We start from the raw sequence: 144179 nt of genomic DNA on the forward strand, positions 1-144179 counted from the left end.
ATTGGTAATCTAGGATTGTGAAAGTGATCTTGAACGTTTTCTTTCTGAAAGTTGTGGAAATAGAAAATGACGGGATTTGCTTACAAGAATTCCAAGAGTTAGAAATGGCTCTTACATGATTTGGCCTTGTGGAAACGTGTGGTAGAGAGCGAGAAGTCATTTATTGTATGTAACATATTTCTCAAAACGATGGAGGTTTTCTTTCAGAAAGTGGCGGGCTGAAAATAAAAACAGCACAACCGAGTGTAAGCTGTTCATAGGACATCCTTCGACGTCATGGAAAGTAAGTTACTTTTGAGGAGTTCTGATTTCTGATTGGTTATGTTATATGGGTTTTTTAAACACAATCATTTTGATTGTGTTTTTTTTCCCCGCTGTTATATGATGAATACCTTCAAGTCACTGTTTTTAGTGAAATTTGATACATTCTGAGAACAGCAAAAATAAACCATTTAACATGTATAATTAATTCTGTACTGTTTGTATTTATGATGTACATTTAGAACTGTGTAGGAGGCATGGAGAAGGTGAGGCTTCTGTAAGTGTCAAAGTTGTTGCATACAGTGCTCACATTTTACGGAGTCTTTCATATGATAGACTACATTTCCACAATGAGATACCTAAGCAAAGGAAACACAGGTGATGTGATTGTGGAATGAGCAAAAAAAATTGGACGTTTTTCTATTATATTACCTGTGTTTCCTAACATTACACATCACATTGTGTAGATGAGGTTTAGGCCTGTTCCAGGAGACAGAGGAGGTCTGACATTTGTTCAAGAGTGCAGTGGGCATGACTCACTTCATTAGTAGGCCTGCACATGTATTATGTCCTCTATACTCTTCAACAAGCCTAAATTTCATCTGCAACCCTGAGTTGGACTTACCTGAAACAAATCTGTGGATAGGTTACACCTTATCAGCATCTAGAAACAATCATTTAAAATGTTAAGGGCAGTTTTATGAAGGCTGTGGGCCTCTTTTACGCCGCTGTTCCGTCACTTTTGTGTAAAAGATGCACCATGTTGTAAGATACGCCTCAGTTCCTTTCCAGCAAGATACCGTCAGTTTAAAATGTATATAATTAGGACTGTGTAGGAGGTATGGAGAACCTGAGGCTTCAGTAAGTGTCAAAGTTGTTGCATGCAGTGCGTACTCTTTCATATGCTGGACTACATCTGCACAATGAGATACCTAAGCAAAGGAAACACAGGTGATGTGATTGTGAAATGAGGAAAAGAAACTCCACATTTTTCAATTACATCACCTGTGTTTCCTAAGTTTACGAATGACATTGTGCAGATGAGGTCTAGGTCTGTCCACAAACATAGAAGAGGTCTGGCCTTTGTTCAAGAGTGAAGTGGACATGACTTACTTCATTGGTAGGCCTTCACATATATTATCTCCTCTGTACTCTTCAACAAGGCTAAATTTGATCTGCAACCCTGAGTAGGCCTCACCTGAAACAAACGTCTGGATAGGACACACATTATTGCCATCCTGAAACAATCATTTAAAATGTTAGGAACAGTTTTATGATGAATGTGCACCTCTTTTGCGCTGCCATTGCGTCACTTTTGTGAGACAACAGCAGTGCAAAAGATGCACCATGTTCCAAGATAGGCCTCACTTCATCTGCATCAAGATACTGTTAGTTTAAAATGTATATCTTTAGGACTGTGTAGGGTGCCTGGAGAAGCAGAAGCTTCTATAAGTGTCAAAGTTGTTGAAAAACTGTTTGTCCTTCAATCTTTTCCCTTGTCTTTTCTAATTTTTAAATACATGTTTTAATATTTTTCAAATGTTTGTTCTCTCTTTCACAGATTGAAAGTATAAAAATAACAAGTGACTAAGTTAACGACAATTATAAGGTAAATGTTTTGTACTCTTTTCGTTACATTTCTATCACATTTAACTACTATTAGTTCCACTGCTTCATTTCTTTAACCCTCACTTTCCTGCCTTTGCTACTTCCCTCATTCCTTTCTCTATTACTTACTTACTCTACTCCTTCCACTCCTTTTCTCAGTCCCTCTCTTCTCATAGTTCCTCACTCTTGTTCACTCACTCCGTCTCTATTACTCTTAGTGTCTTTGACTGATCACTCTTTCACTACTTGTTCATTATGCTTTCTCTGTGTAGTTGAAGCACACTAAGGGGCATATTATGAACACAGCCAATAAAATTATTGCTGTTTTTATCGGCAGAAAACTGCTGCAAAAGCGGTTTTAGCTGCAGTTTTCTGCCGCAAAAGCGGCTTTAGCGACACATTTGTGCCGATAAAAGCTGCAAAACTTTTATCGCCTATGTTGATAATATGCCCCTATGTTATTTACATTTCTTTGCTGTTTCAATTATTCTTTTTCTGTTACTTCTTCTTTTCTGCTTTCTGTTTTTTCTCTCTGTTATTCCACATGTTTTAATCTTATTTTGAACATTCACTCACATTCTCTAACAAACTCTTCTTTGTTATTCTTCTACTCTCCTTTTTTTCTTTCACTTCCTTATCTATTTTGTTTTTCAGAATTATATCCTCTTCCCTCTTTTCTTCGGTAAATAAATCTATTAAACAGTATCTCTGGTTTAGTCCCTATAGCTGTCTTTCTTTTAACATTACTCTCTGTTTACTTCCCTTATACTTACTCTTCTTTTTTTTTTTTTTTTTTTTTTTGGTTCGCTCCCGGTTCGCGTACCGGCGAGCGAACCGGGAAGCGAACCAAAAGAAATAGAGCTTGCAGAGTGCTAAACATTCTAGCAATTTTTTTATAAAGGGGAGGTAGTTCTGAAAAGAACTTTTTTTTAAATGTTTTTGTTGTTTTATATATTTTTTTTTTTTTCTGAACATATTTTGTTTTTTTTGTATTTTTTGAACAGTTTTATGTTTTTTTTGGAGGGGAAACAACAAAAAACAGGCATTGGAAAGGGTTCAATAGGAGCAAAAAAAAAATTATTTTCTGGGGCGTTTAGAGCACTTGTGGTTTTCAAATGCTCTGTTTATTTAGTTAATGCTCATATTGCCACATGAGAGTAATGCACCGCAATATAAACAGACCATCTTTATGTGGACAAAGTTTTCCTGAATGTTTGGCACTGTTTCCCGTGCCTCTGGCCCCGACAGAGATATCTGTGCCGATGTCCTGGCCACAGGAGTTGGTGGGTTATCCTGAATGTCACGCATCTCTGCCCGGCTGTAATTTAGTGGATGCCACCTTATCATGTGACGGTGCATAGTATAGTTGCCGTAACTATACTTCTTTTCTGTGCCTCTAGATAAGTCCTCTTTACATATCAGGCACGTCACATATCGAGCATTAACTTTTTTCTGTCCTTCAGGAAAAGAAAAAAACTGCCAAATGAAACTAGTTTTATGATGAGATACCCGGGGCTCCTCTTGTAAAAACTGTGTTCCCTGTATCTCCTCTTCCTCTTCTTCATCCTCTTCCTCCTCTGTGTTGGTAATGAACTGTGGAGGTGGTCCTCTCTTCCTATGAGGAGGTGGTGGTGGTGGAGGGGGTGCACCAGCTGAAGCTACTAATGAAGCCATTGCTCAGTGATCACAAAGGGTCTTCCTCTCACAAAGATGAAAGTCAGAGTGAGGAAAGAAGGAGGGGTTTTCATCATTTTGGAAAAAAAATAGGTCTAAACCAATGAAAAGTGTTATTTTTAGGTCACATGACCTAGCCTTACATCATTAGGAAACCAAAAGTGAAATGAACCAATGAAAAGTTTTATTAACAAGTCACATGACCTGTTACGCTTATGTTACGCGCTGCGGAACGCGCCCTCGATCACTTCCGGGGAGCTGCGCTTCGCGCCTCGGTTCGCGCTCCGGAGCACTTCCGGGTGCGCTAACGCGGCACGTCATAAGACGCATTACGCGGCAACGCGATACGTCACGCTTTCGCGACGCGCCCCGGATCGCTTCCGGGGAGCTGCGCTTCGCGTCTCAGTTCGCGTACCGGAGCACTTCCGGGTGCGCTAACGCGGCGCGTCATAAGACGCATTACGCGACAACGTGATACGTCGCGCTTCCGCGACGCGTCACGATGTTGATTTCTAACGCGGCAGTTGCGCAAACGGAACGTTTACTGGTTCGCGGACCGGGTCGCGGCACCAAATTAAGCTAACGGGAAGCTTCCCGGTTCGCGAACCGGGAGCGAACAAAAAAAAATAATAATAAAAAAAATTATTAATAAACATATAAAATATCTTTTTTGATTTAAAGAAGAATACATTTTACAGCTATAGATATTAGCTTTTAAAAAACCAATGAAATTCACTGAAAAAACCATAGGTTATAGACCATATATAGTTAGGAATTAGCATTTACAAAACCTTGAAAATTCACTGAAAAAACCATAGGTTATAGACCATATATAGTTAGGAATTAGCATTTAAGAAACCTTTTTTTTACTCACACAAAACCATTGAAATTCCATATATAGTTAGTTGTACTAACTATATATCGCGCACCCGCAATCCACTGCTGATCATGTCACATATTACATCATTCATGACATGGTCAGTGACATCACTGATGACATCACTGATGACATCTCAAATGACATCACTGATGACATCACTGATGACAACATCCAGTGACTGTATGTTTCTGTAAAAATAAAATATGTCTTACATATTGAAGAATGAGTGGATGTATAAGTGTCTGGATGAAGGATTTAGTAGGTGCATGACTGACTGTATGAGTGAGTGATTAAATGTGTCTCACTGAGTGCATGGGTTAGTGACTAAACTGTCTTAATTTGTGCATCATTATGTCTGTTGTTCTGTAAACTGCTGCATGTGTTGATCAGTAGCTATATGAGTAACTATATGGGTTATTGATTGGTTGCCCAAGTATTTGTATGGGAGACTGAGTGTGTGTGTGGGTGGCTGGGAGGTGTATGACTCTGTGCATAGATGTGTGAGCAGTTGATTCACTAGAGGTATGGGTTCAGAAGTGCATGTGGAAACAGCTGTATGGGCGGTTGACTCTGTGCATGAGTGTATTGGTGAGTGAATGGATATCTCAGTGCTACATGTCAAAGTAAGTACATATGTAAAACACAGTACATGTGAGAGTTGACATATATAAATAACTGTGCAAAAGAGCCAGTAAATGTGTGAGTGGCTGTATGGATCATTGTGAACTTGTATCAGGGATGGTATAAGAGAGTAAATATGTGTTAGTATATGTTTGAATAAGTAAGGTGTGTATAACTGTATAGTTGAGGAAATGGAGGTGTGATTGATTCTTTGCATGACTGACTAGGTGTGTGAGTAACTCCATGGATGAGTGACAGTCTGTGAGTGTCTGTTTACACTGAGTGTATCTAAGTTTTTATTAGAGTCTGAAGAGATTCACCGTATTATCACATGAATAATGTCATCAGTGATCTCATCAGTGATGTATTTTGAGATGTGATCAGTGATGTCATCAGTGATGTCATCGGTGATGTCATTTGAGATGTCATCAATGATGTCATCAGTGATGTCAATAGTGATATCATCAATGATGTCATTTGAGATGTCATCAGTGATGTCATCAGTGATGTCATTTGAGATGTCATCAGTGATGTCATCAGTGATGTCACTGACCATGTCATGAATGATGTAATATGTGACATGATCAGCAGTGGATTGCGGGTGCGCGATATATAGTTAGTACAACTAACTATATGTGGAATTTCAATGGTTTTGTGTGAGTAAAAAAAGGTTTCTTAAATGCTAATTCCTAACTATATATGGTCTATAACCTATGGTTTTTTCAGTGAATATATATATAGATATATATAGATATTACCTACTGGCGGTCGCCAGTAGGTATATATAGTTAGGATTTTTTCTCTATGGGATTTTTGAAAATTCTATGTCTAATAACTTTGGCGTTTGTGGACGGAATTGGCTGACATTTTCAGGAAAATGGAACATTTTGTTTCTGAGCAGCCACTGAAATTTTGGAGGAGAGTCGTCAAAGGGGGGCCGAGAAAAAAGGGGGGTCCCAAAACGCGTTTTTCCAATGTTAATTTTCATAGGGCGGTTGGCCTCACTTTTAGCTCGAACGGCTGAATGGATTTGCACGAAACTTGGCAAAATTGTAGGGACTGGTAGCCCGATGTGCCTTTGCTAGGTCTCAATATATGTGCTCCAGTGGATTTTGAGAAATTACCGTTCAAAAAAACATATATATCTGTAAGCGCGCTCCGGGCAGCGCCCCGGTTCGCGTACCTGACGCGTAACGGAACTTCGCGAAGCGAAGCTGATTGGCTCTCCGGTGTCTGTCAACATTCTAAACAGTCCGGAGCGGCCACCATCTTGTCTCTCGGTATGATCGAGAGACAAGAGGAGGCCAAAACAAAGGGGGAAATGACCATAAGGGGGCATAGTGGATCCTCCCTGACCCCCTAGGTTTGATGTGGAGGCTTTAAAAGGGCCCCGCGGGGCAAAAAAAAATTAAATATTTTTTTGGGTTTTTTTGCGTGGGGAGCGCCCGGTACGTGCACCGGGAAGCGGTCCGGGGAGCGTACTATAAGAAAAAAGAATGATAGACTATGATATTTTGAAATATTGTATGTTTATTGATTGTTCTTTTTTTTTTTTATTTATTTTTTATTGAAGTAGCAGTATTAATGATTATTAAATATAAATGTATTTTTGGAATTGTGAACAGTATACTATAAGTATGAATTTACATTATAATCAATTTGGTACTAGTTTATGAATTACATATAAAAATGATTAAAGACTCAAACAATTTTTTAATATTAAATATAATTTTATTTTTCGGATTGTTTTTCAAAATTTAATAGAACGTCTAACATTTGACTGTCCGATATGTCCTCTTGTTGAGTGAACATAACTTCCCTCATTTGACCGTCATCATAATGAAGTAAACAATCCACAGATTCTACACATTGTAGAAGTTCATGGTCTCGTGATTCATCCATGAATTCCAAGTCAATGGGTTCAATTATTTCCTCATTGTTCATGTCTAGGACAATTTCAAAGGAAACGTTCTGTTCTCCTTGCATTTTTGTGCTGAAATTTGAATAAAAAATAAATATATCAGTAGAGATAGGGCACTGTTGAGTTTAAGTTCAGACAGGTACTTTTGAGGCATGAAGTAGTACTATTAAAAAGTGCCTGTGAAAAAACCTATGTAAATTCATAATTATACCACAGAAACCTAAATCAATCCATAATTATAATAAACAAGCCTTTCTCAATGTCTAACTGTTACAGAGGGATAGTATATAACTATCTGAAAATGTTTTCAAATTTATAAAATAACATCTTACCTTTTAAAAACAAGTTTAAGTTGTGAGTGAAAATGATCTTGCAATGTAGTTCAGGAAGTAGTAGTCAAAATGGCTGTGTTTTTCTTTCTTTTTTTATATATATTCAGGTACATAACCAATCAAATGTCAGGTAAAAAAAGTAGAAAATGAAAGTAACATTTTAATTGGTTGTCAATTCCAGCACTTCAGATGTGTTTTGTGAAGTAATTTACCTCAGGGTATTTAGAGAGGTCTACAGGCTAAATGGCTAAATGGAATTCCAACCAAATTTGTGAAAATGGTAGGGATTGGTATGTAGTATGAGTTAATCTATATTTGGTGACATTGTCTCCAGGGTTTCTTCTGTAAATTACTTTCCCACCTTTTTTAATGGAGCGCTTCCCGGTGAGTGCCCCGGTACGCGAACCGGCAGCGTTACGGGAGTCCACCATTTTGTGTTTCGGTAGAATTGAGATACAAGATGGAGGGCAAATAATGTTCAGAATGGTTAGAAGGGGGCACGGTAGACCTATCTTGACCCCCTAGGTTTTCTGAGGGTGGCTGAGGAGGCCCATATGTGCAAAAAACATTTTTTTCTTTTATTTCGCACGGTTAGCGTCCGGTGCGCGTACCGGGTAGCGCTCCGGGGAGCGTACTTTGGTGAAAATTAGTGAAAAAAGTTAGAGTAAAATAATAATTGTGAGTGATCAGATGTAGGGTAGCTCTGAAAAGAGCTTTTGGGTCCTGTGGCTGATGTAGGTACCTACAAGTAGGTACCAATGCACAGTCTTAAATTGAGGATGAAAATTCTGTTCCCCTCATCTGAGAAGTGAACTCCATCTCCTCTGTAGATATCTTGCATGTAGTAACGCAAGTTATTGTTGTACATGGAGCCCATTCCATGGTCTCTCATGTAAGCTGAAACAGACTTATTTACATGCTTCCTCGATTTCTCAATTTGTGGACAAAATTGGTTTGAGGAAAAAGCGCCATCAATTGCTCAAAGGTGTCCTTTAAAAGCATTTCCAGACCTACCCCAGTCAAAGTGCCCAAGTCATTACCTCCACAGTGCACAATTAACAGGTCAGGTTTTGGCAAATGCACAAAGGTTTTCACCAATGGTATCAATTGGTGACATTTTAATCCTCTGTGGGCAATCCACTTGATTTCCACATTTTGTAAATTGAGGTTAGGTAAATTTCTGTTATCAGCAAACCTTTGAGCCCAGTGGATATAACTATGTCCAACAATCCAGACAGAAAACATGGTGAGAGGAGGTTCTGCTGCAGTCAGATGAAGTGTGGCAATGAAATGGGAGTTGAAAAAATAAGAGTTTAAAATGAAAAAAACTGTGGAGTTTCTGTGTTAATGAAGCAGTAGCAGTGATTGGTGGATTCTGATTGCTGAAAACAGAAAGTTAGGGTGCATGGATGAGTTCTTTGAAAGATGTAATTTGAATGGTCAAAAAAAATCATTTTATGAAAGATTGCACTGGATATGCAGGTGTACTGAGACTTCAGAGTTCAATTGAAACATTGTTGTGTGAACTTGCAAACATGAGAGGTCTTTCAGGAGGTGGTTGCTATGCAAAAAAGGCAGAAAGGGCAGAGGGGGGAAGGGTGTTGATTTGAAAAAAGTGAGGGAAGAGTTTTGATTGGGTGACATGAGAGATATGTGTGATGAATTACAGCTTTTCTGTGCTTTTTATAGCTGCAGACTCTGGAGTGCATACCTTTTGCTCTGCTAAAGACAATTTGGTGTGTTTCTGAGACTGTTTTGAAACTCATAAAGTATTTGCTAAGGTGAGAAAAGATTCATTTAATTTAGATAGAGAATAGTATGGTTTAGGGAGAAAATTATGAAGAAAGTTGTGTATTTAAAATGTTGCTTTGTGTCAAGTGTTTTACAAATAGATTTTGTTTCTTTGTGTTACATAGCCATGTTAAAAGTGACGCAAAAAAAGTGCAAGGGTCTTACAAAAATGCTTTAATGTGTCTTAGGGTATTTTAACTCACTTCCCCATGAATGTATGAATATAATTGCTTTACAAGATGTGTTTAAAAACGTTTTTGAAATCAAATAGGTTTCTTGATATGTACTGCTAGAGTTTCATAGGTTGCTTGGGGCATATTTTCAAGGCTTTTGAGTTCCTTTGATGTAATTGTTCCCATTTTAATTTAAGACCTTTACCCGTGGTGCAAGGTCCTTGTAAATATGCCCCCATCTGTGCTTGGCAAATTTAGATTTTAATTCTTTGACTAACATAGCCATGTTAAAAGTGACCCAAAAATGTTGCAAGGGCCTTAAAAAAAAACGCTTTCATGTGTCTTAGGCCATTTTAAGTAATTTCCTCTTGAATGTAGGTATATAATTGATTTAGATGATGTGTTTAAAAACGATTTTTGAAAACAATTAGGTTTCTTGATATGTACTGCTAGAGCTTCATAGGTTGCTTGGGGCATATTTATAAGGCCTTTGAGTCTCTCTGATGTTATTTTTCCCATTTTAATTTAAGACCTTTCCCTGTGGTGCAAGGTCCTTGTAAATACGCCCCCATCTGTGCTTGGCAAATTTAGATCTTGATTATTTGACTTACATAGCCATGTTAAAAGTGATCCAAAAATGGAGCAAGGGCTTAAAAAAAGACGCTTTCATGTGTCTTAGGGCATTTTAAGTCACTTCCCGATGAATGTAGGTATATAATTGATTTAGATGATGTGTTTTAAAACGTTTTTTGACATCAATTAGGTTTCTGGATATGTAGTGCTAGAGTTTCATAGGTTGCTTGGGGCATATTTATAAGGCATTTGAGTCTCTCTGATGTTATTTTTCCCATTTTAATTTAAGACCTTTCCCCGTGGTGCAAGTTCCTTGTAAATATGCCCCCATCTGTGCTTGGCAAATTTAGATTTTAATTCTTTGACTAACATAGCCATGTTAAAAGCGACCCAAAAATGGTGCAAGGGCCTTAAAAAAACGCTTTCATGTGTCTTAGGCCATTTTAAGTCATTTCCCCTTGAATGTAGGTATATAATTGATTTAGATGATGTGTTTAAAAACGATTTTTGAAATCAATTAGGTTTCTTGATATGTAGTGCTAGAGTTTCATAGGTTGCTTGGGGTATATTTAAAAGGCATTTGAGTCCCTTTGATGTTATTTTTCCCATTTTAATTAAAGACATTTCCCCGTGGTGGAAGGTCCTTGTAAATACACCCCCATGTGTGCTTGGCAAATTTAGATTTTGATTATTTGACTTATATAGCCATGTTCCATACAGTTCTCACCTTCTGCGTAGTCTTACATATGCTAGACTCCATCTGCACTATGAGATACCTAAGCAAAGGAAACACAGGTGATGTGATTCTGAAATGAGGAAAAGAAACTCCACATTTTTCAATTACATCACCTGTGTTTCCTAAGTTTACGAATGACATTGTGCAGATGAGGTTTAGGCCTGTCCACGGACACAGAAGAGGTCTGGCCTTTGTTCAAGAGTGAAGTGGACATTACTTACTTCATTGGTAGGCCTTCACATGTATTATCTCCTCTGTACTCTTCAACAAGCGTAAATTTCATCTGCAACCCTGAGTAGGCCTCACCTTAAACAAACCTCTGGATAGGCCACACCTTATCGTCATCCTGAATCAATCATTTAAAATGTTAGGGACAGATTTATGATAGATGTATGCCTCTTTTGCGTCACTGTGCGTCACTTTTGTGACGCAGCGGCGGTGCAAAAGATTTGCTATGTGGCGACATATTTACAACTTGATGCATCTAGGCAGATGTGTCATGCTGTAAAGTTCCGTGCCACATGAAACCGATGCAGCAGTGATGCAAAAGATGCACCATGTTGTAAGACAGGCCTCACTTCATCTCCAACAAGATAAGAAGCTGAATCTTCTGTAAATGTCAAAATTGTTGTATACACTGCTGAACTTCTGTGTACTCTTTGATATGCTAGACTCCATCTGCACTATGAGATACCTAAGCAAAGGAAACACAGGTGATGTGATTGTGAAATGAGGAAAAGAAACTCCACATTTTTCAATTACATCACCTGTGTTTCCTAAGTTTACGAATGACATTGTGCAGATGAGGTTTAGGCCTGTCCACGGACACAGAAGAGGTCTGGCCTTTGTTCAAGAGTAAAGTGGACATGACTTACTTGATTGGAAGGCCTTCACGTGTATTATCTCCTCTGTACTCTTCAACAAGCGTAAATTTCATCTGCAACCCTGAGTAGGCCTCACCTTAAACAAACCTCTGGATAGGCCACACCTTATCGTCATCCTGAATCAATCATTTAAAATGTTAGGGACAGATTTATGATAGGTGTATGCCTCTTTTGCGTCACTGAGCGTCTGTGACGCAGCGGCGGTGCAAAAGATTTGCTATGTGGCGACATATTTACAACTTGATGCATCTAGGCAGATGTGTCATGCTGTAAAGTCCCGTGCCACATGAAACCGATGCAGCAGTGATGCAAAAGATGCATCATGTTGCAAGACAGGCCTCACTTCATCTCCAACAAGATAAGAAGCTGAATCTTCTGTAAATGTCAAAATTGTTGTATACACTGCTGAACTTCTGTGTACTCTTTCATATGCTAGTCTCCATCTGCACTATGAGATACCTAAGCAAAGGAAACACAGGTGATGTGATTGTGAAATGAGGAAAAGAATCTCCACATTTTTCAATTACATCACCTGTGTTTCCTAAGTTTACGAATGACATTGTGCAGATGAGGTTTAGGCCTGTCCACGGACACAGAAGAGGTCTGGCCTTTGTTCAAGAGTGAAGTGGACATGAATTACTTCATTGGTAGGCCTTCACATGTATTATCTCCTCTGTACTCCTCAACAAGCGTAAATTTCATCTGCAACCCTGAGTAGGCCTCCCCTTAAACAAACCTCTGGATAGGCCATACCTTATCGTCATCCTGAATCAATCATTTAAAATGTTAGGGACAGATTTATGATAGGTGTATGCCTCTTTTGCGTCACTGTGCGTCACTTTTGTGATGCAGCGGCGGTGCAAAAGATTTGCTATGTGGTGACATATTTACAACTTGATGCATCTAGGCAGATGTGTCATGCTGTAAAGTCCCGTGCCACATGAAACCGATGCAGCAGTGATGCAAAAGATGCACCATGTTGCAAGACAGGCCTCACTTCATCTCCAACAAGATAAGAAGCTGAATCTTCTGTAAATGTCAAAATTGTTGTATACACTGCTGAACTTCTGTGTACTCTTTCATATGCTACACTCCATCTGCACTATGAGATACCTAACCAAAGGAAACTCAGGTGATGTGATTGTGAAATGAGGAAAAGAAACTCCACATTTTTCAATTACATCACCTGTGTTTTCTAACTTTATGAATGGCATTGTGCAGATGAGCTTTAGGCCTGTCCACGGACACAGAAGAGGTCTGGCCTTTGTTCAAGAGTGAAGTGGACATGACTCACTTGATTGGTAGGCCTGGACATGTATTATCTCCTCTGTATTCTTCAACAAACCTAAATTTCATCTGCAACCCTGAGTAGGCCTCACCTCAAACAAACCTCTGGATAGGCCACACCTTATCGTCATCCTGAATCAATCATTTAAAATGTTAGGGACAGATTTATGATAGGTGTGTGCCTCTTTTCCGCTGCTGTGCGTCACTTTTGTGATGCAACGGCGGTGCAAAAGATTTGCTATGTGGTGACATATTTACAACTTGATGCATCTAGGCAGATGTGTCATGCTGTAAAGTCCTGTGCCACATGAAACCTGCGTCAGATTTCATATAGGTGTTTTGTTGCAGGGTATGCATTTATTTGCATGAAAGCCCTGTAAAACTAACACAGTGAAATTTAGAAGATTTCACTGAGTCAGCTTTATAGCATTGCTGAATCAAATCCTTACGTCTGTTTGAAACAGGCATAAGGAGTGATGCACCATGCAATGTGAGGCTTCCTCCTGTGCATTTCAGTAGACATGTCGCGCTTACGACGTGATTCCTGCAATGTGCTGCTTTTGCAGCACAGATGCGTGACGCATCTGTGCTGTTTTTGCTCAATGGTGCTCCACATTGTAAATGCGGCACACCATGGGTGGCAGAGCAGCGGTGCACATTAACTGGTGCATCCGTGGGGATGCGCCAGTTAACATAAATCTGCCCCTTTACATTTAAGTATGAGCAGGGGACACAGAGTCGGTGAGGCTTATCCAAGGTTAAGAAGAGATGAGTCCTGTTCACTGAAAACTTGGACATATGCCTCACCTCCTCAGCATCGCTGGACATGGCTAAATAATAGCTGCAAATTGTTACTCTTGTTAAACAATTTTACTATTATAATATCTGAGATTTGTCTCTTACTCTGCAACATCTCATTGTTCACTGAAAACTTGGACATAGGCCTCACCTCCTCAGCATCGCTGGATATGGCTAAATAATAGCTGCAAAATGTTACTCTTGTTAAACAATTTCACTATTATAATCTCTTACTCTGCAACATCTCATTGTTGTTCTCTTTCTTTAAAGATAACGACAACATCAACCATGAGTGATAATGAGCAATCAGTTGATTTCGACCTTATCATTGAACTTTAATTGAAACGTCAGTGGAAGTAGATCCCTTGGATGATTTAAATCCTGAGGATGATGAAGAACATGATGAGGATGCCGATTTGTCAGAATTGTATGACATAGGGTGGGAAGCTGACCTGCTTGAGCCTATGGAACTATAAACATTTATTTTTAAAATGTACTTGAAATGAAAAGTAAAAATGTAAACCGTTTCATTTAAAATTTAACACAACTTCAAAAACAGGTTATGTGTAGTGTCTTTAATGAAATAGTAAAATATGCTCATAAAATTAGATCAGATTCACATATAAAACAGCACAGGTAAAATGTAGAAGCATTCCATTTCTTTGCTACTATTTGTGATTTCTAAATTTGCCAATGCACTAAAAATTATTCTATGTAAAAATAAAAAGTAGTGTGTTAAATTTTTGATGACTGTTATTGATTTACTGTTTGCTAATAGTGGTTAATAACATTTTTTATTATATTTTACCACAGATTCAACTGCAGATCATTTCAAAATTAAAGAATGCCTTCGAAGGACAGAAGGCGAAAGGCTACCAAACATCAAAGACAGCAGTTCCAAAAAATATTGCAGCAGACCTCTACAATAAAAACTTGTCAAGTTACCAAGAAAGGTCCGGGTAAGATAAAGAAATCATTCATAAGAAATATTTGTAGAAAAAAAAGTAGTCCTACAGAAAATGTTTTAGTCCAGAAAAAGAGAAGCAATTTAAACGGAAAGGGAAGGCCAATCAAAAATGTTACTGCTAGAGCAGGAGATAACTCTGTGCATGGTAGTAGAAGGAAAAACCAGTTTAGGGACATTCGTAGACGAATGTTCCGCAACAGGATATTTGGCAATTTGTTAAAAAATATTAAGAAAGGTCAGCAGAAAGTGGTTTTTTATAAGAGAAAAAAAAATTGAGAAAGTTATTGATCAGGCATTTGAAATTAAGCGAAAGTTATTTATTTTGATAATCAATAGAATTAGGAAGCTAAACAAGGCAATTTATGATTTCAAAAGAAATAGTAGATGGAAGAGAACAGTTAATCGTAGTCATTTTTGTGAAGTTTTTTCAGGAGAATGGATGCATAGTTCAAGTTGTGAGGCATTTTTTAATGAGGAGAGTTATTTCCAGGATAATGATTTGGTGCATGCAGTTGACATCAGTGGTCGAGCTTATGAGGTAAAAGATGGTTGTCCAGTTGAAAAAGAAAAACTTGTGACAACAGAGGCAGAAGAGGTGTTAGGTAATGAGGTTTTAGGAAGACGTCCTAAGGGACCTGTGTACACCTGGAAGTGTAGTAGTATTTGCAGTGTGCGACAGGATTCCATCAATTTGCCTTGTGATTTTGTACGGACATTTAATAAGAAAAGTTTGAAGCAGAAAATGAAGTTGTTGCAAGAATTAGATCCTTGCAGAGTGAGAGAAGTGACAGGTTTGCATGGTCATTCACTGGCTTGTCTTTCCAGGAGAGTATGCCAGAGTGTTTTTCATCATTTCAGGATGCTAGCAGTGCATCATAATAAAGTGAGGAAATTAGTTAGAATGTTGTATTATGCTAAGGGTCCAGCAGTTATGCTTAAACAATTATGCACTGCTCTTTTGCATGGTTCTGAAATAGATGTGAAGAATATTTGTGAAGAAATTGAGTTTTGTTACTTTGGAAGTAAAGAGCAGAATGTTGAAATTGACCCAGAAGAAGAGGGTAATGTGGAAGATAGTGTACAGGTTTCCAGTACAGATAATTTTCAGAAGGAAATTGCCACGTTTCAGGTGAAATCAAGTGAGAGGCCTAATTTCACTTGTGTGTGTTGTCGACGCACTTATTATAAGAATCAGACTAAGTTAGTGGATTTATATGCAAAAAGTAAAAGGGAAAATAATAGTGAATGGAAGGATTTTGCAACATACTTGATGGTAGAAAATTGTTTTGATTTGGGATTGGATCAACGTGTGTGTACTTATTGTTGTAACAAATTAAATCAAAACCAGATGCCTGCTAGAGCGGTTCATAATAATCTGGAATTGGTTGAGATTCCTTCTGAATTGAAGGATTTAAATACTTATGAATCTATTTTGATTCAAAGTATCCATCCCTTTCAGGCTATTGTAAGAATGGAGCCAAAGACAGGGAAATTGCCTCCATCAGATTTACAGAAAGGATTAAAGGGAAGAGTTGTTTATTTGCCTCTAGATTTGAAGAAAAACATTAATACAATTGGAGTAGAAAAAGTGGAAGAGGAACCTCTGGTTATCTTAGTTAATGGGGTTCCGACAAAGAGTAAGAAAATATGGCAAGATTTAGTGGATGTTAGGAAAGTCAAAAAGGCAACATTGTATTTGAATAAAGTACTATAAGAATGTATATGTTGCAGAAGAGGAAGTAAGTGAAGAAGAGGATAGCGATTTGTGTGCTGGTCAAATTGAGAAAGTAGAACCCTCTAAAAGTGAAGAAATATATGAACATTATAGTGTTCATCCTTTGCATTCCAAGGAAGTCATGGGGAATGCTATTGAGTTGTTTCAAATGAAACAAGCCAAAGGGAGTCCCATTAGTGTTTGGGAGGAAAGTTTGGAAGCTCGGTGTTTCCCACAGCTATTTCCAACAGGTCATGGAGGAAAATATGATGAGCGACCTCATCAAATTCCTGCTTCTGAATACCGGACTTTACGATTGTATGCAGAAGATCCTAGGTTTCGACAATGCATTCCCTATTTGTTTCATCTCCTGTTTGAAAGCGATCTGTCTGGACTGTCATATGCAGTGAACCACATCTTGAAAAGTGGTATACAGATGCAAAACATCTCGGCAAGTGACTTTATGGATAAAGTCAATGTGCAAGACAGTATTTTGGATTCTCACCTGATTAATCTCATGGCGTGTCAGCGTGGTACTAATGAGTACTTGTACCGTCGTCATGGTGATTTAAAATGTATGCTGAGGAACTTAGGAACTCTCACTCTCAGCTGTGCCGAGTATGGCTGGGAAGACTTACTTGAATTTCTACGAGAGGCAAATGGAAACATTGAAAATATCGAATTCAAGACACCCGGAGAACTGTGCTCTTTGGATCCAGTGAATGTATGCAGGTACTTCAATCATAGATTTGAAGCTATGATGTCTTTCATCATGAACAAGAGAAATCCACCTCTTGGAGACGTGTTGGATTTCTTCTGGAGAAAGGAGTACCAAGCAAGAGGTGCTCCTCATATACATATGGTGTGAGAGGTGTGGCGCCGCGGCCAGGGCGACTGACGCTGGAATCTGGGGATCAGGGTTCGATCGCCGGGTCCGGCGGCAGGTTAGCCCAGCACCATGCGACTCTGGGCAATAGCTTGCTTAATCTTCCCGACGGCCCCCAGCGCCTAGAGACAATAACGGGTGATTGTGCGCTAAACAAATGTGGATTATTATTATTATTATTATTATTATGCTGCTGTGGATCAAGGATGCACCTAAATTTGGAACAGATCCAGAAGACTTAGTGATGAGTTTCATAGAACAGTATTCTACATGTGCTGTTCCAAACGCAAAGGAGGACAAAAGCCTAAGAGAACAAGTTCTACGCTTCCAAAGCCATCGTTGCGAAAAGTACTGTCGTCGTAAATTCAGAAACAAGGACAAGTTCTACACCAAATGTCGTTTCGCCTTTCCACGACCGGTGATTTCTAAAGGAAGAGTGAACAGTTTGATGTCTTCACTGCGACATAATGTGATGAAGAAATCACCTAAAAACACATACAATTTGAAAAGGAACGAAGAGTCCAAGTATATCAACGACTACAACCCAGTGATTTTGTCCATGTGGAATGCTAACATGGATATACAGATCGTGGCTGATAACTGTATGGCTGTGGCTCGGTATGTGACATCTTACATCACCAAAAAAGAAAAGACAGAATTGAAGGATATGTGGGAGGACATTTCCCATGAAAAGAGCCTCAGTAAGAAGTTGTACAGTTTCAGTCTGAAGATGTTGTCACATCGAGAAATCGGAGCTTACGAATGTTCTGACCGGTTGTCTTCAGCAAGTCTCTATGCCAAATCCAGGAGTATCGTTTGGGCGAGTCTTGGTCTTGCTGCAACGCGTAATCGAGTTCTGAAACCTGTGCGGGAAATTGAGTATTTGGCGGAAAAGGAGCCAAACAGTACTGATATTTTGAAGACCAACATGTTGGATACATATTATCCAAATAGAAGCAGACACCTCGAGAATGTTTGTCTGTATGAGGTTCTACAAAATTACATATTCAAGAGGAACATCAAAGAAGATATTGATAAAGGAGTGTATGCTGTAATTGGAAGTGAGGGATGTCTCGTCAAGCAAAGAAAATGCCACTTGGTAAACCATCGAAAATTGAGTGGCGAATCTCCTGAAAAAAAAGAGTTTTTCTATTTAGCACTTTTGCAACTTTTCAAGCCTTGGCGTGCAGAAGAGGAACTGCTTGGAGATTTCCTCTGTTACGAAGACTCTTTCAATGCCGCCAAGGAGACCATAGAATGTCCTGTTTTTCTCAAATATCTAGAAATGTTGAATGCGGAAATTGAGCAGGAAGCAACGATTGCAGCCGAGATTGCTAGAGACAGTTCTCAGGACAGTCAGAGTTCTGTTTCATTGAGTCAGGATCCACTAGGAGGACCAGTTATCGAAAATGAAGCTGCCACTGCCATGATTGAAGTGGAAAGAGCCATGGCACATGCTCAGGAGGATGCGGTTAACTTAGAAGACTTGGAAAGACAACTTAACGTTGAGCAGAGTAAAATATATGACGAAGTTACCAACCAAATTGATCATGGATTAAGTCATGAGAAGAAGGAGTGCTCATGTACGTCGTTGAAACCTGTCCGACTGTACGTGAGTGAAGAAGCGGGAACTGGAAAAAGTTTCCTCATTAAAGCAATTTCATGTTATTTGCAGAAAAGGACTGAGTCATCGCTGTCTTGTGTTGTCACCGCTCCAACTGGACTGGCAGCTCATATCGTCTACTGATGCTGCCAGTGGAGCATGATAACAAATTACAATACCACAAGTTATCTGGAGATGCTTGTTGTGAAGTTTCAAGAGTCTTGAAGAAAATGAAACTTCTTATCATTGACGAAGTAAGCATGGTTTCCAATGTCATGCTTGCCTTTGTGCATTTGAGAATGCAAGAAGTTCTCAAAACAGAGTATGATGTGTTATTTGGTGGCAAACACATCATTGTTTTCAGTGATCTTCTGCAGCTGACACCAGTGAAAGGACAACCTGTGTTCAAAATGCTCACGCATGAAGATACCAGGAAGTGCCTAGGGAGCATTGGCAACGTTAATATATGGTTAAACTTCAATTATGCTGAACTGCATGAAAATATGCGTCAGGCGAAGGATGAAGATTACAAGAATATTCTACAAGATGTTAGAATCGGAAAAGTGACCGAGCATGGGAAAGAAGCTCTACATGCACGATTACTGTCAAATTTGTATCCAGAACAAGACGTTGTGCCTGAGAATATTTTTCAGAAAATTACTGAGAAAAAATCTGGAATATGTTTGATGCCAACTCTTGCAGAATGTGCCATCTTCAACAACAAAATGTTGTATTTAGAAAACCAAGATATTGTGAAACTGGAAGCTATTGACAGAGTAGAGCATATGGGATCAACAATTATTTTGTCTGAGAATTTGAAATCAAAATTGGATTCATTAGAAAAGAGTATATCTAAAACTGCGGGTTTTGAAAAGACTCTGAACGTGTGCTTAAATTGCCGTATAATTTTAAGAAGGAATTTACATGTTGAAAGAGGTCTGGTAAATGGATCAATGGGTAATGTTGTTGATTTTGTGAAATACAGAAATAGGGATGAAATTGAATTTTTAAAAATTAAATTTGATGGCATTGAGGAAGTACAGCTAATTGGTCGTTGCTCTGCTAGGTTTTTGCGTGTGAAAGACTTATATGTTCGCCGTAAGCAGTTTCCTGTTTGCTTGGCATATGCGGTGACAATCCATAAATCGCAAGGTTTGAGTGTAGACAGTGCATTGGTGAATATTGGCAGTTCTGTGTTCAAGGAGGGTATGGCATATGTGGCATTGTCACGAGTCAGAACTTTATCGGGATTGTACTTGATTGAGTGTGATGTCACAAACATTTGTGCGGATCTAGACTGTGTTAAGGAATACAATAGGTTAAGAAGAGAGTATGCGCCACATTTGCCTCAATATCCTTTGTTTGAGAAACGTGTGGTAGGCCGGAAACGAAGAAATGTGACCAATAGTAGGGAGGTTGTAGCAAAAAGACGAAAAGTCGATGAACCAGAAATTATAAGCAGAAAGGAAAAGGATTTTGTTGAAGATGTTGTTGGTTTTCAATTTGAAAACAGTTCTGGTGTCAACTGCTATGCTAATGTAGTGGTTAATGTTTTGTTTTCTCTAGAAACTTTAAAACAAGAGATTGTGGTCAATTCGGATCAGAGATTTTGCAGTTTGTTGAATTCTGTGTTAAAGAAATGTAGCACTGATAGAACAAAAATAGAAAGTGTGTCTGAAATTCGAAATCTGTTAGACAGATGTTCAGGTCAAACACAATTCTCTCAAAATATTCAGCAAGATTGTCAGGAGTTTTTAATGTATATGCTTGATGTATTGCATGATGAAGGTGTAGATGTAGATCACCTGTTTGGGCTTTCTTATCAATGGCAGCATGACTGCGAGAACTGTATGGTATCAAGTACTACTAGTGTAGACTCAGAAAAATGTATATATTTAACTTTGCCAGACAGTAAATCAGTGTCCTTTAGTAAGCTAGTAAAAGCAGCTGATCACAACATGGAGTGTAGCCAATGTAAGTCTGAAATGTTGTCAACATTATTTATACGAACATATGGCCAGTATGTCATTTTAATGTTCCAACGATGTAGGCCTGATGGAACAAAATTGACAACTTTGATTAAAAATTTTGTGGCTTCACAGTTGTCAATATCAGGAAGGACTTTTATAACTGCAGCAATTATATATCATGACGATCCTTCAATAACATCAGGACATTACACAGCTTATTTAAAGTCTAGAAATGGCTGGTCATTCTGCAATGATTCTGTTTTAACTTTAAAAAAAAATTGCCTTATGACCTTAAAAATTCTTACCTGGTGTTTTTAAAACCAAAATTTTAGGGAAAGAATCTCGGGATGTGCTCTGAGGAAATTCAAGAGGTTCTAATGGCTCCTACACAATTTGGCCTTGAGGATAAGTGTAGTACAGAGTCAAAAGTTATTTTTGAGTTTTAAATAGTTCCTGGAAAAAAAGAAGGTTTTCTTACAGAAAGTGGTGGGCACGGATTAGTTAAAGGACAACAGAGTATTTCCCAAAACAAACGGTGTTCTTACCATAACACTTGACGTCATGGAAAAATAACTGCACTTTGAATGAGTTTAGAAAAACTGTTTCTTTTTATAAGCTAATTCAAGCAGCCAATAAAAACATGGAGTAGAGGTAATGTAAGTTTGCAATGCTGTCTAGATTATTTGACCAAACTTTTGGTTGTAATGTCATTTTAAAATTCCAACTATATAAACCTGATGAAAGTAAGTCTTCAACTTTAATTACAAATGTTGTGGCTACATAGTCGTTTATTTTAGGAAGAACATTTTTAACTGCAGCTATTATATGACATGATGGTCCTTTGACAAGATCCGCTTATTACACAGCTTATTGAAAATGTAAAAAAAGCTGCTGTTTCGTAAATGATTCCTATTTGACTACGGTACAATGTTGCCTTTTTATTTAAAAATATTCTTACTTTCTGTTTTCAGAAAAGAGAATTTAGGGTAGGTAACTGGCCTATAATGATTCTAGGGGTTGATATAATTTTATCTACTGTTTTAAATTGCTTTGTGATTAAAAGTGATGTAGAGAATTAAATAATTGTAGTAGTCATAGAGGTAGTGTAAGTCTGCTTCATAGTAAGCAGTATCAGTGTCATAGGAAATGTGGAACATGAGTGAGCAAGAAGGGTGAGATATTACTAGTACAGGATTGTGAAAGTGATCTTGAACGTTTTCTTTCTGAAAGTTGCGGAAATACAAAATGAGGGGATTTGCTTAGAAGAATTCCAAGAGTTATAAATGGCTCTTACACGATTTGGCCTTGTGGAAACGTGCGGTAGAGAGCGAGAAGTCATTTATTGTATGTAACATATTTTTCAAAACGATGGAGCTTTTCTTTCAGAAAGTGGCGGGCTGAAAATAATAGCAGCACAACAGAGTGTAAGCTGTTCATAGGATATCCTTCGACGTCATGGAAAGTAAGTTACTTTTCAGGAGTTCTGATTTCTGATTGGTTATGTTATATGGGTTTTTTAAACACAATCATTTTGATTGTGTTTTTTTTTCCCCGCTGTTATATGATGAATACCTTCAAGTCACTATTTTTAGTGAAATTTGATAAATTCTGAGAACAGCAAAAATAAACCATTTAACATGTATAATTAATTCTGTACTTTTTGTATTTATGATATACATTTAGAACTGTGTAGGAGGCATGGAGAAGCTGAGGCTTCTGTAAGTGTCAAAGTTGTTGCATACAGTGCTCACATTCTACGTAGTCTTTCATATGATAGACTACATCTAAACAATGAGATACCTAAGCAAAGGAAACACAGGTGATGTGACTGTGGAATGAGCAAAAAAAATTGCACGTTTTTCAATTAAATTACCTGTGTTTCCTAACATTACATATCACATTGTGTAGATGAGGTTTAGGCCTGTTGCAGGAGACAGAGGAGGTCTCACATTTGTTCAAGAGTGCAGTGGACATGACTCACTCCGTTGGTAGGCCTGCACATGTATTATCTCCTCTATACTCTTCAACAAGCCTAAATTTCATCTGCAACCCTGAGTAGGACTTACCTGAAACAAATCTCTGGATAGGCCACACCTTATCAGCATCTAGAAACAATCATTTAAAATGTTAAGTGCAGATTTATGATGGCCATACGCCTCTTTTGCGTCGCTGTTCCGTCACTTTTGTGACGCAGCAGCAGTGTAAAAGATGCACCATGTTGCAAGATAGGCCTCAGTTCATCTCCAGCAAGATACCGTCAGTTTAAAATGTATATAATTAGGAATGTGTAGGGGGCATGCAGAAGCTGAGGCTTCAGTAAGTGTCAAAGTTGTTGCATGCAGTGCTGCACTTCTGGGTACTCTTTCATATGCTGGACTACATCTGCACAATGAGATACCTAAGCAAAGGAAACACAATTGATGTGATTGTGAAATGAGCAAAAGAAATTGCACGTTTTTCAATTACATCACCTGTGTTTCCTAACATTACACATCACATTGTGCAGATCAAGTTTAGGCCTGTCCAAGGAAACAGAGGAGGTCTGGCCTTTGTTCAAGAGTGAAGTGGACATGACTCACTTCATTGGTAGACATGGACATGTATTATCTCCTCTGTACTCTTCAACAAGCCTAAATTTCATCTGCAACCCTGAGTAGGCCTCACCTCAAACAAACCTCTGGATAGGACACACCTTATTGTCATCCTGAAACAATCATTTAAAATGTTAGGGACAGTTTTATGATGGCTGTGCACCTCTTTTGCGCTGCCGTTGCATAACTTTTGTGAGACAGCAGCAGTGCAAAAGATGCACCATGTTGCAAGATAGGCCTCACTTCATCTGCATCAAGATACTGTTAGTTTAAAATGTATATTTTTAGGACTGTGTAGGGGCATGGAGAAGCAGAGGCTTCTGTAAGTGTCAAAGTTGTTGAAAAACTGTTTGTCCTTCAATCTTTTCCCTTGTCTTTTCTAATTTTTAAATACATGTTTTAATATTTTTCAAATGTTTGTTCTTTCTTTCACAGATTGAAAGTATAAAAATAACAAGTGACTAAGTTAACGACAATTATAAGGTAAATGTTTTGTACTCTTTTCATTACATTTCTGTCACATTTAACTACTATTAGTTCCACTGCTTCATTTCTTTAACCCTCACTTTCCTGCCTTTGCTACTTCCCTCATTCCTTTCTCTATTACTTACTTACTCTACTCCTTCCACTCCTTTTCTCAGTCCCTCTCTTCTCATAGTTCCTCACTCTTGTTCACTCACTCCGTCTCTATTACTCTTAGTGTCTCTGACTGATCACTCTTTCACTACTTGTTCATTATGCTTTCTCTGTGTAGTTGAAGCACACTAAGGGGCATATTATGAACACAGTCAATAAAATTATTGCTGTTTTTATCGGCAGAAAACTGCTGCAAAAGTGGTTTTAGCGGCAGTTTTCTGCCGCAAAAGCGGCTTTAGCGACACATTTCTGCCGATAAAAGCTGCAAAACTTTTATCGCCTATGTTGATAATATGCCCCTATGTTATTTACATTTCTTTGCTGTTTCAATTATTCCTTTTCTGTTACTTCTTCTTTTCTGCTTTCTGTTTTTTCTCTCTGTTATTCCACATGTTTTAATCTTATTTTGAACATTCACTCACATTCTCTAAGAAACTCTTCTTTGTTATTCTTCTACTCTCCTTTTTTTCTTTCACTTCCTTATCTATTTTGTTTTTCACAATTATACCCTCTTCCATCTTTTCTTCGGTAAATAGATCTATTAAACAGTATCTCTGGTTTAGTCCCTATAGCTGTCTTTCTTTTAACATTACTCTCTGTTTCCTTCCCTTATACTTACTCTTTTTTTCTTTTTTTTTTTTGTTCGCTCCCGGTTCGCGTACCGGCGAGCGAACCGGGAAGCGAACCAAAGAAATAGAGGTTGCCAGAGTGCTAAACATTCTAGCAATTTTTTTATAAAGGGGAGGTAGTTCTGAAAAGAACTTTTTTTTAATGTTTTTGTTGTTTTATATATTTTTTTTATTTTTCTGAACATTTTTTTTTGTTTTTTTTTTTGAACAATTTTATGTTTTTTGGTTTTTTTGGGGGGAAACAACGAAAAACAGGCATTAGAAAGGGCTCAACAGGAGCAAAAAAAAATTTTTTTTTTGGGGCGTTTTGAGCACTTGTGGTTTTCATATGCTCTGTTTATCAAATTAATACTCATATTGGCACATGAGAGTAGGTTACCACAATAAAGACACGCTATCTTCATGTACACAAAATTTTCTTGAATGTTTGGCACTGTTTCCCGTGCCTCTGGCCCCGACAGAGTTACCTGTGCCGATGTCCTGGCCACAGGAGTTGGTGGGTTGTCTTGGAGGTCACGCATCTCTGCCATGCTGTAATTCAGTGGATGCCACCTCTGCATGTGACGGTGCATAGTATAGTTGCCGAAACTATACTTTTTATCTGTGCCTCTAGATAAATCTTCTTTGCATATGAGGCATGTCACATAGCGAGCATTCACTTTTTTTTGTCCTTGAGGAAAAGAAAAAAACTGCCAAATAAAACTATTTTTGTGGTGAGATATCTGGGGCTCCTCACGTAAAAACTGTCTTGGCTGTACTTGCTCTTCCTCTTCTTTGTCCTCTTCCTCCTCTGTATTGGGAATGAACTGTGGAGGTGGTCCTCTCTTTCTAGAAGGTGGTGGTGGTGGTGGTGGCGGCGCACCAGCTGCAGCTACTACTGAAGCCATTTTCTACTCAGCAAAATAGGTCTTCCTTTCACAAAGTTGAAAGTCAGAGTGAGAAAAAAGGTGGGGGCTTTCATCATTTTGGAAAAAAAATAGTTCTAAACCAATGAAAAGTGTTCTTTTTAGGTCACATGACCTAGCCTTACATCATTAGGAAACCAAAAGTGAAATGAACCAATGAAAAGTTTTATTAACAAGTCACATGACCTGTTACGCTTAAGTTACGCGCTGTGGGCCGCGCCCCGGATCGCTTCCGGGGAGCTGCGCTTCGCGCCTCGGTTCGCGCTCCGGAGCACTTCCGGGTGCGCTAACGCGGCGCGTCATAAGACGCATTACGCGGCAACGCGATATGTAGCGCTTACGCGACGCGCCCCGGATCGCTTTCGGGGAGCTGCGCTTCGCGCCTCGGTTCGCGTACCGGAGCACTTTCGGGTGCGCTAACGTGGCGCGTCATAAGACGCATTACGCGACAACGCGATACGTCGCACTTCCGCGACGCGTCACGATGTTGATTTCTAACGCGGCAGTTGCGCAAACGGAACGTTTACCGGTTCGCGTACCGAGTCGCGGCACCAAATTGAGCTAACGGGAAGCTACCCGGTTCGCGGACCGGGAGCGAACCAAAACATAATAATAAAAAATGTTTTTATTAATAAACATATAAAATATATTTTTTGATTTAAAGAAGAATACATTTTACAGCTATAGATATTAGCTTTTAAAAAACCAATGAAATTCACTGAAAAAAACATAGGTTATAGGCCATATATAGTTAGGAATTAGCATTTACAAAACCTTGAAAATTCACTGAAAAAACCATAGGTTATAGACCATATATAGTTAGGAATTAGCATTTAAAAAACCTTCTTTTACTCACACAAAACCATTGAAATTCCATATATAGTTAGTTGTACTAACTATATAGCGCGCACCCGCAATCCACTGCTGATCATGTCACATATTACATCATTCATGACATGGTCAGTGACATCACTGATGACATCACTGATGACATCTCAAATGACATCACTGATGACATCACTGATGACATCTCAAATGACATCACTGATGACATCACTGATGACATCTCAAATGACATCACTGATGACATCACTGATGACATCTCAAATGACATCATTGATGACATCACTGATGACATCTCAAAAGACATCACTGATGACATCACTGATGACATTATTCATGTGATAATACGATGAATCTCTTCAGACTCTAATAAAAACTTAGATACACTCAGTGTAAACAGACACTCCCAGACTGTCACTCATCCATGGAGTTACTCACACACCTAGTCAGTCATGCAAAGAATCAATCTCACATCCATTTCCTCAACTATACAGTTATACACACCTTACTTATTCAAACATATACTAACACATATTTACTCTCTTATACAATCCCTGATACAAGTTCACAATGATCCATACAGCCACTCACACATTCACTGGCTCTTATGCATAGTTATTTATATATGTCAACTCTCACATGTACTGTGTTTTACATATGTACTTACTTTGACATGTAGCACTTAGATATCCATTCACTCACCAATACACTCATGCACACAGTCAACCGCCCATACAGCTGTTTCCACATGCACTTTTGAACCCATACATCTAGTTAATCAACTGCTCACACATCTATGCACAGAGTTATACACCTCCCAGCCACCCACACACACACTCAGTCTCCCATACAAATACTTAGGCAACCAATCAATAACCCATATAGTTACTCATATAGCTATTGATCAACACATGCAGCAGTTTACAGAACAACAGACATAATGATGCACAAATTAAGACAGTTTAGTCACTAACCCATGCACTCAGTGAGACACATTTAATCAGTCACTCATACAGTCAGTCATGCACCTAATAAATCCTTCATCCAGACACTTATAAACCCACTCATTCTTCAATATGTAAGACATATTTTAACTTTACAGAAACATACAGTCACTGGATGTTGTTATCAGTGATGTCATCAGTGATGTCATTTGAGATGTCATCAGTGATGTCATCAGTGATGTCATTTGAGATGTCATCAGTGATGTCATCAGTGATGTCACTGACCATGTCATGAATGATGTAATATGTGACAAAATCAGCAGTGGATTGCGGGTGCGCGATATATAGTTAGTAAAACTAACTATATATGGAATTTCAATGGTTTTGTGTGAGTAAAAGAAGGTTTTTTTAAATGCTAATTCCTAACTATATATGGTCTATAACCTATGTTTTTTTCAGTGAATTTTCAAGGTTTTGTAAATGCTAATTCCTGACTATATATGGTCTATAACCTATTGTTTTTTCAGTGGATATATATATAGATATAAGAACTCATTGCTACCCTATCAGAACTGTATGTAAAATATATAACTAGTTGGTTAAATATTTGAAATCATGGTCGTAAATTGTGCTGCTTGCCACAATTTTTCCAACTTTTTCCCGAGGAAGAAGGATACCAAACACCTATAGAGACATTCAGACACCACTGCTTGCTGAGATGAAATCGAGGCTAGTTTGACTATTCTAGCTGGGACTACTTGCAGTTTTCAGACTTCTCCTGAGTACATTTGTTGATGCAGTGCTCTGCCTCAGAGGCCAAGATGAGGAGAAAAGTTAATCTAATTCATCATGCAAGTTCCTTTGTGAAACTGTCTCGTAATCATAAAACCCCACCCTCCCAAACATTGCTCTGTCTAAGTGACACATCCACACTACTTCCCCTGGAGTCCATGTAAAGCCATGTGATGTAGTAGAAGGTGTGCCATGGCAGCTGGTGTTCTGGTAGAAGATGTAATAGCACTCTACCCCCTTAGACAATGTCTATACCTTCTATACTCAAGGTTTGAAGTCAGAAGTCAATGATAATTGTGATTTGCTTTAAATAATATTTTCTACATGAGATTTTACCACATCCTACAGTTTTGAACAACAGTTACTAATATGGTTTTACATTTTTGTGTAACATTACCATGCTCAGGGGGGGCGGGGCGCTTTACATAGAAGCACTGTTCTACATTCATGAAGTGAAAACACAACATGATGCCATGGTAAGAAGATTGTACTGTGCGATTGTTCGATAACTTAACACTGACTTTTTTACCCCTGCCTGGCACGTAGCTGCAAGGACAGTATTCTGAATATGTATTTCCAGTGACATGAACGTTTAGTGATATAAGTGCTGCAATGTGCCCCATGCTCAAAGATGACTTCAGGGCAGCACCAGACATTTTTGCAATCACACATCACATGTGCATGTCTGTAGAAAAGACATAGGTCTGCAAATGAAACTGTCTACAGTTAGAAGTGCAAAGGGTTAACGTAAAACCACAGCATATACGTTAGATACAATAAAGAGTACAGTGCTGCGAGAAACGTATTCATCCTGCTGGTGACCGTCAATTGCATTCTGAGATGAAGAGTTTTGATATCTGCAATTTTAAAAGCTACATTGAGCTGATTCATCCATAGGTAAAAGTGCAGGGTTGCCAAGCACTGCACTATTTTATATTAAGGCTCTCTTTAATAGGCTTATGACAGGTCGTTGAAGGACTCACCCTGCTTCCTGGCCGTATTCTGTGCTTTAAGCTGTTAGTGGTGACTTCATATTCTTCCAGTAACATCTACTTTTACTGAATATGATGCAGCGTTGCGGGAAATCAGGCAGGCAATCCCAAATATAGACTCTCTGACTGAGATCAGTGAGCAACAGAGTGGCTCACACTTCCAAGCTAATTAATGTAGCATCACGAAGTTAATTGAGACTTCCAAACTCAATTGTAGAGTCATAATAACCTATGCAGAAATCTTTCCTATATAAGATATCTAAGATGCATAGCTCTTTTTAATGCACGACCATGTCACAAGCAGGTAAGCACAGTTTGACTTTTTAGTAACTTCTTAATGGCAAGGTTTGTGTGACATTTAAGTAATTTGCTTTCGCCTAATTATGTGAAATTTTGGTAAAATTGTCTGAAATTGCACAAAATGAATCTCTGTCATTTTGTGCTATATTTTATCGCCAAATTCATCCTTGTGTCAACATTGGGGCACAGGAGACATTTCACACGAAAAATAGTGCAGGCAATTAACGATATTGGGAACAACAGCTGCTCTAGCTCTGTTCTTGTGTGTGTGTTCGGTATAAATACCCTAAATAGAACATTCGCTGTAAGTTTTTATGTAAATGGTGCCCAATTACACGTAGTCGAACTGTGGAGTAATTCCAGAAATCTATAGTTGTCCTCAATCATAACCCAACAAAACTCTGGGTCAGTCTCGAAATCCATAAGGAATGCATATTCATCTGGGTGCTGAGACGTCAAAGATGACGTGTGAATAGTTACCACAACTCTCGCCCTCTCTCCCTTGATGGGTTGACGTATCGACGAGCAGCTGCTTAGCCTGGGACTGACCATGGCGAGCCGCTCTTGACTAGGTGCCCCCTCGCCTAGAGGAGGGGCGCCGTTAGTGGCGCCATGAAACCGAACTCCACATGGAAGGGCTGGTCTCGGTGATCAGATTTCGTGATGACGTGTGGGTACACATATCAACACCGAAACTTACTCCAGTTAGATTATAAGGCAGTGTCCCTCGGGTCTCCTCCTCTTTGTCTCCTTGAACCCAGGGAAGCCAGAAGAGTGTCGGAAACCGCCCACCCACCGGACAGAAGAGCAAGGAGTTGGGCAGAGCGCTGCCATTTAACACTAAAAGGGGACAAGCGCAGCAATGGAGGTTCAGCGACTGGAACTATGCAGTGGATAGTCAGGGAGAGGACTAACCTGCTGGTGGTCCTGGACTCTACTGCCGAGGTTAGGTTCGGGGAGGGGACTGACCTGCCGGTGTTCCTCTCTCTACTGCCCTATCCCGCAATGTAAAGGCTAAGTGGACTCTTTGGGAGGCTGACTGTGTTCAGGTACCTCGGTGGCCCGGTGTGCTATGCGATGGCCTGTATTGCAAGCAATGCAACGTTTGCTGTAGCGTGTTGGGGCCTGCCGGCAAAATGTGCGCAGCTGGATCGGCCTACTCAGCCAACAAATTTTAATACATGTGTATGGCGAAGCTGAAATCAATTATAATGTTATGCCTAATTTCCTTACTGCTTTTTGTCATGTGGATGTGGCAGAGTTGGCCACAAATGTAAATACATGTGGATGGCGAAGCTGAAATCAATTATAATGTTATGCCTAATTTCTTTACTGCCTTATGTCATGTGGATGTTGCTAAAGGTCTGTTCATGTGAATAATGATTAATATATCCAAGTAGTACTTTACTCCTGTTATGGTTGTGTAGATTTATATGAGTTAATATGAATAAAAGTCTACGCCTTGGACAATACAACCGATTCTGGATATTCTTGGGCCCAGGGGAAGCTGATGGGTGTCAGAAGTGAAGTGTTTCATTGTGCTCGTACTATTGTATTTGCTGCTCCAGGCTGTCCTACGGTAGATCTTTGCTAGTGCTCCTCATCACCACCTTCTTTCGATCGGACAGGGCTGGCGGCTACTTCAATACTGGAGTATTCGGCCGATTCAATCAATGCCTGCCAGAGACAAATAACTGGGGAGAACAAGGACCACAGGAATCCCCAGCGGGGTGTTGCATTAGCGGTGGACAGTCTGCCAGTGGAAGCCTGCAGTGCAACGGCCAATGCGAGACAGCATAGCTGGGCTGAAAAGCCAAAACTGGAAATGTGGCCAAAGAAAGCAACTGTCAAGGTGGCAGCTCGGGTAGAGGATGATTTGGTACAACCGACTGTTGCTTTTATGTTTTCGCGTTTGACTGCTGACTTACAGAAAAATTATAACTCACCGGAGGTGGAGGAGCAGGAGACACAGTAGAGGAGAAAGTTGCCAGGAATGAGAGGGATATAGTGGACGTGGTACCCTGTGGGATGCTGGGTGGTGGGGTAGATGGCCTCACAACCCCAGAGGCCGTATCTGATCTGTACATTAAGAACTCAACAGAGATCATAGGAGAGAATAAGGGAACAAACCAATTAGACACAGAAGACCACAGAAGAGCACGAATAACTGATGTTGAGATATCTGATCCGGTAAAAAGAAATGCTGAAAATGTAAAAGACACTAGCGAATGTAGGGACCTCCAAAGCCTTACGGCTAGCACGGGGGGAGCTGTCACCCAAACTGCCAGGAGAGAAGTTTTTCTCACGAATGGAGGACGCAATCTTTACAGATTACGGAAACACGCTCTGAAGCAGCAACCCCCTCTCGGACTCTGGCAGTAATAGGAAAGAGGGGTAGCTCGGTCCCCACGCATTTATGCCAGGGCGCCGACCCCCTCATTCCCCCTATCTCTATCAGTGGTGGGGCGTGTCCACGCCACATCTTGATGATGCGGCTGGCACACCCCATCACTGATTGGTGCAGGCTCCCTCGTTGGCCCGGAGGCAATCTAATTGCTTCCAGGCTAGCTGGTGTGTCACGGTCACAGTTGCGTGGTGCTTACGGCCAGCCTGTGTACCTCCAACTTGGTACAGGTAACAGCTAGGCAGGCCCTGGTGGGTGCAAGAATACATCGCGGTCATAGGGTTGGCATAAGTGTAGGTGGTTTTACCAGTTGTAAGGCAGAAGAGAGGATGGCTAGTGGACGTGGCACAAAGCGTTCCTGCGTGGAGCATATGCTGCAGGGCATGATGCGCAAGATGGCAGCGATGGACAGGAGATGGGGGAAAGTGGCCCAGATGGGGCAAAATGTGGCTGAGCTCACCCAGAGGTTGGATGCTCAGGCTGGGCCACCCGGTAGACCCAAGAGAATAATTGTGCCCCCTACAGCCGAGGGGGGAATTGGGTGCTTTGCCCAAGCGGGTTAGGGCCATGAGGGGTAGCGGCTGGGGGCCCAAGCAGCAGGGGGAGGGGGGTTCTCCTGGGGGGCCCTGATGGGGGGCTCACACGGATGGGTCTTCCTATCCCTACTCCCCTAGTCCCGGCAGGTGTGCCGGTTGCACCGGCTCCTTCCACACCGGCACCAACACCGAGCATATTGCATCTAGTGGTCCCAGCGGTAGTCCTGGTGGTACCCGTATATAACCCGGCGCCTATCCCAGTACCCGGCGCTGCACCCGCCATCCCAGTGGCAGTGCCTCCAGTGGTTGGTCAGGTACCCCCAGAGCTGGCAGCGCAGATAGCGACAGTACTCCCTTCCCTGGGGTTAGGGGGGATGTTACCTTCTTCAGTGGGTGAAAAGGAGGTGGGGGAGGATCCCTTAGCGGAAGCACAAAAAATGGTAGCAAGGATCATGACTGCCCCTGGCGGGGGGTGGGAGGGAAGTGCACCTATTACTCCACAAACAGCATGTCCGGGTAGAGTCTCCAGAAAGGACAAGATTGTTGAAAGAACGCGGGCCGCAGAAAGTGGTTAGGAGGTAGCATTAGTGTGGGTTCAATATTCTCAAGGAGGGAAAATCTGGGGCAACATTTAACACAGGAAGTGAAGGATTAAAAATGGGCGGGCAAATATGTCATTATGTTTTCTTTGTTAGTGGATAACAGAGAAATGGAGAAAGCAGGAGGACTGGATGTCGCCTAGCGAATGGCGGGGAGAAAAGGCAAGATTCAGGGTAGAGGAGACATTAATCAATTGGATCAGGGCCTTTTCTGTGTTCATGGCGATTACAGCCGAGCGTTCCCCTAATTTACAGGCAGAGATGGCATGTTACCAGAGTAGGATCACAACTTTCAGTGATAACTATGGAGGATAAGGGTGGAAGGAGTATGACATGAGTTTCAGGAAGGCGAAAGAGTTTAACCCCTCACTGTCATGGGATCAGGTGGATTCCATTTCATGGTATGGCCAGTTTACAGCAGGGCAAACCAGGGAGCGCTGGGCCAAGTTGGAACAAAAGCTACCCCTCCAAACCCCAACAGCCCTTTTGCCCGGCACAGGGGAGTGGCACGGCCCCTATGCCAGGGAACAGTGGGGGGCGAAAGGGAGTGTGCTGGGATTTCAACAAGCTTTCATGTACCAGGGCACAAGGCACCTGCAAGTTCAGGCACGCATGTTCCATTTGTAATCAACCTTACCACCCAGAAACAACTTGCCGTAATAAAGGTAACGCCTCTGGAAACAGGGGAAGGAAGAAACAGGATTAGGGAGGGTGGACGGCTGGTGTCTCAGTCGCCCGTTGACATTCTGGCTATGACTCCTTGGCTGAACAAGTACCCAGACCATGCCTCTGAGAGGATGTTGCAAGAAGGGTTTTGGCAGGGTGTAAGGATCCCAGCGGTGGGATATACCGGAATGGCAGAATGCAGAAACCAACTATCGGTTAGGGACAACCCAGAAGTGGTGGCGACAAAAATTGCTAAAGAGCTGTGCCTAGGCAGGATAGCGGGTCCTTTTAATAACATCCCTGTGCCTAATTTTATTTGCTCGCCACTCGGCATGGTGCCAAATAAGGAGGAGGGCCAGTTCTGGCTAATTCATAACCTATCAGCACCTAAGGGCGCATCATTAAATGACGCCATTGATGAAGACATTTGTAGCTTCAGGTATGCTTTCTTTGACCAGGCAGTGGATATGTTGAGGACTCTGGGATCTGGAGCCTTACTGGCAAAGTCAGACATTGAATCTGCATTTCGGCTACTGCCGGTTCATCCCCTAGATCAGCATCTGCTAGGCTTCTCTTTTCAAGGAAAATTCTACATGGATAACTGTATGCCCATGGGTTGTTCTGTTTCATGCGCTTACTTTGAGAAATTTAGTTCTTTCCTCGAATGGGTTTTTTAGGCAAACGACAGGACACCTCCATGTCATGCATTACCTGGATGACTTTCACTTTCTCGGGTCGGCGGGCACACAGGAGTGTGCATGGGCATTGCAGGAATTTTGCGTGCTCATGCGGGCTTTTGGGGTCCCTCTGGCGCCGGGAAAGACTGTGGGTCCAGCCACAGCATTGGAATTTTTAGGTATAGAATTGGACTCAGTGGACGGTTGTTTCAGGTTATCCAAAGACTAAATCATGAAATTTGGAGCCGCCCTCCAGCAATGTCTGGCCAAAAACAAAGTGACGCTACAGCAGCTGCAGCAGACTGTAGGCCAGTTGAATTTCGCACTAAGAGTGATACCCATGGCACGCCCATTCTCCCGCTAAATCTCACAGACCATGACGGGCCTGCGGGAGAAACACCATCGCACTAGGCTGCCAGCTAAGGTCCGCCATGACATGCGTATTTCAATTGCATTTCTGGAGGGCTTCAACGGCAGAGTGGTGTGTTGCGGGCCACCCACAACGTCTGCAGAGTTGGGTCTATGGACTGATGCTGCGGGCAGTGTGGGGTTTGGCGCCATACTTAGAAACAAGTGGGTGGATCAACGGTGGTCGTTTTGGTGGGAGGAGAACAGTTTGACAGCTAACATCGGTTTCTTAGAGCTATTTCCAATTTGGGTGGCATTAACAGTTTGCTCTGATCAGTTGTGTAATCGATCTGTAATCTTCTGGTCAGATAACATGACGGTAGTCGAATGTATCAACCAGCAGGCGGCATGGTATAAATGTATACTTCGCCTGCTGAAGGAAATTGTGCTGCCTTGCATGAAACTCAATGTACAGTTTAGGGCCAAACATGTCCCGGGGGTTTTGAATAATGCAGCTAATGCACTCTCTCGCTTTAAGATGTAGGTATTCAGGGAACATCTAACATCTGCAAAGGCGACGCCTACACATTTCCCAGCAACTCTCTGGCAAATTGGTGCCCCCAGCTACAGAACGTCGTGGTAGCTAGCCTAGTGCCCAGGACCAGAACCGCTTATGAAGGGGCTTTTTTGTCTTATTGCTCATTTTTGGGACGGGACTGGGTGAAGACATGGGATCAGTCAGATAAGTTCACTCAGTACCTAGATGCATTACATAAAGGAGGGTGCTCCGCATCAACGGCTAGCAGGCACATGATGGCTGTCTCTTTCTTTGTGCAGATTAAGAGGGCAAAGGACCCCATGAATAGTTTCATCGTGCAGAAGGCACTAAAGGGGTGGCGGCGCCTGCAGGCAGCCCCCATGAACACCAGACAACCGAAAGGTTTAGAACGGCTGGCCGCATTATTGCATGCCTTGTCTCACATCTGCAGTTCATTGGGGGAGGTACTCCTGTTCCATACATTGGACTTTTATGGGGCATTCTGGGTAGGTGAACTGGTGGCTAGCAGTAAACAGGACATGCTGGGTGGCCTCCGGCTGGAGCACACAAAAATACTGGGTGATACGCTGATGATTACCATACGTAAATCAAAAACTGATCAGGAAGCCCGGGGGGATGGGCTGGTACTCCATCGGGCACGGCCTAATCCTTGCTGCCCAGTGTCCCACGCAGTGGCCTTCATCAAACAGAGAGTAGGCGCAGCGGGGGAGCATTTTTAATGCATGCAGATGGTACCCCACTGACCAGGTTCCAATTCCAAAGAGCATTGGCATTGACAGTGGACAGGACTGGTTTCAACCCGAAAGACTTTGGGACGCATTCATTCCGGATCGGGGCTGCCACTGAAGCATCGGCTAGAGCGTTACATGCAAGCAGTGTAAAAAGGATTGGGAGATGGTCTTCCAACTGTTACAAGCGTTATGTGCGGCTGCACATGTTGTGAGGTGGCAGGATGACTTACGCTGATGCCTGTTTTGTTTGTTTGCTTGTATTTCATTTTCTCGAGCCTGTCACGCAGGGCGGAAACTGTCGTCGGTTCACCAACAGCAAGTACCTTCACCACGGGGGACCCAAGCACAAAGGAGTGAAACACAAGTTGTATGGGTTGTTGGTCATTCATTTGTGAAACGTGCTAAGTCTGTTTTCCTTGCAGGTGGCTATAGACAGAGGGCGGAACAGGGGGGTTTCAAGGTTTCCTTTCATAGTAGGGGGGCCTCTGCCTCAGTCAGTTTAGGGGGTTCTTTACAGAGTTGCTCGATAGATACAACCCGCTGCCCACAGTGGTTATCTTACATTTAGGGGGCAACCACCTGGTGAAGTTGGGCAGGAGGGTCCTGATGGAAGACATAATCTCAGAGGTAAACTGGTCGGCTAAAACACGCCAAGGCTTCACCATAGTTTGGTCGCAGATGATTCCTAGACTCAGATGGGGGGGACTCTGTCAAGGCTTTGAATCACTGGGTAAAGAGAATCAACAACAAGGTAGAGAAATTATTTCGGTCACCTCAACTGCAGAACATACCACATGGGTGCGTCATGGGGGAACAGTTCTTCTTACAAGACGGGGTCCACCTGACTAGGGCAACTATTTCTGGGGAATATTTTGGCATGGCTGGGGGGAGTTTGTAGGTAGGCATGACCTTTCAGAAGAGGAGGATAGGGGGGCAGATAGTCGGTCAACTATGCTGGCCTGTGGCGGTAAGGTCCTTAGGGGGCGGCGCCATTCTTGAATGGGGTCGCCCAGGGGGAGGGACAACTGGTCTCTCCTAGAACTCCAGGGGCGGTACATCCGCTTGGTTGAATGGGTGCGGGGAGGGGGGAGTCACGCTTTCTTTGGGCTAGTTAGCCACCCCGCACGTGCACTATGACGTCATAAAACGTCGCAGAGTGCAATGGCCCCCTTTTGATTAACGGAGTTCATGGAGCGTATGGGGGTAACCGGGAGGGGGGAAGTACCTCTGAGTAAACGGGCCCTCTGCGCATGCGCACTCATACATGAGGGTGTAGCTGGCGATAAGGATCTGACACCGGCTAGCGACCTTGCCATAGGCCCAAAAATAGGATATGCAGAAAATTCATAAGTGTGACATGTTAGACTCGGTTAGGAAACACGCTGTATTAGACATTTGTTAAGGTTAGCCCTTTCATACCTGTCTCCATTGTTTGTAATCTAATGTCAGTAGATTTTTCTGCATAAATGGTTATGTAAATATTGTTTATTTCAAATTTTTTATTTGTTTTCATGTTTAAAAATACGGCCGGGAGTTTGTGAGACCCACCGCCTTCCAAAGAAACTCCTCTCATGTCCAATTTCTCGTAATTGTGGGGGTGCACAAGACGGGGAGGGGGATGGTCGGTAGTCCCTGATCATATGGAAAGAGGAGGCCGCTCGGTCCCCACGCACATATGGCGGGGCGCCGACCCCCTACTTCCCCGCTATCTCTATCGGTGGTGGGGCGGGTCCACGCCGTGTCTCTAGGACGCGGCTGGCACGCCCCATCACCGATTGGTGCAGGCTCCCACGTTGACCCAGAGGCAATCTAATTGCTTCCGGGTCAACAATTTATTTGGGCATATTCAAGACCAAGGAGAGCCTTTACATTTTTGTCTTTTCCCCGGGAAGGTATACTCGTGAGCAGCCTCAATGATGCAATACACAATATTATTAAGGGGAGACATAAGCAGAGATGTTATTATGGATCCATCTACCTTTGAATTTTTGATTGGCCCAGAAGCCTGGGGGTGTCTATGGCGTAATTTAGTGTATGGATTTTGCAAAGGGGTACGTTTAAATATACTGCTCACTGCAGTTAAAGTATGGACCTCGGTAGGCCAGTTATTAGGGATAAGGAGGTCACATTTATATACCCCATTGAGGCAAAACAAGAATCTGGGTGACATTTTTAATAACCATTACTTTTATAACTGGTTAAAAGCGGGAATGAATCAACTAGGCTGTTTTTATACACTTTGCAGGATAATAACATATGAGTAGCTGAATGTGAAATTTGGCCTCACGCACAGAGTGATTTTAAATATTTGCAGATTAGAGATTATTTACAGAGCAAGGGGGTGTTTGGCGGAGAGATTTAAGAAACATTAACTGGTGGATAAATTAATACAGACTGTCCCACCCCATATAAATTGCTGAATCAATATATGAAGGATGATATGGAAAACTCCTCTAGCAAATGGCAAGCGAAGGTAGATATTACTGATGTCGCCTTTCAAAATGCTTTGTCCAACACACTAGTGACCCTGGTGCCTGCTAATCTTCAAGCCCAGCATTATAAAACATGTTTTAAGCTCTAATATACACCTTGTCAGATCACTAAGTGAGGTGAGGGGAAGGGTGTATATTGTCCATTCTGTGCGCTATATGAGGCTGATTTACTCCACATGTTTGCTACCTGCAAAGAGCTTGGATCACTAATCATAGAGATTAATGAATTCTTAAAGAGGAGATTAGTTGTACAGATTGAGGTAGCCCCCCCTGCTAATACTGTTGGGAATAACTAATTTAAGAGCACAGGATGGAGGAGCTCTTGTATGTATAACAATGGCAGTGTATAGAATATGTACAGCCTCAGCGCGGCTAGACCGTGTCTCCCCCACATTTCACTAATGGTTAGCTCGATTTTTAGTGGTCTATCTGCTAGATGCATCAACGTTCGATTTTGCAAGTCCTTAATTGCGAAGTTTAAGGATTCGCATTTAGGGACTCGCAAAATCAGATGCATGTAGGATTTGCTAAAATATTAGCAATTCCTAAATATTCCTTATCTGCGACTCACAGAGTGCGATTTGCAAATAAGTAATGACATCTTATTGATTCCTATGGGCCAAGAGGCCCATAGGAATGAATGGGGAGGATTTCTCAATTTGCGATTATCAATTAGCTAATCGCAATTTGAGAATGCGATTTCAAGGGTGACGGGTGTCCAAAGGACACCCTGTTGTACCCCTTAAATCGACCTGGACACTGGTATGGTGCACACACATGTCCCAAGGACATGTGTGTGTGTAACAATCAACTTTGAAAGATGCACTTTAGTGCATTTTTAATAGTTTTCGCTATTTACCATGAAGTTTAATTTCACGGTAAATAGCAACCCATATCAGCGAAATTGCTAGCTAATTTACATTCATGCATTGCATTTAAGGAAACTCAATTTGAGATTCCTTAAATGCAATCGCAAATAGCGATTTATGCATTTGGGATGATTCATCCCAAATGCATAAATACTGGTCGCAGAGGGGCAGATGCGAACGGTATTTCACTTGATGCATCTAGCTGTAAACGCTAGAGAAAGCAATATATATGCGATAGGGACACAATGCTAAAAAGAAAGGGATAAGAATCTGGAGCCACCTTGCCAAGTGGGTGGAACACTCGGATATCTAAACTATCATCAAATTGGTGTGGATCTACTTCACGAAAAACATATTCAGGGTCTGACAGCTCCTGCTATATAGTATCTGATATATTTTCAGCACTAGGGCACTTTTGATCCCGTGTTTAAAAGATCATTTGGGTAACCTGATTGAAACTGTGGCTTTTAAACTGCACTAGCACTTTGTGGATTTCCTTCGATGCTATGTTACCAATATAAGAAATTAGGATTTGATTTGGCATCCATTCTTTATTTGCACTATTCTATTTGCACATATCTCACTATTGCACTTTGTGTTGGATTGTTAATGATGTACTGAAATGGTGCTTATACACACTCCTTATGATTGCTCTTGTAATGTATTCAATTGTATGGTAGGGAGGGGGAGGGAGAGGGTCTTGGGCAAAGCGTGGGGGAGTGAAAAGATTATTTTCCTTTTCCTACTCCATAAAAAAGTTACATTTGAGAAACCATATTTGCCTGTATATTTTTGAGAAATACTAATGATAAGGCTCGCAGACAGTGGCGGCTCGCATAGGGTATGCTGCAGGGCGGTGGGGGGTGGGGAGGGGCAGGGTGAGACGTGGTAAACTCAGACATACAACAGAACGGAGGAAAGTCATCATTATGTTCCTCCGTTCCGCCATCTGTCAGAGTTTACTACCCACCCACCCTGGCCCTCACCCACCCCTCAGCATGCCCTCTGCGAGTCGTCACTGCACGCAGAGTGTTATGCTATCAGGCATAGGTATATGTTTGTGCTGTTAGCCATGCACATATCAGATGTAACATCTCCCTGACCTCTGTATTTCTGTGCACTCGAGGACAAGTATAGACCTTGTCAATAAGATTGTCCATACTGGTGCCTCATCGTTAGTTCAGCTACTCCGAAGATGCTCTATACTCATAAAAATTTGCATCGCCTTAATAAGGATAATAACAGGATATTCTGGCAAACTAATGAATTTGAAGGGCTACTGCTGTATGTTAATGCCTGTAAATTCAATGAAGGTTTGTTACACACACAGCTAAATAGTGTTGTCTTTTAAAACCCTTGTTGGACATTCCAGAACCTACGACGGGTAGTGCAAAAGTTTTTTCTGAATTTCTACGATTTATCATCCTACAATAAAATATGATCTATATTATTAACGCAGTCTTGAAAAAGTGGAAAAGTATGAGAAAACATGTGTTAGCTGTATTAACATATAAATATAATCCAGTGCAATTTATTATTGTTAATAATTTTTCCTATGAACTAACAAATGATGTATGCATAATGTAATGACTCTGTAAATTGTGGAATTAGATCAATTAATTTTATATCTTAAAGAGAAGTGCTTATGTGAGTTTGAATTTTAAATTTTAATGTAGTTTTACTTTCTGAAACAGTCAAATACTGTCCCGCTCCTTCCACTATGCAACTCTCCATCACTGTTCACCTCTATTGTGTGACTGTCACTCTCTCACTCCATACGCCCTCTTGTTTTTTTAAGTCACAGTCTGCTACAACAGAATTCACAGAATTTCCAAAAGATCAGATACATTTTTGCTAACATTGTTTATGATAGTTTGGACTCGGTCCTCTCTGCAAAACCAAAGTGAATGATGGACAGAGTCTTGAACATTGCAAGCACTCACCGCCAGTCAACTGATCTGGGTTTAATCCATCATCATTCTTTAGCTCACTCCGCCACCCCAGTTCAGACATGGCCATATGCAAATCAGTCTGACCCTGTGCCTAAAGGGAACAGTCCTGCCCGAACTGCCAAGCCATGCCTTCCCTGGACTGAAACAAGCTTCCGAGGACCGGTTTCTGGCATTTCAGCCATCTTCAGCCGAGCTTGCTTGAATCCAGTGGCAAAGTGAGCAAGGGACTCACGTCTGAGCATACCCTGCCAACTTATGGCAAGCAAAGTGGTACAAAAGGGGGTGGTGATGGACGGAGCATCTGAACCAATCAAACACTCACGCCCAGTCAACAGATCTGGGTTTAATCCATCACCGTTCTTTAGCCCACTTTGCCACCCCAGTTCAGACTGTTCCCCTGAGGCACAGTGTCAGACTGATTTGCATATGGCCATGTCTGAACTTAGCTGGCGGAGTGAGCTAAAGAACGTTGGTGGATTAAACCCAGATCATCAGACTTGGGGTGACTGCTTGCAATATTCAACACTCCATCCATCATTCCCTTTGGTTTTGCTTTGTTCGCCCTAAGTTGGCAGGGTATGCCCAGACGTCGGTCCCTTGCTCACTTTGCCACTGGATTCAAGCATATGCAAATCATTCTGACCCTGTGCCTCATGGAAACAGTCCAGCCCGACTTACCAAGCCATGTCGTCCCTGTACCAGAAACAAGAATCCTGGGACTGGTTTCTGGCTAATCAGCCGTCATCATCCAGGCTTGCTTGAATCCAGTGGCAAAGTGAGCAAGAGACCCACAACTGGGCATACCCCGCCAACTTAGTGCGAACAAAGCAAAACCAAAGGGGATGATGGACGGAGTGTTGAACAATGCAAGCACTCACCACCAGTCAACTGATCTGGGTTTAATCCATCATCATTCTTTAGCTCACTCTGCCACCTAAGTCCAGACATGGCCATATGAAAATCAGTCTGACCATGTGCCTCATAGGAACAGTCCAGCCCAAACTGCCAAGCCATGTCTTCCCTGGACTGGAAACAAGCACCCTGGGACAGGGTTCTGGCTAATCAGCCGTCATCAGCCAGGGTAGCTTGAATCCAGTGGCAAAGTTAGCAAGGGGCCAACGTCTGGGAATATGCTGCTAACTTAGGGTGAACAAAGCAAAACCAAAGGGGATAATAGATGGAGTGTTGAACATGGCAAGCACTCCATCCCAGTCAACTCATCTGGGTTGAATCCCTCATCATTCTTACGCTCACTCCGCCACCCCAGATCAGACATGGCCATATTCAAATCAATCTGACCCTGTGCCTCATCTAAACAGTCCAGCCCGAACTGCAAAGACATGTCTTTCCTGGACCACAAACAAGCATCCTGGGAACGGTTTCTGGTTAATCAGCCGTCATCAGTCAGGCTAGCTTGAATCCAGTGGCAAAGTGAGCAAGAGACCCACAACTGGGCATACCCCGCCAACTTAGGGCGAACAAAGCAAAACCAAAGGGGATGATGGACGGAGTGTTGAACAATGCAAGCACTCACCACCAGTCAACTGATCTGGGTGTAATCCATCATCATTCTTTAACTTACTCCGCCATCCCAGTTCAGACATGGCCATATGAAAATCAGTCTAACCCTGTGCCACATGTGAACAGTCCATCCCGAACTGCCAAGCCATGTCTTCCCTGGACCGGAAACAAGCATCCTGGGACTGTTTTCTGGCTAACCAGCCATCATCAGTCAGGCTAGCTTGAATCCAGTGGCAAAATGAGCAAGGGACCCACGTCTGGGCATACCGTGCCAACTTAGGGCGAACAAAACAAATCCAAAGGGGATGATGGACGGAGTTATGAACAATGTAAGCACTCCATCCAAGTCAACTCATTCGGGTTTAATCCCTCATCATTCTTTCGCTCACTCCGCCACCACAGTTCAGAAATGGCTATATTCAAATCAGTCTGACCCAGTGCCTCTTAGAAACAGTCCATCCCGAACTGCCAAGCCATGTCTTCCCTGGACCTGAAACAAGCATCCTGGGACCGTTTTCTGGCTAATGGGACATCATCAGTCAGGCTACCTTGAACCCAGTGGCAAAGTGAGCAAGGGACCCACGTCTGGGCATACCCTGCCAACTTAGGGCGAACAAAGCAAAACCAAAGGGGATGATGGATGGAGTGTTGAACATTGAAAGCACTCACCCACAGTCAACTGTTCTGGGTTTATTCCATCATCATTCTTTAGCGCACTCCGCCACCCCAGTTCAGACATGGCCATATGCAAATCAGTCTGACCCTGTGCCTAAAGGGAACAGTCCAGCTCGAACTGCAAAGCCATGTCTACCCTGGACCACAAACAAGCATCCTGGGATCGATTTCTGGCTAAACAGCCGTCATCAGCCAGGCTAGCTTGAATCCAGTGGCAAAGTGAGCAAGGGATCCACGTCTAGGCATATCGTGCCAACTTAGGGCGTACAAAGCAAAACCAAAGTGGAAGATGGACGGAGTGTTGAACATTGCAAGCTCTCCATCATAGTCAACTCATTTGGGTTTAAATCCCTCATCATTCTTTCGCTCACTCCGCCACCCCAGTTCAGACATGGCTATATTCAAATCAGTCTGACCCTGTGTCTCATGGGAACAGTCCAGCCCGAACTGCCAAGCCATGTCTTCCCTGGACCAGAAACAAGCATTCTGGGACCGTTTTCTGGCTTATCAGCCATCATCAGTCAGGCCAGCTTGAATACAGTGGCAAAGTGAGCAAGGGACCCACGTCTGGGCATACCCTGCCAATTTAGGGCGAACAAAGCAAAACCAAAGGGGATGATGGGCGGAGTGTTGAACATTGCAAGCACTCACCCCAAGTCAACTGATCTGGGTTTATTCCATCATCATTCTTTAGCTCACTCCTCCACCTAAGTTCAGACATGGCCATATGAAAATCAGTCTAACACTGTGCCGCATGTGAACAGTCCATCCCGAACTGCCAAGCCATGTCTTCCCTGAACCGGAAACAAGCATCCTGGGACTGTTTTCGGGCTAACCAGCCATCATCAGTCAGGCTAGCTTGAATCCAGTGGCAAAATGAGCAAGGGACCCACGTCTGGGCATACCGTGCCAACTTAGTGTGAACAAAACAAATCCAAAAGGGATGATGGACGGAGTTATGAACAATGTAAGCACTCCATCCCAGTCAACTCATTCGGGTTTAATCCTTCATCATTCTTTCGCTCACTCCGCCACCACAGTTCAGAAATGGCTATATTCAAATCAGTCTGACCCAGTGCCTCATGGGAACAGTCCATCCCGAACTGCCAAGCCATGTCTTCCCTGGACCTGAAACAAGCATCCTGGGACCGTTTTCTGGCTAATGGGCCATCATCAGTCAGGCTAGCTTGAACCCAGTGGCAAAGTGAGCAAGGGACCCACATTTGGGCATACCCTGCCAACTTAGGGCGAACAAAGCAAAACCAAAGGTGATGATGGATGGAGTGTTGAACATTGCAAGCACTCACCCACAGTCAACTATTCTGGGTTTATTCCATCATCATTCTTTAGCTCACTCTGCCACCCCAGTTCAGACATGGCCATATGCAAATCAGTCTGACCCTGTGCCTAAAGGGAACAGTCCAGCCCGAACTGCAAAGCCATGCCTACCCTGGACCACAAACAAGCATCCTGGGATCGATTTCTGGCTAAACTGCCATCATCAGCCAGGCTACCTTGAATCCAGTGGCAAAGTGAGCAAGGGATCCACGTCTGGGCATAACGTGCCAACTTAGGGCGTACAAAGCAAAACCAAAGTGGAAGATGGACGGAGTGTTGAACATTGCAAGCACTCCATCATAGTCAACTCATTTGGGTTTAAATCCCTCATCATTCTTTCGCTCACTCCGCCCCCCCAGTTCAGACATGGCTATATTCAAATCAGTCTGACCCTGTGTCTCATGGGAACAGTCCAACCCGAACTGCCAAGCCATGTCTTCCCTGGACCAGAAACAAGCATTTTGGGACAGTTTTCTGGCTTATCAGCCATCATCAGTCAGGCCAGCTTGAATACTGTGGCAAAGTGAGCAAGGGACCCACGTCTGGGCATACCCTGCCAATTTAGGGCGAACAAAGCAAAACCAAAGGGGATGATGGACGGAGTGTTGAACAATGCAAGCACTCACCGCCAGTCAACTAATCAGATTTTAATCCATCATCATTCTTTAGCTCACTCTGCTACCCCAGTTCAGACATGGCCATATGCAAATCAGTCTGACCCTGTGCCTCATGGAAACAGTCCAGCCTGGAACTGCTAAAGCCATATCTTCCCTGGACCGGAAACAAGCATCCTGAGACCGTTTTCTGGCTTATCGGCCATCATCAGTCAGGCTAGCTTGAATCCAGTGGCAAAGTGAGCAAGGGACCCATGTCTGGGGATACCCTGCCAACTCAGGGCGAACAAAGTAAAACCAAAGGGGATGTTCAACATTGCAAGCACTCACCCCAAGTCAACTGATCTGGGTTTAATCCATCATCATTCTTTAGCTCACTCTGCCACCTAAGTCCAGACATGGCCATATGCAAATCAGTCTGACCCTGTGCCTCATAGGAACAGTCCAGCCCAAACTGCCAAGCCATGTCTTCCCTGGACCGGAAACAAGCATCCTGGGACAGGGTTCTGGCTAATCAGCCGTCATCAGCCAGGTTAGCTTGAATCCAGTGACAAAGTTAGAAAGGGACCAACGTCTGGGAATATGCTGCTAACTTAGGGTGAACAAAGCAAAACCAAAGGGGATGATAGATGAGTGTTGAACATGGCAAGCACTCCATCCCAGTAAAATCATCTGGGTTGAATCCCTCATCATTCTTTCGCTCACTCCGCCACCCCAGATCAGGCATGGCCATATTCAAATCAGTCTGACCCTGTGCCTCATCGGAACAGTCCAGCCCGAACTGCAAAGACATGTCTTTCCTGGACCACAAACAAGCATCCTGGGAACGGTTTCTGGCTAATCAGCCGTCATCAGTCAGGCTAGCTTGAATCCAGTGGCAAAGTAAGCAAGGGACCCACGTCTGGGCATACCGTGCCAACTTAGGGCGAACAAAGCAAAACCAAAGGGGATGATGGACGGAGTTATGAACAATGCAAGCAGTCACCACCAGTCAACTGATTTGGGTTTTAATCCATCATCATTCTTTAACACACTCCACCACCACAGTTCAGACATGGCCATATGAAAATCAGTCTGACCCTGTGCGTCATGGGCCAGAAACAAGCATCCTGGGACCGTTTTCTGGCTAATCAGCCATCGTCAGTCAGGCTAGCTTGAATCAAGTGGCAAAGTGGGCAAGGGACCCACGTCTGGGCACACCCTGCCAACTTAGGGCGAACAAAGCAGAACCAAAGGGGATGATGGACGGAGTGTTGAACAATGCAAGCACTCCATCCCAGTCAACGCACTTGGGTTGAATCCCTCATTATTCTTTCGCTCACTCCGCCACCCCAGTGTAGACATGGCCATATTCAACTCAGTCTGACCCTGTGCCTCATGGAAACAGTCCAGCAAGAATTGCAAAGCCATGTCTTCCCTGGACCACAAACAAGCATCCTGGGACCGGTATCTGGCTAATAAGCCGTCATCAGCCAGGCTAGCTTGAATCCAGTGGCAAAGTGAGCAAGGGACCCATGTTTGGGCACACCCTGCCAACTTAGGGCGAACAAAGCAAAACCAAAGTGGATGATGGACAGAGTCTTGAACATTGCAAGCACTCACCCCCAGACAACTGATCTGGGTTTAATCCATCATCATTCTTTAGCTCACTCTGCCACCCCAGTTCAGACATGGCCATATGCAAATCAGTCTGACCCTGTGCCTAAAGGGAACAGTCCTGCCCGAACTGCCAAGTCATGTCTTTCCTGGAGCGGAAACAAGCATCTTGGGACCGGTTTCTGGCTAATCAGCCGTCATCACCCACGCTAGCTTCAATTCAGTTGCAAAGTGAGAAAGGGACCCATGTCTGAGCATACAGTGCCAACTTTGGGCAAACAAAGCAATACCAAAGGGGATGATCGACAGAGTGTTGAACATTGCAAGCACTCACCACCTGTCAACTAATTTGGGTTTTCATCCATCATCATTCTTTAGCTCACTCCGCCTCCTAAATTCAGACATGGCCATATGCAAATCAGTCTGAACCTGTGCCTCATAGGAACAGTCCAGCCCAAACTGCCAAGCCATGTCTTCCCTGGACCGGAAACAAGCATCCTGGGACAGGTTTCTGGCTAATCAGCCGTCATCAGCCATGTTAGCTTGAATCCAGTGGCACATGAGCAATGGACCAACGTCTGGGCATATGCTGCCTACTTACGGCAAACATAGCAAAACCAAAGGGGATGAACGACGGAGTTATGAAAATGGCAAGCACTCCATCCCAGTCAACTGATCTGGGTTTAATCTATCATCATTCTTTAGCTCACTCCGCCACCCCAGTTCAGACATGGCCATATTCAAATCAGTCTGACCCAGTGCCTCATGGGAACAGTCCAGCCCGAACTGCCAAGCCATGATGTCCCTGGACCAGAAAGAAGCATCCTGGGACCGATTTCTGGCTAAACAGCCATCATCAGCCAGGCTAGCTTGAATCCAGTGGCAAAGTGAGCAAGGGACCCACGTCTGGGCATACCCTGCCAACTTAGGGCGAACAAAGCAAAACCAAAGGGGATGATGGATGGAGTGTTGAACATTGCAAGCACTCACCCCAAGTCAACTGCTCTGGGTTTAATCTATCATCATTCTTTAGCTCACTCCGCCACCTAAGTTCAGACAGTGCCATATGCAAATCAGTCTGACCTTGTGCCTCATAGGAACAGTCCAGCCCAAACTGCCAAGCCATGTCTTCCCTGGACCGGAAACAAGCACCCTGGGACAGGGTTCTGGCTAATCAGCCGTCATAAGCCAGGTTAGCTTGAATCCAGTGGCAAAGTTAGCAAGGGACCAACGTCAGGGCATATCCTGCTAACTTAGGACGAACAAAGCAAAACCAAAGGGGATGATGGATGGAGTGTAGAACATTGTGAGCACTCACCCACAGTCGACTGATCTGGGTTTAATCCATCATTATTCTTTAGCACACTTCACCACCGCAGTTCAGACATGGCCATATGCAAATCAGTCTGACCCTGTTCCTAAAGGGAACAGTCCAGCGCAAACTGCCAAGCCATGTCTTCCCCAGACCGGAAACAAGCATCCTGGGACAGGTTTCTGGATAATCAGCCGTCACCAGTCAGGTTAGCTTGCATCGAGTGGCAAGTGAGCAAGGGACCAACGTCTGGGCATACCATGCCAAATTAGGGCGAACAAAGCAAAACCAAAGGGGTTGATGGACGGAGTGTTGAACATGGCAAGCACTCCATCCCAGTCAACTCATCTGGGTTGAATCCCTCATCATTCTTTCGCTCACTCCGCCACCCCAGTTCAGACATGGCCATATTCAAATCAGTTTGACCCTGTGCCTCATCGGAACAGTCCAGCCCGAACTGCAAAGGCATGTCTTTTCTGGACCACAAACAAGCATCCCGGGAACGGTTTCTGGCTAATCAGTCATCATCGGCCAGGCTAGCTTGAATCCAGTGGCAAAGTGAGCAGGGAGCCACATCTTGGCATACCCTGCCAACTTAGGGTAAACAAAGAAAAACCAAAGGGGACGATGGGCGGAGTGTTAAACAATGCAAGCACTCACAGCCAGTCAACTGATCTGATTTTAATCCATCATCATTCTTTAGCTCACTCTGCCACCCCAGTTCAGACATGGCCTTATGCAAATCAGTCTGACCCTGTGCCTCATGGGAAAAGTACAGCCCGAACTCCCAAGCCATGTCTTCCCTGGACGGAAACAAGCATCCTGGGACCGTTTCCTGGCTTATCAGCCATCATCAGTGAGGCTAGCTTGAATCCAGTGGCAAAGTGAGCAAGGGACCCACGTCTGGGCATACCCTGCCAACTTAGTGCGAACAAAGCAAAACCAAAGGGGATGATGGACGGAGTGTTGAACATTGCAAGCACTCACCAACTGATCTGGGTTTAATCTATCATCATTCTTTAGCTCACTCTGCCACCTAAGTTCGGACATGGCCATATGCAAATCAGTCTGACCCTGTACCTCTTAGGATCAGTCCAGCCGAAACTGCCAAGCCATGTCTTCCCTGGACCGGAAACAAGCATCCTGGGACAGATTTCTTGCTAATCAGCCGTCATCAGCCAGGTTAGCTTGAATCCAGTGACAAAGTTAGCAAGGGACCAACGTCTGGGCATATCCTGCCAACTTAGGGCTAACAAAGCAAAACCGAAGGGGATGATGGACGGAGTGTTGAACATGGCAAGCACTCCATTCCAGGCAACTCATCTGGGTTGAATCCCTCATCATTCTTTTGCTCACTCCGCCACCCCAGTTCAGACATGGCCATATTCAAATCAGTCTAACCCTGTGCTTCATGGGAATAGTCCAGCCTGAACTGCTAAGCCATGTCTACCCTGGACCACAAACCAGCATCCTGGGACCGGTTTCTGGCTAATCAGCCGTAATCAGCCATACTAGATTGAATCCAGTTGCAAAGTGAGCAAGGGACCCACGTCTGGGCATACCATGCCAACTTAGGGCAAACAAAGCAAAACCAAAGGGGACGATGGACGGAGTTATGAACAATGCAAGCACTCACCCCCAGTCAACTGATTTGGGTTTTAATCCATCATCATTCTTTAACACACTCCACCACCACAGTTCAGACATGGCCATATGAAAATCAGTCTGACCCTGTGCGTGATGGGCACAGTTCATCCTGAACTGCCAAGCCATGTCTTCCCTGGACCGAAAACAAGCATCCTGGGACCGTTTTCTGGCTAATCAGCCATCATCAGTCAGGCTAGCTTGAATCAAGTGGCAAAGTGAGCAAGGGACCCACGTCTGGGCATATCCTGCCAACTTAGGGCGAACAAAGCAAAACCAAAGGGGATGATGGACGGAGTGTTGAACAATGCAAGCACTCCATCCCAGTCAACGCACCTGGGTTGAATCCCTCATCATTCTTTCGCTCACTCCGCCATCCCAGTGCAGACAAGGGCATATTCAACTCAGTCTGACCCTGTGTCTCTTGGGAACAGTCCAGCAAGAATTGCAAAGCCATGTCTTCCCTGGACCACAAACAAGCATCCTGGGACCGGTATATGGCTAATAAGCCGTCATCAGCCAGGCTAGCTTGAATCCAGTGGCAAAGTGAGCAAGGGACCCATGTTTGGGCACACCCTGCCAACTTAGTGCAAACAAAGCAAAACCAAAGTGGATGATGGACAGAGTCTTAAAAATTGCAAGCACTCACCCCAGTCAACTGATCTGGGTTTAATCCATCATCATTCTTTAGCTCACTCCGCCACCCCAGTTCAGACATGGCCATATGCAAATCAGTCTGACCCTGTGCTTAAAATGAACAGTCCTGCCCAAACTGCCAAGCCATATCTTCCCTGGAGTGGAAACAAGCATCTTGAGACCGGTTTCTGGCTAATCAGCCGGCATCAGCCATGCTAGGTTCAATTCAGTTGCAAAGTGAGCAAGAGACCCATGTCTGAGCATACCGTGCCAACTTAGGGCGAACAAAGCAATACCAAAGGGGATGATCGACAGAGTGTTGAACATTGCAAGTACTCACCACCTGTCAACTGATTTGGGTTTTAATCCATCATCATTCTTTAGCTCACTTCGCCTCCTAAGTTCAGACATGGCCATATGCAAATCAGTCTGAACCTGTGCCTCATAGGAACAGTCCAGCCCAAACTGCCAAGCCATGTCTTCCCTGGATCAGAAACAAGCATCCTTGGACAGGTTTCTGGCTAATCAGCCGTCAGTAGCCAGGTTAGCTTGAATCCAGTGGCAACGTGAGCAATGGACCAATGTCTGGGCATATCCTGCCAACTTAGGGCAAACAAAGCAAAACCAAAGGGGATGATGGACGGAGTTATGAAAATGGCAAGCATTCCATCCCAGTCAACTCATCTGGGTTGAATCCCTCATCATTCTTTCGCTAACTCCGCCACCACAGTTCAGACATGGCCATATTCAAATCAGTCTGACCCTGTGCCTCATGGGAACAGTCCAGCCCGAACTGCCAAGCCATGATGTCCCTGGACCGGAAAGAAGCATCCTGAGACTGATTTCTGGCTAAACAGCCATCATCAGCCAGGCTAGCTTGAATCCAGTGGCAAAGTGAGCAAGGGACCCACATCTGGGCATACCCTGCCAACTTAGGACGAACAAAGCAAAACCAAAGGGGATGATGGATGGAGTGTTGAACATTGCAAGCACTCACCCCAAGTCAACTGATTTGGGTTTAATCCATCATCATTCTTTAGCTCACTCCGCCACCTAAGTTCAGACAGTGCCATATGCAAATCAGTCTGACCTTGTGCCTCATAGGAACAGTCCAGCCCAAACTGCCAAGCCATGTCTTCCCTGGACCGGAAACAAGCATACTGGGACAGGGTTCTGGCTAATCAGCCGTCATAAGCCAGGTTAGCTTGAATCCAGTGCCAAAGTTTGCAAGTGACCAACGTCTGGGTATATCCTGCCAACTTAGGGCTAACAAAGCAAAACCCTAGGGGATTATGGACGGAGTGTTGAACATGGCAAGCACTCCATCCCAGTCAACTCATCTGGTTTGAATCCCTCATCATTCTTTCGCTCACTCCGCCACCCCAGTTCAGACATGGCCATATTCAAATCAGTCTGACCCTGTGCTTCATGGGAATAGTCCAGCCTGAACTGCCAAGCCATGTCTACCCTGGACCACAAACAAGCATCCTGGGACCGGTTTCTGGCTAATCAGCCATCATCAGCCATGCTAGATTGAATCCAGTGGCAGAGTGAGCAAGGGACCCACGTCTGGGCATACCCTGCCAACTTAGGGTATACAAAGCAAAACCAAAGGGGATGATGGACGGAGTGTTGAACATTGCAGGCCCTCACCCCAAGTCAACTGATCTGGGTTTAATCCATCATCATTCTTTAGCTCACTCCGCCAACTAATTTCAGACAGGGCCATATGCTAATCAGTCTGACCTAGTGCTTCTCATAGGAACATTCCAGCCCAAACTGCCAAGCCATGTCTTCTCTGGACCGGAAACAAGCATCCTGGGACAGGGTTCTGGCTAATTAGCCGTCATCAGACAGGTTAGCTTGAATCCAGTGGCAAATTTAGCAAGGGACAAACGTCTGGGCATATCCTGCTAACTTAGGGCGAACAAAGCAAAACCAAAGGGGATGATGGATGGAGTGTAGAACATTGCAAGCACTCACCCACAGTCAACTGATCTGGGTTTAATCCATCATTATTCTTTAGCTCACATCCCCACCGCAGTTCAGACATGGCCAAATGCAAATCAGTCTGACCCTGTTCCTAAAGGGAACAGTCCAGCCCAAACTGCCAAGCCATGTCTTCCCTGGACCAGAAACAAGCATCCTGGGACAGGTTTCTGTATAATTAGCCGTCACCAGCCAGGTTAGCTTGCATCTAGTGGCAAGTGAGCAAGGAACCAACGTCTGTTCATACCATGCCAAATTAGGGCGAACAAAGCAAAACCAAAGGGGTTGATGGATGGAGTGTTGAACATGGCAAGCACTCCATCCCAGTCAACTCATCTGGGTTGAATCTCTCATCATTCTTTTGCTCACTCCGCCACCCCAGTTCAGACATGGCCATATTCAAATCAGTCTGACCCTCTGCCTCATCGGAACAGTCCAGCCCGAACTGAAAAGACATGTCTTTCCTGGACCACAAACAAGCATCCTGGGAACAGTTTCTGGCTGATCAGCCGTCATCGGCCAGGCTAGCTTGAATCCAGTGGCAAAGTAAGCAGGGACCCACATCTTGGAATACCCTGCCAACTTAGGGCAAACAAAGAAAAACCAAAGGGGATGAAGGACGGAGTGTTGAACAATGCAAGCACTAACCGCCAGTCAACTGATCTGATTTTAATCCATCATTATTCTTTAGCTCACTCTGCCACCCCAGTTCAGACATGGCCATATGCAAATCAGTCTGACCCTGTGCCTCGTGGGAACAGTCCAGCCCGAACTGCCAAGCCATGTCTTCCCTGGACCGGAAACAAGCATGCTGATACCGTTTTCTGGCTTATCAGCCATCATCAGTCAGGCTAGCTTGAATCCAGTGGCAAAGTGAGCAAGGGACCCACATCTGGGCATAACCTGTCAACTTAGGGCGAACAAATCAAAACCAAAGGGGATGATGGATGGAGTGTTGAACATTGCATGCACTCACTCCAAGTCAACTGATCTGGGTTTAATCTATCATCATTCTTTAGCTTACTCTGCCACCTAAGATCAGACATGGCCATATGCAAATCAGTCTGACCCTGTGCCTCATAGGAACAGTCCATTCCAAACTGCCAAGCCATGTCTTCCCTGGACCAGAAACAAGCATCCTGGGACAGGTTTCTGGCTAATCAGCCGTCATCAGCCAGGTTAGCTTGAATCCAGTGGCAAAGTTAGCAAGGGACCAACGTCTGGGTATATCCTGCCAACTTAGGGCTAACAAAGCAAAACCCTTGGGGATTATGGACGGAGTGTTGAACATGGCAAGCACTCCATCCCAGTCAACTCATCTGGGTTGAAACCCTCATCATTCTTTCGCTCACTCCGCCACCCCAGTTCAGACATGACCATATTCAAATCAGTCTGACCCTGTGCTTCATGGGAATAGTCCAGCCTGAACTGCCAAGCCATGTCTACCCTGGACCACAAACAAGCATCCTGGGACCGGTTTCTGGCTAATCAGCCATCATCAGCTTGCTAGATTGAATCCAGTGCCAGAGTGAGCAAGGGACCCACGTCTGGGCATACCCTGCCAACTTAGGGTATACAAAGCAAAACCAAAGAGGATGATGGACGGAGTGTTGAACATTGCAGGCTCTCATCCCAAGTTAAGTGATCTGGGTTTAATCCATCATCATTCTTTAGCTCACTCCGCCAACTAAGTACAGACAGGGCAATATGCTAATCAGTCTGACCTTGTGCTTCTCATAGGAACATTTCAGCCCAAACTGCCAAGCCATGTCTTCTCCGGACAGGAAACAAGCATCCTGGGACAGGGTTCTGGCTAATCAGCCATCATCAGACAGGTTAGCTTGAATCCAGTGGCAAAGTTAGCAAGGGACCAACGTCTGGGCATATCCTGCTAACTTAGGGCTAACAAAGCAAAACCCTAGGGGATTATGGACGGAGTGTTGAACATGGCAAGCACTCCATCCCAGTCAACTCATCTGGGTTGAAACCCTCATCATTCTTTCGCTCACTCCGCCACCCCAGTTCAGACATGACCATATTCAAATCAGTCTGACCCTGTGCTTCATGGGAATAGTCCAGCCTGAACTGCCAAGCCATGTCTACCCTGGACCACAAACAAGCATCCTGGGACCGGTTTCTGGCTAATCAGCCATCATCAGCCATGCTAGATTGAATCCAGTGGCAGAGTGAGCAAGGGACCCAGGTCTGGGCATACCCTGCCAACTTAGGGTATACAAAGCAAAACCAAAGGGGATGATGGACGGAGTGTTGAACATTGCAGGCCCTCATCCCAAGTCAACTGATCTGGGTTTAATCCATCATCATTCTTTATCTCACTCCGCCAACTAAGTTCAGACAGGGCCATATGCAAATCAGTCTGACCTTGTGCCTCATAGGAACAGTCCAGCCCAAACTGCCAAGCCATGTCTTCCCTGGACCGGGAAAAAGCATCCTGGGACATGTTTCTGGCTAATCAGCCATCATCAGATAGGTTAGCTTGAATCCAGTGGCAAAGTTAGCAAGGGACCAACGTCTAGGCATATCCTGCCAACTTAGGGCTAACAAAGCAAAACCAAAGGGGATGATGGATGGAGTGTTGAACATGGCAAGCACTCCATCCCAGTCAACTCATCTGGGTTTAATCCATCATCATTGTTTAGCTCACTTCGCCACCGCAGTTCAGACATGGCCATATGCAAATCAGTCTGACCCTGTTCCTAAAGGGAACAGTCCAGCCCAAACTGCCAAGCCATGTCTTCCCCGGACCGGAAACAAGCATCCTGAGACAGGTTTCTGGATAATCAGCCTTCACCAGCCAGGTTAGCTTGCATTCAGTGGCAGGTGAGCAAGGGACCAACGTCTGGGCATACCATGCCAAATTAGGGCGAACAAAGCAAAACCAAAGGGGATGATGGACAGAGTGTTGAACATGGCAAGCACTCCATCCCAGTCAACTCATCTGGGTTGAATCCCTCATTCATTCTTTCGCTCACTCCGCCACCCCAGTTCAGACATGGCCATATTCAAATCAGTCTGACCCTGTGCCTCATCGGAACAGTCCAGCCCGAACTGCAAAGACATGTCTTTCCTGGACCACAAACAAGCATCCTGGGAACGGTTTCTGGCTAATCAGCCGTCATCGGCCAGGCTAGCTTGAATCCAGTGGCAAAGTGAGCAGGGACCCACATCTTGGCATACCCTGCCAACTTAGGGCAAACAAAGAAAAACCAAAGGGGATGATGGACGGAGTGTTGAACAATGAAAGAACTCACCGCCAGTCAACCGTTCTGATTTTAATCCATCATCATTCTTAAGCTCACTCTGCCACCCCAGTTCAGACATGGCCATATGCAAATCAGTCTGACCCTCTGCCTCATGGGAACAGTCCAGCCCGAACTGCCAAGCCATGTCTTCCCTGGACCGGAAACAAGCATCCTGGGACCGTTTTCTGGTTTATCAGCCATCATCAGTCAGGCTAGCTTGAATCCAGTGGCAAAGTGAGCAAGGGACCCACGTCTGGTCATACCCTGCCAACTTAGGGCGAAGAAAGCAAAACCAAAGGGGATGATGGATGGCGTGTTGAACATTGCAAGCACTCACCCCCAGTCAACTGATCTGGGTTTAATCCATCATCATTCTTTAGCTCACTCCGCCACCCCAGTTCAGACATTTATTTATTTATTTATTTATTTATTCAGAAGTTTTCTATAGCGCTAGCAAGACCTGAAGGTAACAGAGCACTTTACAGTTAGAGACTGACAAATGAACAACATGACATATAAAAAGTAATAGCAGTCAACGAATGACAATGTAGAAGAAGTTGGTAACAGGATTCAGCATCTCCACATAGTTCTGGGGATGCTTGCTGATCCGAATTAACCACAGCCTAGGGAACGGATAACGAACAAGGATTTAAGTTGTCTCTTGAATTCCACATAGGACGTTATGGTTCTGATGTGCGGGGGGATGGAGTTCCATATTTTGGGGGCGTTTCCTGTGAAAGAGCAGTCCGCAATTTTCTTCTTTTTGGTTTTAGGTAGGATGAGCAGCAGGGAGTTAGAGCTTCTCAGATTTCTGACTTGACCTGGTTTTTTGAGCTTGTTTGCCAAGTATTCAGGTTTGCCGGTATGGAGGGCTTTATGGGTTAGGCAAGCCGTTGTGAAGGTACTACGCATTTCAGCTGGGAGCCACTTGAGTTCTTTGAGTGCCGGGGAGATGTGGTCAGATTTTTTGACGCCGTTGATCATTCTTGCTGCCGCGTGTAGTGTTGTTTTTAGTGGTGCCAGGTGTGATTTAGGGATGCCTGTTAGGATTGAATTCCCATAATCCAGTCTTGATAGTAATAGAGATTGCGTGGCTAATGTAGGGTTTGATTTTGTTCAAAAGTCTGAGGTTAAAGAATGCACTTTTCGCCGAGTTCTTTATGGGATTTGTCAAGGTAAGTTTGGGGTCTAGGGTGAAGCCAAGAGATTTTACGGAATCAGCTAGCCTGAGATTCCCTTTAAGCGCATCGATTGACTTTAGGCACTCGGTGAGGGTTGTCTTCTTTGTTCGAGATGAGGAGTGTCTCGGTCTTGTCGGGATTGAGTTTCAGTTGATTATTTGTAAGCCATTCTTGGACATCATTAAGGACGTCATTTAGTCTGTGGATGTCATTAAGAGAGGAGGTTTCCAGATAAATCTGCGTGTCATCCGCGTAGAGGTGGAAGCGGATGTTGGCTTTCCTGAGTAGTTTGGCGAGTAGTTCCATATAAATGTTAAAGAGCTGAGGAGAGAGCACTGAGCCTTGGGGGACACCCTTGTTGACTAGCTGGGTTTCGGAGGTGAAGTTCTTGATTTTTATTATTTGCATGCGGTTATGTAAAAAGGAGGAAAACCACTTGAGAACTATCTCGCCGAGGCCAGCTCTTTCTTGAAGAGCCTTGATGAGGAGCTTATGGTCCACCGTGTCAAAAGCTGGGGAGAGATCGAGGAGAATGAGGAGGCAGCATTTATCTGCGTCGAGAGATCCATGAATATCATCAATGATTTTCAAGATCGCGTTTTCTGTGCTGCGGCCTTGTCTGAAGCCAGATTGGAGCGGGTCCAGGAGATTAGTGTTGTCCGAATGTTGTGTCAATTGCAGGAGTACGCAGCATTTAAGTGTTTTAGAGAGCAAAGGGAGGTTAGATATCGGTCTGAAATTGTTCAAGACAGTTGAGTCAAGATCGGGTTTTTTCAGCAGAGGGGTGACTTGCCCCATTTTTAGACAATCAGGGACCGTTCCGCTTTTTAAGGAGCTGTTTATGAATTTGCCCCAGATAGGTGCTAGAATGAGCTTCATTTTTTTAATTAGTAAGGGAGGGATGGGGTCCGAGATGTGGGCTGATGGTTTGGAGGTCGAGATCAACGAGATTATCTCTGTTTCCAGGACGGGGCGAGAGCTAAGCCAGGGGGAGTGAGAGGGGCCGGAGGAGAGGGCCTGTGGGATACCCGGGCTGCTCTTCTTGAGGTGTGAGTTGTTGATGTCAAGAGATAGTTCGATTTTTAGGACCTTATCGTTGAAGAAGTTGGCGAAGTTATCGCATAGATCTTTGGACGCCTGTAGGGGTGTGGACAGAGGTTTGGATGTTTGTTGTCTGATTATGTTGCAGAGCTCCTTCGGTCTGTTTTTGGCTTTAACCAGTGCCTCGCGGAAGAAGCTGGATTTCTTGTTTTTGATATGGTTGTTGTACTTCCTGCGGGCTGATTTTAGTTGGAGGCGAAGAATGGCGGTTGGGATATTTCTCCACTTTCTTTCTTTGGCTCTAAGGTTTCTGCTTTCTGCGTTGAGGTCAGCGTTGAACCAGGTTCTGGATGGAGTGTCTCGGCTTCTTTTGAGCTTTAGAGGCGCTAGCTTGTCGAGAATGGAGACTAGCTCAGAATTATAGAGGTCGGTGAGATCATTGGTCGAGGGGTGTGAATTGTTGCCCGGAAGAAGTGAACTTAACTGATCTTCCAGGATATCTAGGGGTACTTGGGAGAGGTTTCTCGACCATTTAGGGGGTCTTGCGGGGGTTTGAGAGAGATGATGAGGTGGTTGATATGAAATAAGATCATATGATGGTCTGACCAGTCAACGGGAAGTATGTGGTTGACCAGGATTGAATTCTTTTGTGCAATGATGGCATCCAATGTGGCTCCTTTGTAGTGAGTCTCTTCAGTACAGTGTTGGGTAAGGTTGTTGTCATCAAGGAGGCTGGATAGCGATCTGATTAGAGGATTATGAGTCTCGTTCCATCGGAGAATCAAATCACCAAGAATTAAGTTTTTGGAATCGCCGAGTGCGTCTTGTGCTATCAGGTTGGATAGTTGTTCGCCAAAATCATTGTTTCTGCCCGGGGGGGGTGATAGAGTAGGTGACACAGTAGAGAATCGTTGTCTTTGATCTTGATGACGGCGGATAGACATTCAAATGAATCGTACTCAAAGGAGGAGGTTTCAGTGATGCTCCAGCTGTCTTTGTGGATGATGGCAACCCCACCTCCTCGTTGCTCTGTCCTGTCTTTGGAAATGAGGGAGAAGCCAGGTGGTACCAGCATGTCTAGGCAGGGAGGAGATGTCTTATTTAACCAGGTCTCCGTGAGGAACGCAACGTCAATGTCGTGAGTGGGAATAGCTTCCGCTAAGTCCGTTGCGTGTAGTGAAGCCGATCTGCAGTTGATTAGGAGGCAGTTGGTGAATTTATCCTGATTGCTGGCAGTTCTGTCTTTAGTCTCTCTAGGTATGGCGGTGAGGACTGGGAATCTCTGTGGTTTGAAGTTGGGTAGGTCTTTCCGGTGACCTGTGATTACTTGGATTTTGGATTTAGGTGAATCTGCGTTGGGAGAGTTGTATGTAGCGGCTACTATGGCTGCTTCACTGTCTGACATAGGTGCTTCTGATCTAAGCGGCCTGGAGGTCGGGTGTTTTGTGCCCGATAGGGTGGTAAATGGACATATGCACATCAGTCTGACCCTGTGCCTCATGGGAACAGTCCAGCCCGAACTGCCAAGGCAATCAATCAATCAATCATTTGTAAAGCGCACTACATACCTGCAAGGGTCTCAAGGCACTAGGGGGGCGCTACTGATCGAACAGCCATGTCTTGAGTATCCCCCTAAAGGTCAGCAGGTCTTGGGTCTGTTGTAGGCTCAGTGGAAGGTATTCCATGTCTTGGCGGTGAGGTGGGAGAAGAATCTCCCACTGTGGTTGTTCATTAGATGCGCGGGACGGTGGCGAGTGAGAGGTCGGCGGAGCGTAGCTGGCGGTTGGGGATGTAGAAGGAGAGCCGTCCTTTGAGGTAGGCTTGGCCAGTCTTGTGGAGTTCCTTGTGTGCGTGGGTGAGGAGCTTGAAGGATATCCGCTTGTTGAAGGGGGGCCAGTACAGGTTTCTCAGGTGGGGGTGATTTGGTCGTGGCATGGTACATCGAGGATCAGTCGTGCCGAGGCATTTTGAAAACGTTATAGTTGTTTGATGAGCTTGGTCGGGGCTCCCGTGTAGAGGGCGTTTCCGTAGTCGAGTCTGCTGCTGACGAGTTCCTGGGTGACTATCTTTCTTGTATCTGTCGCGATCCATCTGTAGATCTTGCTGAGCATGCGGAGGGTGTTGAAGCAGGAGGAGGAGACGGCTTTAACTTACTTGGTCATTGAGAGCATTGAGTAGAGGATGATTCCCAGGTTGCATGCGTGGTCGGTGGGTGTCAGGCCTGCCCCCAGTGCCGTCGACCACCAGGAGTCATCCCAGGCTGAAGGGGTGGAGCCAAGGATGAGGACCTCCACCTTGTCCGAGTTTAGCTTCAGACGGCTGGTCTTCATCCAGTCGGCGACGTCCTTCATTCCTTTATGGAGGTTTGCTATGGCTGTGATGGGGTCCTTGGTGAGGGAGAGGATCATTTGAGTGCCGTCGGTGTAGGACATTATGTTGAGTTCATGCTGTCGGGCTACGCGTGCGAGTGGGACCATGTAAATGTTGAACAGTGTCAGGCTGAGGGAGGATCCCTTGGGTACGCCGCAGATGATCTTGGAGGCTTTGGAACAGAATGTGGGAGGCAGACGCTCTCAGTTCTGCCGGTTAGGAAGGAGGGGGTCCAATCCAGAGCCTTGTCTCGGATCCCTGTGGCATGGAGACGTGCGCGTAGTGTGCAGTGGCAGACGGCGTCGAAGGCGGCAGAGAGGTCTAGATGGATGAGTGCTGCAGTCTCGCCGTTATCCAGCAGGGTCCTGATGTCGTCGGGGGTGGCTATGAGGGCAGTCTTGGTGCTGTGGTTGCTCTGGAACCCTGACTGGGAAGGGTCCAGAATTCTGTTTTCTTCGAGGTATCGGGTTAGCTGTCTGTTGATGGTTTTCTCGATGACCTTGGCCCTGAAGGGGAGCAGAGAGATGGGCCGGAAGTTCTTGAGGTCTCTTGGGTCTGCCTTAGCTTTTTTGAGTAGGGCGTTGATCTCGGTGTGTTTCCAGATCTCTGGGAAGGTCGCAGTCTTGAGGGGAGATTGATGATGTTGCGCAGGTGGGGTGCGATGTTGCTACTTGCTCTGTTGAAGACGTGGTGCGGGAATGGGTCTGACGGATAGGTCTTCATAGTGTCAATGATGCTCACGCTGGCCCAGGCTAGCAGGGGGTCGTGGTCGATGGTGTAGGAGGGTCTGTTGTGTTTCTGTCTGTTGGGGCTGTCTGGGTGTAAAAGCTGTAGTGGCTGTCTGATATCTTGCGGTGGAAGAAGGTGGCGAGGGAGTCCCACAGGGCTTGTGACGGCGGGATGTCGTTGGGGTTGGCGAATTCCTTCACGATGTTGAAGACATGTCGTCCCTGGCCTGGAAAAAAGCCTCCTGGGACTGGTTTCTGACTAATAAGCCATCATCAGCCAGGCTAGCTTGAATCCAGTGGTAAAGTGAGCAAGGGACCCACGTCTGGGCATACCCTGCAAACTTAGGGCGAACAAAGCAAAACCAAGGGTTGATCTTGGCGTGTTTCCAGATCTCTGGGAAGGTCGCGGTCTTGAGGGAGAGATTGATGATGTTGCGCAGGTGGGGTGCGATGGTGCTACTTGCTCTGTTGAAGACATGGTACGGGAATGGGTCTGACTGATAGCCAGAGTGAATTGAGCGCATGGTCTTCATAGTGTCAATGATGCTCACGCTGGCCCAGGCTAGCAGGGGGTCGTGGTCGATGGTATAGGAGGGTCTGTTTTGTTTCTGTCTGTTGGGGCTGTCTGGGTGTTAAAGCTGTAGTGGATGTCTGCTATCTTGCGGTGGAAGAAGGTGGCGAGGGAGTCTCACAGGGCTTGCGACGGCGGGATGCCCTGTGTCTGGGCATAGCCTGCAAACTTAGGGCGAACAAAGCAAAACCAAGGGGAATTCTGTCCATCAACTGTTGTTTTTGCTTGCGTTATTTGTTTATAGGCCTCCAGGTACTTGTTGTGACCATATGGCTTGTGGCCATTTTGTGTAGGCACTCAGAGTGCTTTTGTCATAGGTCTGAGTGCGTTCTCTGATCTAGGCCTATTGCTTCTTGTTGTGACCATGTGAGTGGTGGCCATTTTCTGTAGGCATCTGCCAGTGTGTTTTTGCCATAGGCCTGAATGCATTTTTGTTCTAGGCCTCCTCCTTCTTTTTGTGACCATGTGGATGGGATCCATTTTCTGTAGGCAGCTTGTGTGCTTTTACCATAGGCCTGCATGCCTTAGGCCTCCTGATTTTAGTTGTGACCATGTGGCTAGCAGCCATTTTGTGTAGGGAGCCAGTGTGCTTTAGCCATAGGCCTGAATATATTCTTTATTCTAGGCCTCCTGCTTCTTGTTCTGACCATGTGGCTGGTGGCCATTTTATGCAGGCAGATAGTGTGCTTTTGCCATAGACCTGCATGCATGGTTTGTTCTAGGCCTTTTGCTTTTTGTTTTGACCATGTAGCTGGCGGCCATTTTGTGTAGGCAACTAGTGTGCTTTCACCATAGGCCTGAATGCCTTAGGCCTCCTGCTTCTTGTTGTGACCATGTGGCTGTCAGCCATTTTGTGTGGTGAATCAGTGTGCTTTTGTCATTGGCCTAAATTTGTTCTTTGTTCTAGGCCTCCTGCTTCTTGTTGGTTGTGTCAATGTGGCTGGTGGCCATTTTGTGCAGGCAGCTAGTGTAAATAAGTAAATTCTTTTTTGCGTGATTAATAAAAATCATTGCAATGAAAACATCTTCACAGTTACATAATATATAAAAACAGAGAACTGCACTGCAGATGTTATTAACAATTGTACCAATACATTCATAAATATATAATAAAATCAAACATGAACCAGATCATGCAATAAAAACTAATTTAAAAAAGAAAGACATTTATTTTTTGAAACGTCAATGATTATTATAGCAAGATATTACACATATTACAAATTAAAGTGCCAACATGCATAATTGGGTAATATATAGCTCAATAACAATGATGAAGTGAATCAATTAGGTCCGACCCAGGCCAGGGTTGTTTTTAAAAGAAAAATTCAACAATTACTATAGCAACAAGGTATTTCACCTATTCTGTGTTAAAGTGCCAAACTGTCATAAATTGTACTTTCATAGTTCCCGGGCGATAGTAAAGTGCGACACGTATATCTGTCCCAAAATGGATACAATACATTCAGTTCGTACTACTAGGTATCTGACTGGGTAGAGGATCTCATAAGTTCTACCGGTACAAATTTAAAACATCTCAAACTGACAATACCAAAAATATTTCGACTGCATTAAAAAACTTTAGTAGTTGGCATAACACCGGAATAAACTCACCAGATAAGGACCTAACAAGTGCCTGGCGTGCTGATTTAACCCCGATCTTCAAAAAAAGGGGTTTTGAATATATATGTAATCAATTTAGGACACACACATACTATATGAAATAATGATTCTTGTAGCCATCCGCATAATCTGCATTTAGTATCGGTGCACTGCTCAATCCAGGGCTGCATAGACTCTTTTGTAGGACGTATCCCCATTTGTAGATTTAAAAAGCTATATCTTATATTAGCAGAGAAATATGACGTCAAATAGGGCTGAATACGTAACGACTGATATAAATTAATCATATACCACAGATGCTTTTTCCCTTCTAATGCGGTGTTATCCAACTTAAGGGAATCACATTTTAAAGGCAACTTACAGTGTCAATTTCTGAAGTGCTACTTTCAGACCAATATCCCTTAGTCACGTTGAAATATGAAATCTCCATTTAACAGTATGGGCAGACATATTTATATCAATCCAGCAATTGTTCCCTAGGGAGGCAGGGGCAGCAGATTACATAGAGAACATATATTTAAAAAAAAAACTCCAGCTGACACCCAGCTCTGCCTTGGGAGACCAAACTCTAGTCTTATTACTGCTTGCCCTATTGATCTGGAGATCCTTAAAAGTTGATTTAAAATCCTTGACCAGCAATAATTCTAAAGGTTTTAAATCTCTTCCCCTGGTAACGGGTGAGCCATATAAAAGTGTTGATTCTAGCTTAGCTTTCATAACTTTAAGAATATAATCATGAGATTGACAATTCAACAATTTTTTAAAATGTTAAAAGCAGCCAGTGTGCTGTTGCCATAGGCCTGCATGCATTCTTTGTTCTAGGCCTCTTGCTTCTTGTTGTGACCATGTGGCTGCCGGCCATTTTGTGTATCCAGCCTTTGTGCTTTTTCCATTGGCCTGCATGCATTCCTTGTTTAGGGCCTCCAGCTTCTTGTTGTGACATGTGGCTGGTGGCCATTTTGTGTAGGCAGCCGGTGTGCTTTTGACATAGTCCTGCATGCGTTATTTGTTCTAGGCTTCCTGTTTCTTGTTGTGACAATTGTGGCTGGCAGCTCCTTGTGTTATCATGAGCCAGCCAGTGTGCTTTCCCTGCCGGCCTGCATGTGTTCTCTTGTTGTCATCATGTGGTTGGTGCCTGGCAATGTTTTGTGTAGGCTAGGCAGCCAGTGTGCTTTCCCTATAGGCCTTCATGTCTTCTCTTTGTCCCGAGTGCTCAGTGTTGTTGTTGATGACAATGTGGGACTGGCCAGCAGACATTTTAGGTGTCCAACCAAATTTGGCACTTTGCCATAGGCTGCATGAATGGCTGAGCAATGAGATAGCAGTTAAATAACTTACTATATATTTGAGGATGACTTCACATATGCTTAATTGTATTCATTTTATTTTTTACATTTTTGAATTAATTGGTAAATCATTATTTATATATTTTTTAAAATATTTTTTCTAATGTACTATTTTTTGGTTCATAGTTAGTTAGCACTTTTCTACTACATCTGGCATCAATCAAGTCAACCCCATCTCTGCTATAGGTGCACAACATCATTCAGTGTATAGGGATTAGTCCTTTCATTGTCATTTGTCAGCTGCACTTCCCTGAGTGCCACATCTCACCTGAGTGATGTCTGTCACGTGACGTACATAAAGCAAACAGTTTCAGCTGCATGTTGTTGTTGTTTTTGCTCTCTTTTAATCTTCCTGAGTGTACAGTCAGTCACCAAGAAAGTTTATGTTGGTGTGCTTTGTTTTCCATATACTTGCATTGTATTGTTCATTATTTGTGATAGGGAGTAACCAGTGACCACACTAAAATATATTGTTTTTGTTTGTACTACTAATTGAAAAGCAACAATGCCACATTGCACTGATGTCCTTCTTGCTTCTTCTCTTTTAGGTGCACAAGAAACAACATCACCCACATTACTGCCAGAAAGAAGGCCTGTGCAAGGCATGATGCATGAGTGACCCACGCATCACAGGCACCTCTTCAACTTTTAAGCTAAGTGTTTCCGCTAACTGACAGATTCAGGATAGCCCCAAAGAAAGGAGCTAAAACTGCTACCAAGAAAGGGGCCAGTGAGAACAGGAAGAAGTTTACCACCAAAGAGACTGGCATGTCACCCCAGATCATTTTGGAAAACAAAAAACTGTCTGTCGCACCAGCCCCAGGGGAGAAAGCTGGGAGCAGCACTCCCAAATCAATGGACCAACACCAATCTAGGCTCAAGCCCATGTCTGTCACAGAGGCAGCCAGTATAATCATGTCAACACAGACGAGTAGTGATGTCTAAATTGACTTATCTCTATCGCAAAGTAGTATTTAAAAAAATTGTTGCAGGAAACTCAGAGAAGTGAACAACAACAACAGCCACAACTGCCAATAGTAGTTCCTCCTAAAGTAGTGGCAGTTTAAGAGATTAATGCTGAGGAAGTAGAGCAGTATGCTCCAGAAGATTCATTGTCTTCCAGATCTCCAGCTAGAAAAAGGAGGGTCAGTGGCGCATCATCTTCTTCTTCAAGCCCCTTTCTGAGGATCTATACACCACTTGGATCCACCTCAATCTGAGTTTGCAACACTCCACAAGACATGATTAGGGAAAAGGAAGCTTCCAGAAAGCCTTTGAGTTATGGAGGCAGAAGTAGAAGAGGAGGAGGACAATGAGTCATTAATCAAGGATGTTAGCCTATCCCCAGTGGAGAATTATGTTATCCCATCCCAACTTCCCAGGGGGGTGTGGCAGTGGCACAACAGATCCAACCACCACCAGCTGGCATATTTGCAAAGTCCCACATCGATCTACACACACAACCACCTCAGTAGAAGGATGGACTGCAGAGAGTCAAACGTCAAAACTCTCACCTACTGCCAGTTCATCTGACATTGTCAGTGGCACCAGCATTAGAAAGTTGAGCCCCCAATTTTGAACTTCTTTTTGGTTAGCCAGAAGAAGGCAAATATTGCCATATGTTCCCTCTGCAGAGCAAGTGTTAGTCGGGGTAAGCTTGGCACAAACAATGGTACCGGGGGCCAAACAACCCATCTGAGAAAGCATAATATGATTCTTTGGGAGGGGAAACTTAGCGGGCAAAAGATTTCAAGTGTTGTTGATGAAGGGGTGAAAGTCTGCTGAGCAGGGAATCCAAATCCGATTCGATCCGATCATGGTGGGAGGTGAAAAAAAGGAAGACATCTACACAAAGCAGCTCTGTCCCCAACAGTGCAGTAGTATAATACTCAGTTTGAGACACCAAGGCAACAGAGGACAGTGACTTCCCCACTGAAAAGTGGTTTGAGCCACCACCGCCTGCTCTCAAGTAGTCACCTGCATCAGTTGCATCAGGAAATAAATAAATTCAGGCTACTATTACAGCCATGTTTAGGCCGGAGGGGCAGTATGAACACAACCACCCAACGGCATGTTTGTAAAATGCAAAGATCGCTAAAATGTTAGTCCTGGACCTCCTCCCTTTTTCTTTTGTGGAAGGGATGTGTTCTCTTAATTTTGTGGCAGCCATCTGCCTGGAATGGAAGGTTCCAGCCATTTCAATCTTGCCAGAGTTGCTGTTCCATCCCTACATCACAATGTGCTTGAAATACGCTACAGTAGTGATGTTCTCCTTGGAGAAATCCTATACAGCTTCAAACATTTTGGAAGGGTTTAACAACTAGGTCTTTGAATGGGGGTGACCAGGAGGGCTTAAGATTGGATTTGTTGCCAAAGACAATGGCAGTAATATAGTTAAGGCCAAGGCTGATGGTGATTATTTCAGGGACCTGTGTGTGGCACACTGCAACAACATCACTGCACATGACTTTCTCAAAAAAGAAGACCAAGTAAGCAACTTATTGTCCACCTGCAAAAGTATCTGCACTCATTTCAGCCATTCATGTATAGCCCTGAAACAGCTGAGGGTCAATCAGCATGATAATAGTATGCCAGTTAAGTAAAATCACTCATTCCAAAGCTCACAATATACTGGAACTTCATTAAGTACATGCTTGAAAGCCTGTTTGGGCAGTACAGACCTATCAATAAATATGTCATGCAAAGAGGGGATGCAACTGTGAAAGGCATGATCATTGAGATGGACCAATGGGGCCTAGTCAAATGCCTGACAGAGATGCTGTTTTTTTTTAGGTGTACACATAAGTCAACAGTACCATGGACCGAGTTATCCCATTGTTGCACAGGGTACAGGAACAGCTACAGGAGGTGTCTGCAATGTGCACAAGTGTGCAGGAAACAAAAGATGCGTAGAACCTAGTGGAGAGCTTGATACTTTGCTTGTCTGCTAATACAAGGGTGCAAAGTGATATTGTGTCCTCCAAATATTACATCTGTACCACAATTCTTGATGCACGGTATAAACTATTAGTGCCCACTTTCATTCCTTTTTCAGGTGGGGATGTTATAAAATACAAAACATGGATAGTTGAGAAAGGCATTAAGTTAGAAAAAGAATGGAATTAGAGCGCCACTCCGCCAGGGCACAAGTCCTGCAGGACAGCCTTCAAGGGCACCATTAACAACATGACCAGGTGCATCAGCCTCAAAAGCTGCTACTAAGTGGTATCTACTGGCAGGGCTTAAATCCAGTGCAGAACCAAAAGCAAAAGAGGTCGAGCAAAGTGGAGCAACAGCAATTTACATTGAGCAAATGATCCAGGCCTATCTGGATAACGCATCAGAAGTATACCTTGATCAAAACCCATTAGTGTATTGGTATGGGAAGAGGTGCCAAGGGCCAGTGCTCAGCAGTCTAGCAATAAATTATATGGCTTCTCCTGTAGCCAATGTCTTTGCTGAGCGTGTTTTCTATGCTGCTGGTGCCGTTGTAACAGTGAGAAGGACCAGTCTCACATCCCAAAATATGGAAAGATTAACTATGAAGAAAATGAATCAGCACATTTATACCACCGGATTACACTATACCTGAAGTACCACAGGAGGAAGATGAGGAAAACCCAAGTCAAGGAAGTAGTGTGTTGGATGACCTACTTCTGGGCAAACCACCAGAGTTTGAAGATCAATCAATCAATCAATCCATTTATAGAGCGCGCTACTCACCCGTAAGGGTCTCAAGGCGCTGAAGGGAGGGGGGTGCTGCTACTGCTCGAATAGCCAGGTCTTGTGGTATTTCCTGAAGGTGAGATGGTCCTGGGTCAGTCGTAGGCGGACTGGGACGGAGTTCCATTTCTTGGCGGCCAGGTAGGAGAACGATCTTCCTCCGGTGGTGGTTCTGCGAATCCTTGGGACGGCGGCGAGGGCGAGGCTGGCGGAGCAGAGCTGGCGGGTCGGAGTGTAGAACGTGAGGCGTTTGTTGAGGTATTCGGGGCCCATGTTGTGGAGCGCTTTGTGTGCATGGGTGAGGAGCCTGAGCGTGATCCTTTTGCTGATGGGGAGCCAGTGCAGGTCTCTCAGGTGGGCGGATATGTGTTTGTGGCTAGGGATGTTGAGGATGAGTCGTGCAGAAGTGTTCTGTATGCGCTGGAGTCTTTTCTGAAATTTTGCGGTGGTTCCTGCGCATAGGGAGTTCCCGTAGTCCAATCGGCTGGTGACGAGGGCCTGGGTGACCATCTTTCTGGTTCCGTTAGGGATTCACCGGAAGATCTTCCGGAGCATGCGCAGAGTGTTGAAGCGTGAGGATGAGATGGCGTTGACTTGCTTGGTCATCGTGAGAGAGGATTCCAGGATGAATCCTAGGTTGCGTGCGTGGCCCGTGGGTGTCGGTGCAGTGCTCAGCGCTGTGGGCCACCAGGAGTTGTCTCAGGCAGATGGGGATGGTCCGAGTATGAGGACCGTGTTGAATACTTTTGGCCAGGGAAAAGAGAGGAAAACGCCAATACAACAGAGGAAAATTCCCTCATGGCCTAAATACTTTGCATCTTGTCACCTAGTTTACATTCTTTTCAAAAAAAGATCCTTCAAAAAATGGCAATAACACTTTTAGTTGTATTTATACTGATTTATTAGTTTTTTTCATTTATATCAAAATTTCTTTTATACTTTTTTCGAGTTCATTACATTCCTTATACATCCTGTCATTAAATAGTAAAACTTGGGTCATCATATATATAATATATACTTTTCAAATTACACATACGAATTCAAAAAACAAAGGACACCCTACAGAGCACACATCTAAACATACTCACACATTATCCATACATACATTAACACATACATCACTCCTCATCCAATACACTCTCTTTCTTCTGTGGCTAAGGTATCACAGATTGTTGTGTGAACTATCACGCCAGGTCGACGCGCGTTTCGGTGGATTTGTACCACCTTCCCCAGGACCTCAACAGAGAAAAGCTCACTTCCTTATTGTGTGGACACAGGGTATCCTTTGGCAGCTACAAGGGGATGTTTTAGTGGGGCTGAAGAAATGCGTGATTTGTGGTAAAAACTATTGAAAACCTGGGATTTATTTAGGCTTGTATTTTTATGTGATTCTTATTTTCTTGTTTCAATAGATTTCAGGCCCAGTTACCAGCGAGGAAATCTTGTTTTCAAGAGGCTCGGTTTTATACTCTGGTACTTTATCATCCATCCAATTTATTATTATTTTTTTTTCTCTTTAATTCGATTCAAAAATGATTTTCACTGGGCCGAGTCCTACATCCCGTATCTCCAAGTCCGATCCATATTCAAAAGTCCCGAGTATGAGGACCTCCGTCTTGTCTGAGTTCAGTTTCAGCCGACTGAGCTTCATCCATTCCGCCACCGCTTTCATTCCTTCCTGGAGGTTTGTTTTGTCGGTGGCTGGGTCTTTGGTGAAGGGAGAGTATCAGCTGGGTGTCGTCGGCGTAGGAGATGATGTTGAGATTGTGTTTGCGTGTGATGGCGGCGAGGGGGCTCATGTAGATATTGAAGAGGGTTGGGCTAAGCAAAGTGCCTTGGGCTACGCCGCAGATGATCTCGGTGGCCTCGGAGCAGAAGGGAGGAACGACGACTCTCTGGGTTCTGTCGAACCAGGTGATCCAGTCCAGGGCTTTTCCTTGGATCCCAGTGTTTTGGAGGCAGGTTATAAGGGTGTGATGGCAGACGGTTGCAAAGGCGGCTGAGAGGTCTAGAAGGAGGAGGGCGGTTGTTTCCCCGTTGTCAAGTAGGGTCCTGATGTCATCGGTGGCTGCGATGAGGGCGGTCTCGGTGCTGTGGTTGGCTTGAAATCCGGACTGGGATGGGTCGAGGGAGTCGTTTGCCTCGAGGAAAGCAGTCAGCTGTTTATTGACGGTCTTCTCGATGACTTTTGCAGGGAAGGGAAGAAGAGAGATGGGGCGGAAGTTCTTGAGGTCTTTAGGATCTGCTGTGGGTTTCTTCAGGAGTGTGTTGATCTCTGCGTGCTTCCAGCTCTCTGGGCAGGAGGCAGACGTGAAGGAGTTGTTTATCACGTTCCAGAGGTGGGGTGCGATGATGGTGTTGGCTTTGTTGAAGATGTGGTGAGGGCATGGGTCGGAGAAAGATGGTGTTCAAGACATGGGTGGTGTCTTCAGTGCTGATGGGGGTCCAGGCGCTGAGGGTGGTGGTAGGGGGCATTGTTTTGATGAATGGAGGCAGAGTCTGGGCACCGAAGCTGTCGTGTATGTAAGCGATCTTGCGGTGAAAGAACGTGGGGAGGGAGACGCAGAGGTCTTGCGACGGTGTGATGTCATTGCTGCTGGCGCTGGGGTTGGAGATCTCTTTTACGATGCTGAAGAGTTCCTTGCTGTTGTGTGTGTTGTTGTCCAGCGGCTCTTTGAACGATGTCCTTTCGGTGGTGCGGATCAGCTGGTGGTGTTTGTGAGTGGTGTTCTTGTGAGCTGTCAGGTTTTCTGTCGTCTTTTCGTGGTGCCAGGTTTTCTCGAGAGTTCGGCAGAATTTCTTCGATTCTTTGAGGGTGTTGGTGAACCTGGTGGCTTTCCTGTTGTTGGTCTTGCCTGGGGGGTTCTTCAGTGGGGCAAGGGCATCGGCGCAGTTGGTGATCCACTGTGTGAGGATGCGAGCTGCTTCGTTGGTGTCAGTGGTGTCGGTTGGTGGGTTCTGGCTCAGTGACGTGGTTAGCTGGTCTGTAGTGACTTTACTGCAGCCTCTGCGGGGGATCTGTTGCGGCGGTCATGGGATGTAGTCTTCTTGAAGGTGAAATGGATGCAGCTGTGGTCGGTTCAGTGAAGTTCGGTGGAGTGGCTGAAGGAGACGTGGTTGCTGGCGAAGAAGATGGGGTTGAGCATGTGGCTGGCGTAGTGGGTAGGAGTGTTCACCAGTTGCTTGAGTCCGAGGTTGGCGAACAGGGTGGTGGTGTTGTTGTCGTTATTGTTCTCCAGGTGGAGGTTCAGGTCCTCTAGGAGGATGTAGTCTGATGAGGCGAGGGTGTGCGGGCTGATGAAGTCGGCGATGGATTCACTGAATTGTGTGTGTGGACCTGGGGGTCTGTAGATGAGGGTTCCTCTGAGGGTGGTCTTGGGGTCGGTGGGGATCTGGAAGTGTAGGTGTTCGGCGGCGGTGAGGGTATCTCCGGTGTTGATCGTGTATGTTAGAACTGGTGGTCTCTAGTTGGCAGAGGTAGGTACCACTGTCCAAATAGGGACCCTTGCTTCTAGTCAGGTCAAGGAGGTAACCCTCTGAGATAACCCCTGCTCACCCTCTAGGTAGCTTGGCACAAGGAGTCTAGGCTAACCAGAGGCAATGCATAAAGTGTTTGTTCCAACACTCACAGTAACACAGTGAAAACACCACAAACTGACTCCACAACAGTTTAGAAAAATAAAGGTATTTTAATCAAAACTACACAAGACCAAAACAACAAAAATCCAACATACACAGTTCATGAATATGGTTTCAAAAGAGTTCTTAAGGTTGCGTTAAAATTCTTTAGGTTGCGATAGAATAATCCACAGATGCGTGAAAAGTTCACAGTTGCGTCACGTTTACTCACAGTACCTTTTAGTTGCAACAAAGTTCCAAAAGCAGAAGCTGGTGCGGTGGAAAACAAGCGATGCGTTGCTCCTGAGACCCTGGGGAGGCGATGCGACAGCCCTGCTGCAGCAGCGGGAGTGTTGCGACGAATCCGGTCTGTATGGGGAGGAAGGCCACTTGTATGGATTCCGGTGCGTAGGTTCCGTAGGAAGTTTGTTCTCGCAAAGGCACGATGCGACGATCTCGTAGGGGCTGCAGCGATCTCCTGGACGATGATGCGCGATCCAGCGGTGACCCTCTCTCTCGCAGCTCCTCGATGCGATGGATCTGCGACGATGCTCGCAGCGACGTGATGCGGTCCGCAAGCAAGCAGTGCGGCGATCTCACCCAGCGATGACAGGCTCTGCGACGACACTCGCAGCGATGTTCGATTTTCCTGCACCGGTCTGGTGCATCCCGCAAACGAAGGATGCGACGGCTCTGGCAGCGGCGTCAGGCGCTGCGACGATCTCGGCCTTCGTAGTGGCTGGAAACTTCTCGCACTGTCAGGGATGCGCTCCGCAAGCGAGCGATGCGACACTTTTCAATTTCAAAAGTCTCTCAAGCTTAGTTTCAAGCTTCCCAGCACAGGTACAACTTCCAGAGGCCCCACAACTGGATCAAGCACTCTAGGAAGGACAGAACTCTCTCAGCAGAGTTCAGGGAAGCTGGGGGTGAAGTCCTTTTGTTCCTGGGACTTCAGAACAGGGAGCCAGCTCAACTCAGGCCCTTGGAGATTCCTTCAAGACAGGGGACACAGCTCACAAGCAAAGTCCTTCCCCTCTCCTTGGCAGCAAAGCAACAGGTCAGTCCAGCAGAGCAACAGCAGGACAGACTTCCTTCTTCAATTTCAGCTTTCTCCTTGGCAGAGGTTCCTTCTTGATTCCAGGATGATCTAATGTTCTGTCTGTTGTCAGGGGTCCTGTACTTATACCCCTAAAGTCTTTGTTCTCTCTGTGCATGTGGGCCCTGAGCCCGGTCTGAACCAGTTCTGGGTGTTTCCTGAGTACTTTGTTTTGCTGGCTTCTTCTTTCCTTTCAGAGTGAGGGACAGGGTCGTCAGCCGCCCAGCAGGAGGTGGAGCCAGCATTGTGGAAGGTAGGCACAGCCCTATTCAGGCCCAGGTGCTAACTCCTCCCACCACTCCAGTTGCAAATGCAGTCATTCAGCCTAGGGCTGACTCAGCCAGCCTCCTGGGCCATCCCCAGCCCCTGTCACTCTCAAACCAGATAGTCAATACACAAACAGGCCCAGGCACACAGAAGGGTCAGACAAGAGAACAGCAACTTTCTAAAAGTGCTGTTCTCAAACACAGGATTTAAAAACAACCTTTCCTAAAAGATGTGTTATTAAATTCCGAGTTTAGGGATACTAGATACTTATGTCCTATCTTGTTCCTATGGGGAGAAATGCTGTTAACCACTGTAGCCAGCATCCCCCATGTTAATCTATGGAGCAAGATAGCCTTACAATAGTGAAAAACGAAAATGGCTGCCATTCACTACCAGAGCATGTCACGTGCACTAGTAAATGCTCTACCTTTTACATACACTGCACCCTGCCCCGGGGGGTACCTTGGGCCTTCCATAGGGGTGACTGATGCGCACAAAAAGGGAAGGGTTAGGCATGGTCAGTGGGGACACTGACCAGGAGGACATGGAAGTTCTACCCTGCACACAGGCACTGCAGTGTCAGTCCTGAGACATCATTTTAGGGCTACTCTTGTGGGTGGCACAATCAGTGCCGCAGGCCCACTAGTAGCATTTGTCATCACCAGCCCTGGCACACCCAGTGCACTTTACTAGGGACTTCATGGTGATACAAATATGCCAAACATGTATATCCAATCAGAATAATAATTTACATAGGGAGCACTTACACTCTGGCACTGATCAGCAGTGGCAGAGTGTCCACAGCATCTAAACCAGCAAAAACGAAATCCAGCACAGCATCAAAAATACAGGAGGTAGAGGCAAACAGATAGGGGGAACCCACGCCAAAGATGCCAGGTTTAACAGTGACGCTGATGGTGTTCCTGTATATGATGGCGATTCCTCCTCCGGTTTGGTTCACGCGGTCCTTATGGGTGATCTTGTAGCCTTTTGGGATGGCTATGGCGATGTCGGGGGCTGAGGAGGTGTTCATCCAGGTTTCCGCGAGGAAGGCGACTCCCGGCACTGTTGTGTTGAGGAGGTCCCAGAGTTCGACGGCGTGCTTGTGGACGAAGCGGGTGTTGAGTAGGATGCACTTTAGGTGGTTTTTGTCGTTGCTTGGTCCGGAGGGTGGGGTGCATGTTTGGAGGCAGGTGAATTTGCAGGCTTGGCAGGTGAAGGGTCCGTGGGTGCACTTCGGGGTGGCTTAGTAGCAAGTGGATGGTCAGCCGGTGTTGAGTACGTGAAGGACGGCGGTGTCATATCTCAGTCGGGTTTCTTGGCTTCGGTGGGGGCCAGGGGTCCTGGCGCTGGGCGTGGTCCAGGCGCGGACAGGCGCAGGCGGGCTTGCCTTAGGCACACCTTCGGTGCGCCAGCGGCACCCCCGCTGCGCGCGGCTGCTGCGCGTTTGCTGCACGGCCACTGCGCGGCCTCCATATGAGGGGAAGAGGGAGGGAGGAGCAGGTGGGAGGAAGGAGCGGGGTGGCAATTGGGGAACCAGGAGGGCAGAGCCGCAGGGGACGCAGCGGTGGGAGAGAGCAAGGGGGGGAGTGGGCAGGTGGCACAGAAGGCAAAAGGGCACAAAGTACGGCGGGCCAGGCACAAGGACAGGCAACAACAATGGGCACACAATCAAACAAAGTGAAAAACAAAATGAACAGAAATTAAATTAACACGGGGGACACCCGGTACAAACCGGGGCACAGCGAGTGGCAGCAGCAGGGGTAGCGTCACACAGGAGGACTGTGAGGTGGCTGAGGGGGGGACCTACCTGGTGACAGGGTCAAGGGTCGCTCCCTTTACCACCGTGCACCCTCCATATTAAGGGAGGGGAGCAGCTGGGAGGCGGGGCGGCGAATGGGGAACCAGGGGGCGGAGCCACAGGGGATGCAGCGGCAGTAGAGAGCAACGCGGGGGACACCAGGTACGAACCGGGGCACAGCGAGGGGCAGCAGCAGGGGTAGCGTCACACAGGAGGACCGTGTGATGGCTGAGGGGGCGACTTGCCTGATGAGCTCTACTTCCCTAAATGTTAGGCATGGGCCAACTACAACCATACAACTTTCTCTCTCAGTCTGTAGTCTATCGCTGATTTTTCTTTCTTTTGTTGACACCTTAAAAAACAATAGTTTCTAGGGGAAATTATTTACTTTATTATTTGTGTGTGTCTGGTTGACCAATTCATTCCCACTGCCTTACTTTTAGATACATTCTATTGCTAGATTGGAGTTGCAACTGTGTGCAGTGAAGACGTCCTGACTCCCCCCCCAAAATGTATTTCCCCCAAGTCAGGCATTAGACAGAGAATACAAACGAATGTGTACCTGCCTCCAACCCTGGCCCATACCATCTTTCCTTTCCTACCCTAGAGGGACTGCCCCACATGTGACACTATAATGTGATTTACGCTGGTAATTCTCTGCTTCATAAACAAATGAATCTGCATTCTGCAATGGACCATGAATCAATCACGGTGAGCACACCAGAAGAACAAGTAAATGCAGGAATCCATTGCACTCTAAGTGATTGTTATTTGTTGTGATGTGAACTTGTTGTCAAGGGTTGAAAAGAGATAATTCACATAGAGGCAGGCAGTGTGACACTGGGTGTTTGTTTATCAGCAACTATTACTCTTATTGTGTTAGTGATGATTAACAATGCTGATGGCCTAAAGATGGCTGATCAATAATTTTCCCCTGAAGGCTATTTGTTTTCCTTCCCCTTTGGGAAACCGTGAGATTCCTTCACATGGTCCACTCCACAGTCTACACTGCTTTGTTTATTTGTTTTCTGTTTTATACTCCTGAAAGAGTCAGACCTGACCTGTCGCTCAGATAATGCAAATATAAATCTAGTCTATACAAAAGTGACTTAATCTTTCCCTTCCTGTTGTTCAACAACAAAATGGTACTATAGATCGATCTATTGCATGTGAGTCAGGACTCGGGACACAGTTGGTATGGAGTTGGACACCATTCTCTGAATCAGACTGAGGAGGATCAGAGATGATGGAATGACTCAGGGGGTGGGCATGCCTACTTCGAGAACTGCCACCAGAAGAAGTTTTTGAAATCACTGAATTCAGTCAGTTCAGTTCAGTAAATCTTTATTTCGGTGATTAAAAACCATCATAAAAATACATTATACAAAATACATTAATTACATTTCTGAACCGTTCATCAGTAAAAACAGGGTTAACACTTTTAAAACATGTGGCAATATATACATCGTTGCTCAGTCTCTCGTGTTTCTTAATCTTACAGCTATTTTCTGAAAATTCATAATAGAGCATAAGGTGCGCATATCACTTGCTTTTTGCAATAAAAGTAGGGCAGTTTTAGCTTGATGGAATTTTGCCTCTTTTAAAATATCAGCAAGAAATCTTCGACGAGGAGTTCGATAAAAGGAACACAAAAGTACAAAATGAAGGGTGCCCTGCAGAGACCTATTGTCGCAGCCGCAGGCACCCTTCTGCTCAATTGTTAATGTAAAACCTGATGGATAAGCTCAAATATTATGTAACAAATTGAACCTAAAACGACACATTAAAAATCTGTCCTGCTGGTTGTACATCAAAAATAGGTTGGGCTCCATACCCTCTCCATTACTCACTAAACGGTGTGCCACTACCGATCTTTTTGCTGAGTCAGAGCATGATCTACCCAAATCAAATTTTTCTAGTAGCTGTTTTTTAATTGGATGTTTGCATGAGGTAGTAATTGAGGACGGATCACTAAAGAGTAACGGCTGGTCGATGATTCTTAAAGTATCCTTGACATATTTCAGCCAGGGAATATGGAGGCACTTGTCTTTTTGAAGACAATCGCCAACTATTACCCTACTTAGCTCAGCATCGGGGTTCAACCAAATTCTGAGCCATGTCATAATGGGCCTCACCTTCACCTGGTCTGCGATAAATGGGATCCCTAGCTCAGTGTGTGCAATTCCTGCTGGGGTGCTCTGTGGTATCTTTAGGATCCTGCGTAGGAATATGTCTTCCTCCAGTTGTAAAAAACGTGCATCCCTGAAACCCCAGACCTCTGCACCATATAGAGCCTTTGCCGTGCTTACAGCTACATATAGATTCATTACTTGCTCTGGTGACCAGCGACCCAACCTTCGGCAAAATTAAGTATCGCACCGTTTGCGGAAACCAGCTTTCTGCACCTTTCTTCAATTAAAAAATGTAACTTTATCTCCCCGTCAAACAGAAGACCCAGATAAGAAAAAGAGCTTACAGTTTCTAATATATGGGACCCTATTTTGAATACAAATTTCCTGCAGGATTTCTTGCCCGCCACCATCACGAAGGATTTGTTCAGATTCACGGTCAGATCTAATTTATCCATGAATTCCACAAATCCGTCAACGAGGTGTTGTAGACTCAGTGCTGTTCGTGCAAGCAGAACTGCGTCGTCCGCGTACAGCAGTACTGGAATATGACGCGTTCCTGCTTTGGGCCAATCCACATTTAAGGCAACCAATGTTCTCTCCAGATCATTTATATAAAGAAAAAACAAAAAGGGGGCAAGGATACACCCCTGCCTCACTCCGCTAGTGCACGGGAAGGAATCAGTACTCCCCCCCCCCCGTGCTATAGCGGACCTTGGCAGTGGTGTTCCAGTGTAATTCCTTGAGAATGTTTATAAGTCCAGGGTCGATTCCTATGTTACTCATCATGGCCCAAAGTTTGTTCCTATTTACATTATCAAAGGCCGCAGCCAAATCCATAAAACCCATATAGACTGTTCCTTTGCTGGCTTTTGTGTATTTTGCAACTAGTAGATAAAGGTTAAGGCATTGGTCGCTTGTTGATTTGCCTGATCTAAATCCATATTTGGTGTCTGCAATGGTGTGATGCTCTTCTGTCCAGGCCATAAGGCGATTTAAAACCGCCCTGCCCAGTAATTTGGCTGACACATCTATCAACGAAATTGGTCTATAGCATTGAGGGTTGTCCCACTGAATTCAGTCGATTTGGATGATGACTTTGATGTGGCCTAAAGGTGAACAACAGAACTACGCACCGCTGGGAAGTGCTGGTGAGTGGTGACTGACAGCTGTGCGCTAATTTTTCAGTTGCTTGGGAAAATGCTTTGTTGCTAGTTGTGTGTGTTTGCTCAATGCTGTCTGGCTCAAATTCAAAGCTAAGTGGTGGTTGGGTAGTGGGGGCTGTTGTTGAAGGTAACTGGAAACAGATATTTAGCCATGCCGCCTCTGAGTCTTCTCATTGCACTCCTTATGCAGTTTAGCTTTTCTCCTTGATTCTTCAATATCATTTTTATTTTTCAATCTTCAGGTCCTTCACCCTGCCACACCCTGGAAAAACAATATAACATACTCACACTTACCTTGCTGAACCGCATCCGCCAATCACCCAAGGTTGACGGACAGTCCAAGAGGAATGCAGTTGCACCTCCAATTTGGCAATAAAGTATAATTTTTTCTCTTTAATGATTAGAACTGTGTGTGTTATTTAGGTTTGTCTAATTGACTCCTACAGATATTTACATTTTCTTTGCTATCTTTCAAAGCTTGGTACAACCGAACATATTGTAACTTGGGTCTCTTTGGGGGCATATGGACAATTTGATTTGGTTTAACTGCACTAGTACTCATCATGCATGCACTTCTTTTTGCTCTCATAACAGATTTATGATAGTAGGCTGCCAAGATGAACGTTGTCCATGTATACTATTTGCCTTTGCCAAAACGTTCCCTCAAATCCCCCTTCACATTCATTCATTGAACCCCTAACCCTCTTCCGCTGAGCTGCACCAACTCAAGGTAGGGCAATGATCTTCCTCAGCTCTATATATAGCCCACACTGGCAATATTATAGAAATGTAGATTATCCACCCATGCACAGTATTTGATATTGAATTTTTTTTCAGAGGAACGTAGTTCATAATTTCCAACATCATCAGCACTGTACTGAGTGAGCCAAATGTTATGCTTATCCACTTCATAGTCTGAGTCAACTTTATGTTGTAACTTTTACTAGCTCACCATTCTGATTATTTTAATTCAACATTGCTTATCATATTTTCTCATTTGGCTCTCTATTGCTTGTGTACTAGTAGTACCCTATTATCCCTCTGGTGACTGTCTCAGTTTTTCTGTAACGCTTGCATAGAAAATGGCATTAAGTCAGTTTTTATTTCAATTTCATAAGTTCTCTGTAATTATTATTCCTCATCTTACAGTTTGAGTGTGGCTAGGAGGGAGTAGGACCTCGCTTCTGGATCTGGTGCTTTCATTATTTGACTAGTGCGCTAGCATGCTGCTACTGTCTACCACCACCACCATGGCACCTTGGAAAACCATGCAGCCATTGCTTTGTCTAATCACAGGTAAGAGAAGAATTGTGAGTGATTCAGTGTTAAGCTCCAATAATATATATATAATGGAAATTCACACACCTACACCCCCTCCGAGTCCTAAGGGGTTAATATAGTTGTATATTGCATGGACTAGGAGGAGAGAGTGGTAGGATAAGTGAGAGTACCACATAACTATTTGTTGGTGTTACACTATCAGCAGGTTTAAAAAACTGGCTACAGGCCTACTGCAAACTGGCTACAGGCCTACTGCAAAGTAAAAAAGATTTAAGAATTATAAAACAATTATTCATCTAACAAATATAAACTAGAAAACCCACAACTCCTGGCCCATCCCTCTTGCTAACCCCAACCCTTCTCCTAAGCAAGCTTATGAAGGAAGTCCGAAAACGTAATTGTTCATAAATGTCCATACATAAATAAGTGAAAAACCCCTAGAATGCCCCAACAAGACCCACCCACCAAACAAAAGATTAAAAAGGGGTAAGCGTAGCCATGGGCTAGAAGCTTCATCTCCAATTGGTGGAAATGCTCCTCTATCCTGTCTTCCAAGCGCGCCATACTCTAGAGCATTCACCACTGAAAGGCTCTATAAAGTCTATAGGGGAAAGCAGCAGTGGTTGAGTGGTAGCAGGCGGCTGCCTGCCCATGGCGCTGGCCTACCAGAGACACTGGGGCCGTACTGGGGCCTGACTGGGGCCCGGGGCATTGAAGTATGCATCCTCCTTCTCCTCCTGGACCACCAGCCGCTGATATTCGGTCCTGATGTCCCTCACCTTCCTTTGCCGGGTCCTGGATGCTCTCTCCTGCATATTGGGTTGTTGTGAAGAAGATGGTGATGGATTGGCAGGAGTAGCTATATCAAGAAAGAAAAAAGACAATTTGTAATCAATACTCTAAGCAAAACAGTAACACATCAAATTATATAATGGCACAGTAGCACTCGCAGTACATAACATTTGTTGGTATGCTCAATTCCTCAGCCATTCAATTTTGATGTGATTAAAGTTTCAGTCATCAAACACTATGGAGTATGCAAGTATTTTTCTTCTCTCTCTTGTTTAGCTAAATTAATGTAGAGATGCCAGCTGAGCTTGCTCTCTAGATAGACATACTAAATTTGCATTACTTTGCTACTTTGCTACTGTTTGCAGATGGGGCAGCTGTACTAGACAATTATCTGTTTTCCTATCATGGCTATGCTCTGTTAAAAAATGCTTCAGTTTTACCCTGACTACAACAAGGTAAATGAATACTAGTTACTAATATATGAATGAACTACGTCACTTGGGATACTACTATTGTAACCATGCAGCTGATAGGTCACTAATGGCTGTCACTGGCGAAATTCCATGGGTAGGGATTTGAAGCGAGGCAATTGAGGATGATGGGTGGGTACACGATATAAGTTGCGCTTGAAAACTACTGTGAGTTAAGGAAGTAGTCTGAAATACCACCTCAAACCTTTTAATCAAAAACCTTGACAATAAATACATTTCTTGTTCCCTGGGATGTTTCCATTTAACATTGATTTGTTTTTCTACAATTTTGTATTCTTCAACCTTGGCTTTGCTACTTAGTCACCATTTGCATTTTACATTACCTTCACCCAGTCTTCACCTTTGAATACCATCCATCCAACCATACAAACATTGCTCCCATTCTCAACAAAACTTTCAACAACACATATTTGTCATGAAAGCACCCATGCATCCTTGCTTTGACCCATAAAAAAACCCAGATGATTAGTTTCACCCATGCACTTTCACCCACCCAGGCAGGCATGCTTTCACCTTTCATCCATGCTTTACCCACCCATGTATTGTTGTATATCGATTTAGATTCCGTATGTATTTCCCGATTCATGCCCTTATATAGGTACAATGCACATTGCCCTTATATAGGCATAGAAACCCAGTCTTTATTTAGGCATAGCCCATGCTAACCAAATAGAGGCATGGCTACTTACATCTGTTCATCTACGTCACAACAAATTCTTGGAAAAACAGACTTTTATGCTTTAGGGACTTCCCCTTGCCTGGATATTGATTTCTCCAAGAACTCATTTATTATGCAAGAACATTAGGGGTTCATTCATGACGTTCATATGCTTGACTTTTACGTCAATACTGGCATTCCTAAACACCTTCAACATATAAATATACCTTCACTTGCTATGGCACGGCACTGTGCAGCTCGACTACCTACTTGCACGATGCTGCTCACCACAGCAAGTCTCGAAGGATGTCATCCCCCAGCTGACGCACTGATCAGACGCTGTTATCCTCCTCGCTGGGAATCCAGCTCCAGTGTTTCTGATTCCCCTTGCGGGTGTTAGAGATCGAGATACCTACCTCTCTCATTCTAAGGTATGGAGCTGATTAGAACCTAAAGAAACCTTTGGCAATCCTTGGCGAAACTAAACTTATGCTAAGACAGCACCTACTTCTTCCCTCGTATTAGACTTAGGTTAGGTACACTGGGGTAGGATTATTTTAGAGGCACCAGTTGAGTATTTTAGCCTGTGTTATTTATGTATATATTTTTATGTATGTCATAGCTACAGACCTTGCTATTACAGTATTATTTTATATTACTGTTAAAGCTGTACGTATTATAGTTTGCATTCTGTCCTACGATTGTAGCAGTTCATATCTCTTGCATGATAAAGAAGACTGTTCAATAACCCCTTTTTATTGAAACACCCATTTCTCTATTTCTGTGCAAACTCTGTAGAAATGAAGCATGCACGATTGACTGAGTGAAACGTTATCTATTGTTTCCACTACTCTGAAGATATTGTTCCGATTCTAAGGGAAACAAAGTTGTCATGTTTATGCAGTTGTCAGAGACTAATCCCTTCTTGTTCATTCGAGAAAGTTTCTAGTGACCTCTGAGTTAGCTGGCACACACAAGTCTTTAAGTTTAATGTACTCGACAGAGACATACTGACCTCAGTCATATGTCAAAGCTATAGTGTATATTATTCCAATGTGCAGAGCCTATTAGGGATATAGGAACTACACTACAGTATCCTCCTACCAGTCACCTATAGTATATTCATACTTTTACCCATGCATCATTCTCTGCCAGTCATATTATATTTCCCCGATCCTTCCTCCTTCCACTTGTCTTTCCCTTTTTCATCAACCCATCAAGGTCTGACTCTTCATTAAACTTTCTCTGTTGAGCTGAAGATAGAAGAGGTCATTAGTTACTCAACTCCTGCAGTATATGCTAAGTAAAGAGCGTGTCTTCAACTGTTCTCAAGTCTCAACAGTACAGTATATACTCTTGCAGCCAGTATATAAATTGCAAACAATATAACTTACCATCACCACTGCTGCTGGCTTACCCCCTGCAGCTGCTGCATCTGTTTCCTGGATGGCGGCACTGTCCCCGCTGGCCCCGGTACTGGTGGACGATGTGGATAGAAAAACTTACACATTTTTTAGATGTCATATACGGCTCCCCAAATGTAGTTATTTTTGTAGCAAACTTTTAAAAACAAACGCCACACACATCACTACTATTCGAATACAGATAGTATGTTCTATCAAAGAAATACGGTTGGGCATTTTGTTGGTGGCAGTTTTTGAAAAGCCTCTCAAAAAAACAACCCATAAAGGACTGGAAGGAGTGGCTACAGCTATTGATGAATCTGACTTTTTTAAAAGAAATAAGAGTGGCCAACTGGATGGACATAAGGTCTTCTTGTTTGGCAAATTCAATGGGGCCGTCCTCCTCCACCTCATTGTTCTTCCCAGTCATGGTGCACAGTAATCAGTTCACCATCAACTGCTTCTAATCATACTAGGCCTAGATAAGAAGACACACCTGTGGGGTGTCTAACATGACCATGGCCACTCTCTCATTTTATTGGTTAGCAATGACAATATGAGAAAGTAAAAGAAAGCCCTCTCATCTCAACAAACATGCGTATCATACCTTACTTTTGTATGCAATCTGCATGGCAGAGTAGTAGTACTAGTACTAGTAGTAGTAAGTAACCATGACCAATGGGTTCTCTGAGTCTTACAGTACCACCACTAGGCAGTCCACAAATTATATAAGGGGGAGGGAAAGCTGACTGAAAAACCAGAAGAAAGGATGCTACAGACAGACTAGTACAGACAGAGCCAGTTTAAGGTAAAATACAGACACTAGAAATATAAAATAACATAGTAAATAGGACAATGTAGAGATAACAAGAATTTAGAAATGGATAGATCGAAGAGGATTTAGGAAAACAATTTAATTAGGAAAGGGTTGAAAATAAAAAGTTCAAAATAAGGAGCGGTAAAAGTTAGGGAAATATATATATTAATATTAATACCCGAAGACTTACCAGGCCAGGAGAACCATTGGCCAAGGAGTGTTCTTCTTGGGAGGCACCTCCAGCTCTCCCACCAGTTCGGATGACCACTTGCCCCTGGATGCTAATGTTAGACATAATTATAGACACAAAAAAGAACTGGTGGTAAATAAATAATCGCTCCAAAAAGACTTTTTGACAGGAAATGTCAATTGCAATAACATTGAACCTTCCTAAATAAGATCAACTAGTAGTAGACTAGTATCATGGACCGTCCTATCTATTCCACATTTGCTAAACCTACCTAGCCCACATATTCTGAAGACTTTGGAATAAATTGTAAAAAATGATATTTACTTCTAAGTTCTGATCTCATTCGCAATCATTCCAAACCCCCATTGACTGACCAATTTACTAAGTCAGCATTTTGTCTTTAAATGCATAGATAGACACACGCATAAAATAAATTGGCTGGTTGCTTGTCACTGTATGGGCTACAAAAAGGTTCTAAGAACTGAAATGAGAGTACGAGCACCATTAATTTACCAACTTGCATTAATCTTAGTGACAGGTCTACTAAAAGGAGTCTCTCTAGAGTCTGCATTACTTAAGTTCTTACATATTATGGCCAAGCGAGCGCAAAGTCACAAATAAATACGATTAGGTAGTGCTGAGCACCTGTCTAGAATAATGATCCATCATATGCGATTTGTAAATGTAACTTACCTGCAAGTGAGCAGCATGCTTGCTATTTTGGAATAAAATATTTGCAATACCATAGAACACACAATTAATAATAATATTAATAATTAGCTGTCCAACAGGTCTTGCTCTTGATCCAGGATGTCGGACCACCAGTGTGTTAGCTGATTTGGATGTGCCAAACCCCAGAGCAGTGATACAATGCCCGGTGCACCCTCACCCAGAGCTGCCGCTGGTGCTCCTGGAGCCCTTACCAAGAACCAGGCCTGCCGCCTGCTGCCAGGGTGGAGGGAAGGTGATGCTGCATAAAATAAGGCACTGCCACCTCCACCTCTGAAAACAAGGCCTGGGGATGCACCCCTTTGGGGCACCGCCATTCTGCAAGGAAGGCAACTCTTGTTTGCTATCTTTTTCGGGTCATGATGCTGGGGGAGTGGAAAATAAAATGTAGAAAGTATAAACAAATTGCAAAAAGAAGAGGGAATGAAGTAAAAAATATAGGTAGGAAGTACAGAGAAAAACAGTACAAAAACTCACATAAACACAGCATAAAACACAAAATACACACTTGGGAAAACAGAGGTAAAGATAAACAATAATAAAGACCAGAAAACAAGGATTAAAAGGATTAGGAAAGATTGCAATAGTAGGCCCAAGCACCATCACAGAGAAAAAGCCCAACATGGAAAGCAAGTTGGAAACCTACATCCTAATCCCTATGGTGGAAAGCCAACCATAGCGATTATGTGCCAGTCTCCGACTAGCTGACTGGCTTCTTGATCCCGTCGGAACCCAGCCTTCATGACCGTCCGGTTTCACTTTTGACCACCTGCATCATAATGCGGCGACTAAACCTGAAACCACGATGAGGCTCAGAAAGCCACCGGCGTATAGTCGGATGCTTTCAACTCTAATCGTAATGAGGGCCTTACTGCGTTGTTCCAGAGCCTGTTTGCTCCTGAACCCACTTGGGTACTATTGGACATGGATAAGGGTAACGCCATTCCTCATTTGAATGGGCCAGGTGCATAACAAATACAAATTCCCATTTGACATTTTGCTGGTTCAAAGTGTGCACCCATCCAATTGGCATTAAAGAAGTTGCTGAACAAATATCAGCAGCCTATATTGTATTAGTGTCCCAGGCAGAAATTGTACACTGCACCTCCTTATTACACTCACTGAAGATAAGCGGTTTTCGTGATGTGTACTGGCTAAAATCTTTATGTGAAATGACATATCAGATTTCTCCCTAGTGCAGTGTTTGATGTTAACAAATGTTGAAAATGTAAGAGAGAACACGAGACAGAGACATTATTTAGTTTTAAGATGCTTAATTTGAGTTTGTCTCTGTATAGATTTGTAGTGGTCTGAAACTCAATTTTCATTTCGAAGAGTCAATTAATTTCTAAATAATTTCAATTTGCTGTGACTTTTTGCTGTGTCCGTTGCATAGTTGTTGATATCATTAGTTTTGTACCAAATGCCAAAGTAGCAAACTGTTGATTACATGGTTACTATGTGTATTTGTCTTATTAAGACAAACCGGTGTAAACAGGTAGTATTCAAAACAATGAAGAAAGAGGATTGTGTTTTAAAATAGTGGTAACATATAATTATCAAAGATCGCTAGATCATGAGTAATCTATTTCCTAATGGAAATGCTTGACTGCGCTGCCCATTAAAAGCAGCTTTATAATCTGAGGTATGTTGTTGAGGAAATCAAGAGATGATACAGTACTAAGTTGCAATTGCTGTGAATAATTCTAAAAGTCTTCAGATTTTTTTAGCAGCAGACATTTTCTGCCCTTCATTGTATGACATGTTTTTGGACCATTCTTATATTTAAATGTCAAGCTTAACAAATGGCCATGATAATTTGGTCAGCCTAAAGCAATTATTTAATGAATAATGCCTGCAAGGTAATGTACAATTCACCAGTTTCGTGGAGCTGCATGGTTTGAAGAAATAGAAATACATGTTTTAAAATGATTACAATATGACTTCTTAAGTAATAGATATGAGACTGAATCATTTCATTCTTAATCGAAAACTAATTGCCTAAAATATATATGTTGAGTTCTGTCATGAAGACGTCTTGAAATATTGTATAACAGTTCAGCTCATTGCAGAGCCACACAAAATGTGAAAATAGAAAGAGGGGCGCTCTTGCACTCTTTTCTCTTTTACTGACTTTTCTTGTGTTTAGATGAGTGCCAAATGGTGATCAGCTGTCAGACTCTCCACTGGCTGGCCAACCACAATCGCACTGAAGGGAAACAAAAGATGTGTTTCTAGGAGACAATGTATGTCAAGTCACAACTTCCCCAAGAGATAAATGGGGGTATGAAAAGGTGCATGATATTACTACAACAGCAAGGGTAAGGGTCATTTGTGTAATATGCCATCTGTTAGATGCAACGAAAGCATCATGCATATTCAATACTATTTAATGTATCATTCATACATATATATGTAAATTCATCATTTAACTAATGATGACTCCCTTCATAGAACAAAAACAGAATTGATAATATCACTGCCCTATTCAATGGCATTAATTTATCAGCACCCTAAGAATTACACTTTGATTCAAACTTAAGCCAAGAAGGTCCCTGGCAGATCTATGCAGAAGCGCATAGCCCACTGAGCTATTTTTTGAACATGTAAACTGTACGATACATATATACATGGGTGACAATGGCATGGACCCACTAAGCTATCTTGTTACAATTGCAAACTACAGCTTACATGTTTAAACACATTGCCACGAATAAGGCGTATTACTATAATTACTAAGCAGCAAGTCTGTGGTAACTAGCTACATGCGTCAATAGATGTACATTGATATGTATGTATTGAGCGCATATACAAATTCTTTTACGTGTAGCTTGTTATAGCAGTCTTGGTGTTTATTCATAACAATACGGTGAATTCTCAACAGCACTGGAAAAGACCATGCCATTTTCTAGTGGACAAAGCTTTAAAACTGCCTTTTCTTAAAGCAAAAGTATTACCTAAGAGCAACGATTGAGGAGATGTTTGGCAGCACACTTTGGCCAAGATGTACTGACCTTTCATGCGACGCAGTGCAGCAAGGCAACTTGCTGCACTGCACTGTGTGAATGTGAGAGAGCATAAATGCACCATATCTATGGCACATTTCTGCTCGCTCTTACAGCCTGATTCATGTACGGGCCGTTTTGCGTGTCCCTAATAGCGATCAATAGCGACTCGCTATTGAGGAAACGCAAAACGGCAATCATGTACTTTTCGGAGAAAAAATAGCGACTCGCATGCGGGCGCTAAAGTCGTTAGCGACCCACAAAATACGCAGAATAATCGCTATTTCCGGCTACCTGCGATCGGGATTGCGACTCGCAATCCCGATTGCGCTCGCAATCCCGATTGCACGGGATTGCGAGTCGCATTCTCGCGGGATCTGGAAAACGGGAAGACGCATTCCGAGCACCGTGATGACATCACAACCAGGAAGCAGCCAAATCCCACCCCCAAACACCACAGTGACGCTATCAGTCGACTGTCCACGACGGAAAGCTGCCACCAACCCGCCGTTTGCGCATCCCGACCCCGCCGAAATAGCGACCGCTATGTCAGACGACCCGCAGCCCGGACCCAGCAACAGCGCTGGCCGAAAGCGCAAATTGAAATTTTCCGAACAGGAGCTGGAGAACCTCATAGAGGGTGTGGTGGCCAACCACGACCAGCTGTTTGGTGCAAACTCCCGGAGGGTCCCAGAGCAGGAGAAGAGGAGGATCTGGGTGGGGATTGCCGCAAGCGTGAACTCTGTGGGCGTTGCGGACAGGTCCCTGGAGGAATTAAAAAAGCGGTGGTACGACCTCCGAGGGCGTGCCAAGGAGAGGGTGGCGGAGCGCCTTGGTGAGGCATCAGGCACCGGAGGTGGTGGACCGACTGTCCCACCCAACACCCCCCTGGAGGACCGGGTAGAGGACACGTTGGAGAGGGAGGCGTGTGTTGGCGTGACCCCTCTGGACTCCTCCCGCCCCACCCAAGACACCCAAGGTAAGTGGCATGCGACTGCGACCCTGTCCCCTATGACCGCCCCTGACCACATAGGCTCACTCATTGGCCCTTAGTCATGCCGTGCATCAGGAAATGCCCTGAAGCATTGTGGGAGACGTAGTATGTCCACAATGTAGTAGTACCACAATGCGGCCCCAAAGGTTCCAAAGTGCGCATATACACAGCCACCAGGGAATGACACCCAGCATGCATGTAACATCTGCACGTCTGACAGTCACATGCACCTAATGAGTATCCACTTACCCTCACAGGTGCGGGAGATAGCAGCGACAGTGAGAGGCTGCTGATCGACGAGGAGGCCCAGGAGGAGGAATCCCTACCTGCTACCCAGCCACCAGCCCCTGCGGCAGCGCCAACACCAGCAGCCAGGCCACCCACCTTGCCTGCTGCATCCGCCTCAGGCCCACCGGCTGCCAAGGCCAGGCCACCCACCTTGCCTTCCGCATCCGCCTCAGGCCCACCGGCTGCCAAGTCCAGGCCACCCACCTTGCCTGCTGCATCCGCCTCAGGCCCACCGGCTGCCAAGGCCAGGCCACCCACCTTGCCTTCCGCATCCGCCTCAGGCCCACCGGCTGCCAAGTCCAGGCCACCCACCTTGCCTGCTGCATCCGCCTCAGGCCCACCGGCTGCCAAGGCCAGGCCACCCACCACACCTGCCGCACCTGCAACACCAGCTGCTGCAAGACCTGCAGCTCGTCCACCACCATCTGGGCCAGCCACATCCGCTACACAGCGTCCTACCACCAGGAGGGGCAATGGCCGTTTCCACGCCTGCATGAGTGTGGAGCGGCGCATGCTGCGTTTACACCAGCGCCAGTCGCAGCAGCAAGGAGCCATCCAGCTCCAGCTGCAGAAGATCGGCCGCAATGTGGCGGGAGTGGGCGAGAGGGTGGACCGCATGACGGCGGCCATTGACCGCATGGCGACGGCTATGGAACACAACACTGCAGCGCTGGTGAAGCACCGAAGTGTTGCTAGCAGGCGCCACCACCAGTTGCTGAGCCGGCTGTCTACCTATAGCCGCTCCAATTATGCCTCGGCAAATGCCACCACCCTGCTTGCGCGGCGCTCGTTAACCCAGCAGCACCAACTCGTCCAGTGCTGCGAGGATATTACCCGAGTGCTGGAGCATTTGACAACCGCCGTCACCGCACTGCACGCACCTGTGATTCCGGCAATTGTGGGGGGTGATGATGCTAGTGAGGGTGCCTCTAGTGTCAGCAGCCACTCTGCTACGCAGGCCCCCACACCTAGGCGCAGCACAAGGGCTGCCCCAGCTCCAGCTGCCCAGGAAGAGGAAGAGGCTCCCAGGCACCTGGGAATTGTGCGCCGGAGGCGCCAATGACATTGTGTCAGGGACGGGCGCAGGCTGAACTTAAGCCTGCCATGGAGCGTCTCATGCAGTATGCATGAATACTGCATTTTGTAAATAGTTGTTACGGAGACCCATATATTTTTTTGTGATTCAAACAAATACATTTATTTTGGTGCACACATACGCCTTGTGTAATCATTACAGTTTGCATGCTATTGTGATATGTGGGGTGGGGGAAGGGGGTGGGCTAGAAATTGTTAGCTGTGATGTGGTTGCGACGTCTGTGGCCTTCAGCTGGGTTCTCCCCGCGTGCATGGTGCGCATGTGCTGGTGGCCGGTCGTCCCCCTCAGATTCACTGCCTGAGATGTCAACTGGTATCCGGCGCTTGGTTGCAATGTTATGAAGCATTGCACAGACAGCCACAATGCGGCAGCACGCTGCAGGACTGTAATACATGGCCCCACCTGTCTTGTGCAGTATACGGAACCTGCTCTTGAGCAGGCCAAATGTCCTTTCAATACAGTTCCTTGTCCGGATGTGCGCAACATTGTAGCGGCGTTGCTGAGGTGTGGCAGGGTTGAGGTAAGGGGTCAGGAGGTATTCCCGTAGGGCGTAGCCACTGTCACCTGAATGAGAGGAGCAGATGTTGATTGCCTGTGCAGCGCAGTTACTTCATAGCAATGTGACATTGTCGACAAAGTGTACTTACCAAGTAGGTGTCCTTCCCCAAACTCTCCCCTGATCAGTCGTGTGTGGAGTCCGCTGTGCCTGAAGATAAAGGAGTCATGGGTACTCCCTGGGTACTGGGCCACAATGTCAGTGATGATGGTCTTGGCATTGCAGACCATCTGTATGTTGAGGGAGTGGTACGACTTCCTGTTGCGGTACATATACTCCGTGCCAGCTGGTGGGCAGATGGCGACGTGGGTACAGTCTATGCAGCCAAGGACATGGGGAAAATGGGCAACATTATAAAATTGTAGTTTTGTGAGGTCCAAATCCTGTTGGCTCGTGGGAAATGTGATGTGCCGGTGGAGCTGGGTGAGCATGGCGTCAACAAAAGTGTGGAGGCAGCGTGACATGGTGGGCTGGGAAATCCCCCCAGCAGCGGCTACTATGCCCTGGAAACTGCCGGATGCCAGGAGGTGCAGGCTGCACAATACCTGCACATGTGTGGGCACAGAATTGTTTCGCCTTGTTGGGTGCTGCATGATGGGGTCGAGTTCTTGTATCAGCCAGGTGATCATTTCCCCATTCAGCCTGTATTTAGCATAAATCTGTTCTCTGGTTTGCCCCAGCAAGGTGACCCGCTGCCGGTAAATCCTTGCCTGCCTCATGCGTCTCCTCCGTGCTGCTCGCTGTAGCCTTCGCCGCCTCACCACCATGTACATCCCAGGCATTGTGGAACGCCTATTGCTGCTGCTGAATGTCCTTATGTGTGATTGGTCAGGCCTGGACCTGTTGGTGATTGGCTAACAGTTTTTCAAACTTTGGTTAATCATGGCTTTTATGGTTACCACCTGCTTTGAGTTGTCCTTAAATTGCGCCGCGCTAATGTGCGATTTAGCGATTTTTCGCTAATGTATTTCTTTCATGAATGCCGATTGAGACAATATTGCGTTTCGCTATTCAATTCGCAGATTCCGTGGTTGGTCGCTATTTCATTATCGCTAATGCTCGACTTCCCGGAGTCTGCGACTTTTACAGCGTAATCGCTATTCCGCTCGCTATTATTTTTTTGCGATTTCGCTATTTCGTACTTGAATGCCGATTCCGTGTTTTGCACCCGCAATTGCGTTTTCGCAGCCATTGCGGGCGCTATTTCGCTTCATGAATCAGGCTGTTAGTTTTGGTATGCTTCAGGCAGCCTAGCACCAAGGCAGGCACTCTTGCACCACGGGTACAAGGGTTTTTGCAATAAAAGGAAAAATGTTTTTGTGTTGGAAGGTATACGTTTGAGCACAAAAACAATCACTCACTCCGTTTTCCTCTTCCTAGGTGTGCTCTACAATGCAGCACACAGAGAAATAAAAATATGGAAAAAATATTTTTCTACTCATTATGCCATCTCCTGGGAGGCTTCGCAATTTCACACAACCCCTGTTTACAAACCTTCTTTGGGTCAATGCACTGAAACTCCCATACTCCACCCATTGAACTAATGCTTCCCAGAACAAAAGGTAACTGAATACAGCGCAAGATGGTGAGTTGCATTGCATTTCTTTAAAAAGCCATACAAGGCAGTGCAAATTGTCCCTTGCAATGCTTTGTCAATATCTACAAACATTGTGTGTCATGGCTGCTCCACAAGGGTGGTAGGAAGATATTTACAAAGAAATGGCAGACTGATACATTAGCCTTTAAAGCTTAACACCTCAGAAATGCAAGGCTGCACAACATTTACAAGGATATGGTGCAATGTTGTGTTTCCCCCTGAGTTGGCGCTACACTTAGCAGTGTAGCGCCAATGCAGACACCCTTGCACCATGGAGCAAGGATGTCTATGTGAAGTCGAAGATTGTTTATGTACAGGAAGGTCCCCCTTCCTGCACATAAACAATCTTGAAATGCCATTTTTTCACTTCTGTGTGTGCTGACTAATGCAGCACACATGGAAGTTACAAAATGTCATTTTTTTTAAAGATTGTTTATGTGCAGGAATGGTCAACATAAACAATCCAAGGCGTTTTGCTTTTTCCATGTGTGCTGCACAAGGCAGCAATGGTCATGCAGAAAATGTTATAAGCAGCCTTAAGTTATTGAAGAGACTAATCTCAGACTGACAATTTCTACTTAACATAGAATATTGTCTGCACCAGGTACTAACCTAAGTACATGTGCTTGTTTTGCTTCAGAAGATGGCCTATCTGTAACTTTTTCACCAGAGTATGAATGGAGCAGGTATTTAGCACCTTCAGATCTTAGTTATTTTTAGAGAGCAGTGTCTTTTTTGATAGCTTTTCTTAGTAGATATTTATTAGTCTTTTGTGTTTCTTACAAACGTGTTTGCAAACAGTGTGGTTCAAAGTAGACTCTCTCTATAGAGTACGTACTATTTACAGTACTCAGCAATCTACTGATATCAGGTTCAGTGTGTGTCAGGGGTTTGATACAAATAAAAGCTGTCCATGGTAAGCCATTTGTTGGAATTGGCATTCACTATTTGGGCTTTCTCTTGACAGTTTTATACAGATTTAACACCATAGTTAATGAGGGTTTACCATATATCTGTGGTTGATTGTTAATGTGAACTCAATCAATCAATCAGTCATATCATTTTTAAAGCGCACTACTCACCTGTGAGGGTCTCAAGTCGCTGGGGTGGGGAATGCTGCTACTGCTCGAAAAGCAAGGCCTTGAGGAGTTTTCTGAAGGTCAGCAGGTCTTGGGTCTGCCATAGGTGGATGGGGAGGGTGTTCAAGGTCTTGGCAGGCCAGGTGGGAGAACGATCTGCCGCCGGAGGTCGCTCTTTGGAAGCGGGGGACTGTGGCGAGGGCGAGGTCGGTGGAGCTGGCGGGTGGGGGTGTGGAAGCTGAGTCGTCTGTTGAGGTACGTTGGTCTGGTGTTGTGGAGTGCCTTGTGTGTGTGGGTGAGGAGCTTGAAGGTTATCCTCTTGTTGACCGGGAGCCAGTGCAGGCCTCTCAGGTGGGGTGTGATATGGCTGCAGTGAGGGATGTCGAGGAACAGGCGTTCAGAGTCGTTCTGGATGCGTGGGAGCCATCTAAGGAGTTTGTCCGAGGCTCCTGTGTAGAGGGCGTTTTCTATAGTCCAACCTACTGCAGATGAGGGCCTGGGTAACTGTTCTTCTTGTTTCAGTGGGGATCCACTTGTAGATCCTGCGGAGCATGGGGAGGGTATTGAAGCAGGAGGAGGAGACGGCGTTGACCCCTTTAGTCATGGAGAGAGTGGAGTCGAGGATGACGTCTAGGTTGCGTGCATGGTTTGTGGGTGTTGGGGTGGTTCCCAGTGCGGTCGGCCACCAGGAGTCGTCCCAGGCCGAAGGGGTGGATCCGAGGATGAGGACCTCATTCTTGTCAGAGTTCAGCTTCAGTCAGCTGTTCCTCATCCAGTCAGCAACGGGCTTCATTCTTTCATGAAGGTTGATTTTGGCGATGTGAGGGGTCCTTGGTGAGGGAGAGGATCAGCTGGGTGTCATCGGCGAAGGAGAAGATGTGGAGGTCGTGCTGACGGGCGACGTGGGTGAGCAGTGTCATGTAGATGTTAAACAGAGTTGGGCTGAGGGATGAGCCCTGGGGTACGCCGCAGATGATCTCGGTGGCTTCGGAGCGGAAGGGGGGAAGAAGGATGCTCTTTGTTCTGCCAGAGAGGAGGGAGGTGGTCCAGTCCAGGGCTTTCTCTTGAATCCTGGCGTTGTGGAGGCTATTTGTAGTGTGTGGTGGCAGACCATGTCGAAGGCGGTTGACAGCTCCAGGAGGATGAGGGCTGCCATGTCTCCGTTGTTCAGCAGGGACTTGATATCATCGGTGGCGGTGATGTAGGCAATCACAGTGCTGTGGTTGCTGTGGAACCCGGACTGGGAAGGATCAGGATGTTGTTCTCCGTGAGGTAGCAGTTCAGTTGTTCGTTGACATTCTTCTCGATGACCTTTGCCAGGAACGGGCGCAGGGAGATGGGCCGGATGTTCTTGAGGTCCTTGGGGTCTGCCTTGGGTTTCTTGAGTAAGGCGTTGATCTTGGCGTGCTTCCAGCTCTCCAGGAAGGTTACTGTCAAAGGAGGTGATGATGACTTTCCAGAGATGGGGTGTGATGGCTGTGCTGGCTTATTGAAGATGTGGTGTGAGCATGGGTTTGACGGAGATCCGGAGTGGATGGTGTTCATAATCTTGATGTTGTTGTCGTCGTTGCTGTTGGTCCAAGAGAGCAGGCTGTTGTTGCGGATGGTGGTCGTGGGGGCGGAGGTCTACGTGGTTGTCGGGCGGTCATGGCGTTGAAGCTATCGTGGATTTCTGGGATCTTGCAGTGGAAGAGCGAATCACACAGGTTTTGCGAGGGTGGGACGTCGTTGGTGTTGGAGCTGGGTTTGGAGAGTTCCTTCATAATGTTGAAGAGCTCTTTGCTGTTGTGCGCGTTGTTGTCTAGGCGGTCTTTGCAGGAGGCCCTTTTGGCGGATCTGATGAGGTGATGGTGTCTGCAGGTGGCGTTCTTGTGGGCTGCGTGGCTGTCCGGTGTTCGTTCACGGAGCGAGATCTTCTTCAGCTTTCGGCAGGTTTGCTTGGAGGCCCGGAGGTCTTCAGTGAACCAGCTGGCTTTCTTGTTGGTGTGACTGTTAGAGGGTTTCTTGATCGGGGCAAGGACGTTGGCGCTGTTGTTGATCCACTGACTGAGGTTGCGGGCAGAGGTGTCGGGGTCGGTGGGGTCGGTCGTTGGGCTCTGGGCGATGTTGGTGGTTAGCTGGTCTTCGGTAACTTTGCTCCAGCAGCGGTGAGGCATCTGTTGGGTGCGGTGGTGGGTGGTGGGTTTCTTGAAGGTGAAGTGGATGCAGCGATGGTTGGTCCAGTGGTATTCAGTGGTGTGGTTGAATGAGACGTGGGGGCTTGTGGAGAAGATCGGGTGAAGCGTGTGACCGGCGGAGTGGGTGGGTGTTGTGATGAGTTGTCTGAGTCAGAGGTTGTCTAGGTTGTCAATCAGGGTGGTGGAGTTGGTGTTGTTGTTCTCGAGGTGGAAGTTTAGGTCTCCGAGGAGGATGTAGTCCGTGGAGGCGAGGGTGTGCGTGCTGACAAAGTCGGAAATGGAGTCACTGAACTGTGGTTGGGGTCCGGGGAGTCTGTAGATAAGGGTTCCTCTGAGGGTGGTGTTGGCGTCGGTGTGAATCTGAAAGTGCAGGTGTTCGGCAGTGCTGAGGGTGTCGTCGGTGTTGGTCGAGACTCTGAGAGTGTTACTGTGGTGCGGTCCCTGCGGGTGATCTTATAGCCTTCCGGGATGGCTATGGCTATGTCGGGTGCCGAGGTGGGGTTCAGCCAGGTCTCTGTTAGGAAGGCGACGTCTGGGGAGGTTGAGTCGAGTAAGTCCCAGAGTTCAACGGCATGTTTGCGGGCAGAGCGGGTGATGAGAAGGATGCATCTGAGGTGGTTGGGTTCTTTCCTGGTCGGCAGCATAGTGGTGCCTATGCTTGTGAAGCTGCAGTACCGCCAGGTGAATGCTCTGTGGGTGCGCTTCGGGGCAGCGAGGAAGCAGGTGTGTGATCGTCCGCTATTGGGTGCGTGGAATGTTCTGGCATCATAGAGTGTCGGGCATCGTGGCGTTCGTGGAGCCCAAGGGTTCCGGTGCTGGGAGTGGTCCAGGCGCGGACGGGCACAGACAGGCTTCCCTTAGGCATGCCTTCGGCTGCGCGGCCTCCATATGAAGGGATGTGGAAGGGAGGAGCTGCTGGGAGGCAGAAGCGGGGCGGCAAATGGGATTGCAGGGGGGCATGGCCGCAGGGACGCAGCAGCGGGAAAAACAGGCCGGGCCGCAGGGGAACTGGGCACAGGAAGGAAAACCAAGTTTTGGCAAGAAAATAAGTACAGGCACAGAGGAATAAAAACACGTGCTACTATGCTACTTGTATAGCCATAGCAATTTGTATAGCAATGTGTGAAAAATGAATCTTGGATAATGTAATTTTAGATGTAATGAGTGATGTCATCAATGATATTGTACGTGATGTCATAGAACATGTCATGAGTTCTGTCATATGTGATGTCATAAGCATTAAATCGAGGGGGTAAGTTAAAGTTAGCACTACTAACATTAACTGGTGAATTTCAGTTTTTTTTTAAAACATTAATGTTCACATTCACCTACCTATACCATTACTTTAACCTTTGTTTTCCTCAGTGAATTTCTAAGATTTTTCTTAAACTAAAACTGATAATTTTACTACACCTTATTACACTGGTTAATATAGTAGGATGTGTGGAGGGACTGGCCTGTGTGCTGAAACCTCTCTCTGTAATTATAGGTGTACGTAGTAGGGTGTGAAGAGACACTGGGCTCTCCTCTCAGAGTTCTATCCCAGAAGATGAGTGTGGGTAGTAGTCTGTTTGGACGAGCTTTAACTCTACTCACAACACTTCACAAACCAATGAGCATAAATAGTACAGTCTGATCAACACCATCTCCAGTAAGACTTCTTCATAGAGAAACAAGTGTGTCTAGCAGAGTGTATTCAAACATTACGTACTCTTTCCGGCTTTTCACTATCCTGCGAGAGAATTGTGAGATCGAAACATGTTTTTTAAACAAATGGTTTAACTTTCTAATCATCACAGTACTTATCTCTTACACACCTCCTCTCAAAAACAAAGAACATAATATGCATTCCTACTAATAGAGTGTTTTGAGAACTCATCTACTCCGTTTTACCATTCAGTATCTCATGACAGTTCAGCAAGATCGTAAAAAAGAGTTAAAGACAATATACATTTAATTTCTTCACATTACTCATTCCACAGAGACATCCTTTCTAAATCTAGGGGGCCAGCATGTTGTCTGCTGCTCCTTACAAAGCTTTTTTCACATTACACTGAAATAGGGGTCATTTTATTTCTAACAGTCCAACAGACAGACCATCAGAATGCATGCACTCACAAGACTCGCAGGAACCTCTCCCTCCCTCAAGAGCATGAAGACTCACAGGAAAAATTGGCCTCTCGACCAATCACAGAGTACAATTTTTTATTTCGTATTCTTTCAAAATGCTTGTGGGACTCGAGCGAGCCAAAGTACAAATTGCTTTTGACCAGTAATATCTCAACAAATACTGAACGGTTTTACACCAAATCACAAAACACACACTCTGTGGACCGTGATCTAGCTTCCAGCCAAATTTGGTGTCCTTCTGTTCAGCAACTACTCCCCCTGTTGCCTCCATTAAGTCCCATATAGTGGGATTGCTTAGAGGTTTTTGGTGGGCACACCCCCTTTCTCCATCACTCGGCATACGCGCCCCCTGGTGCACTACTTTATTTATTTATTTATTTGAGGTTTTATAGAGCCCGAACATGGTATCAGAGCGCTTTACAGGGATAAACATGTTACGTACAGCATTAGTCATAGGCAAAAAGAATTAGGAAAGGGGGTTAGGGAATTGAACAAAATTAGAACAGAACCAGAGTTGTGTACAATAATCAGTGCAGAACCAAAATCAGCAAGCGACATGTAAGCGATAAAAAGGGAAAACCAGCAATTGTATGCAAGGAGACGGAAGATAGCAAAAGGCAGAGGGAACCAGCAGAACATTTGAAGGAGTGAGAGTTGGTACACAGAGAGTGCCAAGCAGCATAGGAGATTATGCACAGAAACAAAAGTCATGATAAATGGTGGTGTGTGAGATCAAGGAGAGTTATTGAAGGAATTTGCTCATTATGAAGATTTTAGCTTCCTTTTTGAAGATCAGCAGAGAAGGTATTATTCTGATGGAGGATAGTAGCGAGTTCCAGATTCTTGGAGCTGCCCCAGAGAATGCTCAGTTATACGTTTTTTCCTTGCAGAAGCTGGGTAGCTGGAGCACTAGGTATCTGGTGGACTGTGAGTTTCTGAGTTTCCCAGATACCACAATTTTGTGGGCGAGGTATGCTGGGGAGTTCGTGTACAGGGCTTTGTGTGTGATGCAGGCCAGCTTGAGCTGGATTCTGGCCTCAAGAGGAAGTCAGTTCAAGGCCTTTAGATGTGGTGAAATGTGGTAAAATTGTCTTGAGCCAGAGAAGAGTCTTGCTGCTGCATTGAGGCAAGCTTTTAGAGGGACAGTGGAAGTCTTTGGTAAGTCAGATAGGATAGAGCAGCCTTATTCAATTCTGGAGATAACTAATGCCTGAACTGCGGTTTTTGGGCTGGCAGTTTCTTTTTTTTAAAATATTTTTTATTAAAATACCTGGTACACTCAACAATAAATACATTTTACATTATAATCTGTTAAAAATCGATACACATGGATTTAGAAAATGTACAAAAAGCAGTCATACCGTGTATAGAGTAAAATGCGGCTTTCTGAGAAACAGTTAAAAAATATTTCATTTACACCCCGGATTGCTAAACCAGTATTTCATTACAGAGACATACATGATAACAAATCTAAAAAAGGAGCCTCTTCCAAGCACTAGCATCTAAGAGATTTCACGCCAGATTTGCTTCATAAGCGGGAATCCCTCCAGACCTTAATAGGGGCCCAAATACCCATCCCAAAATCTCTCATCTTCCAACCTCTTGGTGTGTTTATGGAGGATTCAATATTGTGAATCCCTAAGAGTCTAGCCAACCACATCTGGAAGGAGGGCGCTACTGTATCTTGCCAGCTTGAAGCTAACAATATCCGAAGGGCAGCCACACATATAAATACAAGGGCTTCATTCTCCTTGTTGAGCCCCAGATTGCTATCAGTTCCTATTATCATTAGGGTAGGGGATAGGTTGGTCTTAATACCTAGCAGCCCCTCCCAAAACTTCTCGATCTCTCCCCGAATTAGAGTTAGTTTATCACATTGATGGAACATATGCAGCAAGTTGGCTTTTCCTTCTAAGCATCTTGGGCATTTATCATCCTCCCTTTTCCACCAATCATATAATTTGGCTGGGGTAAAATACAGGCTAAAAAGAGTTTTATATTGTTGGGTTCTCAGGTTCGAAAAGTGGAAGAGTTTCGCGGCCAGCTGCAGTGCTTTATCTAAATTGACATCAGAGTCACTCAATTTAATTGCCCAGGAGGTTTGAAATGTTTCCAAATCATCCTGTACATTTAATAATAGGGACCCATAAATCATCTTAATTTTAGTTGCACCACCTAATAGGTAATCGATCATATTAACCCGACCCCCTGGGGCCTAATACCCATCACAGTTCTAAAGATTTGTAAAAACTTGAAGCCTGGTTTGCCAAAATTCCAATTTCTGCTGGATCTTTTCAAAACTCAACAGATTATCCCCTTAGAAAATATCACCTATTCTTTTAATCCCTTGTTGTTCCCACAATCTCCCCATCCTATCATTACTAAATTTTGGGAAAATACTAGAATTCCACAAAGGTGTATAATGATTAATTTTGGGAATTACCATTGCCTTCTGAACTAGTTTCCATATCTCCCAGACACTATCCAGACTTTGTATTGCATTTTCTTATAATAGCTTCTGTCATTTTTCCGCAGCAGAAGTCCCAGGGATTCTCTACCCAACAACAAATCGTAAATAGATGGAGGTTCTTGATTGCCATATTGGGTGTCATACAAATTTGTAGCGGGCTCAAATAGAATTGCCATCTGGCTTAACAGACATGCCCATTGGTAGAATCTGATATTGGGCATCGCCAGCCCTCCCTTGTCCTGCGGAAGAGATAAGTATTTCATGTAGCGCCTGATCTAACCATACTGCCAAATGAAATTCATGAAAACTGTCTCTATAGATTTTATCACAGCCTCGTCAATCAGATACAGAATAGAGTGGAAGAGATATAATATTTTGGGGAGCATAGTCATTTTAAGTACATTAACTCTCCCTATTATAGAAAAGTGCAAGGCATCTATTCTCTTTAAGTCTGCTCTGATTGATTTTAGCAACGGGTTTAAATTATCTTTTCCAATTGTATTTGTTGCGGAGCTTATCATGACACCCAGATAGACAACTGAATCTGAATACCTCAGATCAAGCCTTCTAATATTGTTAGTACATATTATCTGGGTTTTACTTTCATTTAGGAGGTACCCTGAACAATGTCCAAATTCCCTGGCTAACCCAGTGATAGCTATCAGAGCCCTATTTGGTTCTGGGGTGATGATAGCCAAGTCATTTGCATAGGCCAGCAGCTTGGTTATAAACCTATTACAGACTACCAGCTTAATATCCTCACATCCTAATAATCTCCGTACCAGGGGATCTATATACAGTGCAAGAAGAATTGGTGAACAGGGGCATCCCTGTTGTGTCCCCCAAGAAATAAAAAAAGATTCTAAGCTACCTCCCATTAGCTGGATTCTGGCTTTTGGATCGCAGTACATAGCTTTAATAGCTCTCAATTTATAAGGACCAAAGCACCATCGTTCCAATACCCCCACAAATACTACTAGACGCAAATCAAAGGCCCTTTCTGCGTCCAAAAGGATCATGGCCATCTTCCTCCCCGTGGCAGCCTGAACAACAAAAAGAGTAATAGCACACCTGATGTGGTCTGTAGTCCCTCGACCTGGGATAAACCCATGCTGCCACGGGGAGACCAGACCCTTTCAAGCCTTTTAGCCAAGACCTTGGCGGAGATCTTAGTGTCCATAATATTGAGGGATATTGGACGATACGAGCCAGGTTTGTCCTTGGGCTTCCCTTTTTTATGGAACACAACAATATTTATCTCCTTCCAGGATTGAGGTGTTTCACCAGAACAGATTATACCAATAAATAAATCCAACAATATAGGGGAAATCTTGTTCTGTATGCTTTTATATACTTCAAGCGGAATACTATCTGGGCCCGCTGCCTTGCCTGCTGCTAACTCCTGCAGTGCTTCCACCCCCTCACCTATAACCATATCATTATCAAGCACTGATCTGTCCAGATCACCCAGCTGGGGGCCTTCATCCTCGAAGTCCAGGCTAGCACCGTCTGAGCCCGTCTCTTCACTGTATAACTTTGATTAAAACATTTCAAGACTTTTAGGCTATCTTCAGGCTCTGTGTAATTCTGGCCCCCCTCTTGTATGTTAGATATTTAATTTGTATTACTTCCCTGACTAATCCATAGTGCTAGAAGTTTACCCGCCTGCTCTCCTGTCTCATAAACCCTACCCTTATGAATCTGATATTCATCTGCAGCTTTCTGAGCAATACACTTGTGTAACTCTGCTTTAATAATAAGAATATTCTTCTGGCTCTCGATGGTATCATACCCCTTACCGATTTCCCTCATATGATGTTCTTCTGCCGCTGCTAGCTGGGTGACTCGTTTCTCATTATCTTCCTGGGCCTTTTTCTTTAGCCTGGTGGAGAAGCTGACCGTTTCCCCTCTCTGTTCAGCTTTAAATGCATCCCAGACACTATTCCTAGCACAGCTATACCGATTCATGTCGTAATACTCTTGGGCCCATCTCCTTAAATGCTGTACAAATGCAGGGTCAGCTAATAGCTTCATCTCGAACGTCCATCTTGAGTGGGTCTTATCTGGGGTATCTATGTTAAACTGCAGGATTAGCGGACTGTGATCAGAGATAAGTTTTGGTAGTGTTTTAATACTGACTCTATTCACTTCTGTTGAGGAAATTAAAAAATAATCAAGCTTGGTATATTTCTTAAAGGGGCAGGAAAAATACGTGAAGCCAGGTTTATTAGGCTCTTTGATCCCCAGACATCTACCAGCCGATGTGATTTGATTAACGAGCTCAGCGCTCAAAATACCCTGGGCTTGCGACCTACATGAGCAACATTATTTGTAAGATCAGCAGAAATATTAAGATCTCCACACACAATGATGGGTCTTGAGCAGTTCATTAGTTCCAGTTCCAAAAAATCAAAAACCTCGGGATCATCTTGGTAGGAACTAAAAATTGTACAGAATGTAAATCCCATTTCCTGTATATATAGCCAGTATCGCCACCTCTCTAATTGTAGATGTTTGTGAGGGGCAGTACAGCAAATCAAAGCCCCTTAAACTTAAACAATGTTTGTTTCATGTCCAATCTCCTTCAAATTCTTTTGGCTTTTTCAGCATTCCACCTTTACACCCGGGCATCTTTATTTATCAATGTCATCCAGATATTCTCTAGCTCTTATTTCTGAAGCAAAATACAGGGTATGTCCCTCAGGGATCACTTTAAGTTGTGCCGGATTGATAAGGTAAACCTGAATGTTCTTATCGTGGAAAGGTTTTATTAACTGCCTCAACCTCCAACGTCTCTCCACCGTTGAGTGACAGAAGTCAGGGCGGACAAAGAAGGAGACCCCTCCACTTGTGATCTCCTTGCTTCTGATCTGGCCTTGTCTGAAACTGCCTGTCTCAAAAGGAAATTACCTAGAAATACAAGGATTACCCGAGGTTTATCCCCCTCTTTAGCTTGAACTCAGGGCTTAAACGTGGTGCAATGAGCCCTTTGAACTTCAGCTGCCCAATTCCACTCTCTCAGCTCTGGAAAGGCGGATTTAAAGAGATCAATTATGTATGCCCTTGTGTCCTGCCCTTCTCCTCCCTTAGGGACACCCGGCACCCTGAGGTTATTCCTCCTTTGCCTGTTCTCAAATTCCACCAGCTTCCAATGGATGTCCCTGATTTGCGAGCCATGAGCCTCCACCTGGGCTGATGCGTTGGCAGCTTCTGCCTCTGCCACAAATATTCTCTCCTCGCTATTCATCACCCTCTCCCCTACATTTATGCATGCATTAGAGAGCTTCCTGAGGGTTCCTTGCATTTTTCTCATTGCAGCCTGCGCCTTACGACTATCCTGGCACGTTTCCTTCCTATGAGAGAGGATGGCCTGGTGTATCACCTCCAGCGTGGGGGGTAGCGCCAATTTCAGCCTAGGGATTAACTGATGCATGACCCGATCATGGAGTGGCAGATGAGTAATCCCAATTCAAATCCTTTTTCCCTCGACCTTGTGTACCTGAGCGCAGGTTAGATTTTTTGGCTGTTATGGGGAGGTCCAGTTTGCTCTCCTCAGGATCAGAATCCAAGTTACTAGTCCCTGGTGATGAGCTCCGGTCATCTTCTGACCACTCTGCCCCCTCGGAAACCGAAAAAAACCAGTCACTGGGCTCCTTATCCATATCGACTCTCTCTTTATCACCAGTTAGTAAGTCTGTTGCAGAAATTGTGTCACTCATTTCAGTTTCAGGGGCAGGATGCGCAATGCCTTTCCATGCAGAGATCCACCAGTTATCGGGTCTTATCCGGAATAGCTTTAGTTATATCAGTAGTAACAACAGAATTTTGGTTTATCACTGTCAGGGCCAATATCTCCCTCAGAGTATCCGCTCTGCTGTCCCCCCCATTGGGAGCTATTAAAGCAATATCCCCCTCCTCACCGGCATCAGGGAAGGGGGGGGGTCTTTCACATCCACCTCCACCCCCAACCCTTCGCTTATGGCTGTGTCTCCTTATCCCTTACGTCTATAGTGGCTGGGGCATCTTGTGACATGTCCGAGATCTCGGCTGAGCTCACCTCTTTGTTCTTTTTTCCCCTCGCTCCCTTCTCAGCATTTGAAATTGCTGCTGCTGTCTCCGTCTGTGGCTCCTTTCCCCGCATCAGCATGTGAGATATCGATGGTCTGGCTGGTCGATTACTTGCTGAGGTCTCGCCTCTCCCCCTCCTCGGTGGATCCAGCGTTAGTACCTACTGTGCGTCCCAGGGAGTCTGTGCCGAAACATTCGACCGCATCAGAGCCAGAGCTTCTCCCTATAGTTTGCAGGCAGCTGCTCCCTTGGAGCCGGCAGGATTTGCCGCAGTCTTTGGGACCTTACTCTCGTTGTTCCGAGAGTTCCCTCATGCCAGGTGAGTTAGATATTTCCACACGGCGCGTTTAATTATCTGCCTACCAAACTTCTCCCAGATCACCCAGAGACTGTTGTACTAGCTCCGTTGTCCCACCATGGGGGGGGGAGATTTTTTTCAGCAACTGCTTACAGGTGAATCACAATATCAGTGATCGTGCAGGGGTTTCAAATTGCCATCCGACCCAACGCTCGGTAGTGCTGCTATCGGCCTCCTAAGCAGCCGCCGTCTTGCCTCTGGTGCTCCTTTGGGTTTGCAGTTTCAAGGAAGGGTTTTAGTTTCTCAAGTAGCTCAGATGAAACATGGCCATTTTGGCCATCAAGTTGATGTGTTTGCGCATATTCAGGTTGCTGTCCAACGTTATACCGATAGATTTGGCAGAATCCACTATGGTCGGTGTGCAGTTGAGTGCTGTGATCGAGTTAATCCATTCCTGGATGTCATTGGACTTATTAGGGTGGGAGATGAGGAGGAACTCAGTTTTTTGGGCATTTAGTTTGAGCTGGTTATTGGCAAGCCATTGAACAGTCAGTTTCAGGGCATCGTTCAGGTGGGTAATCTCCTCCAGAGTAGAGATTTTGATATATATCTGGGTATCATCGGCATACATGTAGAAGGAGGTGTAGGCCTTGTGAAGAATTTGAACTATGGGGTTCAATGTAGAGATTGAAGAGGGTTGGGGACAGAGTAGAGCCTTGAGGGACACCGATTGATATCGGGGAAAAAGCAGATAGGTTGCTGTTGACTAAGAAACTCTTGTTGAGGTTCTGGATGAAGGAACCAAACCATTTGATGACAGTACCTCCTAGACGCATCCTGTGTTTGAGGCATTCGAGAAGTTTCTCATGGTTGACGGTGTTGAATGCCGAAGAGAGGTCCAGAAGCATTAGTATATTTGTAGGTAACAAGGACCCCCTGATTTGGATCGTACTCCTGGGTCAGGGAAAACAGTTTTGTGCAAAGGTATCTACCCAGGCAGAAAATTAGGATTGAAAGCTGGCTATCAGAAAAAACACATTATATTTATAAAAAACTTAATAAACAAGCAATGGACTGAAATGATATCAAAAAGGATGATTTTTAATATAAAAAGAGAAATATATATGGATACATATGATTCAATAAAAAATAAAAAATAATTACATGATATGGATAAACATGTGGATAAACATGACTTATTCTAACACTCCATCATAATCAAACATGTAAATATTCATTAAAAAATTGAGTAAACAATTTTTTCTATAAAAATAATTTCTCTAATACAGAAAGTGTATAGGGCTGTGTGTCTACGCGTTTCGACAAAAAAACATTTGTCTTCATCAGGACAGTTCGGTGTCAGCCAATTTATCTACAAAAAGATAAAACAAAATCACAAACAGTTCACAGTGCATTGCCAGTCCTTCTGATAACATATACAAAAATTTAAGGAAAACAAAGGATTTTTTCCTTTTTTCTTTTTTAGAAACTTTCTTTTTCATTAACAAAACCAGACTTACATCAAAGTGTAACACAGATTCTAAAACATCGATTTGGAAACTACTAACAGAATAATAAATATCACATCCATAACAATAACGGAATGAAGCCCCAAGAAAACCCTATTATCGAAAATGATGTAACATTGTTGTATAGCTCCTATATATCCTTATATCGTGTTAAGTTAGCATAGGTACATTTGAGATTTAAACGCCATTTTTCCTTTCTTGCAACTTCTGCACACGACCCTTAATTGTTGACTTAGCTTTCAACCTAGTGGTTTGCCGTGGTGTATGTGAGAATAATATGTTATTGCTCTGATATCAGTCTTGTTTAATAAAACATGTCTGCACGGAGAGTGCTGAAGTTTCAGGAGCAACACGATATGGAATTGTTATGAGGTCTGATCTCCACGCCTTCATAGTCATAACACAAGTGCAGCCTTTGCCAACTTGGGCTTGAGGCGGGATTGATATTGCTTTGCACGAGAATTGTTAACACACTTGATGCGGTGCACATGCAGAGAGAGCTGGTGTATGCTGATGTGATTCCTTCATGCTAGGACACTAAGGTATGGGCCCGCCCTAAAACAACCCAAAGAGACCTTCTTAGACAATAATATAATATATGTGTTAGGGAGGGTGAGATATAAGTGTTGTTAACTCTTATTCATTACAGCATGTTAACATGCTGTCACCATTCGCTTTTTATGTCTTAGTAACTATGCTGATAATTTTGCTACTGATAATAAGTATACTTGTATTATCAAAGATACTGCGCCTGAGAAGACGGCATTAGTAAATAAACATTTCAAATGCACATGTGTCTTCTTTACTCCATGTTCTGGTTTGTAATGATAATATAACGAAAGAGTGTTCATGAGTCCCACGTACCCTGAGGTACTGTAAGTTCATGTTCTGGTTTGTCTAAACATTGGGTGTTTGATATGTCCAATGAGACACTGTAGCTAGCTCGGTAAGGGGTGAGTTGGTTGCTAAGGTAAGTTTTGGGACACCCTAATTTGCCGAGGTTCCACTCCTCTGTGCACAGTTCTGTGTGAGTACAGAAACCCTGCAACATGGCGCCCAACGGTTTCGGTGGTCTTATATCATGACACTCGAGTAGTTTATCGTTCATGCCTTAACCCCTTCACGTCCGTTTCCGGAAAACGGGGTGTCGGTGAAACCTACCTATTTTTTGAAATAGGTCTTTATTCAAGCTTGATTCTTTCTTAAACGGTTTCTTTGAATTACTACCCAGTTGTGCTACAAAGTATTCTTTGTGTTTTCTTATTTCCAATTCTGTAATGGCGGCAGCGGTGGCTATTGCGCAGCATAGTCGCGTAGCGGTACGCAACCATCTTCAGACGTACCAAGTCCCAGTAGATGGGATGGCTGTGATTTTCGTGGTATGTGCAGATCCGGCGTTTCCTTACGAGTTGTTTTACTCTTGGGTTACGTTTCCGGCTGTGGACGCTAATTCTGGTTTGTTCCACTCCTACACCGCCTCGGATGTCCCGGCTGAATATACGCCGTACAGGGCATTGGAAATACCTATTGATCATTGGCAGCATCGAGTTTGGTTTGATGGCGCCCTCCCCCACTCTATGTCCCCTGCGAGGTTAGGCCCACTCTCAATTCCAGGTACTAATTGGCCTGCGTTGGGTGGCTTTACCCCGCACCCGAATCACGGGGCTTGCACCCTGGCAGAAATTCGCAGGCTGCATGTAGTTTCCATTTCCGTGATTCGTGCTTTAGTGCAATACATCGGTCGACATCTTCCTGGTGGTCCCCAGGGGGGTGCGGCCGCTCCCCTGGAACGAGGCGGAATGCGTCTCAATCCAGTGATGGTAAATTCGGTTTTTGGTGCGCGTCCGGTTGACAACGATGACTTCCCATTCTGGCTAGCAGAGAAGTTTGATCAACTGGAGGCGGTTTTTCCGAATTCTACTCCTGCTGATAAACATAGAATGTTGACGATTACTCTACCGAAGGATATTACTCCTGAACTTGCTGACTGTGACAGCTGGGGAAAAACATTTGCGGCAGTTTATACAAGGTGCTTCGGCACCCCGTCTATGACTGCCCTGCCTGAAATCGTTAGACGTGTTCAGAATGATCACGGTCCAGAGGCAGCGGTTGAATTGGGTATGCGCCTGTGTGGTTCTTTTGAGATTGTAAGTGATCTCATTCTCTCCAATGTTAAAGGAGATGCAGTTAACTTTCAGGTGTCGAATGCTTTGGCTGCTCTGCCCGATGCCGACAAACCCCGCCAGTTAGCAAAGATTGTGGTGGCCGCTTATAAAACGATTGGCCGCACAAGTAGAGGTCTGAAATATTTTCCAGTGAAGGAGAAAAAACAACCACAGGGACAATCTGCAGTGACAGATGCCCAGCCCAAGTCCAAGAAACAAAATTGGCCTAAAAAACAGACACAGGGGAAGCAGACAACGCAGACTCAGGGTACTTTTCCTGCAATACAAGCTCCTGCGCCACCCGAAAAAATTTATGATTTGCGCGACCGCGCGATGATTAAATCGCCTGATCGTTTTCAGGGTTCTGATCAACGCTCTCCTCGTTCCTTTCAGGACACATCGGCCCCGAAGACCGGTGGAGGAGGAGGGGGTGGACGTGGACGTGGTGGCCAGCAAGGACGTGGCCAGTCCCGCCAGACGGACGGCGCAGTGAAGCAGGAGGATTCTACGCCTAGGCGTCCGCAGTTTGCGAAAAAGAAAGTCGCAGCCTTAACAGCGCATCGATATGCCACAGATAGTGAGGACGCGGCTTCGGAATCTGACGTGGGCTCTGACCTTGCTGGACAGCGCGGCGGAGATAACCATAGTCAGAGAGGCGCTGCGTCCACTACTGAGGGTGACAGCGACTGATGTCTACGTTGTGATAGAAACAGCGGATACTAGACTCGCTCCCCCTGAAAGACTATATGAAATTGTCCTGTTAATTGAAGGTGACATACAGCGTACCGTTAAAGGTGTATTTTGGGAGAATCTGTCTTCTACATATGATATTTTACTTTCGGAGGCTGACTGGCCCCCACCTTTTGTGCTCGCGGCGCCGCGAGGGGAGGAGGTAATCCTACCCAGTTTCGCGAACACTGTCTCGAAAGAGCATGCGCAGCATTTTGCAGAAGAGTGGGCTCGGGCTCTCGCGCCGGCTCTGTACCGTAACCAATGTGGTTGGGATAAATTGTCGCCTTGCCACGAAATTCCGTTGCGGTCTCAGCCGCAGCCTCAACCTCAATATCCCATTCGGCGTGAAGCAAAATCTTCCGTCGCGGAAATCCTTGAACAATTGGAATATCAGGGAGTTATTGAAACGTGTGTGTCACCGATGAATAATCCACTTTTTACTGTGAATAAACCTGACGGATCATATCGTTTGGTTTTGGATTACCGGCATTTGAACTCGCATTGCCGTAACTGTGCAGTACAGAATACCCACGGCTCTGCCCTAGTGGATAGTCTCGTGCGTAAGCGTTTCAAGACAACGCTTGACATATCCAATGGTTTTTATGCCCACAGATTGGACAGCTTTAGCTCCCAATGGACCAGTTTTACAAGCGCTGGAGTGCAAAAGCAATTCCGGCGTCTTCCAATGGGCTACAAGAATAGTCCTGGTGTATTTACCGCTCGAATTGTCTCTATTCTGGAGGCACTCGACCCTGATGCTTTTTCGTATGTGGATGACATATATCTCACAGACGACGATATTTGGGAGCATCTGTGTCGTGTAAATTCTCTTGTTTGCAACTTCGCAGACATGGGTTACAAATTCAACTTTGCAAAATCGCACATTGCTGAACACACAGTGTTGTTTTTGGGCTATGAGCTCAACAATGAAGGTAGAGGTTTGGCTCCTCACTTCTTGGAGAAGTGCGCACAATTGCGCGCACCAACAACTCTGAAAAAATTGCAATCCTTACTGGGCTTTTTGAATTTCGGCAGAACTTACATTCCGGAATATGCCCAGCGTATCAAGCCTTTGTATGCTTTGATACAACCAACTTTCTCAAAATCATGCTGGCTGCCTGAGCATTCAGCCATTTTGCAATCCTTGCAGGCTGATCTGCTCGCTTCTAAATATTTACTGACTCGTGATAACCACACCAACCTGGTCATAAGAATAATTCCTGGGACGGTGGGTTTCACTTACCTCACTTTTAATGAAGGTGACACAGTACCTATTGCTTACAAGTCACACTTGTACACCTCGGCTGAGATGCGGTTTCCCACCATAGAAAAGGTTTTAACTGCTGTACAGATGGCTATTCTAAAGGAACGAGCTCTGTCACAGGGGAAACGCATGCTAGTGGTAACACCCTGTCCTCATTTGGAGGCAGTCACGAAAGCCAGTGTACCAAATTCGAAAGCTTTGCACCCTCGGTGGATTCAGTGGGCTGCGTCATTGTCATCCTCGGATGTCATGTTTATTTTTGACGCTTCCTTACGGTCGCAGGAGTTCTTGCAGTATGAATTCGTTCACCCTGCTCCTCTGGCGATGCGACCTTTGGAGGACTTCCATTGCATCATTTACACTGATGGGTCGGCGCAGGTTGCGCATGGCTCTAAACATGCCTACGTTTCCGCATGCGCCATTGTGGTCGGTGCTATGTTGAATGATGAGTTCATTTCCAGGGAGGTACACACGTTGCCCCTGGGCGATTGCACCGCACAATTGGCAGAGCTTCGTGCTCTCTTACTAGCTTTGGAGTACGCAGATCCAAGTGTTACTACTCTAATTGTAAGTGATTCTTACTACTGTGTCCAGTCTTACAATGAAAACTTGTTCTTTTGGATTCAAAATGATTTTCATGATTCCAAGGGTAGCACAATAAAACATAAAATGATCTGGGTTCGAGTGGCAGAGCTTAAGGCTATGTTGCCACTCGTTTATGTGATTCATACTCTCGGTCATCAGCGCGTGGGAGTTCACGCTTTTGGCAACTCGCTTGCTGATGAAGCAGCGAAATCAGCAGTATCTACATACTTAGTTGCAGCAGTTACTAGGTCTAAAACCAAGATTGATAGCGACATCTTGGCAGCGATTGCTGCCTCTGAGAAGGGAAGTAAACATCCTTCGGGATTCCCTTCGAAGTATAAATACCACTTAAGTCCCGAAAAGGTTCCTTTTGTGACAATTCCTGATGTTGGGGAACGGCTGATTCCCAACTCGGATCGCAGAACAGACTTGATTACAGCGGCTCATGAAGGTGTGGCGTCTGCGCATGCGGGCGTCTCAGCCACTGTAACGCAATTACAACAACGTTTCTGGTGGCGGGGACTGTACAAACAGACGCGTGATTATGTCCTTCTTTGTGACATATGCCAGCAGATTAAACCTTCAACTGCTACGCGTCCGCCTCAGACTCAGTTGTACATTTCTAATAAACCACTAGGCTGTGTTTATTTAGATCACTGCGGTCCATTTTCATCTGATACTGCGTATAAATACATCTTAGTAGCAGTTGACTCATGCACACGCTTTGTTTGGGTATGGCCACATCGCAGCGCTGATTCCCGGACTGTCATCAGAGATTTGCGTATCTTTATAGGGATTTTTGCCTGTGGTACCTTCCATTCGGATCAGGGTCCGGCTTTCGCCTCTAAGGCGTATAAGGATGCCATGACTTCGATGGGGGTCCAAGTCAAGTTTTCGTCACCCTACAGACCCGAGGGTAATAGTGTAGTTGAACGAATGAACCGTGATTTAAAGCAATCTTTGACAGCCCGAGTTATAGGCACTGGCAGAAATTGGCTGGCTCACCTCTATGGCGTGCAGCGTGCTCTTAATAATCTCCCTAGAAGGTCTCTGGGTGGGCGGACCCCATACGAAATGCTCTTTGGCATCAAGATGTTCGTCCCTGACCTTGACGGTCTAGACTCGGTGGTTCGCGCCACTTCCTTTGACGCAGATGAACATTGCAATGTTTTACAGAATCTACAAAAGACGAGAGACACTCTTGCAAAGGAACATTTGCCCTCCACGTCGGATGATGCGTTGCAGATCCCGGTAGTTGGCTGGCTACCCCAAGTCGGAGAACTGGTTCGAGAGAAGATCGACAACAAGAAAGAGTTTGGTCCCTCCTATCGAGCTCCGGTCCCAGTGCTTGGAGTGAAGGGCACAAGAACAGTCATTTTACCACCACTTCCAGGTCGTAAGGAAAACAGGTTTATTTCTATTGACAATGTCAAGATACACAGAGTGGCCGATTCTTCTTAGCATGACACCGGCTGTTTCCTGTCCTTCCATTGTGAGAAATTCAATTATGCCCACTGCTTCTAATAATGAACCTGAGGTGGCCATCGAATTACCTGCTGTTTCCACTCCATTATTGAATAATTTACCAGGAACTAACCTTGATGAGACAGACTATACATACCCCACTGATTTGTCCATGCCTGACCTGCAAGCTCGTTTAGCCACGGAATCCAGATTTTCATTTGACTCTGCTTCCCTTGCCTCGAAAAAACCCTCTAAAATTGCATTATATGCTAGCCTGTTTAAAAAACATTTTTTGATACCTCCTTGGATATACATTTGGCTGGTCCTTTTTTCAGTTTACCTTTTTATGTCAATTGGTTTTGTGTTTTATTTTTTTCGGATTATGAATGGACACTATGTCGAGGAGAGAACTTGCATTACTCATTTGAATGGAACTTTGGCCCCACTTTCCTCTTCACATTCTACACACAGATTAAAAAGAGACTTGACTTTGGTTAACATCACAGCGTGGCCTGTTCTGGATGGAATCGCGTGGGATGCAGTTCGTTTTCAGATTCATGGTCCAACGGAAGTCGTTAATGTCCCTAATGTACTAAGAGTTAATATGGGGGATGTGGTGAAACAAAACATTCGTTCTGATGATTGGGATGTTAATGCTGTGGAAAGTTTGTTTTCTGATTTGAAATATTATGCTGCTTTTGATGCTGAGGATTTATATTTAGAATCTGCTAATTATGGTGAATTGTTCTGTTACCAACATTATGGCAATCACTTCTTACACAAGACATCTTCCCGAAGGGATGCGGTTAATTTTACTCAGTGGGAACATTGCCCAGCACCAACACAAGGGAGTTCAGAAACGTTTCTTAAAAAGTATACTTATTTCACTGACTTTAATCAGTCCAATCCCGAGTCCTTTTATTTTAAATTTCACAAACAGCCACTGTCCAAGGTTCGACTTACAAATACAAAATTGTTATATTCAAAGGCCTTCCTGGATCAATTAGTTACTGGAGGGTATGAGTTATGGAAGGATACCATAGACCTTAAATCAGTTTGGGGCTCAAGGGCCTGGCAGGTACAAGGCACTGAGGCTTTGCACCGTGCATGTCTCATCCCAAATCATATGTGGTTCTTAAATGAAACCATTTCCCAGACCACGTGCTTTGGATTGGCTACATCTAAAAGGTTAAACACCCCGTCTTTCCCGGAGTTGGAGGAATATGAGAATTGGAGTAATTTTACTAAATTGTCCATTAGAGATATACAGGCTCTGCTTCTGAATTCCTCCTTTAACATTTCCAGTATGAATCCCAAGGGTTGGCTGCTTTGGCACCGTGGTGCTGATTCTTGCCAAAAGAGATTTTTAAATATAACTGACGGTTTTAAGACTGTTAGATCTGATCCCCGTTTTGATTTGAGTCATACTGTCACCTCTTACTCTGTTGGCAAGTTGTGTCAAGCTTGGCTGAAACATTCAACTTTACCTGCGGTTAAGTTTCACCTTTCCAAACTGAATGCAGACGTGGATTTGAATGATTTCATTAAGGGCCCAGCTAGTGGCAGGTCGAAAAGGTGGTTATATGGTGTTTACAATGAAATTTGGAAACTCTCACAGATTGAGGCTGCTTCACGCCTTAGGGCTATTGATCAGGCAAATCTTGAGAAAGTGCTTGCAGTGGTTGACAATAGCATTAACGTGCTTTCCTCTAGAATTTACACATTAGATAATATTGTGTCGTCTGTTGTTGATATTGTGCATGATGAAGTGTCTGTATTATACCATGGTCAAAATCAATTACGTTCAATCATGCAGTTTGCATGGACACTACAGACTCTAAAAATGGGTAAAGTTCCCTGGGGATACATGAACGTTTCCTCTTTATTTGCACCATTTAATTTGACAGACAAACAACGCTTGCTTTCAATGCGTGATGCTTCCTTTTCTATGCTCCATATTGAAAGATTGGAATCTTTACCTTTTTCTGTGGCAGAGACCACTGCTGCTACGTGGCTTATCCACGGTTTAATAACGCTGCCTTTTGCTTTATATAAGTTTTCAAATTGTATGAAATATGTGCCAATAGGTCGTTTTGAACCCTTAGGTAGCGGTTTTCTTCATGAGGTCTGGTCACTCCCATACACATACAGATGTTTCAAGGATGAACAAGAGGTTTATCTAACAGGGGATGAGTGTACTGAGACGCCAGATCATTCTTTAATGTGTAGACACATACAGTTACACGGTTCATGTAACAGGGACAGACCGAATATGGCTTGCGTTTTACAGGGCACGCCAGTTCCTGCTATCATCCCCACGTTTAAATTGTTAGAGAATGGTAGTTATTTAATGCTCAATAATGAAAACTGCTGTGGTTTAATTAAAGGTATAGCTTTCATAGTAACGGTTAGTGAGCGAGTTATTTGCTGCAGAAATGTTCTTTATCCTCCCACACGTGAACATAGGGAGTCTTCCATTTGGCCACAGATACCGACCTTGGGAGCAGAATTCAGCGGCATGGCTAGAATAAGAGCTCTATTGTCCCAGAAAGAGGTGGCCTTGAGCTCGGCCCGTGAAACTTTCGTGCTTCACATTGCTAACACCCGCACGGAGGTTCAGGCTCTTTTAAACACTGATTTGCCCTTGCATTTCGGAGCCATGGTCCGTTCTATCTTTAACGCATCCTCCACAACGGGCCTAGCACATTTTTTTAAAGTTGTTAGCGGTGGTCTCGTGACTTCCTTTGAGAAGATTTTTGGAGTCATCCCTGCTTTCTTCCATTCTATTTTTTCATCCTTGTTTGGAGGGTTCCCGTTTTTGCTTGCATTAGCGGCTGGCGCATTGGTGGTTTTCTGCCTTTTTAAATATGGATGCCCTTCCTGTGCAAGACCACGCACGGCTACTACTGACGCGGTTTCGCAACCGCATGCTTGATTACTATGGCACACTGCCGTTAGCGACTCTAAGCACGGCGTTTGGATTATCTTTTCGGTTCTCCTATTTCACCTGTGTCCAGCCTGTATTTCGCTGTCTGACCTGTGATTTCCTTTGGGCCATTGATTTGTGTCTCTGCGGACCAGCATCTTCTGACGTCGATTTTGATCAACTGATGAGTCCTATCATTGCTCACGAGTTGGTTTGTTCTGACGAAAGGGTTATGGCCTTGGCGGTGGCACATGGACTAATGGGTCCCTGGAATGTGTTGTCGGCAGCGCAGAATTTCTTGGAACTAAGTTTTCTTGAGAACCCACCGAGCTGTCCTCTGATGGTTATAGAGGATCCGGTGCTGGAAGATCACGTATGTTCCTTTCATCTTTTAAATTGGATGGCTGAACTGTTTTCTGATGAGGACAGTGACTTCCTCCTGGAGGCTGTTGCAGCTTACTTTTCATATACGGTCTTATCTTAGACACTGCCTCAAATTGACATGCTGATTGATAGCATTTCCTTGACTTTATTGACTTTTGGTCAAGACATTTTATTTTTCCTTGCCTATTGGCTTGAGCCACATTATATTTGTGGGCTATTTTTTTAGCATTAATTTTTATAATTGAATCTTTATTCATGCTCGTTTATAAATGGATTCTGCTCTCATGTGATGGCACTTCTGTTACCTTATTTAGTCCGTTCTCGGATCATGGGGGGGTGTTGTATAGCTCCTATATATCCTTATATCGTGTTAAGTTAGCATAGGTACATTTGAGATTTAAACGCCATTTTTCCTTTCTTGCAACTTCTGCACACGACCCTTAATTGTTGACTTAGCTTTCAACCTAGTGGTTTGCCGTGGTGTATGTGAGAATAATATGTTATTGCTCTGATATCAGTCTTGTTTAATAAAACATGTCTGCACGGAGAGTGCTGAAGTTTCAGGAGCAACACGATATGGAATTGTTATGAGGTCTGATCTCCACGCCTTCATAGTCATAACACAAGTGCAGCCTTTGCCAACTTGGGCTTGAGGCGGGATTGATATTGCTTTGCACGAGAATTGTTAACACACTTGATGCGGTGCACATGCAGAGAGAGCTGGTGTATGCTGATGTGATTCCTTCATGCTAGGACACTAAGGTATGGGCCCGCCCTAAAACAACCCAAAGAGACCTTCTTAGACAATAATATAATATATGTGTTAGGGAGGGTGAGATATAAGTGTTGTTAACTCTTATTCATTACAGCATGTTAACATGCTGTCACCATTCGCTTTGTATGTCTTAGTAACTATGCTGATAATTTTGCTACTGATAATAAGTATACTTGTATTATCAAAGATACTGCGCCTGAGAAGACGGCATTAGTAAATAAACATTTCAAATGCACATGTGTCTTCTTTACTCCATGTTCTGGTTTGTAATGATAATATAACGAAAGAGTGTTCATGAGTCCCACGTACCCTGAGGTACTGTAAGTTCATGTTCTGGTTTGTCTAAACATTGGGTGTTTGATATGTCCAATGAGACACTGTAGCTAGCTCGGTAAGGGGTGAGTTGGTTGCTAAGGTAAGTTTTGGGACACCCTAATTTGCCGAGGTTCCACTCCTCTGTGCACAGTTCTGTGTGAGTACAGAAACCCTGCAACAACATTTAGTCAAAAACTAATGTTCTAGAAGTCCTATACTTCCAGAATTTTATGCTCACTCATTTATCAAGATTTATTTCATATATTTACTGCCTCAATGTACCATGTCTGTATGTAGTTTTATATGTCTCAAAGGGAATGTTATTATATATATATTCTAATGATTAGAATCAGTATCTATCTTGACAACAGTAGGTACATTTCTGTTGAGATTCTCCATTGCGTCAACTGCACCATCTGTATTGAGTTATTATGTGCACTCGATGAAAATATTTTTATATAGGTTTCCACATAGCAGCAAATTAATTGCATCTGTTTATTAACATTCAGGTTGCCAAAAATCCTTACCTAAGTTAGAGAAAATATATAGAGTAACTGATTCGTAGTAGATGGGGCAGGTAAGGCACCTCTCCTATTAGATCCGGAGACGGTATGTAATTACTATTTGACAAGAGAAAAAAGTTCTTTTAGATATTCTATAGATAAGTCTAGTTTTATTAAGATGTCCTTCATTATTAATATGAAGCTCGTAACAAATAGTATTCTTACCTGTCTAGGCAGTAATCACTGCTGCCATCCTACCAGAGCCAGCATCTACTTCTTAACGTCTTTAACAGTACAAGGTAGGTAACCTCATGGTATTCTTTAAGGGCCGATGTTTAAAAATAAACTAAAGAAAAAGATATATTTTTCTTTATTTTAGTGACTGTTCAGAATGATAGCAACAGGGACTAAGCACCAAAAATAAGTAGCAGTTCCTTAATGGTATTGTTTACCTTTTAGTCGAAGTTCAGGGGAAAACTAGGGAGGCGGATGACCGTGATGTTGAATTTTCTTTCCTTTTGGTTAAAAAAGCGTCTAGATCTCACAGAACAGCTATAAGATCGTGAAACAAGAAAAATTTATTTTTTATTTTTTATATGATATAAGGAAAATACATCTAATTTTATTTATTAAAAAATATTTATAAGGAACCTGTTCTCATGAATCTATTCTTATGGTAATTTACCTGTTATATCAGGCTGTATGGAAGGTAAATGACGCCGGGCTCTAAAAGCAGTCTTTCTCCGTACCTCTTGTGGTCCCCAGGTGAAAACGGTCCGGAAGTGCTTGCGGGTTCAAATTATCCCTGTTGACCGTTACAGATAGAAATTTAATTTTTGTAATAAGAACGCTCTAGGAGTTGGCATGAGCGGTCTTGAAAAAATAACATCGTTGTTAAAGGTTTACCTGATATACACTGACCATAGACAACCGAGCAGGGCAGGAAACGATAAAAGACGGTAAACCAAATGTTTGTCGGCTCCGCTCGTGTCCCAGGCGATGGTAGCACTCAAAAGAGGTTGCCTGTTTGGGCGATACAAAAAAACCCCATCTTGGATTTAATTAACTGGCGAGACAGTTTCTAAAGGGGTAAGTCAAGACCCCAGGTGATAATTAGGACTTAGCAAAGTTTGCCTATACGGACGTTACGAAAATCTCCCATTTGTTTAAAAAGCGGGAGGGTATTAGGAACACTGCTAACGGGATACCTATTACAGGTATGGCCACAGAGGCAGTGCCCGTAGACCAAAGAGCGGTTTAAAAAGCGGTATACAGAGCGTAGTCGACAAAGACCTTACCGGTATGTGGGACGCGAATATCAGAACAGCTCTGCCCTCCTCAGCGATTCTTGCAGGAAAAAGGAATTTCCATAGTCCTTTTTCTACTGCTATTTATGCTTAGCATTGGAACCGCCCTCATGTGGGTTGTGCCTGTTATTTAAAGTGACAGTATCTTCCAATAGGTACTGTGCCTGTTATTTAAAGTGACAGTATCTTCCAATAGGTACTGTCTCCGTGTTCACTACTTATTATGGCTGACATATCATCAGATCTATTTAGAGGAACCATCAACTACAATTTTTATATAAAATGAAATGAATCAAAGATAACCGCAAGCCTTATTATTTTCCTGAAAATACAAAAGTCGACGTTACTGCAATGCAGAGGGTCGATTGTTAATTATATTTTGACTTGAAAAACAGCGCTCCAATACCATTATATGAAGGAAAGATGTCTCAGTACTCTCATATAATTGCGTTTTCCCACGGTAGGTCCTGATTCAACCCATTGGTAAAAGTACCAAGGGTAAAGATCCAAAAAACCTCACGTTTTTTACGAATAGCGTCTCCCCCTTGGTTCTGTTGCATATGGATTTTTTCCAAGATGCGCCATCTTAATTCTTCAGGTTTGTGTTTAAACTCTGTGAAGTGATTAACTAGCGGGGCTGTCACTTTTTTTGTTTTAATGGCAGACCTGTGTTCAGTTAGCCTGGTCTTAATCATACGTGACGTCTCGCCCACGTAGCCCAGGTTGCAGGGACATACAAGTAGATATATCACATTCTTTGTGTTGCACGTCCAAAATTCTTTGGCTTGGATTTTTGTTTTATTGAAGTCCATGGTTTCACCTGTTATAATAGTGTCACATGATTGACAGGACCCACAACGTGAGGTACCCTTAATGGCAGTAGCCCCATCAATGGACTTCTGAATGAAAGGAATATTAACGATGTTGTTTTTATGTCGAGAATGGACCACATAATCTTTTAAATTCTTGTTTCGCCTATGGGCAAACATTGGTTTTTGTAGTTTGTTCTGGTTATCTGTGACATTTAAAAGGTGCCAGTTTGAGTTTATGATCTGCCTGATTGTAGAGTTCAAGGTCGAGTGTTTAGTAACGCAGACTAGTTTTGGATCAACTTTCTGTTTTTGTGAATTTAAAAGAGTATCGCGATCATAAAATCTTGCTCTCTTATAAGCAACTCTAACTAAACGTCGGGGATAGCCTCTATCTATGAACTTTTGTTTCATAATCTCTGCTTGAGCGTCATAGTCCCTAATATTAGTACAATTCCGCCTTACTCTCAAAAATTGGGAGAAGGGGATACTATCCTTCTGGCAGCGGGGGTGGTAACTCGTGAAATGCAGGAGGGTGTTACGAGCGGTAGGCTTCGTGTATAAGTCTACTTCGAGGGCTCCATTTCTGTTTTGAATGTTTATATCCAGGAATTCAACCTTAGTTTCATCAATATGTGCTGTAAACCTTAGATTTACATCAGTAAGATTCAGCCACAGAAGGAATTCCTCCAGAGTCTGTTTCCCATCGGTCCAAATAAAGAAGATGTCGTCAATATAACGGTACCAATGGGAAACAGACTCGAAAAAAGGGGCCACCTCATTAAAGATGAACCTATTCTCAAATAACATCATGTAAATATTAGCTATTGATGGAGCTATTGACGCCCCCATGCTTACTCCTTTGATTTGTAAAAACAGTTCCTTACCAAACTCGAAAAATTTTTCCTTCAATACTAAGGACAAGCAGTCTCTAATAAAGGGTTTGGAGCAAGGGATATTATATACATCAATAAACCACATGGTGGCCTCAATTGCTTCTGAACAGGTTCCTTATAAATATTTTTTAATAAATAAAATTAGATGTATTTTCCTTATATCATATAAAAAATAAAAAATAATTTTTTCTTGTTTCACGATCTTATAGCTGTTCTGTGAGATCGAGACGCTTTTTTAACCAAAAGGAAAGAAAATTCAACATCACGGTCATCCGCCTCCCTAGTTTTCCCCTGAACTTCGACTAAAAGGTAAACAATACCATTAAGGAACTGCTACTTATTTTTGGTGCTTAGTCCCTGTTGCTATCATTCTGAACAGTCACTAAAATAAAGAAAAATATATCTTTTTCTTTAGTTTATTTTTAAACATCGGCCCTTAAAGAATACCATGAGGTTACCTACCTTGTACTGTTAAAGACGTTAAGAAGTAGATGCTGGCTCTGGTAGGATGGCAGCAGTGATTACTGCCTAGACAGGTAAGAATACTATTTGTTACGAGCTTCATATTAATAATGAAGGACATCTTAATAAAACTAGACTTATCTATAGAATATCTAAAAGAACTTTTTTCTCTTGTCAAATAGTAATTACATACCGTCTCCGGATCTAATAGGAGAGGTGCCTTACCTGCCCCATCTACTACGAATCAGTTACTCTATATATTTTCTCTAACTTAGGTAAGGATTTTTGGCAACCTGAATGTTAATAAACAGATGCAATTAATTTGCTGCTATGTGGAAACCTATATAACAATATTTTCATCGAGTGCACATAATAACTCAATACAGATGGTGCAGTTGACGCAATGGAGAATCTCAACAGAAATGTACCTACTGTTGTCAAGATAGATACTGATTCTAATCATTAGAATATATATATAATAACATTCCCTTTGAGACATATAAAACTACATACAGACATGGTACATTGAGGCAGTAAATATATGAAATAAATCTTGATAAATGAGTGAGCATAAAATTCTGGAAGTATAGGACTTCTAGAACATTAGTTTTTGACTAAATGTTACATCATTTTCGATAATAGGGTTTTCTTGGGGCTTCATTCCGTTATTGTTATGGATGTGATATTTATTATTCTGTTAGTAGTTTCCAAATCGATGTTTTAGAATCTGTGTTACACTTTGATGTAAGTCTGGTTTTGTTAATGAAAAAGAAAGTTTCTAAAAAAGAAAAAAGGCAAAAATCCTTTGTTTTCCTTAAATTTTTGTATATGTTATCAGAAGGACTGGCAATGCACTGTGAACTGTTTGTGATTTTGTTTTATCTTTTTGTAGATAAATTGGCTGACACCGAACTGTCCTGATGAAGACAAATGTTTTTTTGTCGAAACGCGTAGACACACAGCCCTATACACTTTCTGTATTAGAGAAATTATTTTTATAGAAAAAATTGTTTACTCAATTTTTTAATGAATATTTACATGTTTGATTATGATGGAGTGTTAGAATAAGTCATGTTTATCCACATGTTTATCCATATCATGTAATTATTTTTTATTTTTTATTGAATCATATGTATCCATATATATTTCTCTTTTTATATTAAAAATCATCCTTTTTGATATCATTTCAGTCCATTGCTTGTTTATTAAGTTTTTTATAAATATAATGTGTTTTTTCTGATAGCCAGCTTTCAATCCTAATTTTCTGCCTGGGTAGATACCTTTGCACAAACCAGAAGCATTAGTAGGCAGGTTTTGCCATGGTCAAGGGCTTGGAGAGCATCATCAATGATGTGAAGAATAGTAGTTTCAGTGCTGTGTCCAGGCCTGAAACCAGATTAGAAATCGTCAAGCACATTGAAATTAGCGATATGTTGGCTCAGTTGCAGCTGCACACATTTCTCCAGCACTTTTGCAAGAAGAGGAATATTACAAATTGGTCTGAAGCTGTCTGCAATCACCAGATTCTTTTAGGGTGGAGATGACTTGCCCAGATTTCAGGGGGTCAGGTATGGACCCTTGAAGAAGGGAAGCGTTGATGATTGTAGTCCAAATGGGAGTGATGAGTAGGGAGGTCACTGCCAAGCATTTGGCGGGAGAAGGTCGTTGCAGTGGGTATTTGGTTTTAAGGGGGCTAGAGTATTTGAGATGGAATGGTCATCATAAAGTTTGAAGTAGGACCAGTGAGCATTGTTCTTGGGTGTAGCCTGGGTGGGAAGAGGGGCGAGATGGGTTCTGATAAGAGGAGGAGGGAAGTTTGAGGTGGCAATAAGTTTGAAACCTAGCTAATTGATTTTGGCTGTAAAGAAGGAGAACTCATCACAGGTTATTAGTAATTTTGTAGTTTCTATAGATGTTTTTGCTTGTTTGTTTGATTGAACTTTGACTATTTTGAAGAGTTTGCGGGGTCGGTTCTTGGCATTTTCCCGCTCTGATCTGAAAAACTCTTTTTTGGATATGAAGATGTTCTTGTTGTAGGTATTTATGGCCTGGCAGAGAAGTTTAGGTTGGGGGGACTGAGGGGTGCTGTCTCTAGTTTCTTTCTTTGAATTGGAGAGCTCTCCTTTCGCTATTGAGGGGTCCGCTGAACCAGGGTTTTCTGTCTTTGATTTGGGACCTTTTAAGCTTTAGTGGGGCCTAATCATCCAATATAATGGACATAGTCGAGTTGTAGTGCTCTGTGAGGTCATTGACCTTAGATAGAGTTGGGGGATATAGGTCATTCTCGCAGCGAGCAGTCAGCTTCTCGATGTCAAGGTTCTTAGTGTTGCTGAGCCAACGTTTTAGTGGAAGAGGTGTGGTGCAGCGGGCGAGGTGGCCGACTAAGGACCACAGGGTTCACGGTTTTATTCCGGGCTCCGGCAGCAGGTTAGCCCAGCACCATGTGACTCTGGGTAATCGCTTGCTTAATCTTCCCGACGGCCCCCAGCACCAAGACACCTCTCCGGAGGCAGCTGTGTGCTTTACAAATGCTGGTATTTCATTTAATTTCACCGGTTGCCCGTGTCTTTTCATGCGGCAGTCGGGTATTAGGAATGTGATGTCGTGGTGGTCTGACCAGTCACATGGATCAATTGAATTTAGCTTGACCGTCGATGCCTTGGCGATGATCCAATCCAATGTGGCACCTTTTGAGTGGGTTAGCAGGGTGCAGGCCTTGGTGAGTTATTGGTCATAGAGGAAGGTTGACCTTGGAGTCATTGGGGTAATTCCAATGCAGATTAAAGTCACTGTGGAAAATGTCATTTTAATGGGGGGAGACTTTAGCAGTAATGATTTCCATGAGGAGATCAATGAATGTTCATTCTTGCATGGGGGTGGTAGAAGATGTGCAATTTGCATAGCTGAGTAGAGTTGTTACTAATGGTTAGGGCAAGATATTCGCATGAGTCCGTGGGTGCTGCATGGAGTTCTGTGACAAGGAGGTGCGAGCGGTGGATGCATGCTACTAGTTGGGGGATTGAGACCCCTTGCCTCTAGAGGGTCCTTAGGAGCCAACTACCCCTCTAGTTACCTACAGTATGTCCCACACAGCTAAATTGCTAAGAGGTTATTGGATGCCACACACCCTTTTACCACTTCTCTGAAAATGTATCTCCTAGAGCACTACTGATTGGGGATGAAGTCCACTTTAGTCCTGAGGCCCTCAGGAGCCAAGGGGACAGCATCCCCCCACCAGCGGTGCACTTGCAGAGTGGTTGAAAAATGGGATGTGGCCTATAATCACCTCTCAGCAATCCCCCTGTGTGGGACTTACTGGTTGTAACAGGAGGTCTTGCTGGCTCCTAAGGACCCTCAGCAGCCAAGGGGACTTCATCCCCCTACCAGCAGAACACCAGGAGGTGTGATTTCACAGTGCTGCAGAAAGGAGGCGAGGCATCCGGCATCATGCCGGTACCATTTTCTTTTTTTTAATTATAAAGGTAGGAGGAGGTGTGGGCCCCCTTCCCTGGGCCATATTTGGCCCTGGTGACCACAGCCACGGGGCCAAGCATTTTTAGAACAGGGAGGGGTCCATACAGCCCCCTTCCTAAAGCGAATTATGACACCAGGGCCCTGCATTTATTTATTATTTTTTAACAAGAAAGGGGGGCCAAGCTGCCCCCTCCTGGGCCGATTATGGCCCCATAGACCCCATCCCAGAGGTTCTGCCTTTATTTATATATGTTTTTAAAAGGGGAGGGAGACTGTGGGTGTCCCCTCCCCAGGCTGATTGCAGCCTCACTCACTGCAACTGCCGGGGCCTAGCTTTGCTGTTATGGACAGTAGGGGGAGCCTGAAAGCCCGCACAGTCCTTGACGGCTCCCCGCCTACTGCGGGTGCTGGCATTGCTTTGCAATTTAATACAACACATTTTAGGTAGGGTCAGAGGCAAAGGTTTAAAGACCCACTGGGATAATAGGCCCCCCAATATCTATACAAACAACAATATCCCAGAGTCTACACACAAATGGAACCACGTATATTTTACCTAGCCAAGGCTAACTCAGAAAAAAATAAATCCTGAAAAATATTCAATACATTTTCGGATTCCCATCACTCACCGTTCCAGGTGACATGCTTCATCATCTGGGTCTCCTTTAATAGTCAACCTAGTGACTATAAGGGCTACAAATCCACGCTATTGATGGAGGAGCCCAAGGATGTTTTATAAACCTATACTCGATAGTTTATTCACACAGATGTGAGCAGACGTATTATAGAGTGTATGGGAAAGCAGTGCAGTGCAATTGTGAGTGTGAAGTTAAAATTGAAGCGTGGTAAGACCACAATTTTATTCTTGTCTGCCACGATCCAAACTAAAAACAGTGCAAAACAACAGTTTCAACAGATAGCTGTCTCTTATAGTCAAATGGTCAAAATGTTTCAGTACATCTAGGCAATCCTGTACCTTGTGCTTTCATCAGGACCTATCCAATAATTTTTCAGCTACAGCAAAAGTGGAAAAAAATAAAAATAAATCTAAAGTGTGTCCATGCATATGCCCCACTTGGAAACAATACAACCTTGTCACCTGTTTCTCACAGTTGCCAATTCTCGTATCTCTTGAAATATCTATGAAAAAATACAAAAAGGAGTACATATCATGGCAATCTAAAAGCCTTGAATGTAATCACACGTGTTCCATATTAATAACCATTGTAGCAACAAATTAGCCAGCAAGTTAACACTATTTTAGGGCACTCATCACTCTTTCTTACCTGAAGTATACGGAGGAAATACCTCACCCCACCTGGCAACGGCTCAGGATAAAGGAGGCACCGCTCTGAAAAGGAAGAAACAGAGCAACCCAACATTTAGACTTTGGTGGTCTGACTTGCCTTACATCTTCTACCTATTATTCATATTGTAGCAAAACCAGTATAAAACTTCTCACATTCCCACAAACCAACCCTTCCTGTTGTCATGGGCCGGTCCCTTATTACAGATATCATGGTGCTCAACTTTCTATACACCTGACTCAGCCTAGAGGTTCAAAAAACCTTTTCTCAATCGCTGATCCAAAATTTACAGTAGTGGAGATACCCCAAGAGAGGTGGTGGTGTCTCTCTGAATGCTAACCATCCCTCCATATCTACTCGGTATCTCAATTCTTCCCCTGAGATCATCACACATTACCGCTCAAGCATCCCGAGTGACTCAATGCAGCTAGCTTAAGGGATGACATAGTCTGTATCAAAGTACTCCAGAGCCTAATCAATTAGCGCGTCTCGCTCGCCATTCTCACTAATATCGCTAGACCTTACCTGTCCGTTGGTACCTCTGACGGTCATCCAAGCCGTCGGGGAGGTACCGACTACAGGAACTTGTGGTTTTTATATTAGCCGGCTCCTTTCTTCCTGCTCCTTGTTGCCAGCGCCTAACCACGCGAGAGCATGATTACGTCATCGCGTGTTGCCTCAACCTCATGGGAAATGTAGTCCCATCGTGTAACAGCGCGATGCTGAAGGTATGATTGTGTCATAACTAATAGCCTCAGCCTCATGGGTAATGAAGTCATTTAGTGCGTGCGAGCGCGATAATGAATGTTTAATGCTCAAAGACTATCCCTCAATCTTTGATCATTATGTCAATAGTATATGTAAATCATAGTGTGTTGTTTACTATACTAGACTTACAATACAAATGGCAATACATGAGTCATTGGCCATTAATGTTGTCTACTTTTTGGCCAAAGGTTATCCAACAAAAACTTCAAAAAACCTTTTTGCATTCCTAATGGTGGTTGTCCCTCGCTACCAAACACCCCCCCATAGATTAGCGATCTAGGAGGTATGATCTATCTAGCACACCATTATAATTTATTTGACAGGGAACAATTGGCACAGTGATGAAGTGATGAAATTTCTCTTGCTCAGGGAAAAAAAATGGGTTTTCAGACTCAAGAGCGATAAAATAGGTCTGAACGATTCCATCCCCTGGACCATGTTGTAAGGCATCATGAGAAAAGTGGCTGACACTATTAATGCATGACATCCAGTATGTTTACACCTACACAGACTTCATCACTGTGCCAGTTGTTCCCAGTCAGATAAATTATAATGGTGTGCTCGATAGATCACACCTCCCAGATTGCTAATTTATGGGGGTGTGTTTGGTAGCGAGTGAACGACTTTATTCAGCACAGCTCGCAGGAAGGTCCAGTCGGCTCGATCAAACGCCTTCTCCGCGTCAAGCGATAAAAGGCATGCCGGTATGTTCCGATGTTGTGCCTTCCCCACTAGATGGGCAATTCTGCGCACATTGTCTGCTCCCTGGCGATTTCGGATAAAGCCAAACTGATCCGGCTCTACAAGGCCAAGCATGTTTCATTTATTTTATTTATTTAAGAAGTTTTATATAGCCTTAGCCTGACCGGCAGGTATCGGAGCGCTTCACACAATTACAGAGCACTACAAAAGAAAGCAAAACATAATACAGTAAAGCGAGACATTCACGATACGAATCGTAGTAAGGAGAATGGTGATGAGTTCCATTACAGGGTCTTGGCAATCCGCATCCGAGAGAGGAGCAATGTCATTTTAAACACTCCGAGCTGCTCCTATCTGTTAGATAGGGAGCGGTCGAGGAAAAGGATTTTGAGCTGACTTTTGAATTTAGGGAAGGAAGGAATAGTTCTGGGCAATACCCAACTTGAAAAACCAGGGCACCCAGTAGAAAGACCAGGTCCATAGGCATTGGGTCCTCGGGCCAAAATCAGCATGGGAGGAGTGCAGTTGAACCCTCAACCTTTTTCAAAAAAAAGTTTTAAAAAGAGGAAGGCCCCAGCCAATGGGCTTCCTGGGGCCGGAATTGGGCCGTTGGGGGGCAATGTGGCCACCCTGCCACTATTTTTAAAATAATAAAATTAATATAATGGTCTGGCATGGGGATGTGGTCCCGGGGCCAAAATCTGCCTTGGGATGGGTACTGTGATGGCCCTCTCACCCACTGAAAAAAGGCCTGGCTCTGGGGAATGGGGTCCCAAGGGAAGAAAATGGCCCTTTTTAAAATTTTTGGGGAAAAGTCTCCAACAAGTCATCGAAGGCCAATCCCCCTTCACCACCACTCTGCAAATGCACCTCCTGGTGCACTGCTGGGTGAGGGATGCTAAGGTTCCTTGTGGTCAAGGAACCCTTTCGGTTACATCCAGTAAGTCCCAGGCAGCTGGATTAACTTGGAGGCCATGCCCCCTTTCTCATACACTCTGCAAACGGACCTCCCGGAACGCTGCTGGTTGGGGATTTAAATCCACTTTACTCCTAGAGGGCCTCAGACTAAATTGTACTTCCTACCCCAATCAGTAATACGCCACAAGTGGTGGAGAGAGGGGGCATGGCATCCAACAACCTCTTAGTAATCCAGCTGTGTGGGACTTACTGTAGGTAACTGAAGGGGTAGTTGGCTCCTAAGGACCCTCTAGAGCCAAGGGGTCTTAATCCCCCAATGAGGAGCATGCATCTACTGCTCGCACCTCCTCCAGTAAGCTGTGTGGGACTTACTGGAGGTAACAGGAGGCTAGATGACCCCCAATAACCCTCAAGATCCAAGGGGACTTCATCACCCAAATACTACTGCGTCAGTAGGTACATTTGCAGAGTACTAGTAGTGCAGTAGGAGGGATATTTTTGGAATGGATGAGAAAGGGAGCGTAGCCTCTAACAACATCTCAGCAATCCTACTGTGTGGGACTAACTGGAAAGAACAGGGGGAGTAGTCGGCCCCCAAGGACATCCCTGGGGGCCAAATACCCCTCCTGTTAATTTCAGTAAATCCCTCACAGCAGGATTGTTAAGAGGTCTTCGGAGGGCACGCCCCCTTTCTCCAATGCTCTGTAAACCTGGCTGTTGGTGGCACACTGGTTAGAGCATGAAGTCCCCTTTACAGTTGAGGGACCTTGGGGCCAAGAAGCACTTCTAAAATTACCTGTAAGTCCTACACAGTGGGATTCCTGAGAGCTGGTCGAAGGCCCACCCCCCTTTCTCCACCACTCTGCAGAGGCCATTAGTACTTAAAAAACTATAGAAATTCACAAAAAAAGACAACGGTTACAGGGAGGTTATATTTAGGAATTCGCATTTAACAAATCTTTGAAATTCACTGAAAAAAACAAAGGCTACAGGTGTGTTAAAGTTAGGAAATGGAATAAAAAAACATAGAAATTGACTGAAAAAACAAAGGTTACAGGGACGTTGTAGTTAGGCTCAGGATTCACTTGTGCAAAACCAGTGAAATTTAGCAATTATGGTTAGCTGTGCTAACTATACCTAAATGCACTGCTTATGAACTCACATATTACTTCAATCGTGACATGGTCAGTGACACAGCTCATGAGATCACCAATGACATCTCAAATGGAATTTCAATTAATTTCTAAGGTTTTTTAAAATTCCATTTCATAACTCTAAAGCCTCTGATTCCTTTGTATTTTTCAGGGTATTTCTATTTATAGTTTTTATAGTTTTTATAAAGCACTCTGTCATCAACTGGTATCCTGGAGCTGCCGAACCCGGTCAGAGGTGGTGCATGAGAAAAATAAGCGATCATAAGACAGAACAATATGCAGTGTTACAGGGAATGGATGACTTGGTATAGTTACTTGAGAAACAGTGAGGTATTGAGCATTTTCCTAAACTTTAACAAGTAAGTCATAGCTCCTAGATAGAAAGGAAGAGAGATCCAGAGCTCAGAAGCCCGGACCATACATTTTCTACCACCTTGCCTACATTTCCAGAATTTAGGCTCACAAAACAAGTTAGCGGATGCAGAATGCAGAGATCTGTTAGGAACATATCTACTCAACCTCTTTTGCAAAGGTACATTGAATAGCCCATGAAATGCTTTGAAGGCCAGGCACAGAGACTTAAACTGGATTCTCTTCTTAAGTGGCAGCCAGTGAAGCTCCTTTAGCGCCAATGATGCAGAAGTTCTCCAAGATCTATTCAAAGCTAGTTTGGTGGCTACAATCTGCACCCTTGACAGGTGGCAAGAAATAATCAGGTGTGTCCAAAAGAAGAGCATTGCAATGGTCTAAGTGACTAAGAACCACACTACGGATGATCAAGGCTCTAGAAGAGGATGGATGCAACTATAGGATCTTGCAAAGAGTTTTCAGAAGTGCAAAGCAAGTTACAGCTGCTTTATTTACATGTCTTTTCATCCTAAGTTTATTATCAAAGGTGACTCCCAGGTTCTGAACTGTGCTGACAGTAGCAACAGGACCCTTGAACAATATAGGTGAGAAATTGGAGGATAGAGCCTCAGGGCTTGTGTGAGCCATATAGACGTTAAATAAGATTGGGCTGATGGCAGAGCCCTGTGGTATTCCCTGATTCATAGCCTTGACCTGGGAGCGATAAGGGGGACAAACCACTGCTTGAATTCTATTCTGGAGGAATGAATGGAACCATTGCAAAGCAGTTCCACATACTCCAATGGACTCCAGTTGAGCTAAAAGGATGTCATTCCAAACAGTGTCAAAAGTGGCCTAGAGATCTGATAGAATCAGTGCCACTGAATGCCCTTCGTTGACTCACATCCTTAGCTCGTCTATAGCCTTATCAAAGCTGATTCACGGCAATGGCCAGGTCTAAATCCAAACTGTTCCACCTCCAATTAGTTACTGTTTTCAAAATAATGAATGAGGAGCCTGCTGACATAGCGTTCCACAATTTTTACCGGAAAGGGCAAAAGTGAAATGGGTTCTGTAATTACTCATAACACCTGGATCAAGAGATGAATTTTTCAAAATTGGCGTAACTATGGCATTTTTAAATGAAAATGGCACTGTTCCTGATTGCAGGGAATGATTGCAAATTGACTGTAACACAGGAAACAAGGTTTCTGCATGTTCCTTCCAGATTCTAACTGGAAGGACATCCAGGGGTGAGCCAGATGGGTTAGCCATGGCTATACAGTAAAACCTTTCATGAACAAAGGATCAAAGCCATCTAGCCTCCCTGACACTGGTTTGGACACCATGTTAAACTGTTCATCTGAACTTTTATGGCAGCCTTTGCCGAGATAGAGGAATGTATGACACCTAAGATTGTAGTTATACTATCCTCAAAATACTTTGCCAGGTCAATATAAATGCCTTGTGAAGGTATAATAGCTTGGCTCAAACATGCAGGGTTAGCCGTTTCCCTCATAATATCAAACACCTTCTTGGTGCTATTTGGGGCAGAATGAATGGCTTTAGCATAAAGGTCCGCTCTGGCCTTTCAATAATGCCTAACTTATAATCATACAGAGCCTCCTTAAGAGGAATGTTGTCCTCTTCCCTATAAGCAATGTGCCATCTCCTTTCAAGTTTTTTGCATTGCTTTTTATCCTCAGTTGATCATTGAACCAGGGGGTCAAAATTTTAGGATCAGATTTCCTTTTCTTTAAAGGAATGAGCCGGTATAGGATCTCAGAGATACAGCTTTCTAAAAAGGAGAACTTGTCTTCCACAGAATACCCTGTATCCTCACTCAGAAAGTGAAGCAATATTCTCAAAACAGGGCCCCTGCAGTCTAATCCAGGCTCTGCCAGAACGTTTTATGACCTTATATCCTTTAGCTTTGTGAGCCTTTCTGCCTAGAGGTGAAAATGCCACCAAAGAGTGGTCAGTCCAGCAGCAAGGTGTAATATTATATTATGGCCTCTCTCATGGGCTGGAGTTGATCCAAACCCAAAGTGCTACACAAACCCAACAAGTCTCCCAAAGCTGGAGTAGGATCTGTGTCCAGCCAGAAATTAGAATCACTCTATATAACACAATTAGAATGAGTTAGTGATTTTGCTGACTATATCTAGAGGGGACAGAAGGTATGAGCAGGAAGGCTCGGGAGGATGGTAGCATAAGATTCCAGAACAGAGACAGCTTTCCCCATCCCTAAGAGAGAATCCTAATAAGTCAGGCCCAGCCAGGTCATCAAGATTAAGTGGGACAAAGTTCCACTTCTCTTTGAAAATAATTCCCGTACCTTCCCGTCCTATCCTTTTGTAGTTTATGGAACATTTTATACCCCCTTGGGCAAGCAAAACCCAAATCAATCAGCATATCAGGAGAAGTCCAAGTTTCCATAAAAAAACACACGTCTAAACTATAGCTACTCTACAGCTCCCCAATTTCTGTTAAATGTTTGGCTAAAAAACTCACATTAAGCAATCCACATTTTAAAGTTGTACCTGGAGGGGTAAAGATTTCAATCTGGGGGATGGAAATTTCAGTTCCTGTAGCAGTGCTACCCCAGCCAGAGCCAATCACTCAACAATAGCCAGTAGACATTCTCTGGAATAGCTTTGTCGGTGCTGCACCCGCTCCTGTACATGTTTAAAGCTCTGAGAAGCGTGGCTGGAACTGTGCGCAGCCATGCGCAGAAAGCTTGCCTTTGGCACGGTTGCACTTGAATCCCCATTTTTCGTCAGAGACAGACAGAGAGAGACGACTAGACCAGCAACAAAAAGGGTGGAACGAGGGTAACGCGCTCTAACTAGCGGTATATATATATATTGCAACAAACCCTTCTTCTCTCGAAAGAAATCAGAGGCCACACAGGGGGAACACCGAGGAAACTGCTTTATTCACAAGCTGTGGCGAATGCATTTCGGCATTTTTGTGCCTTCTTCAGCGCCCAAACAGTCACGATCTAGTCCTTTGCGCAAATGCACGTCCTGACATTCATTTGGGCGATCCCAAACAAGCTTCGCCCCCAACAAGAATGTGAGCACACCTGATGCATGTCCGTGATCTTCTGTGGACTGCAGGACCCAGAATGCACGATGAGGCTCCCAGGTAAGATGTGGGTGGGGGAAATTCTGCCTAATGGTGGCGCTTGAGGCAGGACACAGCGCAAAGTCCAAGAAAAATGTTCCTGCTTGACATACCAGTGAAAACAGCACCCTCAGGTCCCCAACTGCTCAGCCTTGATGCTCGGGATTCCTTTTCAGTGGGGGCAGCCAGACAATGCTCGCCGCCCAGCATGAGGTGGAGTGCCTCAAAACCACCTTCTTCTCTTCCCAACACCCGGGCGGGCCCAGGCTGTCCGATCACTCGGAAAACCAACAAACTGCCATGAGCAGGATGCCAGTGAAGACCGGGCCACTTAATGGAGCAGGGGCCTCTGAAGCACGTCTCTGGCCGACGTGACAATGTTGCAACAAACCCTTCTTCACTCGAAAGAAAGCAGAGGCCACACAAGGGGAACACCGAGGAAACTGCTTTATTCACAAGCTGTGGCGAATGCATTTCAGCATTTTTGTGCCTTCTTCAGCGCCCAAACAGTCCAAGTTTCCATAAAAAAACACACGTCTAAACTATAGCTACTCTACAGCTCCCCAATTTCTGTTAAATGTTTGGCTAAAAAACTCACATTAAGCAATCCACATTTTAAAGTTGTACCTGGAGGGGTAAAGATTTCAATCTGGGGGATGGAAATTTCAGTCCTGTAGCAGTGCTACCCCAGCCAGAGCCAATCACTCAACAATAGCCAGTAGACATTCTCTGGAATAGCTTTGTCTGTGCTGCACTTGCTCCTGTACATGTTTAAAGCTCCGAGAAGCATGGCTGGAACTGTGCGCAGCCATGCGCAGACAGCTTGCCTTTGGCACGGTTGCACTTGAATCCCCATTTTTCGTCAGAGACAGACAGAGACGACTAGACCAGCAACAAAAAGGGTGGAACGAGGGTAACGCGCTCTAACTAGCGGTATATATATATATATATATATATATATATATATTGCAAAAAACCCTTCTTCTCTCAAAAGATAGCAGAGGCCACACGAGGGGAACACCGAGGAAACTGCTTTATTCACAAGCTGTGGCGAATGCATTTCGGCATTTTTGTGCCTTCTTCAGCGCCCAAACAGTCACAATCACCAACTGCGCAAATGACCTCGCACCACTGAGGAACCCTCCCAGTAGACCTGGCAGCAAGAAAACCTCCTGGTTCACCGACTAACTCAAGAACTCCAAGAAGAACTGCCGCACCCTCGAGAAAGCCTGGTGTCACGACCAGACCACAGACAACATGACTGCCCTCAAGCACGCCACCCGTAAACACCACCAGCTGATCCGCACCACCAAGAAGACAGCATTCACAGAACGACTCGACAACAACGCCCACAACAGCAAGGAACTCTTCAGCATCGTCAAAGAGCTCTCCAACCCCAGCGCCGAAAACGACATCACCCTCTCGCAAGACCTCTGCGACTCACTCGCCTCGTTCTTCCACCACAAGATCGCCGATATACACAACAATTTCGGCGCACCTGCCACGCACCCAACCACTGAACCAACGCCCCCCACCACCACCCACTGCGCCTGGACCCCGGTCAGCATCGAAGACACCACCCGCACAATGAACACCATCCACTCCGGATCACCAACCGACCCCTGCCCCCACCACGCCTTCAACAAGGCCGACTCCATCATCGCACCCCAACTCCGGGACATCATCAACACCTCCTTCAACAGCGCCACCTTCCCGGAGATCTGGAAGCACGCCGAGCTCAGCACCCTCCTGAAGAAACCAACAGCAGACCCCACCGACCTCAAGAACTACCGCCCCATCTTGCTCCTCCCTTTTCCCGCCAAAGTCATCGAGAAGACCGTCAACAGACAGCTTGCCGCCTTCCTCGAGACGAACGGATCCCTCGACCCCTCGCAGTCCGGTTTCCGAGCCAACCACAGCACCGAGACCGCCCTCATCGCAGCCACGGACGACATCAGATCCCTGCTTGACAACGGGGAAACAGCGGCCCTCATCCTCCTGGACCTCTCTGCAGCGTTCAACACTGTCTGCCACCACACCCTAGTGCAGCGCCTCAGCAACATCGGAGTCCAAGACAAGGCACTGGAGTAGATCATCTCGTTCCTCGCCGGAAGAAGCCAGAGAGTCCGCCTCCCCCGTTCAGATCCGAGGCCACCGAAGTCATCTGCGGCATACCACAAGGATAATCACTCAGCCCAACCCTCTTCAACGTCTACATGAGCCCTCTCACAGCTATCGCACGCAAACACAACCTCAACATCATCTCCTACGCCGATGACACCCAGCTGATCCTCTCCCTCACCAACGACCCCACCACCGCCAGAACCAGCCTGCACGAAGGGATGAAAGACGTCGCCGAATGGATGAAGAACAGCCGCCTGAAACTGAACTCAGACAAGATGGAAGTCCTCATCCTGGGATCATCGCCCTCCACCTGGGACGACTCCTGGTGGCCTCCTGCCCTGGGCAGCGCACCCAAACCGACGGACCACGCACGCAACCTGGGCGTCATCCTGGACTCCTCCCTAGCAATGACCAAGCAAGTGAACGCAGTCTCATCATCCTGCTTCAACACCCTGTGCATGCTCCGAAAGATCTTCCGATGGATCCCCACCAAAACCAGGAAGATGGTCACCCAGGCCCTCGTCACCAGCCGTCTGGACTATGGAAACACCCTCTACGCGGTAACCACAGCCAAACTCCAGAAAAGACTCCAGCGCATCCAGAATGCCTCAGCACGACTCATCCTGGACATCCTGCGCCGCAGCCACATCTCCGCCCACCTGAAAGACCTGCACTGGCTCCCCGTCAACAAGAGAATCACGTTCAGACTCCTCACCACGCACACAAGGCTCTCCACGACTTGGGCCTGAAGTACCTCAACAGCCGCCTCACCTTCTACACACCCACCCGCCAGCTCCGATCCGCCAGCCTCGCCGTCGCCTCCATCCCAAGAATTTGGAAATCCACCGTCAGAGGAAGATCCTTCTCCTACATGGCAGCCAAGACATGGAACTCCCTCCCCACTCACCTACGGCTGACCCAGGATCACCTCTCCTTCAGGAAATTACTCAAGACCTGGCTGTTCGAGCAGTAGCGCCCCCCCCCGTCCCCCAGCGCCTTGAGACCCTTACGGGTGAGTAGCGCGCTATACAAATTTATGATTGATTGATTGATTTCAAAATTAGTAACAGTGTCATAGAAGAGCTGAACATACTTTTTTGTAAGTAGCGAGAATGAAGAGGAAGAAATGTAGGCTGCAGATATCAGCTGTGATTTCCTAGATGAAATCTTTGATGCTGCTTTTGTGGAAGCATTAGATGACATCGAGTATGATCATATGACTTTTGAAATTGATAATCAGGAAAATGAAACACATGATGAAATGATTGTAGAAGCTCTATTAAAATATGAGATGTTACAAGAATAAATGTATTATTATATAATAAAAATGGTTTGAGAAACTCTTCTAGCAGAATTGTAATCATTCAGCTAGTACTGAAGTACTCATGAGGCAAAGTGGGCCTTAGGGCATGGACTGCTTCAAACCCCTATAGACTATGTATGCACTCTTCCATGGACCGTCAAACTTGTGTTTTATACCTTCAATACCCCAGTCTGTATCTTTACACTTCCAGCAAACACTATCAAACTTCTGTTTTAATATTGCAGTGAGCCACACAGCATAATGCATCACATTTATTTTCTGTTACCACCTCAAACACTAATATTACAGTAAAGATTTTTTTAGAATAGTTGCAATTTCTCCAAAAATGTGTTATGAAAGCAGTTGGAAGACTGATAATATAGTAAACACGTTTTAAAAATAGTTTCAAGGTATCACAAAATATTTTATGTGAGCACCACAAACCTCGATATTACAGTCATGAAGTTGTGAAAGTGGCTGAAGTGTAGCTTAAAATATTGAACATGAGGAGCAAAAAAACACTGTAACAACAAATAACAGTAAAGAAGTTGTGAAAATAGTTTCAATATATCACAAAAACTCATTTCACTTCACTGAGAACATGTTTCTTTTCTATTGACAGATTTTATATCTTACAGATGGAAAATGTCACTTACACAGTAAGCATTTCTTTTTGGCATGTAGTGTTGTAGATTTAGATGCTTTTCATAGTCTTGCCATGTCGTGTTGTGTTTGGCCGAGGTAGTAGCTATAACAAAAAGGCTCGATAAAGGGCCTTGACTTTGAATTAGAATGTGAAATTCAAGAATAATTGATAACCCAAGCCAAGAAAGGCAGCAAGTGAGCAAATTTCCCACTGCCTTTGGGCGGGGTAGAAGCTACAACAATAAGGTTTGATAAAGGGCCATGACTTTGAATCAGAATACGAAATTGAACAATAATTGATAACCCCTGCGAAGAAAGGCAGCCAGTGCGCACATTTTCCACTGCCTTCTGCCGGGGTAGTATCTACATGAAAAAGGCTCGATAAAGGGCCTTGACTTTGAATCAGAATATAAAATTGAAGAGTAATTGATACCCCCAGCCAAGAAAGGCAGCAAGTAAGTGTGTGTATGTGTGGATGATGTGTTCATTGAATGGAAGATGAATAAGGTAAAAAGTAAGAAAGGCTGCAGACGCGCAAAGTAACCACTGCCTTATCACGGAAGTAGATCTTTGGATACGCAGCTCATTACACAGACTGTGCATCGCAAGAAAGGATGCAAGTGTGGAAATTACCCACTGCTATTTACGGGAAGTAGTTACCACAAAGGCTGAATAAAGGGCCTGCAGTTTGAATTTGTATTACAAGAAGAATAATTGATAACCCCAGCCAAGAAAGGCAGCAAGTGTACAAATTTCCTACTGCCTTCGGCCGGGGTAGTTGTTACAACGAAAAAGGCTCGATAAAGGGCCTGCACTTTGAATACGGATATGAAATAGAAAAATAGTTGATAACCATAGCCAAGAAAGGCAGCAAGTAGGTGTGTGTATGTGTAGATGATGTGTTGATTGAGGGGAAGATGAATAATGTGAAAAATAAGAAAGGCTGCAAGTGTGCAAATTACCCACTGCCCTCTGACGGGGTAGTATCCACATGAAAAAGGCTCGATACAGGGCGTTGAGTTTGAATCAGAATATGAAATTGAAGAGTAATTGATAACTCCAACTAAGAAAGGCAGCAAGTAAGTGTGTATATGTGTGGATGATGTATTGATTGAATGGAAGATTAATAAGGTAAAAAGTAAGAAAGGCTGCAGATGCGCAAGGAACCACTGCCTTATCAAGGAAGTTGATATTTAGATACCCAGCTCATTACACAGACTGTGCGTCGCAAGAATGGATGCAAGTGTTGAAATTACCTACTGCCATTCACGGGAAGTAGTTATCAAGAAGGTTGAATAAAGGGCCTGCATTTTGAATTTGTATTACAACAAGTATAATTGATAACCCCAGTCAAGAAAGGCAGCAAGTGTGCAAGTTTCCTACTGCCTTCGGCCGGGGTAGTAGTTACAACAAAAAGGCTTGATAAAGGGCCTGCACTTTGATTAGGAATATAAAATTTAACAATAATTGATAACCCTTGTCAAAAAAGACAGCAAGTAGGTGTGTGTATGAGTGGATGATGTGTTGATTGAGTGGAAGATGAATAATGTAAAAAATAAGAAAGGCTGCAATAGTAGAAGTTACCCACTGCCTTTAGCCGGGGAAGTATTTACAACAAAAAGGCTCGATAAAGTGTCTTGACTTTGAATCAGAATATGAAATTCAAGAATAATTGATAGCCCCAGCCAAGAAAGGCAGCAAGTGCGCACATTTCTTACTGCCTTCGGCCGGGGTAGTTGTTACAACAAAAATGCTTGATAAAGGGCCTGCACTTTGAATACGAATATGAAATACAATAGTTGATAACCATAGCCAAGAAAGGCAGCAAGTAGGTGTGTGTACGTGTAGATGATGTGTTAATTTAGTGGAATATTAATAATGTAAAAAATAAAGGCTGCAAGTGTGCAAATTACCCACTGCCTTTAGCTGGGGAAGTAGTTACAACAAAAAGGCTCGATAAACGGCCTTGATTTAGAATCGGAATATGAAATTGAACAATAATTGATAACCTCAATCAAGAAAAGCAGCACGTGTGCAAATTTACCACTGCCTTCGGTCGGGGTAGTTGTAACAACAAAAAAGCTCAATAAATGTCTAAGGACTAATGTGGAGGATAGCGATGGTCCTGTTTCCTGTTTTTTATCAGGTCGATAGACTGTTCCACGTAACACAAAAGTTCATCGCAATAAATGCATAGAAATTTAAGTTTATCAAAATCAAGATCAATATGTGAGTATGGACTGTTTGCTAGGGGTGGGCGTAGTTCGCGAAGTAGCGCTACGCGAAGCTACGCGAAGTGCTCTTCGCACTACGCGAACTTCACGTAGCACTACGCGAGCTGCGTAGTAGCATGTTCGCACTGTGCAAGATGCGTTTTCAATGATTGCACAGTGCGGACAAGCATCCAGCACTGTGCAAGCATTGAAAACGGCATCTTGCACAGTGCGAGCTGTAGTTTTCTGCTGCTCGAGTAGATTATTACTCGAGCGGCAGCTTTCTCAACGCGAACAGGTAGTTTCTCATTGAGAGCGGTCGCGAGCATGCGCAACCACTCACAATGAGAAACCTGACCTCCCCGTGTTGAGAATCTCGCCGGGATGTCATTTTGCTTGCTCGCGGCCGCGAACATGACGTTCAGGACCGCGAACAAGCAAAAAATGACCGCTGCACTACGCTACGTTGCACTACGCATGTTCGCACTGTGCTACGTGCATCTCGCGTAGTGCGAAGTTGCGCAAACTTCACAAACTCCGCGAGCGTAGCGTAGTGCTTCGCCCATGTTTACTGTTTGCCAAAGATACTGTTGCAGCAGTTGATGTGCTTGGTGCAGCAGCAAGTGGGTTGTCCTGCAATCTCTGTGTTACAGCTCAAGCAAAGTTGTGGGAGTGCAAGTTGTTTACGAGTTGCACTATATTTGCTGTGCCAAAGGAGTTTTTTTTTGATTGATCACCCCTTGAAAGAGTTGTTTGGTAAATTTTACAGGTTACTAATGGTTTGTGTATTTCAGTTAGTATGTGTCTGGACTTCTCTGGAATCTTCAAGGGACACATTATGGCTTTCATAATACAGAAATACTTTGTACTTAGTGACATTCAATTCTATTTTATGTAGAACGGTTGAATTCTGCATCCGCCTGTTTTGACAGGTTACACTACATGTTTCTATGCAGCCAAAGAAAGCTTAGCATGGCTATGCATGGGCACCCTCTCACACAAAACCCAGCACTCAGCATTCAGGATTGTAAAAGCTTCCCATAGGAGTGACTGATGAGTTTATATATGTCAGTGACAAAAGAAAAGAAAAAGAAGTACGCTTGATTTACATTAGAGATATACAGACCTGAAAGACTATGCATGTAAATCCATGAAATCTTTTTTGAAGGTATGGAAGAAGGCAGTGAAAGGGTGTTTAGAAGCAATACTGTCCAGCATAAAATGTGCATAATTGTTCTTTTTGTTCACTCTAAACACATCTTTTGGATTATGACCATGGAATAGTGGTATAACTATATTATTGATTAAATTGTCAGACGTCTACCTTAGTGATAGTGGAATTACCACTACTTTTTAGACTACCATTGAACAATAATGTGTTGAGGGTTGGTATTGCTTGTTCACCTTCAAAGAGGAGGAAGATTTAAATTTATATTTCAACACCTTAACAAAATATTTGCTCGATTTGAAAAAGAATATTAAGTAGGAATATTAGAGGAAGTCTGGCCCAACTCTAAAAGTATTGTGCAAATCGTGACAGCTGAAGGAAGTGTGTCTCAACATTACTTCTTATGATAATCCGGACACAACACTACATCGCAGGAGTATGCAAAACATCTAATTAGACATCTTGCATGCGATAACACCTTTACTTTAAGACATATATTTTGTATATTTGTAACCAGTAAAAGATAACCAGGATGTTACATTTGGTTTTATACATTCAAGGTGGACCCATCTGTGGCATTTGAAACACTAGAGTGTGACACCTTATTTATCATTGAAATGTTAAAGTCAAACCTGATGACTCCTTTAGGTCCATTGCAATTTTCAGTCGGTAATTCCCCAGAAATATTATAATAGTAAAAATCTGGGCAACTGGCTGCTGCGTTAGGTAGCATTCTGCAAACTGAAAACATAATAACAAATGTATATGTTGAGCAAAAGTCGAACCTGAATGTTAATGTACATAAAAAACAATTAATCACAAAAGGTTTCAGGTTGAAAAGCAATCATAGGTTTCAGAGCAGAGAATTTCAGTACACACATTGATGGGGAATTATTACTTAAAGATAGGTAACGGTATTAGGAATGAAAATATACATACATTTGGTCTTGAGAAACATATTTTTGAGAGGCAGGCATTGATTACCTGTAAAAATATATGAAAGCACATGAGCTTCTAAAGAGGAACCAAGATGTACATCATACGCTATTAGCCATAGTATACACAATTTACATGTAGCAGAAACTAACTTTATTAACTATCCATTGGTTCATTTTAAGTGACCAAAAAGAACTGTTGTATATTTTAAAGCTCCACACTATTGCTTCCAAATGTTTTTTTTACTGGTTTCTTCTACACATTCAAATCTTTTTTCAGGAATATAGTTTGACTAGATGCTGCATATGGATAATGTGGTGTAGCTGATACAGGTGCTGAAGATGGAACAGGTGATGAAGATGAAACAGGTGATGAAGATGGAACAGGTACTGAAGATGGCATAGGTGCTAGTGAATTATCACTTGTCATGCTTCCTGCATAATTAATTATGAAAAGTTTTGAAAAGTAACATTTCTTAAAGAAGAAATTAGTTTAACAACCTACCACAAACCTTTCTCAAACACAAAAAGCTAATTAAAAATACTTTTCTTACATTAATGTCATTTGTAAAATATGTTGTGTGCAGAAAGACATAATCACGTACTGTTCTTCAACCTATTAACTTTTCACCTATATAGGAGAGAATTACACCAGCCAATAAAAAAACATTACTATAGACATTCAAATTATATGCCAATACTGAAAAAATTATGCTACTGTCAATAGAGATTTTTTTAGATAGTCTACGCAATTCATGCTGCTGGAATTTAATGAAACCGTCAGGATACACATTACAGCTTATATAATCTAGAAGCTCTTAGTACTTAGTGGCATCCATTTCTATGGAAAATGAAGATAAACGGGAAAAAACGTTAAAAGAAAAGCATTATAGATGTAAAGAACAAATTTTACATGCTCACATTCAAGTATAAAGACATAAATGACTATAAAGGTGTGTGAATATATAATTAGTAAAACAACTGTCACCCCGTCTTCACAGCTCAATACGCCCACAAAGTTTAAGCGAGGGATACAGAGTACAGTCCATACAAAGGGACGGGTAAGGCCTGCAAAATGGATGCAGTTTGAAAACATGGCAGTGTTAGAAAGGGCGCTCAGGCACTGCAGTGCCAAGCCAGACTTTTATATTTAGAGTTACTTGTGTGGGTGGTACAATTACTGCTGCAGGCAGACTAGTAGCATGTACATGAGCAGCCCTGGTATATATATATAGTATACTTTACTATCAAGAGTAACATAAATACGACACAGAAATTCATGCACACACAATTAATTAAAAAAAGGTCTAGGAGGGCCCTGTGATGCAGAAGGAAATATTCCAATCCACCATATATTATCAATAAGAATAGAGGCCTGGGAAGGCCACGTGAGGCAGCAATAAATATTAAAAGTCATGGGAGGATTAGGAGGGAGCAAATACGATGAAGCACAGAGCACGTGGCGCACAAAAGTAAAGCAAAACAGCTGGGAGGGGCACGTGACGAAGTAAAAAATAATACTAATATGAACGCACAAATTGTAACAATACTGGCTAAAGCGCTTAACAGTACAAAAATACGACACAGAAATTCATGCACGCACAATTTATTTAAAAAAGGCCTAGGAGGGCCCCGTGACGCAGAAGGAAATATTACAATCAACCATATACGATCAAAAAAGAATAAAGGCCTGGGAAGGCCACGTGAGGTAGCAATAAATATTAAAAGTCATGGGAGGATAGAAAGGTGCAAATACGATTAAGCACAAAGCATGTGCCGCACAAAAATAAACCAAAACAGAGCTGGGAGGGCCATGTGGCGCAGTAAAAAAATTAACGTACTATTTATAACAATACAGGCTAAAGCACGTGACACAGTTCAAAAATACTAAAGAGAAATTCATGCAAGCACAATTTATTTAAAAAAGGCCTAGGAGGGCTCCGTGACGCAGAAGGAAATATTACTATCAATCATATACGATCAATAAGAATAGAGGCCTGGGAAGTCCACGTGAAGTAGCAATAAATATTAAAAGTCACAGGAGGATTAGGAGGGAGCAAATACGATGAAGCACAAAGCATGTGACGCACAACAATAAAGCAAAACAGAGCTGGGAGGAGCATGTGACGCAGTAAAAAAATAATACTATTATGAACGCACAATTTATAACAATACAGGATAAAGCACGTGACAGTTCAAAAATAACAAAAAAGAAATTCATGCACCCACAATTTATCTAAAAAAAGTCCTAGGAGGGCCCCGTGACGCAGAAGGAAATATTACGATCCACCATATATGATCAATAAGAATAGAGGCCTGGGAAGGCCAAGTGAGGTAGCAATAAATATTAAAAGTCACAGGAGGATTAGGAGGGAGCAAATACGATGAAGCACAGAGCATGTGGCGCACACAAAAAAAAGCAAAACAGCTGGGAGTGGCACGTGACGCAGTAAAAAAATAATACTATTATGAACGCACAATTTATAACAATACAGGCTAAAGCACGAAACAGTTAAACAATACGACACAGAAATTCATGCACGCACAATTTATTTAAAAAAGGCCTAGGATGGCCCCGTGATGCAGAAGGAAATGTTACCATCAACCATATACGATCAATAAGAATAAAGGCCTGGGAAGGCCACGTGAGGTTGCAATAAATATTAAAAGTCACGGGAGGATAGAAGGGTGCAAATACGATGAAGCACAAAGCAAGTGGCACAGAAAAAGAAAGTAAAGCAGAGCTGGGAGGGCCACGTGACGCAGTAAAAAAATAAAACTATTATGAACGCACAATTTATAACAATACAAGCTAAAGCACTTGATACTTCAAAAATACGACACAGAAATTCATGCACGCACAATTTATTTAAGAAAGGCTAGGAGGGCCTTGTGATGCAGAAGGAAATATTACGATGAACCATATTCGATCAATAAGAATAGAGGCATGGGAAGGCCACGTCGGGTAGCAATAAATATTAAAAGTCACGGGAGGATTAGAAGGGAGCAAATACCATGAAGCACAAAGCACGTGGCGCACAAAAATAAAGTAAAGCAGAGCTGGGAGGGCCACGTGACGAAGTAAAAAAATAATACTATTATGAACGCACAATTTATAACAATACAGGCTAAAGCACGTAATAGTTGAAAAATACGACACAGAAATTCATGCACGCACAATTTATTTAAAAAGGCCTAGGAGGGCTCCGTGATGTAGAAGGAAACATTCCAATCCACCATATACTATCAATAAGAATAGAGGCCTAGGTAGGCCATGTGAGGCAGCAATAAATATTACAAGTCACGGGAGGATTAGAAGGAAGAAAATATGAAGAATCACAAATAAACCACAACAGAGGTGGGAGGG

Source organism: Lissotriton helveticus, chromosome 2_2, assembly GCF_964261635.1.
Source record: "Lissotriton helveticus chromosome 2_2, aLisHel1.1, whole genome shotgun sequence".
NCBI lineage: Eukaryota > Metazoa > Chordata > Amphibia > Caudata > Salamandridae > Lissotriton > Lissotriton helveticus.